Here is a 144,179-nt window from a genome sequence, read left to right as displayed (position 1 = left end):
ACCAGTTTTATAGAGTATAACTCTTCAGTTAGGAACAAAAGCCTACATTTACAATTCCATGCAGCTAATCAAATTCTACCCCTCCTCCATTGTCCTGCCATTGTATTAACAGTCAGCAACATTCCAGCCAGTGAAATGGACACACCAGACTAGATATTGGCACGAGCTGTGGAAGGAGATGCATGAGTCAAGCTGTTATGGCCCCTGTTGTATGAGTTTTTATTCAAGCTGAGAATACAAAATGAACCAAAGAGAAAAAGTCAGAATGCTTAGAGTAATATGTGTAAATTAACTCTGTGCAAACTGTGTGCATTGGTGTTGAGAGAATGCAGGCAAAGCAGCGAGTGCCCCTCTGGAAGGTGAGAGACACTGAAGCTCACATGAGCTCTTTCTCCTATTACAGAAGGATTAAATGTCACTGTGGCCACAGACTCCCAGTGAGTTATGATTCACATTTATTTAAACAGAAAACAGACATATCTGTATTTATCTCTACATAGATAGATAATACATACCTTTGATTTATTTATAATTTATAGATAGATTTCTTTATTACCTATGGACAAATAGAAGAGAATAATTTCATAAAGCTATACTTTCAAAAAGAATAATTTCAAGTAAAGTACATCCATGGCATATGCTGAAAATAGAAAATAAGTGTCAGCTTATTAAACTTTTATTTCAATGACCCTTATGGTTTTATATGTGTAGGTGAGTGTGTGTTTGTGTATGTGTGTGCAAGTGCTCAGTTGCTTCAGTTGTGTCCTATCCTTTGGGACCGTATAGACTGTAGCCTGCCAGGATCCTCAGTCCATGGGATTTTTCAGGCAAGAATACTGGAGTGGGCTGCCATTCCTTTCTCTAGAGGATCTTCCAAACCCGGGGATCAAACCCACATCTCCCATATCTGCTGCACTGAAGGTAGATTCTTTTACTGCTGAGCCACCAGGGAAGCCCATGTAGGTGAGTGCTGGGTCATAATTTTTTACCCAGAAAATGGATCAGCAAAAGTGTCTGTGCAGCCAGCTGAAAAGCCAGTTTAAGAAAAACCACTGGCTTTTGTCCTGTCCACACACAATAATGACTCTTCAAGGCCAGGCAGTAGTCACTCATTCTATGATAGGCATAAATTTTGTTACGTTGTCTTCTCAGATTTGCAGCCAGGCAGCTTTGTTTAAAAGAACTTACCCCATTTCTTACAGTTACTTGCAAGGCTGGGAATCCTGGTAGTGCTTCCCTGATATTTATAGCTTTGTTATCAGTTTAGAGAGTCTTCCCAGTGGCTCAGAGGTAAAGAATTGCCTGCCAATGCAAGAGGCATAGGAGACATGTGTTTGATCCCTGGATTGGGAAAATTGCCTGGAGGAGGAACTGGCAATCTACTCCAGTATTCTTGCCTGGAGGATCCCATGGACAGAGGAGCCTGTGGGCTACAGTCCATGCGGTTGCAAACAGCTGGACACAACCTAGTAACTGAGCACACGTGCATTGGTTTAGAAGTTGTCACATCTTCCAAATCTTTATCTACCTAGGCAACAGGGCAATGCTCTTCAGCAGTAATGTGGGGATCCTATTGCTCCAGCCAGTTCATTTATCCCCAGTCTAGCAGAGCAGTGTCACGATGAGCCTACAGACAAGTGAATCTCACACTGTAAGTTCCAAACAGCATATGGTTTGTCTTAACTATATTATATAGAAGGAGTTAATATTCATTTAATGTAATGCACGGGCAATTTGCTATCCTTTTTCTAAGAGTAAATCTGTAATCATGTAATTATTCTGTAACAACTGCCTTGCATCATTTATTTTCCAGATAAGCTCTGTAAGCTTTTGAAACTGAGAAAATAACATTTGAACTAATAAAGTTGAAATCGTCAGCACTTTTCCTCTAGCACTCATTTGTCAAAAGTTCTTGAAACAATGAAAACTACATCTTGAAAGCAACAGGATAAATGGATTCTATCTATGGAGACCAATTGTGTGAGCTTTTTGTTTTGTTTTTTTAGTGTCATTTTTTTTTTCGAGACAATCCAAGAATGAAGAAAAGGTCAGTTTTACAGCTCAATTCTGAATACATCAAATGAGCACATAACAGGAACCTACCAAGTGAAGAATAGCCTAGAAAAGAATCAGAGTTAGAAAACAGCCAACAAAAAGTAGGAGGCCAATAGGTTATAGACTGAGTACCCAATTTTTGCTATTGTTGAATGTCTTCTAACTTCACTGTGAATTTTAAGTACCAACAGATTTCATGTGCTCCCATACGAGAGAAAAACTGCGCCTGTAGGTGATAAGCACAACTTGAAGCTGCATGTCACTTATCTGCTATAGTAATAATGCCAGAAGTAAACAGAACAAAAGATAATGGCTCTTAACTAAGGCTAATATTCCTGAGTAGCAAAATTGTGCTTTTCAGTTTGACTTGTTTTTCATAGAAAGAAACGGAGAAAACCAGGAGGCTCTGAAAATATTATATTTATTTTAGCCAAGCCAAATGGATTCACTGCATCGAAAGGTAACATTTTGAAGTTCAAAACAGAGACTGCTTCTTTCTAAGCATACATTTCATCCATGGAGGTTGGGTCCTGTCCTTTCCTTCGGTGGGTGAAGCTTATGAACATTCACAACAGAAGGTATTTCATAATTCTTTTTTATTGTTTTCCATGCTCATCAGACATTTCATCATACTGTGATTTTCAAAGAGAGGTGCCCCTGGAAGTCCTCCAAATTGCCTTGGGATGGTCTCAAAATACCAATATTTGTAACTACATTTACACTTTCATTTCTGGAGAAATTTAACTTGTCAGCAATCTCTCAAAGGACATACCCCCTGAGCCTTTTATTATGTTAAGACACACTGTGGCCCATCTGAATTTGAGAAGTGTGGGATGCCTAGCAAAAACGCAAATTCAGTTCTCCACAAAATGAAGTAGGTTTGGTAAATTTGTTATTGGCACTAAATGTATAATGGCTTAAAGAAAGGGCAACCTCCCCTATATGTGCTTTGTTGGTTTTGCAGAGTATCTTCTCTTATTATGTAGAGATTATTGTATAGTTAAGAATTAAAATTATGTGATGTTATAAAATATGCCTTATCTCCTTCAGTCTACCTTATACCCTTTTCTCTGAAGCTTTTGAATTCCATGATGATGTTTCAGAGGAAACACAAGCTATCCTAATTTGGGATTTACCATATTAAGTACATAAAGATGTAAAGAAATGTTAATACCTGGCATGAAAAAATTGGTCTGGTGTTGCCATTAGTGCTGGAGAGTGTCATGACCTCTGCGCTCAGAATCCAAAGGCGAAAGGAGCAGTGCCTACAAGGGCAGTTTTAGAAATAAACTGGCAACTAACAGGCAGGTTAGCTTCTCGTTAATTAAGAGCCACTCAAGAACGGGTCCTTCACTTTCTGTAGAGTGTTGTAAATCTTCCTTATTTAGAGTGCAGGGTTGTTATTTTTAAAGAAAACACACATCTGTGTTTATACCAGATGGCACGTAGACATTTCCTATTATTATTCACTCTTCTGTCCATTGCTACAGATGTTACAAGTATCTTCTACATGTCTCCCTTAAGGCTAAAAATGGAAACTAGCATTAAACATAACAGTAAATAAAGAGGCAAAGAAAAGCTGAAACGAAAACCAGGTGCATAATTAGATTTATTTTGTTCTCGGTCACCTCAACTTCCATAAATTAGACTTTATATGATAATGTATGCATACAGAATTGCCCTTGGGTTAAAAATACTAGTTGTAGACATCAAACCTGTTTGTCTAGTTCTAACTTAATTCTTTTTACAGCTTAACACCTGTGCTAACCTTGTAATGAACAAACATTCGACATATTTCTGAAGCCACAACATACAATCTTTACTTAAATTACATTATTTGGAGTCAAGTCAAAGGGTGCATATGCTGTTACCAGAGAATACACTGATGATATGCTATACAGAAATAAGCTTTAACAAACTACCCTGTGTTAATCTAGCCACACAATGGTTCTAATCAGGACGTATTGTGGCCTTACCTGAGTATCCCCTGCCCCTTAACCATCCTCTTCTTTCTGGGGATAGGATGAGGACAGAGAGCGTGTCCCATCCTCAACTCCACCGATTCACCGAACAGTATTTATGGAAGGTCTACCATATACATAGTTTCTCCTAAGAACTTTAATATCTTGAGAACTTTATTGTAAGCATCCCTTTCTTTAGATAGCCTTAAGACTCTGAAGAACTTAAAAAAAAATTTTTCATCACCAAAAAATTCGAGTAACCTAGATATGAGAATATGCCTTAATCCATTCTCAAGAAAATCCTTTACAATAAAAAGGGACTTCTGTTTCTCTCTAGTCAGTAGGCCAAACCTAGAGATTCCTGAGGAACATAGGAGCCAAGTTGACTTTTGTTGAGCTGAGCTTTCATCTGCTTGGCCAGTGGAAAAGTAAAGATTAATTTTAAAATGATTTTATGTAACTAACATTTTCCGAGTTTTACTCTAAGAGGAGGAAAGGCAAATGACAGCACGTCAGATCACAGAATAAAGGACTTGTGTCATTGAGGGACTGTTCTTGGGAAATTAATAGGTTCCAAAAATCAAGCAAGATGATTAATACTGGCTTTCATTTGATCTATAAACCCACAATGACAAGCACAGCATGACCCTGACTTAGCCTGGCATTGTGATTTAATGAAAAGAGAAAGCTTAGAAGAAGACTATGAAGGAAAAAATAAAGCCTTCTGCACTGGGTCAGAAACTTCTTGATTGATATACCCATCTTCTGATTTCTAAATTTTGATCATAGGGTTTCGGTATATGTTAGATACTTTCTTTATCAAGAGAGCCAGGTAAAAAGTACTAGCTTCTTAAACACAAATAACAATTTTATAGAAAGAAAGTGATACAGCCTCATACTTTCATAAAGGAAATGCCATTTGCAAAGCTATAGTGTTGAGGAAAGTCAGGGCAAGTAAATGTGCTAATTGTGGCTGTGCTTTTATAATAAAATCGTCATGAAATTTTGGTTAGATAAAATCAGTTTTGGAGGACTGCAAAACTGAATTAGAAGATGGTCGAGGCCACAGAGTAAACTGGTTGGAGAGAATGTGCCAACCAGGCTCTATCAGGTCACAGTGATTTCAACTGGGGTTGAGAACGACTGTGTAGCTGAGAAAGACGGCATATCCAAAGCCCCATGCAAAAGCTGAAAGCCACTGTGAACCTGGGGCTGTCAGAACACCAACCTGGAGCCACTCTCACTGTTTTTCCTAAGACTCTGACCCTAGATGTTGCTTCCCATAACTCAGCACTCTGCTTCAAGATGGTCTGCGTTCGCCACATCCCTGAACTTTCATCCCCTGTCACTCTGGCTCCTGTAATGACCCTGCCCCGCTCTGTTACCTGGGCACGTCTGTCTGCACTTGATCCGAAGCAGCTTACATTCTTCATGTAATTAAGCAGCTTCGTGACTGCTTAATTTTGCTTCCAGAGATATCTTTAGAGACTTCTTTCCTACCCTGCTCATCACTCTCCGGAGGATTTCTTAAATAAAATTTCTTGAATAATAACAAATACATCTTCACAGAGAAATTCTTTATTCTGTGATTGGCTATTCACATCTGCCTTACTAAGCTGGTCTTAGTGTTTTTGTATTTCCTTTCATTCACTCGTTGTTCTCCACATTTATTGAACATCTGCTATATGCCCCAGGCCTCATCTCTGAGTTAAAGACATAATCCTCATTCCCCCTGCAGAGTTTAACCTGGTGAAGAGAACAGTCAATTTATAAATAGATTATGGTACACAGATGACAAGTGCTTTGATAGATGTAAACACAGGGGCTACTGGGCCACTTAAACCAGCTTGCCTGACTGGTTTGGCTGCTTGATCTTTGGGAAGTGTCTGGGGTGTCTAAAAACAGTAAGGAAGCCCTTGTGGCTTGAGATTAGAGAATGGATTAGTGAGGAATGCCTCTCCTTTTAAAGAAGAGAAGATGAACTCGCTCCCCAGCCCAGTTTCAGGACTTCATGAAAAGACGCAGCACTTGGAGGAGTAAATTGATTCTCAAGGGCATCCGTGCGGGACATCAGAGTCCTGTTTCCCAGGCCTGGAGTCACCCTTGTGATCTTCAGTCCTCATCACGCCTTGCTCTCACTAGAGCATTTGATGTCACATTTCTTCCAGGGAAGATAAATTCGGGCAGTAATCTTAACGGACAAGAATGAACTCAATCACCTCAGGTATATTTAAAGAAAGGTACAAAAGTCATGGTGCAGCCCGAGTATTTAGTTTTCTTCCTCCCCATGTGGATCTGCCCCCACTCCACACGGCCACCTCCCGCCAAGGACCTTTCTCAACCTGACATCATCTGACACAGACAGTCACTGTTAAATTCGAATGGAAAAACTTTCTATAAGACCTAAATAAATTACAGTTAAGAGTTGGATCTCCAGAGATCTTTCAACCCCAAATTGGCTCACCATCTAGGAAAACATCATAGAAACTATCTGGCCTCAGAAAATTCAATATCAAAACACCCACACACCCAGCAAAAGACAAGTCAAAATTCTAGACAAAACAAAGAAATAATACCTTCATGACCGCCTCTGAAACAGTGCTTCTTAACCTTTCATCAATTATGGATTTTGTAGAATTGGATGAAAGATATAGTCTGTCTCAGGAAAATGGATACACATTCAATGGTAAGGGGGGAAAGCCTATCCATGGATGACTCTATAAAGTTGGGATTCAGAATATCTGCTTTGAAAGGAAAAATTCTTTCTTTCTCGAAAAACATTTCGCATCTTTAGATTCATTAACATTCCTTAAAACTTGAGAGTTCCGGCTCCACCATCTCCATTTACTATGAACGCACTGTAGTTTACATGTCAGTAATCAGAATCTAATCTCCCTCCTGACAAGAGAGCAGACATAAGACTGGAGCTGGGAAACACAGCTAGCAACAGAATTCAGTATTAGGGAGAGGGTTCATCCTGTTCAACCATCTGCCTTTGGAGATGCCACAAGCAGCTGCAGGGGGCATCCTCTGGGCACGGGCTCCATGACCCCACGGCAGCCTCTCTGTGACCCAGCAATGCGCTCTAGCTCCCGGAGAAGCACTGAGTTATACAAACAGATTTAGCAATGTTGGAAAGAAGGGTTTTTTCCGCCCCACCTTTGTATCAGTGGGTGTTCCTCTGTTCTACCATTTATTCACTGCACTCACCTGGAATGGCCTCTCAAATCTCTTTGTAAGCACGAAGGTCTGTTCCAGCATATAAAGAAGGATATTAAGGAGAGAGGAGGAGAAATATTCTGCTTGCTGATATTTTCTCATCTGTATACCTGCGAACCTACCAACAGCCCTATGAATTTGAGCATAATCACTGAGGTTAAAGAAAAACAAAACTATAAAATGATGCATCTTTGCTGCTAGGAAATGGTCCAGAAGAAGGAAGAGTTTAAGCAGGCATATATGCATTGCTTTTTGTTTTTGTATGAAAAAAAGAGGTGCTGAGATCTTTATTTTAATAAAGTGTAAAATGCTTCTCCCACTCTTTTCCTGTTCCCACACACTCCTCTCTAACTCGATTGGTTTGTGAACTTGTTGTTCTCACCCAAGGAGTTAGCTCAGAAAGAACTGGATAATTTGTGGAGGATGACTGAAATCAACACCGCTTTAAGAAAGCCACATCCCTAACCCTAACTCATTCAGCATGAGACACGTTTGTAACCCATGGCACCGGGGGCGTGGGGACACTGTGCCTTCTTGGAGGGAAGTGTCATCAGCAGCAGCCCCTGCAAATCAGAGGCAGCCCCTGCGAATCAGAGGCTAGGCTCTTAGGCAAAAAGAAGTCTACCTCTCCTTTAATTGGGAGCCAGGACTCAGCCTTGGAGAAAAGTGCTCGCCAGTGGCGAGAGAGCAGGCGATCCTCTGAGAAGGGCAACCAGGGCTCCAGTCTTCCCTACTCCCCAGCTCTGTGGAGAATCTTCTTGTATTTAATAAGGGCATCTTCATTCAGAGAAATTCTAAGCACACTACAGGAAAATGCAGCAGCCAAGCGACCAGGATAGGAACTTGTTAAGTTCTGTACTGTGCCTACGGAGAGGGCCTGGCCTTGCTGCAGACCTCTGTAAGGTGTAGCCCAGGTACTGTGCCTGAGGATGGGATAAGAGCAGACACTATAGATTGTACAGTCAGCTCTTGCCCTCAGAATGATCACACTAGAGCAGTGGGTCTGGAGTGGGGGCCATGTGTGGAGCCAGTTTGCATTCGTATGACTCCGATAGGGGGTGCATCTAGAGGTAGAGGCCAGGAATGCCACTAAACATCCTCTAACGCTCAGGACAGCCCCACCCCCCACCTCACCCCCAACAGAGACTGACTTGGCCCGAGGCGTCGGTCCACAGTGCCGAGGCTGAGAAACACTGCTAGTGAGAATGAGGGTGGGCCGCTTTGGGAGACAGGAGAGGTGAATGCAGCAGAGGGCCCTATAGGTGGCAGGAACTTGGACTTCTCAAGCGAACCTCAAAGGCTTTCAAAACTTCAAAATAGGATGGAATGTTTTTGGCTGGATATTTCACTTCGGAGTCAGACAAGAGTATCAAATAGGAGTATTCTCCTGCTTGAAGTTAACAACCTCACCCTCCTGGTGAAGCCTTCCTTTTCTGTGTGTATGCATGTGTGTAAGGAGCAGGACAATACAGACGCAGACACGCACACCTAGAAGGAGGCAGGAGGCGTGAATGCCACCTAGGTCCTTTGTGCTTCTCTTCTTTGCATCTGATACATTATTGACAACCGTGGGCTTATGATAAATGAGCTGTCTCCTGTCCCTCAAGACTGAAAACACTGGACCTGAAAAAATGCCTCAAGGATTTCTCAGGAGTGACTTTTCAAAGATGGGTGCAGGTCCACGTAAAGCTCTCTCACCTCTATCAACACACACTTACGTTGTGGTCATACTGTGGCTGTTGTAAATAATGCTGCAATGAGCATGACAATGCAGATATCTCTCCAAGTGATTTTATTTCTTTTGTATATATACCCAAAGGTTGGATTGCTGGATCATATGGTAGTTATATTTTTAACTTTTTGAGGAACCTCCATACTATTTTCCACAATGACTGTACCAATTTACATCTCTACTAACAGTCTATAAGGTTTTCCTTTTCTCTACATCCTTACCAAAAATAATATTCTCTGGTACATATATACAGAGAAGATTATTGATGCTTTTGAACTATGGTGATGGAGAAGACTTTTGAGAGTCCCTTGGATTGCAAGCAGATTAAACCAATCAATCCTAAAGGAAATCAATCCTGAATGTTCATTGGAAGGATGGATGCTGAAGCTGAAGCTCCAATACTTTGGCCACCTGATACGAAGAGCTGGCTCATTAGAAAAGATCCAGTGGGTCTGATCCTGGAAAAAATTGAAGATAGGAGAAGGGGATGACAGAGGATGAGATGGCTGGATGGCTAGGAGATGGTGAAGGGCAGGGAAACCTTGTGTGCTGTAGTCCATAGGGTTGCAAAGAATCAGACATGACTGAGCTACAGAACAATAACAACAACATATATACAAGAAAAAATTATCTACCCTTAAGAAAGAAGGAAATCATGTCATTTGGTGACAACATGGATGAACCTGGAGGACATTATACTAACTGAAATATGCTTAACAAAAATAGACAAATATTTTGTGATCTCACTTATATGTGAAATATAAACAAATCAAACTTAGAGAGTAGAGGAGTGGTTAATGGGGGGGCGGTGAAGAAATGAAAAATTGCCCCCAGTCAAAGGATATAGACTTTCAGTTATAGGATGAATAAGGTCTACAGACCTAATGGACAGGGTAGTGACTGTGGTTAATAATACAGTGAGTACTTGAAACTTGCTGAGAGAATACACCTTTAGTATTCCCATCACACACACACAGAAAAGTAATTATGTGAGCTAACGGACATGTTAAGTAGCTTGACTGTAATCATTTCACAACATATCCATATATCAAAACATCATGTTGTACACCTGAAACATATATACAATTTTTGTTAATCAGACTTTGATGAAGCTGGGAAAAAATAAGATAAAATACAAATATAAAGAGAAGAGCTCCCTCTTCTCCTGACGAGACTATCACCCTGGGAGAATTTACTGGGGACAGAGGGCCAGCAGTGTGTGAGCATGTGGGTGAGTGAGTGAGTGTGTGTGTGTGTGTGCACGCCTTTGAATCAGTACTGAGCGTGTCACCTCCCCTTTGGACCTCAGCTTCCTTACAAAGAGAGTTGGATTCAGTGATCTCTAAGGCCCGTTTCCAGCTCTAACATTTCTGGATTCTGTGTCAACATTCATTCCATGCCTGCAGAAGGCTGCCAAATGCCTGCATCCTCTGCTGTCTTCAGCGGCCTTGTGCGAACTCATTACCACAGCAGGCTGCTCTGTGGGTGGCGAGCCCTGAGTGCCCTGGACATTCATTCCTCACCTCGCGTTCTTGCTCTCAAGAAACGCTTTATATTCTTCCTCGAGATTATGTGAGAGGGACTTTAATGGGGCTGATTTTATGTGAGGATCCCGTGATAGAAAAACAGATTCTAGTCAGTGCTGTACTCAGAGGATCATTCCACAGAAGCTGAGCTGTTTCTAAAATAGTCCCCAAAGTAGCTTAAAAAATAATAGCAATTCTAAAACCAGATCGTTTCCTGATGAAAACTCTAGGCCTGTTCAATTTTTAATCCTTTCTGAAATCAGCATGGTTTTTCTTTTTCTCAGAAAGGTGTTTGGAATGAAGTTCTTGAATCTGCCCCTTGGACACATTTACATGCTGTGTCTAATTTCTTAATCCTTTTTTTTTTTTTTAATTTCTTAATTCTTTTAATCAAGGCTTTCCTAGTTTTAAATTGTAGCTAAGTGTTTTGGGGGGAATTGGAGTGCTTACTCCTATTTGCCTGACAAATATACAGCATCAAATATTCATCATTTAAATGCAATTAAAATACAGAATCACAAAAACGTCAGTGCAATGATTTAAATTGCTCCAGTTTTAATTACAGGATTAAGGCAATTTGGGATTAGAAACGTAATACAATACACAATCAAGAGGTCATATTCCTATAGGTTTTAAATAATTTAAAACTCTTATGACTTTAAAGAGGAGAAGTATGTGGATGTATTTGCCAACAGTGAGTAATAATGACACTGGAGAAGAATAGGAAGATGTGCGTTAAAAATAAGAAAACTCAGCTGTGCTGAGAAATTTTAAAATCTGCCTGGTAAAATGTTCAACAGTCCTGAATTCTTCCAGGTTAAAAGCAGTAAGTCCAAATAAAACTTCATGTGTAAGTAGAACGTGTAATTCAGTAAAGTTCTTAGGAACCATATCTTCATTAAAAGAAATTCTTACATTTTATATTCCTATTTCAGTAGGATCATCTTAATTTCTTTATTGCTGTGGGACTTGTGGGACCATCTTAATCTGAATTCTTGGAATTGATCTAAAATGCGGTCTATGGATGATAAAACCTAGACACGTGGTTGAAAACTTTAAAATTAATTGACATTCTCATTATTCAGCTGGCCTCCAAAATGACTCCATATAAATTATATTGCCATATATAAATCGTTTGAACTTTAGCTGCCACATTTTCCACATAAACCAACAGCAGCTATAAACAGTGTGAACTGAAGCGAGAAGTGGTTTCCCTATGGAGGCAGGAAATGTGAAGCCTCTCATGATTTTTAGCCTCGTATGCTTTCATAATCAACATTTTGTCACGTTTTTAATTAAAGTGGTATCAGTGTTTAATGCAATACCCAAGCTTGTTGGCTACCGAGGCATAGACACAGACCTCACATTCCAAGGCAGTAAGCTTTTTAGTTCTCACTTGGACAGACCTCAAATTGCTGATGGGACTTGAGCATCCATGTATTGGTTCCAATGGGCACTTGGACCTTTGGAAATTTTATGAACAAAAACACTTGGAAAAGCACTTGGTCCAACATCTGACTTTAGGCAGAAAAGTAATGAAGCTATCTGTGTAAGATAGTGATCTGGATCCCTATAGCCCAATAAAAATATAATAAAAGGCATCCATGGAACTTAAATTTTTCTAATAGCCACATTTTTAAAAGTAAAAGAAGGCAAAATTAATTCTAATAGTGTATTTCATTCAGTCAAAATCATATTTCAACAAGTAATATAAAAGTATTGAAATATTTTAAATTATTTTTTCATGCCAAATCTTGGAAATTTCATATGTATTTTACACATACAGCACATGTCAATTTGTCGGTCAGTTCAGTCACTCAGTAGTGTCTGACACTTTGCGACCCCAAGGACTGCAACACACCAGGCTTCCCTGTCCATCACCAACTTCCAGAGTTTGCTTAAACTCATGTCCATTGAGTCAGTGATGCCATCCAACCATCTCATCCTCTCTCACCCCTTTCTCCTCCTGCCTTCACTCTTTCCCAGCATCAGGGTCTTTTTCAATGAGTCAGTTCTTCACACCAGGTGGCCAAAGTATTGGAGCTTTTCCAATATTCAGGACTGGTTTCCTTTAGGATTGACTGGTTTGATCTCCATGTAGTCCAAGGGACTCTCAAGAGTCTTCTCTAACACCACAGTTCAAAAGCATCAATTCTTTGGCACTCAGCTTTCTTTACGGTCCAACTTGACTACTGGAAAAAACATGACTACTGGAAAAAACCATAGCTTTGACTAGACAGAATTTTGTCAGCAAAGTAATGTCTCTGCTTTTTAATATGTTGTCTAGGTTGGTCATAGCTTTTCTTCCAAGGAGCAAGCATCTTTTAATTTCATGACTGCAGTCACCATCTGCAGTAATTTGGGAGCCCAAGAAAATAAAGTTAGCCACTGTTTCCATTGTTTCTCCATCTATTTGCCATGATGTGATGGGACTGGATGTCATGATCTTAGTTTTTGAATGTTGATATTTAAGCCAGCTTTTTCACTCTCCTCTTTCACTTTCATCAAGAGGCTCTTTAGTTCTTCTTCACTTTCTGCCATAAGGGTGGTGTCATCTGCATATCTGAGGTTATTGATATTTCTTCCAGCAGTTTTGATTCTAGCTTGTGCTTCTTCCAACCCAACATTTCATATGATGGACTGTGCATATATGTTAAATAAGCAGGGTGACAGTGTACAGCCTTGACATACTCCTTTCCCAATTAGTTCCATGTCCAGTTCTAAATGTTGCTTCTTGACCTGCATACAGATTTCTTAGGAGGCAGGTAAGGGGGTCTGGTATTCCCATCTCTTTCAGAATTTCCTACGATTTGTTGTGATCCACACAGACAAAGGCTTTAGCATAGTCAATGAAGGACAAGTAGATGTTTTTCTCAATTTGTACCAGCTACTTTTCAAATATTCAGTAGTCACATGTCTGCTAGGAGCTACTGTGTTAACAGCATAGCTGTGTGCTATCAAAGTGGGCCAGGATGGCTTTTTGGCATTGAAGGGATGCAAAGCCTGGGAAAAGGTAGCCTCTCCCTTCAGAAAGCACTGTTTGGCCCCAGTTTTTGTTGTTGTGCAGTTGCTAAGTCCTGTATCACTCTTTGTGACCCCATGGACTGCAACTTGTCAGGCTCCTCTGTTCTCCCTGCTTCTCCTTTTCCCTTCAATCTTTCCCAGCATCAGAGTCTTTTCTAATGAGTTGGCTCTTTGCATCAGGTGGCCAAAGTACTGGAGCTTCAGCATCAGTCCTTCCAAAGAACATTCAGGGTTGATTTCCTTTGGGACTGACTAGCTTGATCTCCTTGCTGTCCAAGGGACTCTCAAGAGTGTTCTCCAGCACCATAGTTTGAAAGCATCAGTTCTTTGGCACTCAGTCTTCTTTATGGTCCAGCTCTCACATCCGTACATAACTACTGGCCCTAGAGACTCAGACAAAGCAATGGAAGTTAGATTTTTACCAGTTATAGTAACAGTGCTTCCAAAAGAATTATGTGCAAGTTGTGAAATATTCATACGATGGAATGCTATGCAATAAGAATGAAAGGCTTACAAATACATGCAACAGTAAGGAAGAATCATACAAATAAAACATATAGTAAAAGAAACCAGATACAAAAGTTATAGAGCTATGCATCCAGTTAAATATACTACAAAAAAGCAGGAAAACCCAAGGAGTACAAAGTTAAGAAATGAGGATCCTTGATAGACAGCAGTGACTGGAAAAGGAGGCAGAGGAATCTTCTGAGCACTGGCTTTGTTCTGTTTCTTTACCTGCTTGTGTTCCACTTTATCAAAACTCTGTAAAGAAGTGTGGTGCCTGGAGTAGGCCAAAGGGGGAGAAATGAAATGAACAACATCTGACTCCTCTTTAGAGGAATAGGGGAAAGGAAGGCTGGGAACAAGCATATGTTGGCAATTTGTCAACACAGTGTTGATATCAGATTAGCCTCATCTTAGACTGGATTCCTGGAGAAAGAGACTCTAAGGCAGAGATGTGACTGGAAGAGATTTACTGAGGAGAGCTCTTTGGAAGAACCCCTGTTAGAGAAGAAGGAAAGCAGGGTAACAGAACAGTGAGAAGCAATGTGAATGGAGGCCCCCTGTTGTCCTCCAATGGAGCTTTGAAAGTGTGATGGTCCTTCAGAGTTGTCCTGAGTCGGGACCAGGAGCCCAGGCCTTTGTACCCACTAACCGACAGTCAGTAGATAGAGGTTGCTCCAGGAAGGGAGCATGACCTGGAGAAAGACAGCTTTCTTAGCAGAAGGTTAGGTAATCAGCTATAAGCTAACAGCAGCCAGTGTCCCACACAGCTGAGGAGAACACCTCAGCCCTGAAGAGGGCATCAAGGTGGCAAATAGTAGTATCCACTGCAAGCATGGTATGAAAAGCATTGTATGAAAGTTTTTATATCAGGTAACAGGAAATATCTGTCTTCCTGTGGCTTTCTATGATCATCATTCTTTTCATTATGATCTTTGGGACATCTTGTTCCTAATTATTGTTTTGGAAGGCCTCATATGAAATGAGTTTCTTTAGTCTGTTGTTTCAAACCAGGTAATGGCAATCCCTTACATGGAAATCATTCTGTCAAATGTCTTTGGGAAGTTCTTTATGCTCAAAGCCTCCTCCTATAAATGTTTCCCTTTAGCTTTTTGCACAACAGTTCAGATATCTTTTTGCCATTTACCCTCTCCACATTTTCAAGCCAAAAACAGTTCATTTTCAGCAGTAAAACTGCAGTGTCATTATGCAAGTTTGATGTTGGTGATGGTAAGTAGCTGGCACAAATGAAACAGCTCTAGAATTTAACTGCTCAATACTATATGCCAAAGTCTCCAGGGCCTTTAGAAAATTTGGTTTTTAGCACATCTCCAATCTGGCTTGAATTTCCCTGGTTATGTTGATGCCAATCCTGTTTCCAAGCCATAGATTTGTTTGATTCTATTTTCTCCTTCCGAATCTGTTTAGCATGTAGTTTGACTGGGATAGCAAAAATGTATTTTTGTTTCAGTTGAAATACTTATTTTACTTGTCCATGGTACATACCACGGACTATAACCTCAATTTCCTTCAGCCTGATATTCATTTAGCAGTGAGTCCATGCTTGTCCTAATATGTATTAACTTCCAGCATATAGGTATGAACATAAAGGAGTCCTAAATTGCTTCCCAGCTAATGATTGAAAGAACCATGAATGCTAACTTAGATCTTCTCACTGAATGTCTGGAACTTTATTTAGCAACCCTGACATGACAACCCACATTATCTTATCATATTTTAAAGGGCCTGTTTGAAATTTTCTGGTGAACAAACCTATTTTAGTAGCTGTTAGAATTACCTGAATGCCACTGGATAACCTCTCTGGTCAACCATAACACTAGGCATTGCCTGGCACAGGTCAGTGGGTATTGCATCATGGCAAGTTCTTTCCTTACTGTGCAGGCACATTCTAGTCAGTGGGAGGGATGTCAAAGTGTGAAACTCCAGGCCCATTGATTGCAGTGGGTCACTGAGTCAGGCTGAACAGCTAGAACTGAGAGAAACGACGCAGTTAGGTCCTGGCACAAGAATAAGTAGGATCAGAAGTTCAAACCCAACCATGAATTTGAGGCTTAGAGGAATGAGAGGTCAGGGAATAGGGAGTTTCTGGGGGTCAAATCAAGCTGAGGGAGGAAGTGGAAGCAAGGAGACTTTTTGGCACGTCGTAAACTCCTTTTCAGTGTCTCAACGTCATTGGCTCATTTAAGTTTGGCTTCTACAACCAACCTTATTCCAAATCCCTCCAGTGGTTTACCTTTTGTATAAGGAGTTACAAAGAACAGTCACTCTGTACAATTCAAGGATATAAGAACTAATCTTTTTTTTCTTTTTGCCATCACAGAGAGCTTTTAAAACTGACTAATTAAGCTTCACAGTATCTGTCAGTTAAGTAATAGCTTAAAAGAAAGTACAGCCCCCTACTGAAATAAAGTCCCATTTGGAACAGCAGCTTTTTTGTTTTTTGAACTATAACTAGACAGCAGGTTCAGACAGAGTGCCGAGGACAACATATGGGACAGAAATCCAAATGGATGGAAGTGTGAAAATCGGCCAGGAAGCTAAAACAGATGTGTACCCTATTTCTTTAGTATAAATAGCCTTGTCTGTAGTCTCAGGTGTATGATTCACAATTGTTAATGAAGTCATTTCCGGTATTGCAAATGGAAATATCATTTGCAGCAGGTCCACGGATTCTTTTATAAAAGTGGGGAGGGTCTCGAAAAGATTTGAAAACGCTTGAAACAAATTCTAGTTTTTTTTTTTTTCATTTGTTTACAATTATTGTAAACAAATAAAGAAAATTTCCATTTGTTTACAATTAGCGTCCAAAATCTTCTAAAGTAAATAAACTTCTACCCACCTAGACAGTACGCTTTTTGATTGCTGACGGAAGACAATCTCAGTAAGGGTGGGTACAAAATACCACAAACCTCTTGGCCTCATTACAAGCTCATGACCACCACACTCACCAGGGCACCCAGAGGTCTGCCCGTGGTCTACTCCTGCAGGATAAATCCTGTTCCCACTTACAGTGAAACTTCTCCCCTTCTTTGGCTCTCAGCCCCCTCATTCTCAACATGATACCTCACTATCTAACTTGAATTGGTCCCATTTCCTTCCCATTCATGTCAAACTTTAATTTTACCCATCCTTTCCACAACTCTTTCTGCCTCAAAAAAGCAATGTCTTCCTTCACTTCCAAGATCAATTCTTCCACTTGATCCTGTCTCCTTTCATCTTCTTTAGGGCTTTATTCCATCTCTCAAACCTCTCTAACATTAAGGGGGGAAAAAAAAGCCACCTGTTCCAGTCATCTATTGTTGCATAATAATCACTCACAAACTTTAGTGGCTTAAAATAGCCAGTCATTTACTTACGCACAAGTCTAGTTTGAGCCGAGCAGGGGTGCTCAGTGATCCTTGTGGCGTCTTCTGGGGCAGGAAATCCCCACATGGCTTCTACACTTACGTCTGGTGCCTCAGCTGGCTGGACATCTCTCTCTGCCCTTTTGACATTTTCATGTGGATAGTGTGGGCTTCCCGCCCAGCAGGATGGTTTCGGGTTCAGACCTCTTACACAGCAGGCTGGCTTCTCCAGTGTCTAAAAGCAGAAGCTGCCAGGTCTCCTTAATTCCTGGACTTGGAAGCCTGTCCAAGGACATTACATTCTGTTGGTCACGAGGCCATCTCAGATTTGAGGAGAAGAGACCACACAAGGACATGAATGCTGAGAGACATAGCTCACTGGGGCTCACCGATTCTCCTTAGAATCAGCTTTCCTTATTCTAATACAATTTCCTTTCCAATCTTATTCTCCTCAAAGAGATACTCCTCTCCCCTTTACACTTCATCACCTCTTCTCAAAAAATAATTCTCTACTCTTGTTTCCTCCAAGGTAACAACTCTCCTTTATTGGTTTCCAATTTCATCACCTTAATAAAAACTAACAGCAAATTTCTGATTGTTAAATCGACATACTTCTTCATCTCAGCCTTAACTGTATTTCCCTGAATCATTTGTTTCTGTTGCCCTCCTTCTTGAAATCCTCTCCTCATCTGGTTTCTGAGATACTGTGGAGCTTTCCTCCAAACTTGCTTCTTATCGTTTTTCTTTCTCTTCCTCTGCATAAATGTGGGAGGTTTCTGCATCACCCCTACTTCCCTGTTACCCCGTCTGTCACTAGGTTATCACAATCCTACCCTGGTAAAATCTAGAAACCACCCTCTCTTTCCATTCCCATTGCTCCTACACAATTCAGAGCCTCATTTGCTTCTCATTAGGCAAGTGCAAGAGTCTTCTGTTTGATCTCCAACACTCCAGTTTCTGTCCCTTCTAATCCCACAAACTGGTCTAAGAGTTACCTTCCTTAAACAGAACCATCTACGTTCAAAACCTTTCCCCAGCTATCACAGCCAACTAGGAAGGTTCAGTTTTGTCTTATGTTGCCAAACCCTATAATTCTGGTCCCAGATCATATTTCCAAATACCATATTCCCATAGCCTAGGTTTTAGTCCCACAGGACATTTCACAATTCTCCAAGGATGTCTTGTGTTTTCCTCTCTCTGTATTCTTTCTTCAGAAAATTAACCCCCAACATTTTTGCCTATTGAAAAACCTCCTCATCCTTTAAGGCTAGCCTTAAAAGCTACATTTTCTACAGAGACTTCTCAGAGCAAATCACTCTACTTGCTTTATACCCATGGAATTTTGTTTAGACATTACTTTTAGAGTATATCACATTATAAGTTATATTATTTCAGTGTTCCTCACTAGATCATAAACTCCATGAAACTAGAGACTCAGTAATCTCTGTATCTAGCAGAGATGCTAAGAACTCAATATTTTTGAGTTGAATTGAATAAGCATTATGAAGTAGTTACTGGCTTTCAACCTTTAGCCAAAGAATCGTGTAAAATGAGAGAGGCTTCCTTCTTGTGGTCGTGTATGGATGTGACAGTTGGACTGTAAAGAAGGCTGAGCGCCGAAGAATTGATGCTTTTGAACTGTGGTATTGGGGAAGACTCTTGAGAGTCCCTTGGACTGCAAGGAGATCCAACCAGTCCATTCTGAAGGAGATCAGCCCTGGGATTTCTTTGGAAGGAATAATGCTGAAGCTGAAACTCCAGTCCTTGGCCACCTCATGCGAAGAGTTGACTCATTGGAAAAGACTCTGATGCTGGGAGGGATTGGGGGCAGGAGGAGAAGGCGACGACAGAGGATGAGATGGCTGGATGGCATCACTGACTCAATGGACGTGAGTCTCAGTGAACTCCGGGAGTTGGTGACGGACAGGGAAGCCTGGCGTGCTGCGATTCACGGGGTCGCAAAGAGTCGGACACAACTAAGCAACTGATCTGATCTGATCCTTCAATACATGTGATTTAATTGCCAGTTTAGAACAAAAGCAGTCATGGATAGGGTTGCTAAAATTCAGCCTCACTCCAATTACTCAGTGGTATAAATCTTAAATTAAATTCTAGAGGGACATTTAAAAAATATCTAGAAGCATTAAGTGAAGTAAGTCTGTGCATTTTCCCAAACTACCTAGATAATTGCCTTACTTCACCATCATATTTTATGTTATGGCTATAAGATTTATCATTAACTGAAGCTCATTAAAGTTTAAAAACTCTCTGGGATATATATGACAGTGACACTGCATTTTCACAAGCAACGTGCAGATGTATAAACATTTCAATTAAGTATGTCAAATAGTATGCAGATAAATCCATAGACTGGAATAAGGAAACAATGGTAAGTATTTCCATTGTTGGAAGGAGGACACACTTGATTACCCCCTGTAACAACACAACAAAATTATACTATGTGCGTGGTGAGGAGCAGTTAAGGCTCTATCTCACTTTCATAAATAGATTTATTCCTACAATGTATAGATCAATAAATCAATTCTGTTTTCCTATCTCCCTATAATTTATTTAACATTCATTTCTCATCTATCTTTGTCTAACGATTTCCAACTTTTGTACATTAGGCTGCTTAACCCACCCATAGATTCTCTGTCAAGTAGTTAATGGTCTGGAAACAAACAGTAAAAAAGTTCCTATTTTAAAGGAATCCTAGAGTAAATGCTTCTGCAAACTGAGTCACTGGATGCTAATTTGTACTTTGAAAAACAGCTCATGAGATAGTTTGATAGTTTGAAAGGCAGTGTGAAAATTAATAAAAAATTAGAATAAAATCTTATCCTCTAATCATTTTAGTTAAATTCTCCAAAACCATACTTTTGAACTCTGATGCTGGTGACCTGTAGCACATTAGCACCATTCATAAGTAGTTCAATTTCAGGATTCTGGTGCCAGAGAGCACAGAATGTCACAGAAAGAAAGAGAACGGAGAACAGTTTCTTCTTTCACTCCTAGTTCAAAGCACTATTTCAAACCTGCAAGCTTTGTTATGAGTACTCTTTCACATCTAATTTTCTTTTTTTTTTCTTATCTATTTCTATCCTCAGGGTCTTGCTCTAAGGTTTTCTTTTTGTAGTCTCTTGCTTGAATGGCATTAAAATGCATATTTCAGGTTTCAACATGACAGACTCATCATATCTCTTCCAAACTGCTCCCAATCCAGGTGAACCAAAAATGTAGGAAGAAGGCATGATGGTGGGGAGAAGAGAGAGAGTGGCAGTCTCATGAGGCCCATTTATACCAGGCCTAAAGGTGACAGAAGTGATTTGCATTTAAAAAAACAGTATCCGGACATTCCTTGACAGCTTCCTTTAAAACATAGTGAGACAAACATGAGAAGGAAATGGGGAGAAGAGATCATGTCACAGCCCTTGCAGAGAAAGGAATGGCGTAGATCTACCAGCAGCCATGAGTAAGAAGGAAAAGCAGGCGTCATGGGAGGACTCTTTAGTCAAGTCAGACAGATAGAAGAGCTATTTGTATGCCAGAGACAGTCACTGGTGAAAACTTTGTGACTTTTAAGAGATCCTCCTATTGGCAGCAAAAGCAAAGAAACCACCAGATCAATATTTTTCAATTTTTCAAATATATTAGGGGTAAATATTATAAATACCCGGCTTGGAAATTAAGAGAAAAATATTGAGGAACAAACAATTTTAAAACTTTGAGAGTTAAGTATTTTTCTTTAGAGTTTGAAATAATTGTTAACAATCTATGGAATATCCCCAAAGTTTAGTGTATTGCTAGTCAAATATCTTGTGATTTCTTGATTGTGGAAGTAATTTATAGAAAAACAAAAGTGTTCAACATATTTGTTGATCAAGGAAATGACTAACTGAATTTTATACCTTTGAGTGTAGAATTTATAAGTGCGAAATGTGGCACTTAACCCAGAATCGTGAAGGCAGAGTTTTATTTTCTAATCATCCATATGGCTCCTACATTTTCACAGAATTTGCTTTGCCTAATGCACCATCACAATGAATTACGTGTTCCACTCAAAAACCAACCTTTCCACCTACCCCATCCCTTCTTACCTACTCAGTGATCGTGCTTCTACAGTTGTCTCCTCTAATCTGCATTATTCCCATTCATGTACAAATGAACTTCAATATGTCAAATTTAAAATAAAAATTCTTCCCTTTGAAGAAATGGCTGATTCCAATGTAAGTTAGGAACTGTACAAGATGAGCCTAGAATACCACGTTATACCAGGAAATAGGGAACTGTAAGACAAGGAACAGATAAAACCAGCGGGGTGAGGCAGAAGGACTCCAGGGACAACGGAAGAACCTCCCCTTGGGCACAAATGGCAATGATCTGAGCATCAATAGGGATAAAAAGTACAACGTATTGAAATGCATTAAATATATTTAAATCCATGAGTTCATATTATTAAAAAATTTTTCACTGTTAGAGGTTACTAGATAAATAACTTATTTTTAAAAACTATTAAACAGAAAGAATCAAACATATATTCTTTCTTTCCTAGACAAATTGTAACAATAGGTAACCAAATAAGGAATGAGGAATGCATTCCATCCAATAAATGTAGAAACAAGGATAGAAGCAGAATGCCACCATTTTTGCAATCTGTGAGTTAAAAATTCTAGGTAGAGAGTGCCAATTGATGTTAACATCACAAAAAGAGGCAACAAAGGATTATATTCTTCTTTATGGATCACCACACTATGAAATAATCTTGCCAAAAAATTTAAACCTGAATCTGATAAATCTTTTGGATCTAACTCTCAGTTTTTACAAAATACAAAAGAAGAACATGTTCAACAAAACTACAGAAGTTCAGTCGAACTGTAGGAAACTCTACAGGACAAACAACCCAGTTTCTTTGAAAATAAATAACAAGAGGGATAAAAGATGGAGAGGGAATGTTTATTTTTTGTAATGGTATTTTTTTAATTGCACATAATTGCTTTATAATGTTGTGTTAAGTTTCTGCTCTACAACAAAGTGAATGAGCTATATGTATACATTTATCCCCTCCCTCTTGGAGAGAATTAAAGATATAAAAATGCTGAACCAAAAGAAATTGTAAAGTGTGAATATTGTTTGTAAATTAATTCAAACAAATTATTCAAAAATATGTCACTCATGACATAATTAGAACTTTGGACACTGGATATTTGATATTAAGGGATAAGGACCAGTTTTTTTAGGTTTCATAAAGATATTTTGATTATATTTCTTTGCAAACAGTCCTTATCTTTTAGAGCTACACTCTCAAATATTATAGATGAAATAATGATATCTAGAATTTGCTTACAAACAATACGGGATAGATAAGTACATAGTACATATGAACAAGATTCAGTTCAGTTCAGTTCAGTCGCTCAGTCATGTCCGACTCTTTGCAACCCCATGAATTGCAGCACGCCAGGCCTCCCTGTCCATTGCCAACTCCCGGAGTTTACCCAAACTCATGTCCATCGAGTTGGTGATGCCATCCAGCCATCTCATCCTCTGTCATCCCCTTCTCCTCCTGCCCCCAATCCCTCCCAGCATCAGAGTCTTTTCCAATGAGGCAACTCTTCGCATGAGATGGCCAAAGTATTGGAATTTCAGCTTCAGCATCAGTCCTTCCAATGAACACCCAGGACTGATCTCCTTTAGGATGGACTGGTTGGATCTCCTTGCAGTCCAACCACTCTTCTCCAACACCACAGTTCAAAAGCATCAATTCTTCGGTGCTCAGCTTTCTTCACAGTCCAACTCTCACATCCATACATGACCACTGGCAAAACCATAGCCTTGACTAGATGGCATTCATTAGTAAAGTAATGTCTGCTTTTTAATATGCTGTCTAGGTTGGTCATAACTTTCCTTCCAAGGAGTAAGTGTCTTTTAATTTCATGGCTGCAATCACCATCTGTATTGATTTTGGAGCCCCCCAAAATAAAGTCTGACACTGTTTCCACTGTTTCCCCATCTATTTCCCATGAAGTGATGGGACCAGATGCCATGATGTTAGTTTTCCGAATGTTGAGCTTTAATCCAACTTTTTCCCTCTCCTTGTTCACTTTCATCAAGAGGCTCTTTAGTTCTTCACTTTCTGCCATAAAGGTGGTGTCATTTGCATATCTGAGGTTATTGATATTTCTCCTGGCAATCTTGATTCCAGCTTGTGCTTCATCCAGCCCAGCGTTTCTCATGATGTACTCTGCATAGAAGTTAAATAACAAGATTGCTAATTCTTAAAGCAGTTGATGGGTACTGGAAGTCTATCATACTGTTGGGTCTACCATTTTATGTTTTAAAAATCATAAAAATATTTTTAAAAGTTGTCTCTTGAGGTTGCCAGGGGGAAGGGATAGCTAGGGAGTTTGGGATTGACTTGTATGCACTGCTATATTCAAAATAGATAACCAATAAGATATAGCACATAGAACTCTGCTCAATGTTATGTGACCTGGATGGGGGGGAGGGTGGAGTCTGGAGGAGAATGGATACACATATATGTATAGCTGAGTCCCTTCACTGTTCACTTGAAACTATCACAACATTGTTAACTGGCTATACCCCAATACAAAATAAAAAGTTAAAAAAAAAGTCTCTGAGCCTGCATCTCTCTGTAAGTCCATACTCATTCTTCTGCTCCTAATTCGAGCAAAATTCCACATAAGACTCATCTTTACTTTTTTACCTCTCATTCTCTTCTTTAGCCTTTTATCTTTTTACTTTTTACTACTTTACTGAAACTCCTGTCATCTAGATGCCCTATGACCTCCATCCACTGATCCAACAACCTTCAACCTCTGTTTTCATCTCACTTAACCTTTTGGCAGCACTTGGCAGTAACCTGACCATTCCAGAAGGTGCTCTCCTTGTCAGTTTCTCTGTCTTTGATTCTTCTCAGACTGTTGCAATGCATCCAGGCTCCCACCAACAGATTTTGCTACATCATCTCACTCCATTCCACAGCTTTCAACCCAACATAAATGCTGGTGACATCCAACTTAGCATTTCCATCCCTGGGCCCCAACTTGGATGTCCAACTCTATCGCAATGTCTAACAGGCAGAAATCTTAAAATGAGTAAGTATACAGTGAAATCCTGATCCTTCTTCCTCTGTCTCATGTACTTTCTTGACCCCACTCTTCTTCTCAGCTTAGGTAATATATCACCATTCTCCCAGTCACTCAGGCAAAGAGCTTCAGTGTTATCTTTGATCTTTTTCCCTCTACTCTGTACATTCAACTTCTCAGGAAGTCCTGTATGCTCCAATTTAAACTGATCTTAAACCTGATCATAGTCAGCTTGGGATGCCATAACAAAATACTATAGACTAAGTGACTTAAATGACAGAAATTTATCTTTTCATAAACCTGGAGGCTGGAAAGATCAAGGTGCTGCCCAGTTTGGTTTCTGATGAGAACTCTTTTCCCAGATTATGGAAAACCACCTTCTCACATAGCTGGGAAAGAGACAGAACACATTAGGACACTAATCCCAGCCTACTGGGGCCTCCCCGTATGAGTTCACTTAAACCTAACTACCTCTTTGTAGGCATTGTCCCCAAATTTAGACACATGGAGGGTTCAGTTCAGTTCAGCCGCTCAGTCATGTCCGACTCTTTGTGACCCCATGAATTGCAGCACGCTAGGCCTCCCTGTCCATCACCAACTCCCGGAGTTCACTCAAACTCATGTCCATCAAGTCGGTGATGGCATCCTGCCATCTCATCCTCTGTCATCCCCTTCTCCTCCTGCCCCCAATCCCTCCCAGCATCAGAGTCTTTTCCAATGAGTCAACTCTTCGCATGAAGTGGCCAAAGTACTGGAGTTTCAGCTTTAGCATCAGCCCTTCCAATGAACACCCAGGGCTGATCTCCTTCAGAATAGACTGGTTGGATCTCTTGCAGTCCAAGGGACTCTCAAGAGTCTTTTCCAGCACCACAGTTCAAAAGCATCAATTCTTCAGCACTCAGCTTTCTTTATAGTCCAACTCTCACATCCATACATGACCACTGGAAAAACCATAGCCTTGACTAGACAGACCTTGGTGACAAAGTAATGTCTCTGCTTTTTAATAAGCTATCTAGGTTAGGGCTACAAATATGAATTGAGGGGAGGGAGGGAATACAATTCTGTCCATATCATCTGACCACACAATTTTGGGGCTCTTACATTTTTCCTTCTGCCTAGAATGTTCTTCTCTCCAATCTTCTCAGGGCTAGCACTTTCCAAGAAGTCCTTCTCTCCCTAAAATACTCATTTTTTCCTCCCTTTCTTAGTGACGGTATAACTTTCAGCTTTCCAGATCTCAATGATTCTAAAGATGATTTTTAAAGTAAGTAAACTTATATTAAAAGAAAACATACATCCCAGGGACGGCGGAGCCTGGTGGGCTGCTGTCTATGGGGTCTCACAGAATCGGACATGACTGAAGCGACTTAGCAGCAGCAGCAGCAGCAGCAGCAGTCTAATAATCACTATATCAAGTTAAGCCATATCCTCTGAATTATTTCTATTTCTCTATTTAAAAAGTGTAAGTTTAACAAAATAAAAATTGCAGGCAGTTTCACTATCCAAATCTTACACTGCTTTTCATCTTTATACTTATACTCTTACACACACACACACACACATATACTTACACCCATATATATATAAACACCCACTTTTTCCTAATAAAAACAGGATTATTCTATATACATATTGCTTCATAAGTAATTTTGTCACATAGAAATATACCCTGACCATCCTCTGGGCTATGTAGATCTAGTTTGTTCTTTTTAAAAGTTGCATTATATGCCATTGTCTGAACCACAGTTTCCTTATTCATGCTTCTACAGATGGCATTGAGATTGTTTAAAATTATTCATTAATACAAAGTTCTTTATGCAAGTGTACTTACAGATTTGTGCAATTATTTTTGTAGGCTGCTGCTGCTAAGTCACTTCAGTCATGTCCGACTCTGTGCGACCCCACAGACGGCAGCCATCAGGCTCCGCTGTCCCTGGGATTCTCCAGGCAAGAACACCGGAGTGGGCTGCCATTTCCTTCTCCAATGCATGAAAGTGAAAAGTGAAAGTGAAGTCGCTCAGTCATGTCCGACTCTTCAAGACCCCATGGACCGCAGCCCACCAGGCTCCTCCATCCATGGGATTTTCCAGGCAAGAGTACTGGAGTGGGGTGCCAGGGCCTTCTCCGATTTTTGTAGGCTAGATTCCCAATATTGAGATGACTCTCTTAAGTGAAATGAACATTTTCATTCTTGAATTCATATGCCTATTTCGATTCTCATCAACAATGTATGCCATTGCTCTCATCAGCTCAAAATGCTCAAAATGTTATCAGACTTTTACATGTGTGCCAAACAGACAAAATTATCTTACAGTTTTAATTTGCATTTATTTAATCATCAACGAGATAGAACATCTTTACATGTATCTATTGGCCTTTTGTACACTACAACTTTTATATTCATGTGGTTTTGTGTGTATATAACACAAATACCCTACTAAGGTTTGAGAATGCTTACAATAAAACACAAACAGAACTATTAAAAATGGATAAAATGAAATTTTGGGGGAGATTAAACTTATGTGTTGCATATAAGGGACAAACCCACTTTGCATATGTCCATTTCGATAAACGGTTGCGGGATACTTACTATGAAGCAGGCACTCCTCTAAGCACTTGGAAGCAAAGATTAACAGGATCTTCCCCTGAACTTGTACTATTTCTGTATAATTAGCCAAACATCCTAACAGGTGAAACTAAAATTAAACATGACCAGTTTAGACATTTCAATTAAAAAATTGTAAATTTACAAATCCTTTAGGATACAGACCCACAAATTAGATCATCAATAGATATGCTAAGGGAAAACTTCTAAAGAGGAAAAATTATATACTGCAAGGTTTCCACCACCATGGGTAAACTGACTGCAAATTAGCATTAAACACATATTAGGTCTACATTATAAACATGTGCTGAGGTTTAAGGAGGTGAAAACAAATTTAATTTCCTTGGCAGTCAGAGAATATGCATGAAGAGTTGATGAAATGCTTCTCTCACTTCTTAAAACCTCTGCCTGTAGAATCCCTGCTAGTTTTACAAATGGCTGCGTCCACTGGGAGACTGCGTTTGGATTCTCAGATGTATTCACTCATAAAGGAGTCTTAGCTTGTAATAAAATCATTCCAGTCATTAAAAGAAAATGAGTGAGAACAATGAGTACACTTCTCTGTAAAGCTGAGAAACAAAATGCTCTCTCTTAAGACACCTTATCAAAGGAGTCAAAACTGAAAATAATTCGGCTCAGGGTTTTACGCTCAGCATACCAGATGCCCATGCAGTTGAAAAAGTGGGGCTGCCCTGATTCTGGCATGTTGTGGAGGTATTTATAAGCCAAAATGTAAACTCCTTCCCCACAAACTGCTGAAAGATTATACAGGGTCTGGAGGGATGGATCTTTAGGGATCGATCTTTCTGATCCAAACAGGACAATAAATTAGCTGAAGAGTGAGACAGTGGTAAGGAGCCCTCCCATTTACCACAGGCCCCAGCCTGTTCTATGAGAAGGAGGTTTATTTTGTTATTGTCATTTCCTTTCCAAGAAGAGTCAAAATCATCATGAGGGCAGTGTGGACACCAAAGATTTGATGAGGCAAGTTTGAGTAAGGAGACAGGAAGAGATCCAAGGAGACAGGAAGAGATCCAAGGAGACTTGGATCTCTAACTGGGAGGCAGTAAATGCTATCAGTAGAGCTGCTCCCAGGGATTGGTGCTTTCTGCCCCAGACACTTCCATCCTAGAGCAGCCTCAATGCCTTGTTGCTCTGGAAGGTTCTTTTATCATGGGAGAGAAAATGGGCATGTGCTCTACTCTGGACATTCCTGTGGTATCTTGCAGGGTCTTGGCACTATTTCATTAGCATCTGAAAGTGAAAGTGAAAGTTAGTCACACAGTCCTGTCCGACTCTTTGCAATCCCATGGACTGTAGCCCACCAGGCTTCTCTGTTCATGGAATCTCCAGACAAGAGTACTGGAGTAGGTTGCCATTTCTAGGCAGCCTCAAATCTACCTTAAGGACTACACTTTGTTCCAGAGACCCTTCAGTTCAGTTCAGTTCAGTCACTCAGTCATGTCTGACTCTTTGCGACTCCATGAATTGCAGCACGCCAGGCATCCCTGTCCATCACCAACTCCTGGATTTCACCCAAACTCATGTCCATCGAGTCAGTGATGCCATCCAGCCATCTCATCCTCTGTCGTCCCTTTTTCCTCCTGCCCCCAGTCCCTCCCAGCATCAGGGTCCTTTCCAATGAATCAACTTTTCACATGAGGTGGCCAAAGTATTGGAGTTTCAGCCTCAGCATCAGTCCTTCCAATGAACACCCAGGGCTGGTCTCCTTTAGGATGGACTGGTTGCACCTCCTTGCAGTCCAAGGGACTCACAAGAGTCTTCTCCAACACCACAGTTCAAAAGCATCAATTCTTTGGCACTCAGCTTTCTTCACAGTCCAACTCTCACATCCATACATGACCACTGGAAAAACCATAGCCTTGACTAGATGGACCTTTGTTGGCAAAGTAATATCTCTGCTTTTTAATATTCTGTTTAGGTTGGTCATAGCTTTCCTTCCAAGGAGTAAGCATCTTTTAATTTCATGGCTGCAATCACCATCTGCAGTGATTTTGGAGCCCAAAAATAAAGTCTGACACTGTTTCCACTGTTTCACCATCTATTTCCCATGAAGTGATGGATTTTTTCACCAGAGACCCTTACAGACAGATTATAAAGTCAGGCAGCCTCCTTGGCCTGAGGCAAGGATTAGGTGGCCACATTGGTAATCTGATTCCAGTTCTAGCCTTGATCCTAACAGATTGAGTTTTGGCATATGCTGAACTTATTTAACTTTTATGCAGAGTATATCATGAGAAATGCTGGGCTGGAGGAAGCATAAGCTGGAATCAAGATTGCCGGGAGAAATATCAATAACCTCAGATATGCAGATGACACCACCCTTATGGCAGAAAGTAAAGAAGAAATAAAGAGCCTCTTGATGAAAGTGAAAGAGGAGAGTGAAAAAGTTGGCTTAAGGTTCAACATTCAGAAAACTAAGATCATGGAAACCGGTCCCATCACTTCATGGCAAATAGATGGGGAAACAGTGGAAACAGTGGCTGACTTTATTTTTCTGGGCTCCAAAATCACTGCAGATGGTGAATACAGCCATGAAACTAAAAGACACTTGCTCCTTGGAAGGAAAGTTATGACCAACCTACACAGCATATTAAAAAGCAGAGACATTACTTTGCCAACAAAGGTCTGTCTAGTCAAGGCTATGGTTTTTCCAGTGGTCATATATGGATGTGAGAGTTGGACTATAAAGAAAGCTGAGCGCCAAAAAACTGATGCTTTTGAACTGTGGTGTTAGACAAGACTCTTGAGAGTCCCTTGGACTGCAAGGAGATCCAACCAGTCCATCCTAAAGGAGATCAGTCCTGGGTGTTCATTGGAAGGACTGATGTTGAAGTTGAAACTCCAATACTTTGGCCACCTGATGTGAAGAGCTGACTCATTTGAAAATATCCTGATGTTGGGAAAGACTGGGGGCAGGAGGAGAGTGGGACGACAGAGGATGAGATGGTTGGATGGAATCACCGACTCAATGGACGTGGGTTTGGGTGAACTCCAGGAGTTGGTGATGGACAGGGAGGCCTGGCGTGCTGTGGTTCATGGGGTTGCAAACAGCTGGACACAACTGAGCGACTGAACTGAACTGAACTGAACTCTTGACTCAATGGAATTGATTACAATTAGAAGAGAAACAGAAAACTCCTTGTAATGTGATATCTGTGCCTCTGCCTGCCTTCCCATGCATGCTGTGTCGCTTTAGTTGTGTCCAACTCTTTGTGACCCTATGGGCTGTAGCCTGGCAGGCTCCTCTGTCCATGGCATTTTCCAGGCAAGAATACTGGAGTGGATTGCTGTGCCCTCCTCCAGGAGATCTTTCCAACCCAGGGATCAAAACTGCATCTCCTGTGTCTCCTACATTGGCAGGCAGGTTCTTTACCACTGGCACCACTTAAGAAGCCCGGCTACCTTCACAACCCCTGCCAAATATGTCCAACTCCTAACTCTAGGTAGCTGTGACTGTGACCTTATTTGAAAAAAGCATCTTTGCAGTTATAAAGAAGTTATTCTCAAGTTAAAATTATCCTGGATTCTGGGCAGGCCTGAAATCAAATGACCAGTATACTTATAGGAGACAGAAGAGAAGACACCAAGACCAGAGGGAAAAGCCAGGTGAAGATGGATGCAGAGACTGGAGTGATGAGCCAAGGAATGCCAAGGGTTGCCAGCTGCCACCAGAAACGAAAAGAGGGCCATGGAAGGAGTTCTCAGAGTCTCCCGGACGAGCCAACTCTGCAAATGCCTTGATTTTAGATCTCTGTCCTCTAGAAATGTGAGAAACTAAATTTCTATTGTTTTAAGCCATACAGTATGGTAATTTGTTATGGTAGCCCTGGAAACTAATATACCACACACTCCACATCCAGTGAGTTAGTGTGATCTGTTCTGGCAGACTGCATTGGGAATCCTGTGTCACCCTTTAGGGCACAGTTGGGATACAGTGGACAGAACACAGGGTTTGGAGTTGGACAGACCTTCGTTAATTACCACTGTGTGTACTTGGCAAGTCCCTCTAGGCTTTTGTATCTTCATGTGAGATCAGGAAGGCAGCCTGGGAATATGAGACAGAAGTCAGGTAGCATAAGCCAAGAACATATTGGAGGTTATCAACGCTGACTGCATGCTAATATCGCCTGGGGAAGTTCTAAAAAATATTGTTTACAAGGCCTCACCTCACTTAAATCAGAGTCTCTAGGACTGACCCATAGGATACAGTAATTTTTAAAACTCCCTGCTGCTGCTACTGCTAAGTTGCTTCAGTCGTGTCCAACTCTGTGCGACCCCATAGACGGCAGCCCACCAGGCTCCCCTGTCCCTGGGATTCTCCAGGCAAGAACACTGGAGTGGGTTGCCATTTCCTTCTCCAATGCGTGAAAGTGAAGTCGCTCAGTCATGTCTGACTCTCTGCGACCCCATGGACTGCAGCCCACTAGGCTCCTCCGTCCATGGGATTTTTCCAAGCAAGAGCACTGGAATGGGTTGCCATTGCCTTCTCCAAAACTCCCTGGGCACCACTTTATATCCACTACCATAACTATTGTCAAAAAAAAACCCAGAAAATAACATACGTTGGCAAGGATAAGGAGAAACTGGAACCCTTGTGCATTGCTGGTGGCAATGTAAAGTGATGCAGCTGCTGTGTGAGAGAGTATGGCACTTCTTAAATCTACAACACAGAATTACCACATGACCCAGTGATTCCACTTCTAGCTACGGACACAAAGGATCGAAAGCAGGAACTCAAAAAGATATCTGCACAGCCACATACACAGCCACGTCATTTACAACAGCCAAAAAGTGCAAACAAGGCAAATGTCCCTCAGTGGGTAAGTGGATAAGCAAAGTGTGATGTATACATAGAATGGAATATTTGCTTTGCTTTGCTTAGTCACTTCAGTTGTGTCCAACCCTTTGTGACCCCATGGACCATAGCCCGCCAGGCCCCTCTGTTCCTGGGATTCTCCAGGCAAGAATACTGGAGTGGGTTGCCATTTCCTTCTCTAATGATAAAGAAAGAAGTGAGTGAAGTGAAGTCGCTCAGTTGTATCCAACTCTATTATTCAGCCTAAAAAAAGGAGATTCTGACACATGCTACAACATGGACAGAACTTGAAGACGTTATGCTAAGTAACAGAACACCAGGCACAAAAGGGCGAATATCGTATGACTCCACTTCTATGAAGCACCTACAGTAATCACATACATAGAGACAGAAAGTAAGAGAGTGGTTTCCAGGGGCTGGGGAGAGGAGAGAAGGAAGAGTCTGTGTTTAGTGGGCACAGAATTTCAGTTTAGGAAGATGAAAAAGCTCTGGAGATAGATGCTAGCGGTGGTTACACAACACTGTATTTGATGCCACTGAATTGTACACTTAAAAGTGGTTAAAATGGTAAATCTTACATTATGTATACTGTCATCATAAAAAAAACAAACAAAAAGAATGTTAATTACACCTACTGTGGTAAGTCATTTCACAATGTATGTAAATCAAGCCACCCATGCTGCACACCTTAAATTTATACAGTGATATACGTCAATTCTTTCTCAATAAAACGGGGAAAAGTATAAAAAGAACAAAAGCAAAAGCCCTTCCTGGGCAATGTTGATGAGCAACAGAGCTGAGAAACAGGATAAGCAACGCCCAAGTTCAAGAGGCTGAGGCAGGTGGGCAAGTCTCGGAAGAGATCACCTGGTCAGCGGCCAGGTAGGAGAACTGGGACAGAGCCTACAGCACAGAATCCCCTGGGCTCTAACTCCAGGAGACCTGGGACAGAGACTCGCAGCTAGGACTGAGATGCTGAGACTCCGTGGCAGGATCGCAGTCACTGCAAGCCTGGCTCACCAAACTCAGCTAAGGACCAACAGCCTCGGGGCTTCCCTTGTGGCTCAGCGGTAAAGAACCTGACTGCCGATGCAGGAGTCACGGGTTCAGCCCCTGTTCTGGGAAGATCCCGTATGCCGTGGTTGCACTACTGAGCCCATGCTCTAGAGCCTGTGCTCTACGACAGGAGAGGCCAGCGCAATGGGAAGCCCGCACCCTGCAACGAAGAGCAGCCCCCGCTCACCACAGCACGGCAACAAAGATGCAGCACGGCCAAAAAATAATAAAGAAATACAATGTTTTTGGAAAGGACCAACAGCGTCAGAGACGTGGTACTGAATCAGCATTATTTAAACGGGGTTCCTCCCCAACATTCTATATAGGACAAAAGGGGATTCACCTGTGGGACAAAGCTTGTGGGGGGCTGGGGGGGGCTGGGGGGGGGCTGGGGGTGCTGGGGTGGGGGAACAGACCTGACCGGGAACTCAGGAAACGGAAAACCCAAAGGCTGTTACAGACCCAAACCTGCTTTGTTTTGTTAAGACCTCAACCCCACACATTTTCTTCGTGCATAGAGAAACCCTGTGAAACCTCAACTCTTAACCCCTTGGGCAAACTCCCACTCTGCACATCAGTCTGAGAGCGGTTTGAGCGCCTGTCAGCCTTGCCTAAGCCTGACAGAGCAGTCTATCGATCTATTTCCAGCACAGAGTGGGCTGCAGGTAAGAGTTGAGCAAGGCTGCGTGGGTGCGGGGTGAGGGCGTGTGTGAATAGATGTTGATTCTATTCAGTTCAGTCTCAGAGGCAGCCGCTTCTGACCGGGTCTCTAGGTCTGGGCATGTGCTGTCTTAGCACTGCTTCGGGGCACTCTTCTTTCAAAAAGTGATAATAATACTGTCAAAACCAAATTTCAGCCCTTTCATTGGAAACATGTTCCAGTCTTGTTAGCACTGAAAGAAAACACAGAGCTTTGGTTTTAGCTGTTGTACCATTAACTGTAACCTGGGCCCGCTTCTTGCCAGCATAATGGCTGCGTTTGTGTTCTCTCTGGCTTTGTCTCTGCTCAGCTGTGCTGCCTCTGTGAGGAGATGTAGCCCTTAGCACACCTCAGGAAGAAAGTGTATGAGTGGGAAGTGGGGTTTCACCTGTCAAATGCCATCCCTGCAAGCTGCTAACAGTAGCTCCTGTGTAGAAGGAAAGTACTCCACCTCTTCTCTATTTTAATGGAGTTATACAGCACAACTCTAAACACTTTCTTCAAATAAGAGAAAACAAAAGGATAATATGTAGCCTTCCATGTTTCCAAGAACCTTTATAGTTCTGTTTGAACATCAGTTCAGTTCAGTTGCTCAGTCGTGTCCGACTCTTTGTGACCCCATGAATCACAGCACGCCAGGCCTCCCTGTCCGTCACCAACTCCCAGAGTTCATTCAGACTCACGTCCATCAAGTCAGTGATGCCATCCAGCCATCTCATCCTCTGTCGTCCCCTTCTCCTCCTGCCCCCAATCCCTCCCAGCATCAGAGTCTTTTCCAGTGAGTCAACTCTTCTCGTAAGGTAGCCAAAGTATTGGAGTTTCAGCTTTAGCATCAGTCCTTCCAATAAACACCCAGGACTGATCTCCTTTAGAATGAACTGGTTGGATCTCCTTGCAGTCCAACCACTCTCAAGAGTCTTCTCCAACACCACAGTTTAAAAGCATCAATTCTTTGGCACTCAGCTTTCTTCACAGTCCAACTCTTACATCCATACATGACCACTGGAAAAACCATAGCCTTGACTAGATGGAATTTTGTTGGCAAAGTAATGTCTCTGCTTTTCAATATGCTATCTAGGTTGGTCATAACTTTTCTTCCAAGGAGTAAGTGTCTTTTAATTTCATGGCTGCAGTCACCATCTGCAGTGATTTTGGAGCCCAAAAAATGAAGTCTGACACTATTTCCATTGTTTCCCCATCTATTTCCCATGCAGTGATGGGACCAGATGCCATGATGTTAGTTTTCTGAATGTTAAGCTTTAAGCCAACTTTTTCACTCTCCTCTTTCACTTTCATCAAGAGGCTTTTTAATTCTTCACTTTCTGCCATAAGGGTGGTGTCATCAGCATATATGAGGTTATTGATATTTAAATGGGTTTAATTTAGCTAGTGCTGTGCTCAGGGGTGGGGGGAGGGCAGGCCTCAACAGCTGGTGCAGGATCGAGGGCCGGGGGAAGGTTGACTCAGGCCCCAGTAAGACTGCTTTCCCCTTGTTCTAATAAGCAAACAGAATGGGCATGATGAAGGATACACAATGGTGTGAGTAGATTTGGCTCCCACGGCTCCTTTGTTTACATGTTCCCAAAATTTGGAGTCCTGGCAGTCACTCAGAGAGAAATCCACCAGGTCCGAAGATCCCATAGGTGTGCTCACTGCCTTTTATACTTTTATAGAAGGGGATGGCTGTGTGGGCGCTGCAGGGCCTAGCAGCCTTCAGCACTCAGGCCTCCAATCCAGGCTCCAGGTTCAGGATTTCCAGATGCGCTGCAACTGCCTTATGGCAGTTATGCCACAACTTTGCTTCTTTGCTTCTTGTTGAACCATAGGGTTACTTGGGACTTCAGTACAACTGGCCTGGCCAGGGGCTAAGCTTGTGAAGAACAAATGATATGATAAATAACTGACTCCAAATTCTTTGCCATTTCCACCAAAGACATTCTAAGGTGAAGAATAGCAGTATGTCACAGGAAACATGCTGTGTCCCCCGTGACAACAGTCAGAGGCAAGACTTGTTTGGTGAATTCAGAGATGGAATTCAGAGATCTGATTTGATCATCTAAACTCTCTGGGTGTTCTGCAGTTTATTTCATCCACCCACTCCCTCATTTATAGCACAAGGTGGACTTTGTGAGTGACTGGAATAATCATGTCTGCCAGGGGGAGCCTGGGCTAGCCTGGATGACACCTACAATTCTAACTATCCACCTTACCTTCTTTTCTAGATTCAGTGCAGAACCTAGCTCACTTCTGTAGCTTCTCACATTCTCCTGAATCAAGACTTCACCCTGTGGTTTTGATATTTTATCTTTTGGATCATATTCATTCAAATATTCACTAATTCACTTCTTCAAGAAACACATATGAAATGTTTATAATTTTCCAAGCAGTGATCTAGGTATTGAAGAAAACAACACAGGAAGAAAAGACACCATTTTTACCCTACAGGTATCCACATTAACTAGTTGGGAAGGTAGACAAAGAAATCCCTGATAGATAACTACAAATGAGTCCAAAACCAACTATGCTGCACATAATTTTTATTTTAAAATTATTTTTTGAATCTCATATCTGTGTATCACCTGATTTTGCAGATTGTTATATATTATTTTAAAATCATCCTCATTGTGGGTAGTCTTGTCTCAGTCTCCAAGATGATTTCCAATGTCCTCACCTCCCGATCTCTATCCTCTTATAAGGCTCCTTCCCACATTAAATGAGTGCCAGAATTGAAAGAGACACGTGAACCCCAATGTTCATCGCAGCACTGTTTATAATAGCCAGGACATGGAAGCAACCTAGATGTCCATCAGCAGATGAATGGATAAGAAAGCTGTGGTACATATACACAATGGAGTATTACTCAGCCATTCAAAAGAATACATTTGAATCAGTTCTAATGAGGTGGATGAAACTGGAGCCTATTATACAGAGTGAAGTAAGCCAGAAAGAAAAACACCAATATAGTATACTAACGCATATATATGGAATTTAGAAAGATGGTAACAATAACCCTGTATACGAGACAGCAAAAGAGACACTGATGTATAGAACAGTCTTTTGGACTCTGTGGGAGAGGGAGAGGGTGGGATGATTTGGGAGAATGGCATTGAAACATGTATAATATCATATATGAAACGAGTCGCCAGTCCAGGTTCGATGGCGCGATACTGGATGCTTGGGGCTGGTGCACTGGGACGACCCAGAGGGATGGTATGGGGAGGGAGGAGGGAGGAGGGTTCAGGATGGGGAACACATATATACCTGTGGTGGATTCATTTTGATATATGGCAAACCCAATACAATATTGTAAAGTTAAAAAATAAAATAAAATAAATAAATATAAAAAAAAAATTTGCTTTGCAAGCCAAAAAAATAAATAAATAAATGAGTGCTAGTCTATGTGGCCAATAAAATACAGCAGAGTGACTTCTGAGGTTAGAAACGTTATTACTGCTTCCACTTTGGTCTCTTGGATTTCTCACTAAATAGCCACACAGTACGAGGACACTCAAGTGGCCCATGGAAAGACTAGTTGATATATGAAAACCTTAGTCAAACCTTCAGGTGAGTGCAACCCTGGTCAGGATGTGAATACAACCTTACGAGAGATCCCAAAGCAGAACCAGCCAGCCGAGCCAGTCCCAATTTCTTCATCCATAAATACCATGAGATATAACAAATGATTTCAATAGTTTTAAGCAAGTAAATTATGGGGAGATTTGTTACACAGCGTTAGATGACTAACACAGACAGGCTATACTTGTGTCTTTTGTTCTGAGCTTTCCTTCTCTGTGGATTCGCTTTGTACATGTTCTCCCATTGCAGCTTCCTTACCTTTTAAGGCACAACACAAATATCACTTATTCTAATGCTTTTCTTAGTTGTATCCATCTCAGTCGGTCCAGTTACTTTGTACATTGCAAGCATTATGATTACTTGTCTACTTTTCATAATTATTCCTAGGTTATGAGCAATGTAAGGCCAGGCTGTGGTATATTCAAAGCTTACAACATCATAGCACTATCCTAGGGTCTTATGTATCTATTGTACCACAGCTATTTGTTAAATGAATGATGGAGTGTGGTACATACACAAAATGTGCTACATTAATTTTTACATTTTAATGTTTCATTTCAAGAGCTCTTTTGTCTTTTACATTTATTTTTCCTGTATTGAAATTAGACCAGGGAATGAACCTCATCTATTATATCTTTTCTGCCTGTCTACAACATCTAATATAGTGCTGGATACTCAATGTGTGCTCAATAAAGGTTGACTGACTAAGCATTTAATACCTTAAAACAGAAATTCAATAAATGTAGTCGCAGTGACCTGAAAGAGTAATGTTTCTCCTTGTGTGTCTAATGGATTACCAAGGAGTATCTTAGAGCTATGATTTTAGAAACAATTGTCAATGCCAAACTCAAGGACACAACTATTACTGGAAAGGACCTGCCTCAGAGACAGATAATTCCCAAAGAATAATAAAAAGTTAAGAAATCAGCTTGTACTTGGTCCATAGAAACTGTTTCCTTAGATGTAAAAGATTTCCTCTGACTTTTACACCCACACAGAAATCAAAGATTTCCTTTTAGGAGAGTGAATATCCCATCCTGTGTGCTGTGCTAAGTCGCTTCAGTCGTGTCTGACTCTCTGTGACCCTATGGACTGTAGCCCGCCAGGCTTCTCTGCCTATGGGATTCTCTAGGCAAGAATGCTGGAGTGGGTTGCCATGCCTCCTCCATGGTCAGCCTAAAAGTCAGCATTAATGATGAGGCTACCTAAGAAATATCTGGACTGCCACAGTGAAAGGGGAGATCTCCACTGTGAATTCCTGTCAAAGCAGCACCTACAGGGCCCAGTTATGGTGGCCAGTGTGGACTCTGCTCACTAAGACGGCTCCTTGCATTCTGCTCCTTGTCTGCACAATGTCCTGAAGAGTCACCTTTACTCTCTAGCACACAAAGCTCTTAGCTCCAGTCCTGCCCACGACTGACTTAATTTTCTTCATTTTCCTTTACCTATGCTGTGTCTTAACCCTGACTGATTGGTTTCTGTCTCCTGGATGAATTTCCTTTCATTCACATAAGTACCACTAATGAACTTGTGATTAATTAATTACTTCTCAGTTTCCCAAGTTTTATTAGTAGGAAAGTAAACACTGATGTTATCCAAACTTTTAAAAGAGTAATCCAGATTTTTTTTTTTTTTTAAAGAAAGGAGCTAAAGTTCTGATGATAAAATTATTCTTTAAAATGGCTTCTTTATGATATTAGGTACAGCCGGGGTTATGGAAATGATAATATTTTTTCTCAAATGAGAGAAAAATCCCAAAGTGGAAGGAATATAATGAATATTCAAGCCTTATATTATAATAATATTTACCATTGGATTTTCACTAATTTAATAGAACACCAATGAAGGTTTTATTATTCAACATATTTGCCTATGGATTATCCATCAGAGATGTAAATACCTCTAATTCAATCATGTCTATCTTGTAGGCATATTAATAACTGCATGTTGATGGCTTTTGTGTTTTGTATTCAACTGTGTAGGTGTTATTATGAGAACAATAAATATAATTTTAGAAAAAAGACAAAATTTTATAAAGTAGAATTATATCTAAAGGGAAAGGAATAAAGTAAAAACTATTAATAGAAACAGAGCTTTAGGAAATACATTGATTTAAAAATTAACACTATGGTACAGAAGGTTTTTAAAAATTTGTGTACCCTACAAAGAATGAAAATGATTCATGGATGGCTTTTGGTTCTGAAACTTATTTAAAAATTCAATCATTTAGCCCTAAAAACCATTGGTATTTTATTAAAAAGTTCAAAAATAACAAAGTATGATCATCACAATCTTTATTAAACTCCCGTTTTCTTCTTTGAAAATCACACCCAGTACATAAATAACAAAATAGGGGCTCCTTAAAGATTGACCTTTCTGGAGTTGCTACGTTCATTCTCTTTAACAGTTTTCATTTACAGCATTTTCTGTATCACCACCACATGCATAAAGCACCCAGCACAGGCCAAGAACTGCACTCATCATTCTAATGCACAGTCTTGCTAAACATTCCAGACAGCTCTATGGCTACTCCTCCTCATGGCACAGACTGGGGAACTGAGGAATGAAGAAGCTAAATAATTTGTTAGATGTGGCAGAGCCAGAATTCAAATCATTCCTATTTGACACTAAAGTCTCAGCTCTTCTCATTAACAGTAACAGTTGAGTTATTAAGAGTGTTAAATCTCCTTCAAAAGACCTGCCTACTTCTCCAGCCCACACAAATTTCACTCCCTTTTCTAAATCAGAGCTTTTCCCACGTATATCATGTTTAATTATATACTGCTTTATATTGTCAAGTACATGCTTAAAATGTGTAAAACTTGTTCTTCAACTAGACTGTAAACTTCACGAAGGTAGGCTTATGACTAGTATCTCTCATATTAGAATCAAAAAACAAAAGATCACAAGTTACCTGTGAGGATATATAGAGAAGAGAACTCTTGTACAGTGTTGGTGGGGATAAAAATGGGGGAAGCTTTTAAGGAAAAAGTATGGAAGTTCTCTAAGAAACTAAATATAGATCGGTCAAAAGATTCAGCAATCCTTTCTCTGGGTATACAGGAAATGAAATCAAATAAAGGAAATGAAATCAATGCCTCAAAGAGATATCTGCACTCCCATGTTCATTGCAGCATAAGTCACATAGGCAAGATATGGAAACAACTCAAGTGTCCAGCAGTGAATGAATGGATAAAAAATTTGAGATTATCTGTGTATCTCCTACCTACTTAATGAATAGTACCCAGCTTAAAAAAAGAGAGCGAGCCTGCCATTCGCAACGAACCTGGAAAATTTTATGCTAAGTGAAATAAGCCAGACATTTACTAATATGCACTCTTAAAAAGTCAAATATACAGAAGCAGCAAATAGGATGGTGTTTATAGGGACTGTGGAATGGAGAAATAGGGGGATGCTAGTCTGTGAGTACAGAGTTGTAGTTATTTAGAATAGACATGTTTAGAGCTCTAATGTACAACTTGATGAGGATAGTTAATAATAATATACTGAGCAACGGCAATTTGCTAAGACAGTAGATTTCAGGTACTCTCATGACACACACACAAAAGAATAACTATGTGAGGAAAATGCATGTTAATTAGCTTGACTATAGTAATCATTTCACTATATATATATATGTATATCATCCTGTTGTAAATCTTAAGTGTATACAACTTTTATTAAAAATAAATATATTAAAAATGTGCCCTATACTCTTCTAGTTTACCAAACCACTATCTCATAACTAAGCACTCAGTAAGTACTAGGTAAATTCAGTTGAGTGTGACCATTTAAAATAGACGCTGATGGTTAATAAGGTATTTAGCACATTTATCTTAGTATTGTACTAGGTACTTTACATATGTTATCTCATTTAATCCTGAAGGTAACCTGGAAAGTAGAGTTCATCATGTCCATCTTACAAACAAAGAAATGGAAGAAATAATCAAATAATTTGGCCAAGGTCACAAAGATATCTAGTGACAGTGTAGTATTCAAATCTAAATCATCTTAAGAAAAATCTACGTTCTTATCATCTACCACAATGTTACATCAGGACTTGGCTAGTGAGAGTGATATTAACAAATTATTTTTGCTTTTGGATAAAGGGTGAACAAGAATTGACTGAATAGACTATATATATCACTTACATATTATGGGAGAAGGCAATGGCACCCCACTCCAGTACTCTTGCCTGGAGAATCCCATGGACGGAGAAGCCTGGTAGGCTGCAGTCCATGGGGTCGCTAAGAGTCAGGCACAACTGAGTGACTTCACTTTCACTTTTCACTTTCATGCATTGGAGAAGGAAATGGCAACCCACTCCAGTATCCTTGCCTGGAGAATCCCAGGGACAGAGGAGCCTGGTGGACTGCTGTCAATGGGGTCGCACAGAGTTGGACACGACTGAAGTGACTTAGCAGCAGCAGCATATATATTATGTGTCTGAGTACATAGGGTTGAATATCAGCAATATGACTGACTAATATTTAATACTTACTATGGAATAGGGGAGAAAGAGTTGGGTAGAAGAAAGCTTTTCTAGGTATCTCATTCACTTTGGAGAATGGAAAACTGAATTTAGTCAAAAACATTATCTGCAATCCTTCTAGAACTAAAGTATGACATTTAATAGCTTCTGATTTTATATGAGATTGCTAACTATTTCTATCAGAGAAGTGAGGCTGCTTTTGTTTTCACAACTTGATTTTTTAGATGAATTAGCTTTAATACCCCCACTCCAGTACTCTTGCCTGGAAAATCCCATGGACAGAGGAGCCTGGTAGGCTACAGTCCATGGGGTCGCTAAGAGTCAGACACGACTGAGCGACTTCACTTTCACTTTTCACTTTTCACTTTCATGCATTGGAGGAGGAAATGGCAACCCACTCCAGTGTTCTTGCCTGGAGAATCCCATGGACAGAGGAGCCTGGTGGGCTGCCATCTATGGGGTCGCACAGAGTCGGACACGACTGAAGTGACTTAGCAGCAGCAGCAGCAGCAGCAGCAGCTTTAATACAAAATATATTCCAAAATCCATTATTATTGAGTTATTAAAAATAACAGTCTCGAATGTCCTTTTGACCACAGATCTCTTGGGAAATACGACCTACTCTTCCTACTTCAAGTTTGTGTTATATTAACTATTTTGTTTTCTTTCCAGGGGTCAATATGGAATCATTCCTTCACTTCCTCCTGCTTTGTCCTTTCCTGGTAGGTGATTTACCCCAAAAGAGAATCAGTGAAAACAAGTATCAGGGCAGCAGGAGAAATGAAGAGTGTTTAGTAAACAAGGACTGACCTGCATTGTAATTTCTCATAAAGTGATGACTCACCTCTTTTGTGGACACTGGCATCACTGGCTGCTTCTGCTCTGCTGTCTCTGTACCTTTGCCAAACTGGCCACAATAGGCTGGCGATAGTTTTATTTGCTGAGAAGGAATACTTTTGATAGTTTACAAGGTGGCCATATCAATAGTTAATAGCACCATCAATATCCAGGAGCAAAACTGATTTTAGTGAACATAGAAATGGAAAAGATTTAGCAGATTTTTCCTTCAGCCTTCTAAAAAACTGCATTTAACTATATATTCCTTCATGGTACCATTTTTTTTAATGGTTAATATGTTTGGCTGACAAAGCAAAAATACAGATCTATAAGGAATTATTAATGATGAAGAATTAGAGATACAGCAGGAAAAAGTGAGCTGCTGCAGAATGAGGCGAGGCTGAGGAAGGCAGAAATAAGAAAAGAGAAAAATGGTCTAATATGACAGAGGAAGAATGTCTCAATTCCAAGATGGAAAAAAAATGCATTGCCTAGTGGAAAATGGAACTGACCAAAAGCACACTTCTTACTTTCCCTTCAGTGGTATTTATACTGGTAAAGACTTAGAAACAACATAAATCACCTGCCATTATGGTTCGCTCTCATGTGAGAGAACACTATGCAGTCATAAAAATGGGTTGCAGAGATATATTTAATGACACAAAATTCATTAAGTATTATAAAGAAATAAAAATGAGCTTATAAAATGGTAGATACAGCATGATGGAAATTAGACAGAAATAAACAGAGGTATGCACATGTACATTCATCATACAGGGACAGGAAAGATAAGTACCAAAAAGTACTTAGCTCTGGATGATGAACATGTGGATGGTTTTAATATTTTTTTCCACACTTTTGCTTACTATTCAAATTCTCAATAATTAACATGTATTATCTTTACAATTTCAGAATAAAAACAATACATCATATTTTTAAAACGGAATTAAACAGAATTTTATTTTTGGCAATAAAGCTGAACATGTACCCTAAATATCCCTTTTATTGAAAAGAAATTCTGGGCTAAAATAAAAATAAAACCTCTCCTTTTAAAACACACTGCCAAACATGGAACTCTGCTCAATGTTTTGTGGCAGCCTGCATGGGAGGGGAGTCTGGAGGGAATGGGTACATGTATATTTATGGCTGAGTGCATTTACTATTCACCTGAAAGTATCACAACCTTGTTAATCAGCTATATTCCAACACAAAATAAACAGTTATATAAACAAAACATATTGCCAAGCTGGTAGAGACACACAGAAGCCTAAAACAAATTCAAAGAACTCCAAGGAGGTAAGTAATTACTCAAATGTCTTCCACTTTGAGGGATATGCCAAACACTGGTGAACTGAGCTTGTTTTCAGAGCCATGTAGCAGTGGAGTGATGCCGCTGGCTACTATGCAACTTCAATAATTCCAACTTGGTAACTTGAAATCAGCTGTGAGAGTATTTATAATACAGAAACCAGGAAATGCTACAAATCAAGGAACTCTTTCTCAGAGAGCCAGTTCCTAGGAAGTTCCCAACACATTGCTGCTGCTGCTGCTGCTGCTGCTGCTAAGTCACTTCTGTCGTGTCCGACTCTGTGCGACCCCATAGATGTCAGCCCACCAGGCTCCCCCATCCCTGGGATTCTCCAGGCAAGAACACTGGAGTGGGTTGCCATTTCCTTCTCCAATGCATGAAAGTGAAAAGTGCAAGTGAAGTGGCTCAGTCGTGTGCGACTCTTATCGACCCCATGGACTGCAGCCCACCAGGCTCCTCCATCCATGGGATTTTCCAGGCAAGAGTACTGGAGTGGGGTGCCATTGCCTTCTCTGTCCCAACACATTACTGAGCATAAAGTTTAGGAGACAAATCCTAGGGTCTATAGGACATAGGGAGTCTAATTTTAGACCCTCTGTAAAGCTGAGTTCCAGAGAACAGCATATTTAGTGTAAAAGAGAAGCAGAAATAAGCCTATTCCACAGTAGGAATCATCAAGAAAACAAACTGGGGACTTCTCTGGTGGACATGTGGTTAGGAATTCACCTGCCAGTGCAGGAGATACAGGTTCAATCCCTGGTCCAGAAGATTCCACTGCTGCTGGGTCACTAAGCCCAAATGCCACAACTACTGAAGCCCGCACAACTTAAGAGCTCGTGCTCCAACAAGAGCAGCCACCGTAATGAGCCCTCCACTCGCTGAAACTAGAGAAAGCCATCACACAGCAACGAAGACCCAGTGTAACCAAAAACAAACAAGATATATAAAATTCTTTAAAAAAGACAGAAAACAAACTTGATGCTAGGTGGGGGATAAAATATCTTCCCTGAAAATTTAACTGCAAGCTTACCCTCATGAAAATGTTAGGACCTGAAACTCATACTACCTATTTTGAACTGAAATTCAAAAGTGGCCCCAGTTGGTAGTATTCCCAGACTTTTGGTTGATTCAAATACAAACACTTTCTGTAGAAATACACTTACAACTAAGACTCAAAAATTAGCACAAGGAAAAAAAAATATTAGCCTACATTTTAAACATCCAAGAAAATGAGAGAGTAAATAACAACAGCAAAAAAAACAGATTTGCAAAAATTTCAAATATATAAATTGGGCACAAAATAGAAAACTAATTTAATATATTTAAAGACATTAAATGGGGAACTATAAATATGAGAACAGAGTAAAGGTCTATTAAAATAGAAGAAAGAAACAGATTTGAGGAAAACAAATAGTATTTCTATAAATAAAAAAATCAAGTAATGGAAATGAAAAACCCATTGAACAAGTTAAATAGAATATTAGACAGCTGAAGAAAGCATTAGAAAAATCAAAAGGCAGATCTAAAGAAAGTATCAAGTTTGCAGCAAGAAGTGTCAGAAGGAGTGGCAAATATGTGAGAGAGGTTGAGTAGTATGGTAGAATGTTGGGGAGGGGGAGACACACACGTGGTAAATCCATAAATAAAAACAGGGGAATAAGAAATATTAAATTCAGAATAATGGTTATCGGAAGGATGGAGAGGAGCATTGGCTCATGTGGGGCACTTAGGGCTTTAAAAATACAGTTGATCCTTGAACAATGGGAGCTTAATTCTTAATAGTCTACCCTCCATATCCAGAGTTCCTTTGCATCCAGAGATGAACCAACCACCAACTTGTGTATAAGTGGATTCCATGCAGTTTAAACCCATGTTGTTCATGGGATAATTGTACTAGTAACATTCTATTTCTTAATGTTGGCAGTGGATACACAGGTATTCCTTTCTATTGTTATTCTTTATGCCTTAAAATACATTTTAAGTGTTCCTTTTTATATTGTCAATATTTAATAAAATATTTTATTAATCTATTTTTAAAGTAGCCTAAAAAGAAATACTGCATAGTGTTAACTATAGTTGCATTTGGATCATGCAACTATAAGTATTTTTATTTTCCCATATTTTCTGATACTTTCACTTTTTTTCTTGAAACTATATTAAATTTATAGTAAAACTATAATGATGAACATACTTAATACAGGAAAAGAAGCGTATGGTTTCACAACATGATGAATCTCTTTGCATACAATACCAAACTCAGAGAATCCTATTACCTAGAATTTTCTCTCTTATTTATAGATAAATAGACAAAGTTCTAAAATATTACAGAGTGGGAAGACTCCTTTGAGTTCTGTTTTTTCTTTGGTGAATAAAAATATAATATCAAATTTCCAATGGATTAAGGAAGCTTTTAAATTACTCTTTGGAACTTATGAAGATTCTTAAACTGAATTACTTCAGTTTTTAATTATATTTAATGAAAAATTAACTAGAGATCTGGGACTGATAAAATTATAAGACTGCTGAGAATTAAACTTGCTGCAAACAGAGTCTGTGGCAGAAATAAGATTGATTTAACTTTGAATTAATGTGTTTATAGAAAGAAAAGATTAGAATATGGCTCATTGGTAAGAGAAACACTGACAGTGGTATGTTTTTAGATACAGAATTTTTAACAACTAGTTGAATAATCAAATCCTAAAGAGAAGGGAAAAAGACTTCTTTAATGTGCTGAATTCAACTTACTATAAAAATTGGTCTTCCCTTGTGGCTCAGCTGGTAAAGAATCTGCTTGCAATGTGGAAGACCTAGGTTTGATCCCTGGCTTGGGAAGATCCTCTGGAGAAGGGAAAGGCTATCCACTCCAGCATTCTAACCTGGAGAATTCCATGGACTGTACAGTCCATGGGGTCGCAAAGAGTCAGACACCAATGAATGACTTTTCACTTCATAAAAATTACAGTTTGCAAAATCATGCAAGGAGACAATGAGATTTTAAAAATCTCTTTGAAAGGTGCTTCAGTTTTTCTAACATTAAAAAAATAAGCTAACTTATTCTTAGGGGTGAATACTGTTTCCTATTTGAAGATTTTAATTTAGCTTGCAATTTTTAGGTGGCCTAAATTGCTTCTAAGTTTTCTTTTAATTTGCAGTCATATTTATTAAAGTATAATCATATACAATGAAATGCACAGATATTGAATATACACTTCAATCCAATCTAACAAATGAATATGCCTGAGTAACCCAAACACCTATAAAGCTATAGACCACTATCATTAGCTGAGAACTTTCCTTTGTGCCCGGACCTTCTCAACTTGTAACCTCATGCAACCACTGCCCTGATTTCTATTATCATTGATTGGATTTTAATTTTCAAGAATCATTCTTTTGTGTCTGGCTTCTTTTGTTCAGCAAAATTAAAAACTGTTTCATGCTTTTTGTTCTCTTGAATACCACGGACTGTTTATCCATTTTCTTATTGGCCACCTGAGCTGTTTCCAGACTTTAGTTATTACTGTTCAAATAAAGCTGCTATGAATACTTTTGTATAAGGTATTGGTGAACAACATGTTTTAATTTCTTTTAGATTAAACACTTAGATGTGGGACAGCTAGATTACAAAGTAAATGTATATTTTTTGTTTTTAACTGCCAAAGAGTTCTCCAAAGTACCATTTTACACTCCCACCATGAATGTAAGAGAATTTTGTTTGATCTACTCTTTAACAACATTGGTGTGGTCAGTCACTTTCATTTTAGCCATTTTAGTGAGTGTGGACTGGAATAGTCTTGTCTGGTCTTGATTGATATTAGAGATATCTGGCCTTATAAAACAAGATGGGAAGTGTTTCCTCTTTCTGTATTTCTGAAACTTTGGGAATTTTCATACAGAAGTTTTGAGTTCTTTAACAGGAGTAAGTTTATCAAGATTTTCTACATATTGTTATGTTAGTTTTTGTAATTTGTATCTATATTGAATTTGCTTGTTTTATCTAAGTTTTAACTTACTGGCATAAGGTTGTTTGTAATATCCCTTTTCATCTTTAATATATGCAGAATTTGTAATGATATCCCCTCCATCATTCCTAGTATTGGCTATTTGCGCTTGCTCTCTTTTCTTGATCAGTTTTGTTAGATATTTAACAGTTTTTATTAATCTTTTCAAAGAATCAAATTTTGAAATCATCCTTTTTTTTTTGTTTTTGTCCATTTCTATTTCACTGATTTCAACTCCTATTAGATCTTTTACTTACACTGGGCTAAATTTGCTCTGATTTTTCAAGTTCCTTATTAAGTTAAAAACATAGGTCACTTAATCTACATTGCACAATTGCACTCATCTCACACGCTAGTAAAGTAATGCCTAAAATTGTCCAAGCCAGGCTTCAGCAATACGTGAACCGTGAACTTCCAGATGTTCAAGCTGGTTTTAGAAAAGGCAGAGGAACCAGAGATCAAATTGCCAACATCCGCTGGATCATGGAAAAAGCAAGAGAGTTCCAGAAAAACATCTATTTCTGCTTTATTAACTATGCCAAAGCCTTTGACTGTGTGGATCACAATAAACTGTGGACAATTCTTCAAAAGATGGGAATACCAGACCACCTGACCTGCCTCTTGAGAAACCCATATGCAGGTCAAGAAGCAACAGTTAAAACTGAACATGGAACAACAGACTGGTTCCAGATAGGAAAAGGAGTACGTCAAGGCTGTATATTGTCACCCTGCTTATTTAACTTATATGCAGAGTACATCATGAGAAACGCTGGACTGGAAGAAGCACAAGCTGGAATCAAGATTGCCGGGAGAAATATCAATAACCTCCGATATGCAGATGACACCACCCTTATGGCAGAAAGTGAAGAAGAACTAAAGAGCCTCTTGATGAAAGTGAAAGAGGAGAGGGAAAAAATGGGCTTAAAGCTCCACATTCAGAAAACTAAGATCATGGCATCCAGTCCCATCACTTCATGGGAAATAGATAGGGAAACAGTGGAAACAGTGTCAGACTTTATTTTGGGGGGCTCCAAAATCACTGCAGATGGTGATTGCAGCCATGAAATTAAAAGACGCTTACTCTTGGAAGGAAAGTTATGACCAACCTAGATAGCATTATTAAAAAGCAGAGACACTACTTTGCCAACAAAGGTCCGTCTAGTCAAGGCTATGGTTTTTCCTGTGGTCATGTATGGATGTGAGAGTTGGACTATAAAGAAAGCTGAGTGCAGAAGAATTGATGCTTTTGAACTGTGGTGTTGGAGAAGACTCTTGAGAGTCCCTTGGAATGCGAGGAGATCCAACCAGTCCATCCTAAAGGAGATCAGTCCTGGGTGTTCATTGGAAAGATGAATGTTGATGTGAAACTCCAATACTTTAGCCACCTGATGTGAAGAGCTGACTCATTTGAAAAGACCCTGATGTTGGGAAAGACTGGGGGCAGGAGGAGAAGGGGACGACAGAGGATGAGATGGTTGGATGGCATCACCGACTCAATGGACACAGGTTTGGGTGGACTCCAGGAGTTGGTGATGGACAGCGAGGCCTGGCATGCTGTGGTTCATGGGGTTGCAAAGAGTCGGACACGACTGAGTGACTGAACTGAACTAAAATCTACATCTTTTTTCCCTAATATAACTTTTAGTGAAGCTTATATTATCAGAGAAGGCAATGGCACCCCACTCCAGTACTCTTGCTTGGAAAATCCCATGGACGGAGGAGCCTGGTAGGCTGCAGTCCATGAGGCTGCTAAGAGTTGGACATGACTGAGCGACTTCACTGTCACTTTTCACTTTTATGCACTGGAGAAGGAAATGGCAACCCACTCCTAAAATATAAAAAGTAAAGAAATAAAATGCAAGCTTATAATATAAATAAGGTTTTTTATAAATTATTTTTTCCAGTATAAACATTTCTATTTGAAATAGAAATTGACCTCTAGGCATAGCTTTAGCTGCATGCCACATATTTTATTTTTTTACTTCTCTTGTGATTTCTTCCTTGGTCCATAAGTTACTTAGAAATAAGTTGTTTATTTTCCAAACATTTAAGGATTTTCTAGACATCTTAATGTTAATAATTTCTAATTTAATTCTATTGTGAAATAATAAATGTTAGCAAGAATATAAAGAAAAGGGAACCCTTGAAATGTTGATGGAAATGTAAATTGGCACAGCCACTGTGGAAAACAATACAGAGGTTCCTTAAAAAGCTAAAAATAGAACTACCAAAAATTCTACTCCTCGGTATATATCTGAAAAAAAAAATTAATTCAAAAAAATACATGAACCCCTATTTTCATAGCAACCCTATTTATAATAGCCAGGTTATGGAAGCAAACTAGGCGTCCAACAAGATATGAGTGGATATAGAATATGTTGTGTATATACACAATGGAATACTACTCAGCCATAAAAAATGATATTCTGCCATTTGCAACAACACGGATGCACCTAGAGGGTATTATATTAAGTGAACTACATCAGACAGAGAAAGTCAAATATTCTGTCATCACTCCTATGTGGAATCTAAAAAAAAATAAAGCATATAAAAAAAGATAAACAGACTCACAGACATAGAGAGTGGTTATCAGTGGGGAAAACGGAGAGGGGCAAGATAGGAGATTAAGAGACACAAACTACTATGTATAAAATAAATAAGCAAAGAAGACATATTACACAGCACTGGGAAATATAGGTATTATTTTATAATAATTTTAAATGGAATATATTATCTATAAAAATATTAAATCACTATATTCTACACCTGAAACTAATACAATATTGTAAATCAACTATACTTTAATAATAAAAAAAAATACTATTGTGGTCAGAAAATATACTCCAAAGATTTCAATCTTTGGAATTATTGAGACTTGCCTTAGAGTACATATACAGTCTCTCTTGACAAATTTCCCATATGCAATTGAAAAGAATTTGCATTCTCTTGTTTTCGGTGGTAATATTTTGAAAGGGATGTGTAAATCCATTTAGTTGATACCATTTTTCCAATCTTCTATATCTTTACTGATCTTTCTTCTACTTGCTCTGTCATTTACTAAGGTGCTAAAATCTCTCACTAAATTTGTCTCCTATCATACTAATAACTTCAAGCACTTAAGAGCTTAATTAGGTGCCTACATATTGTTTTCTGGTTTATTATTATGAAATGTACCACTTCCATCTATAAATACTCTTTATCCTGAAGAGTTGGATATTTTAAACAGTCTCACTCTGATGGGTGAGAGCAAATTGTCTTTGTGTATGAAATCTCAGGGTTTTTGAATCATCACACTGGGCTTTACTCAGACTTTTAAGATGTGTTAAAAAACTCAACCATCCTCTTCTTACACACTTTGTATCAGCTTCCTCCTCATCCAGCTATTCCACCAAGAATGGGGCATCTGTGGATCTCTCCTCTCATTGTAGTTTATTAGGTTCTTTGCATCCTCAGGTCTCTTCTTTGCCCTCCAAACAAAAAAACTATGAATCTGTACATTATCCAGATTGTTCTTGTTCTATAGGACTTTCTATAGCCTACATCATAACTAGATGTGAAAGGCCAGCACCAGTCTTTAAATAAGACTCTTAAATCCTGGGCTTCCCAGGTGGCACTAGCGGTAAAGAACCTGCTTGCCAAAGCAGGAGACATAAGAGACTCAGGTTGGATCCCTGGGTTGGGAAGATTCCCTGGAGGAGGGCATGGCAACCCACTCAAGTATTATCATTAATTTTTTTAGATTTGCAATTAAGGGTTTATTATAAAGGACACACATAGGTGAGGACTGAGGGGAGGGGGGAGGCAGAGCTCCTGTGCACTTTCCCCATGGTGTCAGGGAGCTTCACCTTTCTGGGATGTCAACATACTCACCATCCAGGAGGCCCTTGGTTGGTACTCACTAACACCAAGCCTCATGTCCAGAGTTTTTACTGGGGTTTCATTACCTAGATATGATTCATGAAGTCACTGGCCACATGACTGAACTCAATCTCCAGCTCCCTCCCCTGTACCAACGTTGGGCTTGGTAATTTTAATTATTTTAATTGGAGAATAATTCAGTTCAGTTGCTCAGTTGTGTCTGCCTCTTTGTCACCCCATGGAGTGCAGCACGCCAGTCTCCCCTGTCCATTATCAACTCCCGGAGCTTACTCAAACTCATGTCCATAGACTCGGTGATGCCATCCAACCATCACATCCTCTGTCGTCCCCTTCTCCTGCCTTCAATCTTTCCCAGCATCAGGGTCTTTTCCAATGAGTCAGTTCTTCGCATCAGGTGGCCAAAGTATTGGAGTTTCAGCTTCAGCATCAGTCCTTTCAATGAATATTCAGGACTTATTTCCTTTAGGATGGACTGGTTGGATCTCCTCGCAGTCCAAGGGACTCTCAAGAGTCTTCTCCAACACCACAGTTCAAAAGCATCGATTCTTTGGCACTCAGCTTTCTTTATAGTCCAACTTTCACCTCCAACACATGACTATGGAAAAGCCATAGCTTTGACTAGACAGACCTTTGTTGGCAAAGTAATGTCTCTGTTTTTTAATATGCTGTCTAGGTTGGTCATAACTTTACAATAATTATTGTACAATATTGTGATGGTTTTTGTCATATGTCAACATGAATCGGCCACAGGTGTAAATGTGTCCCCCGATGCTGAACCCCCCTCTCACCTCCCTCCCCACCCCATCCCCCAGGGTTGTCCCAGAGCACCAGATTTGGGTGCCTTGCTTCCTGCAGTGAACTTGCACTGGTCAGTTATTTTACATATGGTAATGTACTTGCTTCAGTGGTGTTCTCTCAAACCATCCCACCCTTGCCTTCTCCTGCTGAGTACAAAGTCTGTTCTTTACATGTGACTCCTTTGCTGCCCTGCATGTTGGATCGTTGGTATTGTCTTTCTAAATTCCACATATATGTGTTAATATACAGTATTTGTCTTTCTCTTTCTGACTTACTTCACTGTGTATAATAGGCTCCAGGTTCATCCACCTCATTAGAACTGATTCAAACGCATTTCTTTCTAAAACTGAGTAATATCCCTTTGTGTGCATGTACCACAACTCCCTTATCCATTCATCTGCCAATGAACATCTAGGTTGCTTTCATGTCCTACAATGAACATTGGGGTACATGTGTCTCTTTCAGTTCTGGTTTCCTCAGGGTGTATGTTCAGCAGTGGGTTTGCTGGGTCATACGGTTGTTCTATATTCCAGTTTTTTAAGGAATCTCCACACTGTTCTCCATAGCCACTCCAGGATTCTTGCCTGGAGAAGCCCATGGACAGAGGAGCCTGGTGGGCTACAGTTCATAGGGTTGCAAAGAGTGAGACACGACTGAAGTGACTTAGCACTAGCACCCTCTTAAATCTTATACAATATTAAGTTATTGGAATAAGTTATTACTTCCCCTTTCCCCAGGCAGGACCATGATCACATTAACTTAGACTTTAACCCAGAGGCCCTCAATCTTTTCTTGTATGATGTTACTTTCACTATAATTGAAGTTTCATGTACCATCATGGAGATTATATCTAATACAAGTGAACCTTTCCCTAATCAAGTCTCTCAACAATGGAGTCTCCTCTTCTGGTGCCTCTCCACCATCCTACTTGGTCACCAAAGCTCATTCCTCTAATCTTGCTTGTTCTCCAGGGCACTGTGTGCACTGCTGAGAGATAATTCCTAAAACACAAGAGCTGATTCTGTAGCCAACTTTGAAGCTCTTCAATGGCTCCCACAGCACAGATGACAATGCTCCTTATGATCTGGTGCTGCATGATACCTACGGCCTCATTTCACATCACAAGATGTGCAGTTTTATTCTCATCTAACAACCCTCAGTTTTGAACTCTATTTTATTTAGTGACAGAAAAGTTAACATAGCCAATTTAGGGTAAATCCAATGAAGTCATGGTTTTCTTGCTCCCCATTTTCTCCCCTGGATTGAGTCTCTCTTTCTTTAGTGTTATGGATCCATCTTGGAACACTGTAGTGACCACCACTCTTCTACACTGGCAAATCTTGTGATGTCTCAGTGCTCATATACCTTCTACTGCAAATTTCACACTAAATATGCTGCTCTGCCTTCTCCCTCTTATGAGGCCCCAAATGACAAGTCCACAGGTTCTCAGTGTCATATTCACAGAAAAATACAGTAAAGAATATGCCTGCAATGCAAGAGACCGGGGTTTGATCCCTGGGTCAGGAAGATGCCCTGGAAAAGGAAATGGCTACACACTCCAGTATTCTTGACTGGAAAACTCCATGAACAGAGGAGCCTCGAGGGGTACAGTCCATTCCACAGAGTCTCAGAGTCGGACACGACTGAGCAACTAACACTTCACTTTTACTTCGCTTTGCAGGTTGAGTTTCATGAGGAATCTGTAAGGCTTCCTAAGATTCTTTTGTCTCTTCATTGTATTTAGATATTTCTAATGTATTCTCCAGTGCTATGATGATACAAAGAATTCTTCAGGGTTTGTGACCTTCCCAGGAAACCCAAAAGGGCAGCAGGTTACAGGACTCTTTCACTCAGAATTTCAAATTTACATGGTGTTGTCTATTCTCCCTTCAAATTCAGAGAATCTTTATCTTAGAAGGGAGTGATATAAAGTTAAGTCTTCCTCATCTTCCTCTTCCTCATCATGAATTCTTCCAAATGTCTTGGCTTTTCTCTTTTGAAACTCAAAAGCCAAGACCTGACATCTTTGTTCTCTGATTCTACTGTGGCAACTCCCATTGAGGACAATAGGTCACCTGCCTAATGATTTAAATGCTGAAAAGGATAAACTGGGTAACAGAAAGTGATGGGAGGGAGATGAGAGCGAAAACATACCAGTTAATATTTCAAAACATCCGCCACATAGACTTGTTAGAAACATCAAGAATAGAGATAGAATTCTCTGCAATACTCCCTAATAGCTGTTTAATGATGGTGCTATTGAGCCTCTCTCAGTAGAACATATACTTGGGTGAGTTTCTTATCGTAGCCATACAATTGTGTTATTCACCAGAGTCTCCCTCATCCCGCACCTCTGAGTAGCAATACACATCAGAAAGATAGCAGCTAAGAGATAGGGACTACCACACACAGCTAAGAGAAATCATTTATTATATAGAAGTCTCCTAGTACCCAAATTATAAGCAACAAGTCTCAGAGTTAGGACCATTATAAAAATTATTGGCAGTCCCACTACATTGCAGAGATACAAGCCAACTTTCCTGGGCTTGCTTCTTTATGTTGCATTTGTGGCGTAAACTAAAATCAGGAGGTTAGAAAGGATCAAAATATTACCTTTAGATACATCCCAAAAGGAGAGAAGTCTTTCCTTCAAAAGTCTACAGTAGATCCCACAACCCTCCGTAGAAAATTTGTCCAACATTTCTCTGACAGGAAATATACTCCTTAAAAAAAAATCATCCAGTTGCTGAAAAATAGCTTTGATTATTATTTTCTAAACAGATAGAAAACAGTGATTAGCATGGTTTGGGGAAAAAACCTTACCATATATGAAGATCATTCCTGGAGATTTCAAGAAGGCTGGTCTAGTAAAACAAAACAAAATAATGATAAAAACAATGCAATAGGCATTTAAAATATTTTAACATTTCTAAAGCTAAACATTGGGAGGTTTATGTTGTAAAATCGACCACTTAGGAGAAACGTTAGAAGAACAAGAGGAAACTGTCCTCATTATTAGAACATTTGTTAAGTATGTAATAGTATGTGAAATGTATTTATTATACTAGTTGCTGAGCAAAAAGTTCAGATCATTGTTGTATGTATCTGTTTGCTTTTGTTGCAAAGCAAAATACTCTGAAACCAGTGTTTAAAAGAACAAACATTTATTAGTTCTTAAAGTTCTGAGGGGTTGCTGGGTGGTTCTGGTCTGTGACAGCCAGGGCAGGGCTCACTGGAGGCTAGGGGTGTGGTCATGGCCTCTCATTACCCAGCAAACTAGCCTGGACTCATGTACTTGGTGGAAAAAGGATTTCCAGCATCATGAGACTCTAAGCCCCAGTGATAAGACTTTTCATGACTCCCATTCACTTGCCAAAGCAAATCACATCCCTAGATTCAAACCTCTTGCAGAAGGGTAAATTATATAATCTTGTTGTAAAAAGGCTGAAATTCTAACTAGGGTTCAGACAAACACACAGGTTCAGTATTGGGTATCTCCTTGGACCCAACAATGGAGTAATAGAGTATAATGCAGTGATAAAGGGTGTGAAAAGAGATTAGACAAATTTGCGGCCGTGATCTACTCTCCTACCTCATGCATCTTTGCTTATAGTAAATATGAGGTAATAATTCAAGTTGTATTTGAGTTGGAAGGAAGGTCAAAAGCAGCTGTAGGAGATTTTACACATCTGTATATGTTTTCTTTTTGCTTTTGCTACTGAACAGAAAGTATAAAAATAATTTTTTATTATTTTCAGCATACAAGTATTGTGCATATTTTGTCATATGTATCCCTATTTCTTACATTTTGATGTGTTATAAATGGAACTTCTTTAAAGTTTCAATTTCGAATTTTTTTTCTTTTTTTTTTTTTCTTTTTTATTTTCTCTTTTTTTCTTTTTTTTTTTTTTTTTCATGTGTTCCCCATCCTGAACCCTCCTCCCTCCTCCCTCCCCATACCATCCCTCTGGGTCATATTGCTGAGAGAAATTAAAGATTGAAATAAATACAAAAAAAAAAAAAAAGAAAGTATAAAAATACTAAGCCTGTTCAAGTCAATGCCTTAGCACAAATGAAGACACTTTTGTAACACCGATGTCTAGAAATAAAACTATACCAGTACCCCAATAGTCCCATTTCTCTCTTCTCCCCACATTGTCCTACTCTCCTCCCCAAAGGTAACCACTATTCTGTTGAACATAGCTGCGGTTTTATCATTTTCATTTCTGTATAGCATTCCACTGTATGAATAAACCACACATTTGTTTATCCATTCTACTGTTGATGAATGTTCGGATTGTTTCCAATTTTTGGCTATTATGAATGTGGATATTCTGAATATTCTTGTACATGTCGTTTGGTGTACATACATTTCTGCTAAGAAAGGAGACTGAAATGTTTGAGTGTTCTTACTGTTCAAGTACCTAAGTACTTAGCAGGCAGTGTTTTTTTTTTTTTTTTAATTCTCCTGCAGTTTTGAGATATAATTGATAAATAAAATTGTAAGATATTTAAAGTGTACAGTGTACACTGTGAAAAAATACCACTCCTCCCCCACCCCGATGAGTTAATTAACACAACTCTTATGTCACACACAATCTTTTTTTGTTGTTGTTTTGATGTGGTTTTTGATGAGAATACTTAAGTTCTATACTCTTAGCAAATTTTATTTATACAATAGTGTTATCAGCTACAGTCACCATGTTATACATTATATCCTCAGACCTTATTTATCTTATAACTGAAAGGCTGTACCCTTTTACCAACCACCCCCGATTCAACATGCAGTGCTCCACTCTCCTATTAAGTACCTAGGAGTAAAACTGCTGGCTTACAGAGAACACGTATGCTCAAATTTAGCTGATACTATCAAACAATTTTCTAAACTGATTTTACTCATTTACACTCCCACTACTTTTATATATACATTTTAGGGTTTTAAGCTAATGCATTCTTACCTTCTACTTTCTCTTGCTCTACCAAATGAAATACTTACATTTGGACTCCAATTAGGTTAACAGTAGCTGATCTTGCATTTAAAATTTCTTAAAAACCTAAGAATCCCAAAGTATATCAAATCATTCTGCCAAGCAGTAAGTCAAAATAATCTGCCCATTCACTCATCAAATGCCTATTGATAAGAGATAGATTTGATATATATATAATATAGTTATAATACATAGAGAGACCGGGGGTTACAAAGGAATGTAAAAGTGAACTTCTGACTTCCAAGATGTGTCTACACTAGTAGAAGACTCTCATTCATTAGTTCTTGTTCTTCTCCAGCGCCTCCCACTTCTCCTAGAGACTCTCCAATACTTGTCTCCAGCCCAGGTGAGCAATACAGCACCTTTCATTAACCACAAATACAAATTCCTCTCCTCTCTTTCCCCTCTTTGGACAACTATCCTTAAGAACTTCACTTCCTCATTTTTGGACAGAAAATAATATTAAAGACATAAGCAAAATTGTTCTCAAACTTGAGGAATGGAAATCTTTATTTTCTACATTTTTTCCTGTATTTTGAGGAAGTGTATCTGCATGTACTTGTGTATAATGGGATTCTCAGGCTGCATTTATATTGTGTGAGAAGACTGCAAACCTTTGAAGTCTTTACTATTTTGAAAAGTATTTCATTTTGTAAAATGATCGGGAGAATACATTAGTTGTAAAGGTGATATGCTCAAGTATCTTTGTGGTTTAAAGGAGGCATTACAGCTCCCAAAATAGCTGCAGTTAGTCCTTTTCACTAGTAATATGAAACCAATTTTCATTTGTGAATTGAGTTGTTACATCTGTGCAATACATTTCAAAGCCCAAGATGAGTGCCATAGCAAAAGTGAGGTTGTGTTATAAAAATAGAGCACTAGTAATAAAATTAATGTCATTTAAAATTAACCTCATTTAAAATCACTCATTTAGATATTTCCATAAAGGTCCTTTGTTATATTTTTTCCACAGATTATCTTTATTGAGTGTATATTTATTTCCATCTATACTCAGAAGGAGAGGATATGAAGCAGAAGTATGTAAGCAAAAGTATAGCGGGAAGAGCTGTCCTTATTAAGCCTGCCCATCAACAGCAGTCAACCTGAATTAATACAGATGCTTTTAGTGCAGGTGGAGCTAGTGGTAAAGAACCCTCCTGCAATGCAGGAGACGTAAGAGACAAAGGTTCGATCCCTGGTTCGGGAAGATGCCCTGGAGGAGGGCACAGCAATCCACTCCAGTATTCTCGCCTGGAGAATCCCTAGGCCAGAAGAGCCTGGCAGGTCCATAGGGTCGCAGAGAGTCGGACACGACCGAAGTGACTTGGCACACTTTTAATGCAAGTGGTACAATTCTAAATCAGAGTAGCTAAAGTAGAAAGGGGAATTTCTTGGCTCATGTAACTGGGAGGTCTTGTGCCAGCCACAGTTAAATTTAAGGACTCAAACTTGTTCGGACTCCTCTTCCGTCTGTGCACTGCTTGTTTTGAGCTGTACTCATCCTCTATTGCAGGGTGGCTTTTTCCATAGAGCAGTGGATGCTCTGGCTTCAATAAACACCTTCCTTGCTGTGTGCCCTTCCAAGTTGAAAAACCACTGGAGAAGGCTCTGAGTGGCCCAGCTTATGTGACATACTCACTTGTGAACCAGTGGTGTTGCCCAGGGGTTCAGGTATTCTGTATGACCGGGCCAGGGAGTTCTTTCTTTGGCAGTTCACCAGAACTATCTGATCAGAGAGAAGGAATAACCCTTGTACAGCAGCAAATGTTCAGCAGAGCCCTCAAAGGGGCTTTTCACGTATAGGCCATGAAGAGTGTTTGAGAAGGGCGCATCTCTGACTGAGCAAACAGGCTGCTGTGTAAATTATGGGACTCAAAAGGACTAATTCATAGCAAGTTTCCTCATTGCAGGATTTTTTCTAGGAAGGAAGCTAATGCACAGGAGATTCAACCCCAACTTGCCCAATATTTTAGGTCTTATAGTGCATGAAATGACTGATTAAATAACTTGTTAATTCACTTTAAACAACCATTTGACTGTCACTGAAATGTCTGATCAAAAATTAAGGTGTTTGGATATTGGATAAGCTTCCCAGGTTGTGCTAGTGGTAAAGAACCCACCTGCCAAAGCAGGAGGCGTAAGAGTCGCAGGTTTGATCCCCGGGTCAGGAAGATCCCCTGGAGGAAGTCACAGCAATCGACTCCAGTATTGCCTAGAGAATCCCAAGGACTTGGGAGCTTGGCGGGCTATGGTCCAAAGGGTCACAAAGAGTTAGACACAACTGAAGCAACTTAGCATGCACGATTCTCTAATATGGGATAAGAAATAATACAATAGTAACAGCTGATTGCTTTCCATTCCTAAAATGTGTTGGTTAATAATAAATAGCTACAGTGAGATGTAAGAATCTATATGAGATAATTATATTAACAGGCTAATCATGCTTCCCTTTGCAGAAAATCTACCTTTTAAAATGTCAACCAGAATGTGTTCTCTAGAATGAGATATCAGAATATTTTGCCAAACAAAAACAGGATATTGCTGCCTACCACTTTATTAAAGTGGTGAGTTCCCCATTTAAAACAAATCTTGCCCTCATAAAAATAAAGAGGGCAGTATAAGTACACAGAGCTTTGCATAAGAGGAAGATAGTCAGGTTCCCAGAATACGGACTAACATTATGATCCACTGAAGACTGGGTGGATCACAATATGTGGAAAATTCTTCAAGAGATGGGAATACCAGACCACCTGACCTGCCTCTTGAGAAACCTATATGCAGGTCAAGAAGCAACAGTTAAAACTGAACATGGAACAACAGACTGGTTCCAGATAGGAAAAGGAGTACGTCAAGGCTGTATATTGTTACCCTGCTTATTTAACTTATATGCAGAGTACATCATGAGAAACGCTGGGCTGGAGGAAGCACAAGCTGGAATCAAGATTGCCCGGAGAAATATCAATAACCTCAGAAATGCAGATGACACCACCCTTATGGCAGAAAGTGAAGAACTAAAGAGCCTCTTGATGAAAGTGAAAGAGGAGAGTAAAAAAGTTGGCTTAAAGCTCAACATTCAGAAAACTAAGATCATGGCATCCAGTCCCATCACTTCATGGCAAATAGATGGGGAAACAGTGGAAACAGTGGCTGACTTTATTTTTCTGGGCTCCAAAATCACTGCAGATGGTGACTGCAAGCCATGAAATTAAAAGACACTTGCTCCTTGGAAGCAAAGTTATGACCAACCTAAACAGCATATTAAAAAGCAGAGACATTACTTTGTCAACAAAGGTCCATCTAGTCAAGGCTATGGTTTTTCCAGTGGTCATGTATGGATGTGAGAGTTGGACTGTGAAGAAAGTTGAGAGCTGAAGAATTGATGCTTTTGAACTGTGGTGTTGGAGAAGACTCTTTTTAGACTGCAAGGAGATCTAACCAGACCATCCTAAAGGAGATCAGTCCTGGGTGTTTATTGGAAGGACTGATGTTGAAGCTGAAACTCCAATACTTTGGCCGCCTGATGTGAAGAGCTGACTCATTTGAAAAGACCCTGATGTTGGGAAATATTGAAGGCAGAAGAAGTGGACGACAGAGGATGAGATAGTTGGATGGCATCACCGACTCAATGGACACAGGTTTCGGTGGACTCCGGGAGTTGGTGACGGACAGGGAGGCCTGGCGTGCTGCGGTTCACGGGGTCACAAAGAGTCGAACACAACTGAGTGACTGAATTGAACTGAACTGAAGAGTATTTTCTTAAGTGATATGTCTATGGCAGTGTAGTCAGCTAGAGATGATCTTGCCTCCAAGGGCTTATTTGGCAATGTCTGAAAATATTTTTCACTGTCAGGGCTGGGAGTTTTTGTTTCTGGAATCTAACAGATAAGGCCAGGATGCGGCTAAATGCTTTACAATGTACCGGACAGACCCCCACAACAAAGAATTAACTAACCCAAAATGCCAATAGTACTGAGGTTAAGAAACACTGGTCTATAGCAATGTTCAGGCAAAAAGGCAATGCTTAAGACAAAATTTCTGTCACTGACAAATGTACAATCTACTTAGGTGGGATAAGACAAAAAATAAAAATTATCTCATTCTGTAATACATAAATGCTAATTATAAGACCTTTACCATGTGTGCCTGAATTGCATCAGGCTGTCCAGAAGGAAAAGCCATTGTTGGGTTCTCTATCAGAGCAACCTTCGTGTTAGTAGCGAGGTAGATGTACGTTGAATCTTGAAAAATTTGAATGGGCTAACAGGGATAATTTAGGTGGAGGGTAGGAGGGAGGCAGAAGTCTAGAGAGGAGAAAGGGTAGTATTTTTAAATAACCAGCTTGGCTGCAGCAGGGTTTTTGTGGGTGGGTAACCTTAAGGAAATAATTATTTCACCTGGTGTGTGTGATCACGTGGTGGATGGAGTCCTGGCTTTGTGATGTCTTAGCCGAGTGTGTGAACTCTAAAACTGCCATAGCCTTACCTTATGGTTGTCAAAATTAGGCCTGCCACATGGTAGTGCTCAAACGATGGTCAGCTCCTAAAGTGAACGTTGAGGAAGACTGAACTGTACCGAAATACTAGAAGAGTCATTGGACTTTAGGGTCTAAGGGGAGGACAGGACAAAAATAATGCTTTAGATTAATCTGAATCTAGGTGGTGGTATATAAGTGGTCACTGTATTATTCTTTTGACTTTTCTTAATAGCTAACAGTTTTCTAAGCACAAGTCTCTACTTTTAAACTTTATCTTTGGTTTCTGTTGCAAGAATTTAGGCTCAATTGAAAACAGCTCCCCTGTTTGTTTGCTTTTCACTATATCCTCAGGACAGAGGAGTCTGTAGGTTACCATCCATGGGGGTAGAGTTGGATATGACCTAGAGACCAAACAAAAACAAATATCCTCAGAATAGTACCTGGCACACAGTACATTATCAGTAAACTATTTTCCAAGTTCAGCCACAAAGTTAAAAGGGCCAGGACTAGAGTGGTGGCAGTTTGTATGGGATATTGGCAAAGATTTCCAAAAACAATATTGATAAATTTTTGGTGATTTGAGGATAGGAAAACAGCTTTGAAAATGTAAAGGTGATGGGAGATGGGTGGAATCATTTGCAGTTAAGTTAGAAAAGATATAGATCTGAGGAAAAATGAATTGTATTTTGGATCCATGACATTATGGGCAATAGGCCAGTGATGCCCAGAACTGAAACTTAACAAAAATTTTAGAGTAATTTATCTAGAGGGGATTGCTAGCAAAGTAGATGAGGTTTCTCAAGAAAGATGAAGGGCCTATTCTCCCAACAAAAACTATTGAGAGCAAAAACTGAAACAATGATCTTTTTTGTACAGTAAGTAGTGTCTTTCCAAAATTAAGTAACAGATTGTTACTGAGGGACTACAGTGGAATCACAAACCAGATACTCAAAAGCTTTGTTTGGACTTTCAAAACTCTGGGCTATTTTAAATTTACATGAGGTCATCATCAACATTTAACAGTCAAAAGCTACATACAAAATTCTTATTCTCTTCAAAACCAGGGAGATGTGTCAATCTTGGTCTTCTTTTCCATTGGCACAGTGAAGCTAAGCACTTGCTGTGCCTTTAAATGACTCGTTTCCCACATTTGATTGTGACCCACCTGGCCCTGTAGGTACTTGATTTTGCAGTTTCTGGTCAACTGCTACCATGTCAGCTTTAGTGACAATAACAATACAAACAGTAACAATTAGCACTTAGTTCCAGGTCCTATTCTAAGTATGCCACAGAGATCATTCACTGTTTGAGGGAGTTACTCTTACGAATCCATTTTACAGATGAGAAAACTGAGACACAGAGGTTAAAGGATTTGTCTGAAAGTCAACAACCAGCAAGTGGCAGAGGTGAATTAAAAGTCAGATTTAAATTCGCCAAAGAGGACTTAATTTAAATGGTAATAAATTACTCTTTATGAACCGGAATCTTTTCCTAAAGCAAGCCTGTGCTCTTCTGTACATACACAACAGACAGGCACACTCTGTATGACTTTGGGCAGCTATTTCCTTTCTTCTTCTACCTGTGTAAAGCTGGCCAAAGGTGAACTAAGTTTCATCTCACACCACAAAGCGCGGTAAGGAGGGTAAGTCATAGTGGTAGAGAGAGGTCCTCACATTTATCTCTAGAAAACACACAATGCGCAGGTAGGACTATCTTCAAGAAATCATGTTCTAAATGGAGATATGCAATGTACTCAAAAGTTTTAAAGGACATTTAAACAGAAACATGAGGGTGGGTATAAATGGAAGTTGTAGAGCATATCCAGGGACAAGAGGCTGGGATAGGGGACACAAGAGATGAGAATAAGGAGAGCCAGGAAAACCATTTGAAGTATTTCAGTGAATCGACAGTGGTTTCCTAAAGGTCTCACAGGCACTCTGGGTTCTCTCCTAAAATATCATCCAACATTAAAGTTTGCCTGACTTAAGAAACATTCAGTGGAATAAATATGGAACAGAATGAAACAATCTGAAAGATGAGAAAGAACATCTGATGATTACACTTGAAAAAGTGAGAAAAGGATTAGAAAAAAAAACAGGATTCTTAAAGATCTTGGTGCATGAAAGCATACAATTATAAGGTAGACATGAATTAGGGGAAAAATACATTAGTTGAGTAAAAATGACAAAGTGACAATGGCATAAACAAAGTATTGAAATCAAGAACAAAAAATTCATTCATTAAAAAAAAAACAAAAAAATCACTTGTAATTACCCAGAGATAACCAAAACTTTCCCCCCTCTTTCTGACATGTTTGGGAAATGTGAAATCAGGGGTATTAGAAGCTGGTTGCTTAAATTAAAACAATATATGCATCTGGGAAAGAAGTACTACAGTGGGAAATAAAGTGACAGAAAATTACTCTTTGCTGTGCTTTGACTCTAGAAAAATCCATTAATTTTCTGTGTGGCTATTCTAACACAACCCTTCCTCCTTTTTTTACAGCTGCCCCAGAGGCTCAGACGGTAAAGAATTCGCCTGCAAAGCGGGAGACCTTGGTTTGATCCCTGGGTTGGGAAGATTCCCCTGGAGGGCATGCATCCCGCTCCAGTATTCTTTTTTTTTTTTTTCTCTAATTTTATTTTTAAACTTTACATAATTGTATTAGTTTTGCCAAATATCAAAATGAATCCGCCACAGGTATACATGTGTTCCCCATCCCGAACCCTCCTCCCTCCCCATACCATCCCTCTGGGCCGTCCCAGTGCACCAGCCCCAAGCATCCAGCATCGTGCATCGAACCTGGACTGGCAACTCGTTTCCTACATGATATTTTACAGGTTTCATTGCCATTCTCCCAAATCTTCCCACCCTCTCCCTCTCCCACAGAGTCCATAAGACTGTTCTATACATCAGTGTCTCTTTTGCTGTCTCGTACACCGGGTTATTGTTACCATCTTTCTAAATTCCATATATATGCGTTAGTATACTGTATTTATGTTTTTCCTTCTGGCTTACTTCACTCTGTATAATAGGCTCCAGTTTCATCCACCTCATTAGAACTGATTCAAATGTATTCTTTTTAATGGCTGAGTAATACTCCATTGTGTATATGTACCACAGCTTTCTTATCCATTCATCTGCTGATGGACATCTAGGTTGCTTCCATGTCTTGGCTATTATAAACAGTGCTTCGATGAACATTGGGGTACACGTGTCTCTTTCCCTTCTGGTTTCCTCAGTGTAAGCTTCTGCACATCAAAGGAAACTATTAGCAAGGTGAAAAGACAGCCTTCAGAATGGGAGAAAATAATAGCAAATGAAGCAACCGACAAACAACTAATCTCAAAAATATACAAGCAACTCCTACAGCTCAACTCCAGAAAAATAAACGACCCAATCAAAAAATGGGCCAAAGAACTAAATAGACATTTCTCCAAAGAAGACATACAGATGGCTAACAAACACATGAAAAGATGCTCAACATCACTCATTATCAGAGAAATGCAAATCAAAACCACTATGAGGTACCATTTCACACCAGTCAGAATGGCTGCGATCCAAAAGTCTACAAATAATAAATGCTGGAGAGGGTGTGGAGAAAAGGGAACCCTCTTACACTGTTGGTGGGAATGCAAACTAGTACCGCTCCAGTATTCTTGACCAGAGAATCCTGGCGGACTACAGTCCATGGGGTCGCAAAGAGTCAGACACAACTGAGCAACTAACCACACACATTATAGTGATATAATAGAGCAATCACAAGTCAATCAATGAACCTTAATTTTCTCCTAAGTCTCTGCTAGATGCTGGGGAAAAAGAAAACCGGTATTCGTTGAATGCCCACTTTGCGCTATATATTACTATATAACTTTGACTGCTTATTTCATTTAATTATGACTACAACTGTATAACGTGGGCACAATAAACATTTTAAAGATGAATGTGAAGGTTAGAGAGATGAAATAACTTGCCCAAGTCCACACAGCTGTTAGGTGGCAGAGCTGGTACTCAAACACTTCTTTCAAACTAGAATGAAGCTGATCTGGGTTAAAATCTGGTCTGCCACTTCCTAGCTTTCTGGCTCGAACCTAATTAACCTCTCTGGACTTCACTCTTCTCTTTTGTAATATGGGGAGACAAAACCAATTCTCATAGGGTTATTTTGTGAAAACTGGTTTATTCATTACTTCATCCATCAAATGATGGACTATAGAACAAGGAAGCGAAGAAATGAGGGAGTGGGATAACACGACACCAAAGTCAATAACTCTAATGTTGTGATAAAGTGAAAAGATTGCTAGGAGAGCAGCATTAAAGCAGAGGAGCTGGATGGGCAGTGGTCAAAGTGTGATGCTTGAAGGAGAGATTTCAGAGGTTACATGGATTTTGGGGTCAACATGAAGAAGATGACCATGGGAGTGGGTAGCTAGGGATGTGAAAGGCAGGGATGGATGAGAAGCAAGGAAGCTGAGAAACTGAAAAACAATGAGCAATGCATGTAAAATATCTGTAACTCAGCTGGTCCTTACAAAATACTAATCCTAAGAAATAAAAAATTAGGAATAAATAACAAATAAATTTCTCATCTGCATATTAAAAAGGATGAAAGTGAGAAATCTGCCTCAGTGGCAGGCGGTGGATGGGAACAAATATCTGATGCTTCAGAAATGCATCCAGAAGGCAGAAAGTGTATTCTTCACCTAGGCTCTTATTTATTATGTCCTGATATGACTCCCTCACTCTTAAAAACCTCTGCCTGAAGGCACTTAGGTGTTCCATTAATTGCTTTTCTAAGAGTAAATATTAATAAAATACTGAGCAGCAAAGAAAGCTGAACTAAGTAGAACAGGAAATGTTAACAAAAATTTCCAGGCAATATTTATTATAAATAAACATTTATGCCTCAGCAGTTCCTTCTGCTTCAGTTAAATGCCACCTTATGAGAGCTCTTCTCCAAGCTTCCTAGGTAGAATCATCACCCTCTGTCCTCCTCCATTATCACACTCTCTCCTTTCCTTTCTTCTTCATAGCATTTATTACCACTGGGTACACTTACATTTCTTTGTTCATTGTCTTTTGCCGGTCTCTTTCCCAACGATACTATCTAAGAGTTGAGACTTTGTTTTCTTCATGGCTTTATCTTTAATTCCTAGAATAGACCTGGCAACGTAGAAGTTCAATAAAAGTTACATTAAAAAAAAAATCTACTTTAAAAACTCTTTAACATCTTAAGCACTCAATAAAAAGAATGGTTTCCCATTTTTACATTTAGAAAATTATGAAATAATGTTGAGAAAATAAAATTTCTAGTACATTTTCCTTGTTAACACCTCTAAAGATGAATGTTAGATAATAATTAGATAATAAAGTTAAAAGAATTAACTCATTTATTTCCCTTAGGGCTTACAACCTGTATGTTACTTAAATCCGATTTGCTGAGCTTCACAGTTCTGTGAAATGTACTACATCTGTGATGGTCCTTTCTAATCACAACTTACCACCTTCTAACCAACACAGGTACTTTTCCCAAACTGCCATATTCAATTAATACTCGGGCGACAGGGGGAGAAGAGAAAGAGAACATAGTATGCCTTTATCGACATGGACTTTATTATACTTATGCTCAAGTTTTTTTTTAATATATAATTTTATTTATTTTGGCTGTGCTGGGTCTTGGATGCTGCAAGGCTCTTTAGTCGTGGTGCGTGGGCTGCTAATTGCAGTGGCTCTGAGCATTGTGGCGCACAGGCTCTAGGCACTAGGCTTCAGTAGCTGCAGCACGTGGGCTCAGTCGTTGCCACTCTTTGGCTCCACATCACAGGCTCAATAGTTGTGGGCTCTAGAACACGGGCTTAACTGCTCCGTGGCATGTCCTGGACCAGGGACCTAACCGTATCTTCTGCATTGGCAGGTGGATTCTTTACCACTGAGCCACCAGGGAAGCCCCTATACTCAAGTTCTTAAATAAATCGGAGTATGCCCAAAAGCCAAACTTTAAAATAGTTTGATTTTTTAAAATGGTTTAAGATTATTCTTGAATCTGGACACTGGCTAAAATGGATTTTATGTACTCTTAAGGTGAGCAAGTACAAATAGCTTATTTACTAAATGCGGTTTAATGTCAGCAAATCTAAAATTTCAGAGGCAATATTTTATTTCAAAAGTAATAAATAATATGGTCACACAGTAACTGCTGAGAGTTACAAGGATAGCAACCCTTAAAATTCTTATAAAAAAACTAAAATTATTTCACTGTTGGTCTTGCCTATATTTCTCATGACTGCATGTTTTCCAATAACGTATTAATCCACATTAAAACTTAAATACATAGTAACTTACCAACAGTGATAGAACTTCAAGGCTGAGAAAAAGCACTAATCACAAAGAATTTCAATTAAAAGTTAACCTAACAGTCCAGAAAGAAATGTTATCAATGAGAAAAGTCCTAATTTTTAAATAAGACAGCTATGTATCTGTTTAAAGACTAACACATACCTAGCTTCACTGAAACACTTCTGAAAAAAAATTATACATACATATTTTGTTAAAGACATAAAATAAAACTTAAAATAATTCCTCTACTTTAAAAAAAGCAAGACTCCTAAGAAAAGTTTATAGTATCTCATTAACAAAGCAAAAACCTTAAAAAGGTTCATCTATTTTGGTCTTCAGTTACAAATAAAAAGTCACTAACAATTCATTATAATAATTCAATAAACAATTAGAAACATTATCAGAAAAAAAACTGTTGATAAAAAAATCATCAATTCAATGAGCATTTGATTGTTTTATTAACAAAATATAGGCAAGAATTATAACCCTCTCTGGTGAAACTTCTCAAATAATTTTTTGTAGAAGGCCTTGAGACGTATCAATTATAAAACATATTAAAATGAAAACATTTTTAAATGTACAAATACAAACCAGTACTTTATACAATAATTCTCTACAAAGTTTGTCAATCGATGTAAAAAATACTTTGTTGCAACTGAATATAAAGCATGTTCAGTTTCTGTGATTTTGCAGAATTATTTTTTTTGCTTTGTTGGAGACTTTTCTCTTCGCCGGTCCTGACTTTTCTTTGATTCTCCGGATTGTTCAGAGTATCGGCTAGGTTTTTCCCATTGCCTCTCAGCACCGTTCTGATACCTATCTTCCTCGCTTCTAGAACCTGAATGTTTTTTATTTTTTTCTCTTGACTTGGATCTATCCCTCCTTCTAAAATTCTCACTGTCCCTGTTTCGATGTCTGTGCTCATTTTCAGAGAAAGAATTTCTCCTCTCCCTTTTCTTTTCGGGATCCCCATGATTACGTGCCAAATCCACGCGTGCTTCTTGGTCTCGGTCATGCACGGCTCTGCTGCAGCTGTTTCTCGCAGAAGGAATCCCTCTGTCTGAAGTGTATGTTGTTCCAGAGCCTCTTGAGTCTCTCTCTCTGGGTTTCTCTGACCTCCTTTCTCTCTCAGTCCTTGTCTCCTGGTGCCGATGCTCTGGCCTCCTTTCTTCTTGTTTTCTGTCATTTATTTCTTGTTTCCTGATCAATTTATCTACTTCTTTACTTCTGTGGTTCCCATGCCCCTTCTTTCTTACATTTTTAGCTGCATGTGTAAAATGAAATATAGTTAGTTAGCTTATATTTTAATCTTAATTTCACAATTGAAAAAAAATCATATTTATTTATACATTATAGGTTTGTTTACTAATTCAGACAAACTGGAAGAAGAATCAAATTAACTGAATGCAAAATCTGATGACAGAACAGTATACAAAAAATATAATTTTTAAGAATATACAATATAATACATTAGTTACTGAAGTAACTGCTTTGATCCTTAAACAAATGTTTTAAATAAGGTATATAGGAAATGTAAAAGTTTTAATGATGTGACTAAAGTGGTACATTTGCACTTACAAATTTTATCCAAAACATAAATTTCAGCCCATATGCATTATGTCATATGAAATATAATGTCAGATATGATACATAATTAAAATACAATGATCCTACATGCCAGCAACATCACTTCCTAAAAGGTGGGTTGAATGGGATGACTGGGTTTGTGTAAAAACAGGAATACATATTTTTCAAATACAAACCTCTGCCTACAAAAATAATAGTCCTGCTACCAGAGAAGTAGTAACTATGCAAAGAGAAGCTATGATGGAATCTAAGCATAGGCTTTATGAGAGCCACAAAGGCTTGATTGCTAAGAAAACTCTTCCAAGGCTTTGAAACTTTTCTTTTATTGGTTTGTCCACAAATATAAGTATTAATTAAAAATATCTTACCCATTTTAAGCTATAAAACACACTTAGCCACTTTGTGTTATCTGCTTTGGGTACATATCAAAAGTACTGAGAAGACCACAATTTCTGTCAAAGGTGGAAAGTTGCCTATCTTTGTCCTACCTCCACTCAAATGTACCAGCGTCTATTTCTCCTGCCAAATGCCTACCCGTGGCAAACCATGGGTCCTGGTTTGCCACAAAGGACCAGTTTCTCTGGTTCCTATCAAGCAGTTCAGCTGAACTACAGCTACCCAAGCAGAAACCATCTGGCTCTGTGCAGAATCAACGCCTCTCTCTGACCCTCTGTATCCCACCCCTGGTGCTTCTTGACACCAAAACCTGAGCCCTACAGTAATATGCATTTTCCTCTCTGGTGTTTGCTTTACAATTTTCTAATTTGGTATATGTTCATATTGCTTTTATGCTATTTAATATGTTATTAACAAAACTGAAAGCTCTCTACTGAAATTGTATGATGAGGCAAATTAATTTTGAATCAGCAAGCTTCCTTACTGCAGCAGTTCATGCTGTGTTATCATCTGTTCTCAAAACAGATACCATGAAATAACAAATTCTTTAGAGGTGAATGGTAAATGAACAATGTTAGTATATTTCAACTTAAGAATAAAACTTCCTGTGAGTAAATGGAGTCTTGCTCTAACAATATAAATCACCGAGTCCCCTAATTCTGGATGCCACATAGTATGTAAAACACTCTGAAGAGAAACAAGTGTGTAAAGACTAGCCTGACTAACCTACTAATAAGGCTGTGAGGACAAGTGCTGCGTCTCTGAAATACACACTAAAAAAACAAGAAATGACATGCATTTTGGGCAATCAGACTCTCTCTTATTTAAATTAAGATACTATGGTGAAAGAAAGCAGAGTTGGCCCTGGGGAAAACAACATAGACCTTTTTAGAAAATGGCATATTTGAAAAAATACTTTACTACAGCACTTCCTCTTCCAAGGAAGATGAAGAAGATTGTGAAAGACTAGTAATGTTGCTGAAAACAACTAGAAATGCCCGATAAACGCTAAAAAATCTGCTATTTAATGGCATTAAAGATCTGAAACAACTTGAGATGCTATAAGGAAGTAAGCGCTCAAGAAAAAAAGGATGGGTGTGTGTCAAAAGAACACAGAAGTCAACTTGAAGGAACTTCTAATTGCCAAAGCTGAAATGATATGAACAAGAAAATAAATGACGGCACTGGACTTTAACTCACAGAATAAGATAAATATCCGTGAGTCTACACTGATATATGTAACACGATTAATAAATAAATGCAGGGGGCACAACTCTTTCTTACAAGAGAAATTTCATTATTAAATGCAGAAAAACAGAGACAAATAGAAAAACCACCATTTGGCAAACATTATAGTAACAAGTGTTGCAGATAAGATCCAAAGATGGGCGCAAAAATAGAAGACTAAAAGAGGAGAAAGAGATCTGCATCGTACTGAATTATCTTCCTATAACAGTAATTTATAGAGAAAAACGGTTTCCATGAAAAATACAGCAGATATCACCATAACCAAGTGATTAAAGTTAGTATCACCTATAAGACATATCAATATTATCAACTTCTCAGTAAGGCATAGTAAGAATAACACATCATCTCTACGGTATCCTGGCCAAAAATGAATAATCTCCTTCTAATCATGAGAAAACATCAGACAGATATTCACACTGAGTGAGATTGTGCACAGTAAGTGACCAAAGGACTTAAAAAGGGTCAAAGCCATTCAAACCAACGAAAGCCTGAGAGAAGCTATCATGGGTTATATAGAAGGCTAAAGAGAAATACAATTAAAGGCCAATAAGGATCCTGGAACAAGAAAAGGGACATCAGTGGAAAAACTGGTGAAATTTAGACTTTTCCCAATGTTAATTTCCTGATTTTGATAACTAAACTATAATTATGGAAGATACTACTAACATTAGGGAAAGTTGGGTGAAAGCTATATGGAAATTCTCTGTACTATTTTTGTAACCTTCTTAGAAGTCAAAATTATTTTAAAATAAAAAGTAAAGAAGACACCAGTGAGCTGGCAAAAACAAAAGGAGGATTAGAAGGGCCAAGATTCAAGAGAAGGCAGAACCACAGAGAAGTGAGCTGATGTCACCTTCTTCCTGCAAGCATCTGCTGATTCAGGGCTGCTGCCGAGGGAAGAAACCAGCAGAGCTCTGGTTGCCTCACAGGGCTTAAGAGACAGGAACAGGGCTAGTTATTTGCAATATATACATGTGACAAAAGAGACATATCCAAAATACATAAATGCACTTATAAATAAACAGAAAAGACAACATAATTTAAAAAGGGTAGGGGGAGGCAAAAAGCTTAGAACAGCCACTTAACAAAAAGAAAAGATTCAAATGGCCAATAATACACAAAATGATGCTCAGCCTCACTAGTGATCAAGGAAATGCAAATTAAAATCACAATGCAATACCACCACATACCCACCAAAATGGCTAAAATGAAAATGGTTAAAACATTAGTGAAGATGGGAGCTACTGAGAGTTGCAACTCTCACACATGGCTGCCTGGATGTTAAGTTGCTTCAATCATGTCCGAGTCTTTGTGACCCTATGGACTGTAGCCCGCCAGGCTCCTCTGTCCATGGCATTCTCCAGGCAAGAATCCTGGAGTGGGTTGCCATGTCCTCCTCCAGGGGATCCTCCCAAACCAGGGATCAGACCCACCTCTTCTGCAGCTCCTGCACTGCATGCAAATTCTTTACTGCTGAGCCACTGGGGAAGCCCCATCCATGGCTGGTGGGAGTGTAAACTGGAATAACCACTTGGAAAGCTGTTCAGCAGTATCTACACACACCCTACAAACCAGGGATTCCACCTCTAGGAACATATCCAACAGAAATGTGTATACACATACGCACATATGTCACCAAAAGATGTGTATCATAGCATTCATGGAAACACTATTTATAAATTTAAATTTCCATTGAGTAAAAAGGATAAATGTTAAATATACTATGAAACACTTGTACATACTGAAAAACTATACAGCAATGAGAATGAATGAAAAATAACTAAATGCCATAGTATGGCTGCATCTGACAAACATAAAGTTGAAAGATAAACCAGACATAAAGGAGTTCATAATACATAATTCCAAAGTTAAAAACAGGCAAAACTAATTTAGAGAATTGCAAATCAGAACAGGAGTTGCCATGAGCCAATGGATGGGAGGAGTGGTACTAAGCAGGGGAGAGAACAAGGGAAGGCTTCTGGGGTACTGACTGCTCTTGTTCTGGGTCCTGGCTACATGGATATGGTTTATGAAAATTTACACAGATGTTCATTTATAAGACATGCACTGAATATGTGCTATGTGTCAATTACTAACATAAGGGCTTCACTGTTAATACTAAAAAAATTAAAATTTCTTTAAAATACAACCATCAGGAAAGCTCCTGCAAAGCAGATGACAGATATTACGAAAGGCATTTCAGTCAGCACTCAGACAAATATTTGCCAATGGAGTATCTTCATTTTGATGAAAAGGATTCCAAAAGATAATCCTAACATTATAAATATTGAATTCAGTATAGACTGCAACAGTGATAGATGATCATTTATATTATTAATTGTGGCTTTTAAACAAGTGAACTCTAAAATAAATAAGCAATCAAATTTTCTCTTCCCTTGTAAACAGCACCAGCAACATACTTGTTAGAAAAGAGCATGATCAATTATAAATGACTTTCAGTACCTGAGGCTGAGCTCTGACTACTGGTGGATGAAGAATCGCTTTCTTCACTAGAAGACTCTGAACTGCTGTCACTGCTGTCTGAATCAGAGGCAGAGGAGTCAGACTCTGAGGAGGAGGACTCGGAAGAGCTTGAAGAGGAGGAGGATTTATCTGGCTCAACATCTGGTTTTTGTGCCACAATGACCTTTGGTGTATTTTTGAGATGCTCACGCAGTTCATCCCTAATTAAAAACATAACCCACTGTTAGATTCTGCCTTGAAGGAACTGTGAGGTAAGTTTGAGATAAGTAAGTTGAATAAACTCTGATAATAATTCTTACGTTAAACCTCCAAGACCAATAGAAGTAAAGAAGTTGATGGCAAATCGAGTGTTTCTTGGGTTATCTCGGGGTAATAATCCTTCAAAGAATGGCTGTAGAGTTCTGAAAAAGAAAATGAACAGAAGAGAACAGAATGCTTGGAGATAAAAAGGCAAAATCCTCATACATTTTTCAGAATTTCTATACATTAAATTAGTAAATGAAATATAAGTAAGTGGTTTAAAAATCACCGATTAGGTCAGGCTGCATGCTATCTAATGACATGAGTAGGGGCAAGTGACAGTTCACTAAAATTGACTTCCAGGAATTCCCCTGACGGTCCACTGGTTAGGACTCAGTGCTTTCACTGCCAGGGGCCCCGGTTCATTCCTGATAGCGGAACTAAGATCACGCAAGTCACGAGGTGCGGCACAAAATAAAGAAATTAAATTGATTTCTATAATTATATGAGAGTTTTAAAAAAAAAACTTTCATATATAGTCAGAATAGATATACGTATATAACACATATAAATCTATGGATACATATGTGTATTTATATTTGAGTGCATGTACAGAAAAGTAAAAAAAAAAAAAGCCCTCTTCTGTTGTACACACACACACGCATGTCTACACAGTACTGTGCAAGGCACGCGGAAGGGGAAAAGTCAAGAGAAATCAAGGGTGAAGACTATGGAATCGCTGTTTCTCAGAAGGGGAACAAATAGAAAAACAGCAATATCACGTGGTTTTGAGTGACACACTCAGTGGACTAAGCAGCAGAGTTAGGAAAAACCATCTTTCATAGGAAAAGGTAACAATATAAGAAGAATGATTAAGAGTTTGCTGGACAGAATAAGAGAAGGAATTCCCAGCTCTGGAAACAGAGGTAAGGGAGCATGAATCAGCTTACTATTATGTTTAATAAGCTGTGCAATGTTTGAGTGGCCAGAATACATCTTGCTGGAGAAGGAGTCCCAGAGCCTGGCAAGTAGACAAGGACCAGTAAGTAAGTATATGAAGCTAAGAGAAGCAAATGGATTGGCCAAGAGCATGTAGAATTCAGGACAGACCTCTGGCGAACATAAGCGAGGCAGGCCAAAGAAGAGAGACTGGCAGGAGCAAGGCAGAATGAGAATAAAGCAAAGTGTCAGTGAGCAAGTGGTCAATAGTGTAAGTGAGACCAAGAGGTCAAGAGGCATGAGGACTGTACAGGACTGGGGGATTTGGCAGATGATCACTGAGAAAACTTTGAAAGGATTTCAGGAGTATGAATGGAGTAGAAGTCAATGTAAGTGGTAATGGGCAATCTGAATACCTGCCAAGAAAGAGAGCTGGGATAGGGATTACAAAGTAGTCCTGGAACAAAGCCTGAGTTCAGCATAATAATCTAAACAATTATACGACTTATAGGACTGACCTTCACCAGTATATGTTTACAATTATCCACTGATAATAAAACATTATCATTCTAAGCCTCAACCTTAGGGTAAAAATGAAATAAAACTACAAATACTCATTACTGGAAAATTCCAATCAGTATGGAAAAATAATTTTGCATGTTCTAACTAAATTAAAAGAGGCATGAAATCTGCATTTTCTCTACTTGAACTAAATGACCATTAAAAGTTTCATGTTGTCCCCTGTCACACAGAACATGAGAGTCAGAGTAGTGACAGAATGTCCTAAGGACTTATTTTTACAACTAAGAGTAGACTTACGGTTGCTAAAGTAGGAGAATAAAAGTAAGAATAAAAAGTGCTTAATTTAAAATTTAATAATAAACTTACTCATCCTTTAATCTTGCATTAAGTTTAGGAAGACCCATGTATTCACACAGTTCTTGGAAAAATATTTTCACAAAAATTCTACTGGATGACGTAGTGGTTTCTTCACTCAGTTTTATACATTCAAGAACCTGAAAATGAGAATTAAAAAAAGACATTATTATTTTGGTATTCAAATGGTAAGACACAGTGACCAATATCTCTAACTTTCAGTGTCCCCTGAAATTATAATTTGTTATCTTCAATAAGAATTATCTATAAATATCTTCCATTACGCTGATAGTACCTGGGAAAGTTTAAGACTGCTTTTCTATACAAATTTTCAAAATGTTAAGATGCTACAGAAGTAAAGTTCATTCTCTTTCCTGAGTACTGTGCTTTTTATAGCAGGGAGGAATATTGGCTTTAGCATATAATGCTAAGATTACTAGCTCCTAAAACCTAGTTATCTGGACGGATGTTATCACATTGTATGTCCAGTGCATGCAGTACGTGAGAAGGGTAAAGACCAAGAATGATGGCTTGTTCTGAATAGTAAGACTAGGGCTTCAAAACTGAAGCTCATAGAGAGATATTTTAGGGTGAAAAAAAGTAAAAGCAACCTCCAGTTTTTAATGGATCATGTGTTCCAGAAGCTTACTATTTCAATTGTTTTAAAACTTCCGTTTCATTTTCCCAGAGAAGGAAGAAAAAAACAAAGTAAAAAAGTTTAATAGCCTGCAGGGTTAGGACACACTTAGTACTTAAAGTATTACAAAATGTGTCCAACGTTTATAAGCTCAACAATGTTGTTTCATTCTACCATTGGGCTGTGGTATTCTACAATATGATCCTCTTTCTTCTTGGATATAATTTCTTTCGAATTTTTCAATTCCTTCAGCCTAATCTACCACTTTTATTCTGTATTACTACCATGGGCATCTTACCTTTTCTGTTATATGGTATTTAACTCCTTGAAAGCAGGGACCATATATAATTCATTTTGGAAGCCCAGTGTCTCTTTCTGGGCACAGAGTTGGTGACTAAACAAATGGTGTTGAATGAACAGCAGTTGTACAATTAAGTGGCAGCTTAGGGAATGCAGTTCAAATTCCAACCCAGTGTACATTTCCCCATCGAGAGTATCTTTCCCTGTTCTATGACTACAGGAACTCCTCCCAAACACTTATCCAACTTCAGTGTTGGCTAAGAAAAATACATCCTGCCAGAACAGTCATTTCTCTCTTGCCCTTACCAGAGGAACTTCTGACAGTTACTCCATCAGGAAACAGGCAGTAACTCAAAGGATCATGTGCCACCAAACTCTGCCGTACATGGATCGGAGCATGCACACACATGAATGCTCACGGATAAGATAAAAAACTATGTTTTTTCTGAAAACATTCCTAGGTATCGCCTTCAAAAAGCATTGTAACGTTTAGACTATTAATATCATTCAAAATGTTATTTCTTACATTCAAACACTGTTAGTTTTTTGATCCCACGTTACATGAATATAACTTCAAAGAGTGCCATTATAGTAGATGTTTGCTCCACATGTCATTTTAAAGTACACTGCCTACATTGGAAAAGTATGGCTATGTTATACTTAATAATATTTAGTTCGGAATAACAGGGGATTAGGAAAGAAGTACAAATATTGACTCATCTACTTACGCTCCATGGAAGTGAATCAGTGTATAAAAGGTGAGCAAACATCTTAGCAACATTTCTCAATTTGTTTGTTTCCAAGCGATGGATGGTATCATATTGTTCTTTGAATATACTTTCAAAGGATTCCATGTATTCTTTTTTTAGCATGCAAAACCGCTAATAAATTAAAAATAAAAATGTCAACACCATATTAAATCCTAATTTTATTCAATCAAAAGTTAATAAATATTTGTATATAATATCAATCTTCTTTGTTGTATAATGGGATGCTTAAAAAAGAAGTTAATTTATACCACTCCTATCTACCTGGGATTTATATGCTAAAACAAAGCTATACACATGGCTGACCACAGATACACACATTTATATAAGATAAATAAATATACTTCTCCATGGGTTAAGTTTGGATTCAAAAAATTATTTTAGCTCATGCTTTATTTATGTTGCCTGAACATGTACTTGACCAGAAACTGCTGTGAAATTTTGAAAAGACAGCATTTAATTGTTCTCTTTGGGAAACTATTACAAAGCATGTGGAATGCCTCAAAGTTCTGGAAGAATGATATGTAATATCAAAGAACTACAAACAGGAAGTGGGAAGGGAGGAAGCTACCGAGATGGGGAAAAACTGTGGAAGGAAAGAACGATTTGTTTTCAGCAAAGATATGTTAGTATATTAGACCAGGCAACAAAGCAGACCCATTAATTCACAATACTCATGTTCAGAATTACCCTTGTGATTTCATCAAAATCCAACATGAAAAATGAGGTCGGAACTCACCCCAGCTAATAAGCCAAAAAATTTCTCATATGTCCTTTGTTGGGCACAGCAATCAAGTATCATGTTGCAGAGTTCTTTCTGTTTGGAAAAAAAGTACATTAATGATTCAAAACACAATGAATCCATGCTGTGTGATAATTTATCAGTATGACAAAGATAGCCTGAATTTTTAAATAAGGTTTTAAAAACATAAAACTTTGTGAAGTTGAGTTATGAAGACAAAACAAAAAATTCAATCTATGTCAAGACTATAGTTCTTTAAAGTCTTCTGTTTGGCTAACAGAAATTCCATGTCATTTATACCAATCAGACTGCTTAAAAAATTCTAAACTCATATAAGTATGAGCCACTTCAAGAAAACCTAGTAAAGGAAACAGATACATCAACAAAAAGAAACTAAATATATCACATTCTAAAAGATTCTATACAGAAATCTTTTAAATACAGACCACCAATACAACATTTAAACCGAGTTATCAAGAATATATTTTGTTAATATGGAAAAGGCAAAACGTGGTGAATCTTTACAGAGGATAAAATAGGCACAACGTCAATGCTAACATAATGACCGCCTTGTTGATAAGAAAATATATTTAAAAGAACAACAACAAAAAAGACCTTTGTGGCTAAGATTTTTAGCCTCAAAATAAATGTTACGCATATAGATCTGTCCACAGATGAATCTAAATAAATAGATGGAATCATTCCATAACTGCTCTTTCCACACACTGTCCAAGCACTTATTTTTGTGTCTTGAAAACTCCTTTGTGAAAATTCTGTTGAACTATGAAATGCAAGAGTTAATCCAAGATCAGGAAATACCAACATCACAAATTACTTATAATGAATAAATATTATTTAATTCCTGAAATAACCCTAATTAAATATGTATCAATTACAGCAATTTCATAGATGAAGAAACTCAGGAAATATGGACAAATCAATGGAGACAAAGTGAAAAAGAGAATAACCCTAACCCTAACTTTGAGTACTGCTAAACTGACTAAAGATCTTTTTCTACAAAACATTTCTTATCAGAAAGTTTAAAAGTAACTTTTTATAAATACATTAACTGTAATGTACTTGTGTTCTATAAACAGAAAGCAAGCCTATAAAATATACTATATACTCTTTCAGTTCACTTTTATTTTTTACCTTTATACTTCAATTAGGAATTCTGACATTTTTGTCCTCTGATAAAATGAGATACAATCTATTAATATGTAATTATTATATATATTTTTAAAAATTAGGTCAATATGCATTTACTAGAAATCTCCTTGTGCACCACCAGATTACACTATCCAGATGACATCCAGATGGCACCACCCTTATGGTGAAATCGATGAACTAAAGAGCCTCTTGATGAAAGTGAAAGACGAGAGTGAAAAAGTTGGCTTAAAACTCAACATTCAGAAAACTAAGATCATGGCATCTGGTCCCATCACTTCATGGGAAATAGATGGGGAAACAATGGGAATAGTGACAGACTTCATTTTCTTGGGCTCCAAAATCACTGCAGACAGTGACTGCAGCCATGAAATTAAAAGACGCTTGCTCCTTGGAAGAAAAGCTATGATCAACCTAGACAGCATATTAAGAAGCAGAGACATTACTTTTCCGACAAAGGTCCATCTAGTCGAAGCTATGGTTTTTCCAGTAGTCATGTTTGGATGTGAGAGTTGAACTATAAAGAAAGCTGAGTGCTGAAGAACTGATGCTTTTGAACTGTGGTATGGGAGAAGACTCTTGAGAGTCCCTTGGACTGCAAGGAGATCCAACGAGTCAGTCCTGAAGGAAATCAGTCCTGAATATTCAATGCAAGGACTGATGCTGAAGCTGAAACTCCAATACTTTGGCCACCTGATACAAAGAACTGACTCTTTGGAGAAAGACCCTGATGCTGGGAAAGATTGAAGGCAGGAGGAGAAGGGGACAACAGAGGATTAGATGGTTGAATGGCATCACCGACATGATGGACATGAGTTTGAGCAAGCTTCGGGAGTTGGTGATGGACCAGGAAGCCTGGCACGCTGCAATCCATGGTGTCGCAAAGAGTCGGACACTACTGAGTGACTCAATTGAACTGAACTGACTGATCCATGAGCAAGAAGGAAGGGGGACCCTGAAGAGGCATGGAACACTTTACAACTGTGCTGGCCAATGTGGTGGCCAGCAATACATAGCCATTTAAATTTAAATTATTCAACATTATGTAAAATTCAAATTTTAGTTTCTTAGTCATACATCACATTTTAAATACTCAGAAGCCACATGTGACCAGTATAGTGGCCACTGTACTAAAAAGGGAAGAATATGAATATTTTCATCAATGCAAAATGTTCTATTGGGCAGTATTATTCGAGAAGCTGATAATCTACTTATAAAACTATCTAATGAAAGGTTTCTCTTTACAATATAAGGTTATTTTTAGATGTAATTATACTGCTAGATTATTATTTTTTTTAAAGGTTAGTCACAAGTTGCCTCAATTAAAATGTTTATAAATGTTTAAGTTCTGAAGAGATGTACTTTGTCAAAATTTAATATAGTACCAAAAAAACCTAAATAACCTTTTCTGAGTTCTGCCACACAACACTAATTCAATATATTAAAATGCATTTTCAACTTCTACCAACACTGTATCTTACAATAACGTAACACTTAATCAGGTTTTAAGCAATATAACATGGTAATATGCTGATAGCATTGCTAATAAAGTCAGCACAACCTGCAAAACAAATGAGTTTCTCTCTGAGACTAAATGCAATTATAAGAGTTATTCCCTGTGGCATAAAATAATTAAATGTTTTAATATTTTAATTAAATATCATAGTGATTTTAGGAGATTCTTTTGAGTGCATGAAAAGAGATGCACTAAGATAGTCTTCCAAATGTTATCAAAGTATGTTGAAGTTCTCAGCACAAATGCTACAGGCCAGAAGACAGTGAAAAGCCATATTCGACATGAAGTAAAAACAAAAAAATTTCTAGCAAGAATGATCTTATCTAGCAAATAATCCTTCAGATATGAGGGAAAAATAAATATTCTGGTCTGTGGTTTCAAGGAAAAAAACAGTGAAGTTAAGTTCTAGAACAACTATCCTCCACATTAATAACATTTTTAATAACAATTATATTCAGCAAATAATGTGACAAGATCATACCATAACTTTAGTTTCACTGATAATTTTAAAGGTTAATTCACTAATTTATTCCCTTCTAATGACAATACATCAAGTATACCCATAATACATATAAGGACACTATTATTAGTATATCAATAAATAAATTTTAAGAGGGAAAAAATAAATTTTTTAATTTGCAAAAAATAATCTCTTCTCAAAATTCCATACCATGGCATTTCAAGAACTAATCTACATTCTTAAACAAGGATTGGGACGCTTTTTCCGGAAAAGACCAGACAGCAAATATTTCAGGCTGTTAGTGGCCGTATATTATTCTCTGCTGCAACTAGCCAATTCTGCTGCTATAGGGCAAAATCAATCACACACAATACACCAACCAATGGGTAAGGCTGCACTCCAATAAAACTTTATTAACAAAAATGGGCAGTGGGCCTGTGCCACAGTATGCCAATCCCTGTAACAGAACATATTTAAGGCCTTAAGTCAAAGGACTTCCATGTAATGTTAACTTAGTTCAGACAGTCACGATCTTTTAGAACCAGAAATCAAATAGCCTATTAGAGCTGATACATTCACTCTGGACCTGTGCTGAGTCTACTACATGTAAATCAAGATGTGAAAAACCAAACCCTAAAAGCCTTTGCTTCAAATTTCAAGCATCCAAAATATAGATGGGCAGGGAGCAATATACATAAGGAAAGAATTAGGAAAAAAAAACAAAAACTAAGATAATCTTTTCAATCTAACCTTTATTACCCTTGGTATTAGGGTTCCATGATATTTTGAACAGTTAAGTGTATGTACTGAGTTATAAGGCTACGAGTCCCATGGGCTAAGAGGGGGCTAAAATGTACTTTATGGATAGCTGAATCCCTGACACCTTACAGAAAGCCTGACATATAGTATATGTTGAATGTGCTCAGTTGCTAAGTCATGTCCGACTCTTTGCGACCCCATGGATTGTAGCCCACCAGGCTCAGACTCTGTCAATGGGATTTCCTAGGCAAGAATACACAGTGGGTTGCCATTTCCTTCTCTATATATGCTGAATACGTTTTGTTAAATGAATTAATGAATGAAAAAAAATGGAACAGGTTCTTCTATATCCAATTCAAGTAATGTAACAAGTATGGTGACCTTTGCTTCTATGACAAAAGAATGCTTTAGTGCATAAAGTAGATGGACCAGGTACTTCACTAAAGAACAAACTTCCTATTGTATTTAAGGCACAATTTGATTTATAGGCAACCACTCAGAAACCTATGTAAAGTGTGGTGGTTCAGAGAAACTTCCTCCTTTTCTCACAGCTCAAACAAGCAGTTCATTTAAATCCCTGCAATGAGCAGTGTATATGAAGCACTGAGTTACTGATTCATTTCATGAAACCTATTAACTATCTTAAACATTTTTATAACATACATATATATATTTTATAACATATATATATATATATTTCCTAATAGAAAAAAAGTACTAACTTACTGTCTGACTCTCAGGAAACTCCATTTTTAGCAACTTGTGAGCACATTCTTCAAAATCTAAACTGTAGAGATAAAATGGTCACAATAGTTAGGTTAAAAATAGCAGCATATTTAAGTTGTAGCACTCTTTCATATATAAGAATCTTACCCTAATAATTGTCTAAAATTTTTCTTCTATATTTTCATATTACTATATTGTATATATAAAAAAGATAAGGTTTTTAACTCTACAAAGAATTAAGTACTGATACATACTATCACATGGGGGACCTTGACTGATGCTAAGTGAAAGAAGTCAGACGTAAAGACCACATATAGCATAGTTCCATTTATATAAAAAGTCCAGAATGTACAAATTCATAGACATGGAAAGCAGACAAATCTTTTATACTGCTAAATATTTCCATTTCTCCCTGATCCAAGTTAGGAAGAGGTAAAAGATGTTTCAAGAGCCCAGCATGACATCCAGAGCTTAATCACCACACTTACAAGTTATCTTGATTCATACCCAAACATAGGGCTTTTATATACTATATAAAAAGTTATTATAAAATAATAAATAACTAAAATCACTTACAAAGAAAAGAATTTGTTTTTGTACAACATTCATATAAATTGCATGAAAAATATCTTCAATATGCTTTGCTTAGAGAATTATCAAACTCAGTGTGAATTTGATTCAGGAATAATGCCAGTATCTTTTGATAACAGCAATATAAAATAATCACCCACTGAAAAATAATGATAATGAATTTAGTTTTATAGTTCTTCAGTAATCCTCAGCTTCTATTACTTATTGGGTTTCACAAGCACAAAAGGGTAATAATTCAGGATTGTAGAATGGAATTAAAAAAAAAATGAAAAAAAAAATCTATCAAGAAAGAGCTTTCATAACATGTAATATTAAATAATAACTAGAACTAAGATTAAAATAGCTAACTGTAGTTGATGAACTTCAATAATATAGCAATACCAAAAAGTATTTTAAAAAATGTGACATTTTCTAGTTTTTATTTTTTAAAAAACAGTATTTGGGAAAAAAATCCTATAATTTCTGAAAAACAAGTCAAGTAGTTCATGGAAAATTTTTACAACTTTCCTTTTGTCTAATAAGTGAAGAATCAAAGAGAAAGTATGACAGTATTTTCCTTGTTCTTGTTTTATTTGAAAAGTATTTGGTGACTCCCTACCATAATTGTTTTGAAGTTGCACTAAATGTAAATATTAAAGAAATTATTAACTTTGCTTGCTATTTTAAACCAAACATATTCTAGAATTAACAGTGACTGAGGGAAGGGTAAAGAAAATAGATTTTATATAATGCCAGTTTTCAATGGTTTGTTGATGTCTCCAATTAAGAAACTTCAAATTGTTAAGGATATTACTCCAGTAATACAACATCAGACTGGAACATCACTTAAAACCAAGAACAACCCGGAATGTCCAACTTTTAATAGCAAAGTTAACTATGTAGTTCAATGTTTGCATAAATAAAAGAAGACTGTTTAAGGAGCCAGAACAGTAAAAAGATCAGAGTATTGGTTAGGTCAGTCAACAAGTATAAAAGGAAAGAAAATTTAAATAATAAAATCCCCAAATAGTTCAGTCACCAGAACTTGGTTTTGTTCACAAGATTTCCAAAAGTGAACAGTTTATATAAATAATCTAACCTCCTCTCAAAATAATCACTGTTGATATGTTAGTGTATTATTTCTAGAACCTGCACACATACTTATACAATTAAGACAATGCTATCAGCATGATGCCATATATTCTGTATTATTATCCCCAACTAACATTAAATCAGACCACTTGCCCAGTAATTCTCCATTAACCTAATTTTTAATAGTGGCATTAAACATGAAAACACTTTGATTATTCATATTGAGCAATACGATTTTTCTCTCTCTTTTGCACTGAATAATGCTCTGTATAATTCTCTGCCAATATGTATTTCTTTAAGAAACATAATGAAAAAGAAGGGTCAAATGGCAATCAACTAAGCCATTGATTCATGCTACCAAAAGGCTTTCCAAAAGGAATGCACCAATTTAAATTTCCACCAAAAATCTTTCTGTGTATCTAATTGAAATCATCATTACTACTGAGTACTGTTGCTTTAAAAAAAATAAACCACTTCAGCTGTTTTAATGACCAATAGTACTTATGCATCTAGAATATTTGTTTGATAACATTTTTATGTTTTACTTATAATCCCATTACCTGAGTCTCCCAACCATGTTCTTTAAATACCTTTTTATCAAAGTTGTCTTTACTTCCTAAAATTATTTTTACTAGGCATTTAGGGGCTGAGAACATTTGACAAATAACATATAAGACAGTATTTATTGTACTATTACTAAAATTGGTAGAACTTCTATCAGTGTCGGTCACTTGTCTAGTGTTTTAGTTTTTCTAACATTTTTGTGTGATTCAGAGGTTATTGTTATCAAGGTTAGATCACCTAAAAAATAAAGTTTCTTTATAATAATCATGCAAAGAGCTCCACTGTGACTCTTCAAAGTTAATGTTAACAGCAAAATTAAAACAATGAATCTGCTCTTTACAACTGATTAGCATTGAATTTCTTTAAAAAGGACAAACAAAAGGTCAAACTCTAAAACTCTAAGAATAGCTACTTATAACAAAAATTTCTCATTATCCACTTTTAAGTTTGTATAAGAAAATATTAATTAGTCTTTTTCTTTCATGTGAAAGGCCAAGAAACACATAAGGGTAAAGCAAAAAAATTTCTAACTAACGTTTTGCTGTTTAACATTTCTCTTTTTGAAGATGAATCTAAGCCAAAAACTTTTCAGACAGACTGAAAACAAGATGACTCCTACTTATGAATCATTTTTGCTATTACATCATAGTAAATGGAAATATAAAAAACTTAGTAACAAAACAAAACAGGGAAAATATTCCTTCTCCACTGTAAAATAAAAACATGGTGCCCACTAAATCAGTAGGTTGATTCCCACTGAAAACAGATGTACTCAGCATTTAATATTTTCATTTATTTCTGTTTAAAACTAACCTCACAGCCTTCAAAGGGAAAAGGTTGTTTTCATGACATCATAGCAGTTCTTGCTTAATATTACTTCAAAGAGTCCTTAAAACCTTCCTAAGTCTACTTCCTACCTCCATTCACATTCATTTCCATCTGCACAACAAATCAGTGTCCAAATATCACAAGAGTTTCTCTGCTTAGAGCCAGAGTTAGAAAGCAAATTAGAAAAAAATAAAACATTAAACTTCCACTACACAATACGGTGCGAACTCTGTAATACAGAAATGTTTTCAGATTGTTGGTAATATTTAATTATACTAAATGACATAACTTAAAAAAATTTTAATTAGGAAACAGTTAAAAGTAAAGACAAATTGCTCCTGTAGATTCCTAAAAACAGTAGGAATCTACACTCTGGGACTTGGGATGGTGGAGGAGAGGCAAGCAGTTGGAGAATCCCTGCAACAGTATCCAGTTTTCTGTCACCGGATTCTAACAATCCCATCTTCTTGCCCATCCCCTGTCAAAAATTAGAATCAACTGAGCTACTGTATCTTACCTTGATTGAATAGCGAGATAAATGGTACGACGAAATGAGACTAGATTAATTTCAGTTTTGTCATGAATAGTCACCTTTTGTCCTGAAATTAAACATAACAAAATTATAAAACTATAAAAATAAATGAAGAACTGAAAATGTATCCCTTTATAGTAATGTTTTCATAATCTTTTTAGAATTTATGAGTTTAATATAATATTCTCTTCTATAGTGTAAGTTAGTATTGATATTTATAGAATTCAACATAACTATTTCTAGTCTTTTGCCATATCTTAGAGTATTTTAATTGGAGAAGGCAATGGCACCCCACTCCAGTACTCTCGCCTGGAAAATCCCATGGACGGAGGAGCCTGGTAGGCTGCAGTCCATGGGGTCGCTAAGAGTCAGACATGACTGAGCGACTTCACTTTCACTTTTCCTTTCATGCATTGGAGAAGGAAATGGCAACCCACTCCAGTGTTCTTGCCTGGAGAATCCCAGGGACGGGGGAGCCTGGTGGGCTGCTGTCTATGGGGTCGCACAGAGTCGGACACGACTGAAGCGACTTAGCAGCAGCAGCAGAGTATTTTAATAAGTTTTTTGTCAGCTCAAAGAAGTCCAGAGCCAAACCAAGAAAACTATTTTTGTTTCTGGGTTACCTGCTCATTTAGACATGATAAAAGGCCACACTTAAGCTGTTGTTAGGGAAAACATTATTTCTATGTTTATAAACAATTATCTTGATTTGGAAGAACTACAAATTATGGACAGAAATTCAGGTTCAGAGAACATTAGATCATCATGACAGGTTGGATGGGTCCAATACAAATATGAATATTTGTTAAAGTTTTATCTTATCTAATGCATGAAAACTTTATAAACATTTAATAGTTTTTATTTGAATTGTATTTTCACATAAGACAAATTCTATAGTTAAATGTTAACTTGGTTAAGAGACATTTTAAATGAAAAAGACACTGGAAAAAATTAAACATATTTTTATAAATTATGTTGTAGAAGCTCTACTATACTCTAAGACAGAACTAAAATACATTATGCCCTAGAAGGGAGAGTTATACTTTTAATATTTTCTGTCAGTAATGCCTAACACGGCTCTGGACATCAAAAATGTAACATAAGCAAATAGTGACCAGTGTATATATATTCTGGTGTTTTAATGGAGACTTAACCGAAGTAAAGTTCTGAGCTTATTTTCCTATGAAATAATATAACCAAAGCTGAAAAGGAAGGACATCATGCCTGCTTCTGTACAAATATAGCTTTTGGCTTCCCCAACCTATTTTTCCAAAATGAAGAGCAAATATCTAGTCACTCGCATCTGTCACATTCACGCCATAGTAACATAAATCACATGTACTCAACATGAATGCACCTTTTTCATAGTTCAAAATCAAAGTCATAAAACATCAAATTTAAATTATGCTGGTATTAAAAAATGAATTTCCTTGTTTCATACTTTTAAAGCAGGCTCTTTCAACCTTGCCAATGCTGATATTTTGGGCTGGATTATACTTTGCTGTGAGGGGCAATCTTGTGACTCATAGGATGTTTATGAGTCCTTGCTTTCACCCACTAGTAACAGTAGCATCTCTCCCAATACTCCACAGATTAAGAATCACTGTTTAGAGGATCACATTAGATTATTCTGGGAGTATATTTTACAATTTTATTTGCAGCTACACTTTTACCTTCTTCATCTTCTTCTCCTTCTTCCTCCTCTTCTTCCTCCTCCTCTTCACTACTTCCAGCATCTTGGTCTGTGTTTGAGTCACTATCTCCTTCATCAAGAATTTCTAAAAGAACAAAGTTAAGTTTAGGAAAACATGAATGAGCAAGGGATATAAACGTACCTCATTCTGGGGAGATAATTCTCAGTTCACTACAACCCACAGTGGTGTAAGAGTTTATCAGCCAACAAAGATGATCACACAGGTCTCATGTTACTACCTAGGTATTCAGAGGGCATTATAACTAATTAGACTAGAGAAAACCATAAGTATAATTCTTCTGCCAGATAGAAAGCAGCCATGAAATAAGCAAGGGATGAGAAGAACAAAGAAAAAGTAGATGAAGGTTTTCCAAAAGAGCAGGAGCACTGGAATGATAAATTAGGAAGAGAAATTAGCATAATGGAGAATGTAGTCAAAATATTACTAGTTCATCACCAAGAAGATAAGTCTATTATAAAAACCTAAGATGAGCAATAGAAAACAAGAATATAGCCTAAGAAAGTTTTCTGAAAGACAAAAAAGACAGAAGGAAAAAAAAAGCATAATTTAGTATTCACTCCCTGATGGCTAAGATGGTAAAGAATCTGCCTGCAATGAGAGAGACCTAGGTTCAATCCCTGGGTCGGGAAGATTCCCTAAAGAAGGTAATGGCAACCCACTCTAGTATTCTTGCCTGGAGAATCTCATGGACAGAGGAGCCTGGAGGGCTACAGTCCATAGGGTCATAAAGAGCCGGACACGACTGAGTGACTAACATATTTAGGTAGTGAATGAAATTTAAACAGTAGTGAGACTTTTATTAAAATGTATACCTATTAAGTAGAACATTATAATTAATTGATAGAATTTTCATATGTGCAATAGAAATGGAAGTCTAAAGACCTTTAAAAAAAACCGGAAAGATAAGCACTTCATTGGACTGTCATTTCTTAAAATACAACTCACATTCAGAACTATTCAAAATTGTGATGTAAAAGACTACATGAGGTCTATCATCATGTTAACAGTAATAAATGACAAAAACTAGAATCATATTTTGCCCAATGGTATGTGTTCCGTAAGTCTGACAAAAGATTTTACAAACCTGGCCAACAATCCCTCTTTGCATTTTTATTATAATCAGACAGATTTTAATACAGTTTTGGGCCAACTAATTTTTAGGAAAATTCTAATTTCCTTATATTTAACTAAATAGTATAAATCAGGAGTCACACGTAATGTTAGCATAAACCCACATACTAGAGAAACAAGTCATTTTACAAAAGTGGAGAGTTGTCATTCAGCCCTTAGCTGACATACAAATCTCTTCAAGAATATTTCTAACCAATGTGACTGCAAGAAATGATCTGCAGTGTCTAGTTTATTATTACATAATGTGGTTCAGACAGACCTTTAAAAGGGGAAACTATTTAGTATTCAACAGGAGGAAGACCGGCACTCCTGCTGTTTTCCCAAATGCTATAAGACCTAAAACACAAGTACACCTAGGTCACTCTAAGGTGCTAATTACTAAAGCTGTGCCCACTTCCTGCCGCGGTCATTTTTTTTAATGCCGACTCTAGAAGAACACTTTATGAAAGAATGAAGGTCAAATGGATTGTCTAGCTGTTTACATCATCCTCTCTTATCCCTTCACTTTAGAATCTACTTACTAAAATCATTTAGGCAATGACAACTGGATTTTATTAACTAAATAAAGCAGTGGTTTCCAAGTATGGTCTGTGAATCCTGGAGGAAACCACTGAGACCTGCCAGGTGGTCTGTGAAAGTGAAAGTGAAGTTGCTCAGTCGTGTCCGACTCTTTGCGACCCCATGGACTGTAGCCTATGAGGCTCCTCCGTCCATGGGATTTTCCAGGCAAGAGTGCTGGAATGGATTGCCATTTCCTTCTCCAGGGGATCTTCCCGACCCAGGAATCGAACCCAGGTCTCCCGCATTGCAGGCAGATGCTTTAACATCTGAGCCGTCTGTAGGTCAAACTATTTTCATAGTAATACCGAAATATTATCTGCCTTTTCACAGTGCTGACATCTGAAATAAAGATGCAAAGGCAACAGGAGTTAAAACCTGCTGCATCCTGAGCACAATCAAGGTATCAAGCTGCACAAGCACTCATTGTACTTTTTGCTGCCACACTAATGTAGAAGGAAAAAAGTTTCATTTAAGAACGCCCTTGAAGAAAAAATATAAAATTATTAATTTCATTAAGTCTTAGCCCTTGAGTATTGGCATTTATAGTAGTTTGAGTAAGAAAATACGAAGTTTATATATAGCACTTCTGTTAAAAGACAAATGCACAATGGTGATGGTTATCTCAAGGAAAAACACTTGTGTGACAGAGGTGCAAGATGAATTACTTATATTTTTCATTTTTACTTTAAAAAATGGCAAACAAACTAGAGTTATTAGGTATTTACCAGATATTTTCTAAAATATAAACAAAGTAATACTGTTATTTCAAGGAAAATAACCAACAGTTATTTTCAGATATTTGCCACAATCATCAAATGAGTCTTCAAGAGAATATCAGAATTCTGGAAAACACGTATCTATTCCTATGAGCTTGACAGCTTCCCAAAACATTAAGATTTTTCTGATAAAGACAGGTGGTAATATGAATAAATGTGATTTTTTGAGAATATATTAATGTGTCAATTTAATTTGGATAATGTTAACCCGTTAATACTTGGAAGATGTGAATAACTTAGTGCATCAGTATTTTCCAAATGACTGAGGAAACATGTTACAAAATCATGCTTGGGTAAAAGATCCATTCAAAGTGACAGGCCAACAGATTTTAATGTTAACAAAATAGGAACATTAATGGATGTAATTTCAGGTTTCACAGTGCAATCAAATCATTAGAAACTACTAGCTATTAAATATTTAATTGGAATAGTGTTAAACAGAAATATACACAATTATAATTCTGAAAAGGCTATACTCTTCCCTTTCCAACTACATGTCTATGGTGAGGTTAAATTTCCTTCATATATTTCAATCAAAACAACCTACTGCAACAGAGTAAAATCAGAAGCAATATGAGAATTCAATTTTCCCATTAAGCCAGACACTAAATTGCACAAAATATTTAAAACATACCATTCTTTTTCTTAAATTTCTTTGTTCATAATTATTTTTATAAAAACATGTAACTTTTGCAAATATGTACTAGGTTTATTATTGTTATTTTGAAATGACCTAGTATTTTTTATAGTCTCCCTTTAAATTTCTAGTAAGTAAATGTCAATAGATATAACCCACATAAACAAAAGCTCTTTGGAATTCTCAATAATTTTTAAGAGTATAAAGGGATCTTGAGACCACAGAGTTTAAGGAATGCTATAGTAAAGAAAAATACTACTTTCTTGGCCAACTGCCAAGAACCTAATAAAGAAATGGATGGGGAATTCCCAAGTATAAAAAAAGGAAGCAAAAAAAAAAAAAAAAAAAAACCTCTATAAAGGTATAATAAGAATTCTACAAAATTATTGGTATCGTTTAGGGAGACTATGGAGAAGGAAATGGCAACCCACTCCAGTATTCTTGCCTGGAGAATCCTGTGGATGGGGGAGCCTGGTGGGCTGCTGCACAGAGTCGGACACAACTGAAGCAACTTAGCATGCTTGCATAGCAGGGAGACTATAGAAAAAGAAATTCATACGAAAAGAACAAAATAGATTGAAGGGGTTTCTCTATGTTTGGAAACTAAATTTATTAGAGAAAAAGGAATCTGGCATGTCCCTATTGTACCAGATTTTAGGATAATGTATAAAATGGGAAGCTTCTTACACTTTTACTTCCCCTTCAACATTCTCCTTCTAAGAATGATTAAAGCACAGAATGCAGCAACGACAGAGTTCTACATCTCTGCTCTCTCTTCCGAGGAGCTTTCAGAGCTGTAAGTATTTGTTAGGTAAAATCACAACTCAAGGAAAATAAACTTATAAGATTATTACAGAATTATAATATGTAAAATAATATAAATAATTATATATTAGAATGATGTAAGTAGCTCTGAATATTAGCTTTAGTAGAAAAATAATGACACACATTAAAAAAAAACAGTACAGTGTCTAAATACATGCTCTGTGGTAAGACAAAGTACTGTATTTTATTTATCTTTACACAAACATTTACTCCTGTATCAAAAAAGTAACTTACTCTAGGTGACTTAGCTAGTAATGGCAGAAACAAAATACAAACCATTATCTAAACAAACAGTGCTTATGGTATACTAATGATGTTCAAATGATAATAATCAATTTATCCATGAAGTATATTAAGCTACTGTGATTGATTTTATCAGAAAGATATAAATCTGCCTCAAGAAATAATGAAGTGTAGAACTTTATAACACAGTATAGCACTTAATCAAATACTAAATTGGTGGCAATTTAAGCAGCAACTCTTAACTGGAAGTGAGGTTAAATAACGGCCATTGTAATACATGGATATTTCTTAAGAGGGATGAAGCTGAAGAGTTACATAATTAAATAGAGAAAGAGGAGAAGGAAAATGAGTTAAATAATTTAAAAGTAATACCATGGGTAGGACTTCCCTGGTGGGCTATAGTCCTAGGGTTGCAAAAGATTCTGACATGACTTAGAGACTAAACAACAACAACAACACCATGGATAAGCACTAGAAAGAAAAATAATGCACGGGCAAACGGTGAAAAGAGAATGGCTTCACAGAGCAAAGATTCCAGTAGGCAGGGGTCAGAGTGATCTATACCATTCTATCAGTATCACACAATTAAGTAAACTTCTTCTTTTAAAAGGAAATTATTTTTTAAAGTTCTACATACCCTTCTTAATAGCTCTGTACTTCTCTTCATTCTCCATAAAATTAGGATCCATCTTGAAAACATCTCAAAAATAAATAAACACAAGTTAAGTTAGTGTTTATTTTCGATACTGACATTTGTTTGTATGCCACTTCCCAATGCCCACCCCTGACTTACTAAGAACATCTTCTGGATTATAGTCGTCTTCCAGAGGAAGCATATGGGTGAACTGATCATCTTCTTCCACTAAATCAAGTCCTTCTAGGATAACAGGGTGGTCCTTGAATCCATCCTTCCTTACAGCAAACATCACTTCAATCATATATTGAACCCTTTTGTCAATTTCAGACTCATGGAGAATGTTTCGAAGCCGTTCAAATATAGCTAAAATTAAACACAAAGAAAATAAAAATAAACACAAAGCACTACATATAATAATACTCAAACTAAAGCTCAATCTCAAACCAAGGATATATATTTACCATTGATCCCTCTTGGTGACACTTGTGTTAATTTGAGACCACATTCCTTAAGAAAACCAATAGCTACTTCAACACTGTCATCTGTTGGTCTTTCCAGAAGCAAAGTGAGCATTTCTAAGCATAAAACTTCATGAGCCTTGAATAGAAAGAAGACATACAAAATTCTTTCACCTGTATTAATCTACTACTGATGGTAATTTTAAAAATTAGTAAGTCTAGTTTTTACAGTGATGGTATTGTACATATGATGAGCAAAGTTTCATAATGTACATAAAAATACTCCAAATATGGGATACAATTTTTCTTTCACTTCCGTTATGCATCTGCAAAGAATTTCCTGATGATTTTTCCAAAAATCTTAATTTACTACACTGGATACTGGATTACTACATCTAGTTCTACTGGATAGAACTAGATGATTTATCTCTAGCAGAAATATTCCTCTTATACTCTCTATAATAGAAAGATACATTATCTTTAAGAAATGTCATAATTAACCTCAAAATAGAAGTTAAAGTCATTTATTAATTTTTAATCTGAGATATTTTCATAACTACTATATGAAGAAAAGTAACATGATTCTTTTTATAATATCCTTCTCCATGATCACAACTCTATATCCATTTCCCAATTCATTCTCTCAGCAATTCTGTTAGCAAACAGTTCTTAAATTACATCAATACTAGTTTTCTCAGAAAATTTCTTTCTATAGTTTATAGCATACAATGACAGTTTTGAATACTTCTATTTTTATTTAAATCAAACTCTACACTGGCCATGGTCAAAGTTTAGAATTTTATAAACACCACCAAGTAGAGAGGGAATAAAAGTATATCGAGAAGCTTTGCTGTAAAAGAAAATGGACTTAGGAAGCGTGTTTAAAAGACCATACATATGCCTTTTAAAAACTAGACTCTTACTTGAGATGGAGAGACAACTTAGGAAAATATCCTCTTCATATCTAGCACAATATCAAAAATAAACATTGAATTTATTTTGGGAAGACAGGCAAGATTGAACAGTCTTACATTAGGGACAAGAAAATACTGCCCTGTACCGCAGTTTGGAAGATGCAAAATACTTATCATTTTAACTGGTTTATGTGAATGCCAAAAATATCTCCAAGTATAATATATATTCAAAAAGTGAAATATATCTGTGCTGTTATAGTCTGTGAAATTAGGTTTACAGACATGTAAAATTATGTTTCTGTGATCTTAAGTAGAAAATTATCATTGTAATATGACTAGGTTAAAATCTAAAAGGTTTCTTAAAGTGAGTACCAGAATTTCATGTAGCAAAGAATTAAAATATTATTAAATGTTAGAGAAATAAGATTAAGTCTGTCTTCAAAATTCTTCCTCTTATTTATAGATATAATTTTTAAAAATAATACATATCTGAAGGAAAACTGTGAGTATGGACAAGAGCAATTTTACTGTTTTCATTTTTAAAATGTGGCTCAGCTGGTAAAGAATCCACCTGCAATGCAAGAGACCTGGGTTCAATCCCTGGGTTGTGAAGATCCCCTGGAGAAGAGAAAGGCTACCCACTCCAGTATTCTGGCCTGGAGAATTCCATGGACTGTACAGTCCACAGGATCACAAAGAGTCAGACACGATGAGCGACTTTTACTTCCCCCTGGAGAATGGAATGTCAACCCACTCCAACATTCTTGCCTGGAGAATCCCAGGGACAGAGGAGCCTGGGGGGCTACAGTCCATGGGATTGCAAAGAGTCAGACAGTAGTGAGCGACTGACACATAACCTAACTTAAGATAACAAATCAAAACTCTCAGTGGATAAATAAAAAAAAAACACAAAAACTAAATAATAAAATGATAAATTTTTGCATTTAAAACAGATTAAAAGTATTTAGTACACAATATTTTATAAAATGATTCTAAGAATATATGAGTATTTACATATACCATGTAGTTATACATATGAATATACATATATATATGCAGTTGTGGGGAATAGCATTTTTTAAAGAATATCAGCTGTTAGGCTTTCTTGAACACTAGGTACAGGGAAAAGAGAAGAAATAGTACCTTTTAAAACAAAAACACATTATAGTCTTTGAAGGAAAAATATGCAGTTAAGTAACCACGTAGAGTATTAAGAGTTTGATTAATTTACTAACACTTGTCCTGGGTTCCTCTTTACATTAAAAAATGCATTTATTATAGTTCTAAAATTAAAATATCATTCAAGATACTTTTCTGAAGGACTGTAAGTCAAAACAAAGTTCTCACTGAAGTGGCATCAAGCCTGTGGTCTAATGGCACTGAATGGCACCAAATTTTGAAAATACTTACTTACCACATTTTGATTAATAAGATGTGCCACAAATTTTGAAGCTGTCAGACAAAGTGGCTGGAAAGGGAAATTAGAGACAGTTAATCTATAAACTAAAACAAATTTTCATTTATCTATAGAGTCTACAGTTTACTTACACACTCTACTTAAAATATGTAACATGCAAGGTAATTTTAATGTGTTATAAAATAAAAATTAGTATATGTGAAAACATGACATTTCTGGAACAACAGAAATCAACATCGCTTACTAAGGTTGATTCTGAATTACTATGGTTGATACGGTTTATTAGTCTGTTATCTGTAGCAGTCTACCTACAAGTCGATTACATATACCTTATCATTTCTCCGATAGCCTTTTCGAAAATTAAGAATTAATCTTTTGAGGATTAACTCTCCAATTTGTGGAAATTTCGAGTTGATAATTGCCACTAATGCTGCATAAACATGGGTGAAGATTGGAGAAGCACTCTGTGCTTGCAAAACAGATCTGGATAGCAGGCCTCTGGTTAAAAGAGAAAAGAAAAGGAGTCAACAATACTCACTGATTTCATTAGAAGGAAAAAAATTCACCTAAAATCCAGCTATATTTAGTTCAGTTCAGTTGTTTAGTCGTGTCCGACTCTTTGCGACCCCATGAATCGCAGCACGCGAGGCCTCCCTGTCTGTCACCAACTCCCGGTGTTCATCCAAACTCATATGCGTCAAGTCAGTGATGCCATCCAGCCATCTCATCCTCTATTGTCCCCTTCTCCTCCTGCCCCCAATCCCTCCCAGCATCAGGGTCCTTTCCAATGAGTCAACTCTTCGCATGATGTGGCCAAAGTATTGGAGTTTCAGCCTCAGCATCAGTCCTTGCAAAGAACACCCAGGACTGATCTCCTTTAGGATGGACTGGTTGGATCTCCTTGCAGTCCAAGGGACTCTCAAGAGTTTTCTCCAGCACCATAGTTCAAAAGCATCAATTCTTCCATGCTCAGCTTTCTTCACAGTCCAACTCTCACATACCATACATGACCACTGGAAAAACTATAGCCTTGACTAGACGGACCTTTGTTGCGAAAGTAATGTCTCTGCTTTTGAATATGCTATCTAGGTCGGTCATAACTTTCCTTCGTCTTTTAATTTCATGGCTGCAATCACCATCTGCAGTGATTTTGGAACCCCAAAAAATAAAGTCTGACACTGTTTCCCGATCTATTTCCCATGAAGTGATAGGGCCAGATGCCATGATCTTAGTTTTCTGAATGTTGAGATTTAAGCCAACTTTTTCACTCTCCTCTTTCACTTTCATCAAGAGGCTTTTTAGTTCCTCTTCACTTTCTGCCATAAGTGTGGTGTCATCTGCATTTCTGAGGTTATTGATATTTCTCCCAGCAATCTTGATTCCAGCTATATTACTTCTCTGTAAATCATCATAAGAGCTAAATCAGAACTAAAATTTCACTACCTTTATCTAGAGGAAGAAACTGTCTTACTAATAAATTAAAACTGATTTTGAGGAAATAAAATTTCAATCTGTACTTATATAAAATAGATTTAATATAACTTTTTTCAAAATTTTTTCTCTCTAAATATAAATCTTCTTTTCCAGTTGCTGTTCATTACATCTATTCATGAATTTAAGTTCTTAACTTCTTATATTAATTCACTTAACATTATCAAAAGTGAAGGGAGAAAAGACCTGCTTCAAAAGTACTGAACTTTGACTTAAAGTAAAATTTCCACTATGAAATTTTATATGAAATTCATATAAATTAATTCTGTGATGAAAGACAAATTGGGGTGGTTTCCATCTAAAAGACAGGCTTAAGTCTACTGTTCATGAAAATAAAAGTGAAAACAATATTCCTGAGAGATAAAGACATACGTAAGCACTGAAGAAATAATGCTAAAACAAGGACAGGAATATAAAAGGTTCTACCTTCTAACTCATTTTGAAATGCACATGTTTCTATCAATGTATACATTTGATAAGAAGAGAGATACAAAACGGGCTAACTGAAGAGTTATTTTTAGCAATGTAATAACAAACAATATTTGATTGTCAAAAGGCAAAAAAACTATCATCTGTCATACCTAAACCTGATACTCATCGTTATCAGGTTTAGGTATGACATCTGAATCACTAGAGTAGAAACTGAAAAAAGATAACTCAGTTTATAAACAGTAACATCTTAAATTACCCTTGTAACTTTTGAGTCTGCTTCTTTCTGAATAAAATGAGAGTGCTTTCCCGTGGCTGCCTCCCGGTCACCTTACTGACCCCCACCACGTGCTACACCTTACTTTATATATATATATATATCCCAAAGTTTTGCACTGATGATCTGGGTCATATGGGAAAATAGTCCTCAGATTTTAAAATAAATAGAACATAGAATATTTCTATTTCCTGATGAGTTAAAATATCACAACTACTTAGAAACCACACAGAAAATGGTTGCTATTCCCTTCTGCTTTTCTAAAATTTATTACTTACCTTTCTCATTTCTTTCACATTCCCACTTTGCTTTCATTAGAAATTAAACTGGTGTGAGGAGCACTTTGTGTATATATAAAGAAATTAAATATTTATTTTTATTCATGCGTTTAAATTATTGGAAGTATTCAGTCAATAAATAACTGTGCCAAAATCATTATATGACATCAAAGCTTCTCAAACAGTAAAAACCCCACACAAGCTCTAATAGTTGAGTTTAAGTTATTTGTTAGTAGCTTACATATTTATAACAACTGCATTTTAAATACTCCTTGAAATTTTCTTTGAAATGAAGTAGCATAATAAATGAATGATTACTTTTCATGTAGATATTACTTTCCATTGAAAAAGCGCTATGAAATACTACAAATAAAACAGCCAATGCTTACCTTCCTCTGACTATATTTTCTTGAAGAAGTTCTTGAATAATAATACCGATATTGGAAATGTTGACTTTGTTGATCAGGCCATTGATAGATTTCTTCAGGGCTTCCCAGCTCATCCTCTGATATGCCAAGCTAAAAAGAATTGATTTTAATAAAGATGAAAATTCAGTCAACAATTACAACAAGAGGTTATAAGAACACAAAAAATACTTAGTGTTCCTTTATTTTTGAAATAATTTTCACAAAATGACCCAAAAGAACAATAAAATATATGAACACGTGGATATAGAAATTATACCTAAACCATATCTTATTCTCCATATATGTTATACTCATTTACAAATTCCTTTTAATAACATAATAAAATAATACAAGGACATGTAAGGATAACATTGTTCTTATGTCCATATATGTGTGTATTAGTAGCTTGGTCGTGTCCGACTCTTTGCAACCCCATAGACTGTAGCCCACCAGGCTCCTCCATTCATGGAATTTTCCAGGCAAGAGTATGAATGGGTTGCCATTTCCTTCTCCAAAAGGAACTATAAAAAGAAAGGAAGTGAAGTCGCTTAGTCATGTCTGACTCTTTGCGACCCCATGGACTGTGGCCTACCAGGCTCCTCCATTCATGGAATTTTCCAGGCAAGAGTACTCGAGTGGGTTGCCATTTCCTTCTCCAGTCCATATATATTGCAATTTATAACATTTATTAGTTAGATCCAGTACATGCTTATTTTATAACACTTAATTTACTAAACTTGCCTTTAAAGGAAATATTTTAAAGTAAAAGCAACTATTTTTTATTTAAATTACAATATATAATACCTAAATATAAGCTGTAAAAAGGAAATTTGGTATTATGTTCCTTCTCATAAAAGCATGACAGAAGAAAAAAATTAAGTGTTAAACCATAAAGAAATAGTATTAATCATAGAAAAAGGGAAAGTCATGGAACTGAAAGACTGTACTAAGTATATTAAAGAACATCTGTATATTTAAGCAGTAGTCCCACAGGCTTATTAGCTGAATGCTAGATGGCTACACTGGTTTTTTTTTTAACTTCGAGCATAGGTAAATTATTTAGTCTAAATGGGTTTCTTTAGGTTGAACTTGGTAATATCTAAGGTCTTTAAAAGCTCAAATTCTACAGTTTTTATAATTATTTCTCTGTGGAATATGATTTCAGGTGCAAAAAGTCTCAACCTTTCCTTATATTTCTCTGGCAGTCTGGTGAAGGTGATGAACTTCTTAGAATAATGTGTAAAAATATATACGATAACAAAGGATACCAATCATATTGAAATAGAGCTTTCAAAGGATGAAAACAACAAAAGTTTGATAGTCTATGTGCTTCTTAACACATTATATAGCAAGAACTGGTAGTAGGCATAATAGCTTCTTTAATTCAAGTAGCATAAACGGTATTTTGAGGTATTTGTAACAAACAGTCTGTTAATACTATGGTCTGCTGCCTACATTCCTGATAGAAATGTTAAACTACATCAATTTTAAAAGATGCAATTATTTCCAATTCACATTCATGGACTGCCTGAATTTTATCCAATGACCTCTTGAAAGTCTATAGGTTAAGATTCCCTGTTTTGAACTTTCCTACACTGTTGATGATTGACTATGCCAAAGCCTTTGACTGTGTGGATCACAATAAACTGTGGAAAATTCTGAAAGAGATGGGAATACCAGACCACCTGACCTGCCTCTTGAGAAACCTATATGCAGGTCTGGAAGCAACAGTTAGAACTGGACATGGAACGACGACTAGTTCCAAATAGGAAAAGGAGTGCGTCAAGGCTGTATATTGTCACCCTGCTTATTTAACTTATATGCAGAATACATCATGAGAAACGCTGGGCTGGAAGAAGCACAAGCTGGAATCAAAATTGCCAGGAGAAATATCAATAACCTCAGATACGTAGATGACACCACCCTTATGGCAGAAAGTGAAGAGGAACTAAAGAGCCTCTTGATGAAAGTGAAAGAGGAGAGGGAAAAAGTTGGCTTAAAGCTCAACATTCAGAAAACTAAAATCATGGCATCTGGTCCCATCACTTCATGGAAAATAGATGGGGAAACAGTGGAAACAGTGGCAGACTTTATCTTTTTGGGCTCCAAAATCACTGCAGATGGTGACTGCAGCCATGAAATTAAAAGACGAAGGAAGTTATGACCAACCTAGATAGCATATTCAAAAGCAGAGACGTTACTTTGCCAACAAAGGTCTATCTAGTCAAGGCTATGGTTTTTCCAGTGGTCATGCATCGATGTGAGAGTTGGACTGTGAAGAAAGCTGAGCCCCGAAGAATTGATGCTTTTGAACTGTGGTGCTGGAGAAGACTCTTGAGAGTCCCTTGGACTGCAAAGAGATCCAACCAGTCCATCCTAAAGGAGACCAGTCCTGGGTGTTCATTGGAAGGACTGATGCTGAAGCTGAAACTCCAATACTTTGGCCACCTCATACGAAGAGTTGACTCATTGGAAAGGACCCTGATGCTGGGAGGGATTGGGGGCAGGAGGAGAAGGGGACGACAGAGGATGAGATGGCTGGATGGCATCACCGACTCGATGGACATGAGTTTGGGTAAACTCCAGGAGTTGATGGAAAGGGAGGCCTGACATGCTGCGATTCATGGGGTCGCCAAGAGTTGGACACGACAGAGCGACTAAATTGACTGACTGACTGACACTGTTGATGGGAATGTAAACTTGAGCAGCCACTATAACGAACAGTATGGAGGTTCCTTAAATAGAATTACAATATGATCCAGCAAACCTACTTCTAGACATACCTCCAGAAAAGACAAAAACTCTAATTTGAAAAGATACATGCACCCCAATGTTTACAGTGGCACTATTTATTAACACAATAGTTAAGACATGGAAGCAACCTAAGTGTCCATCAACAGATGAACATATAAAAAAGATGTAGTATGTCTACACCATGGAATATTACTCATCCATAAAAAAGAACGGAATACTGCCATTTGCAGCAACACGCATGAACCAAGAGATTATTATACTAAGTGAAGTAAGTCAGAGAAAGACAAATATTCTATCGCTTACACATGAAATATAAAAAAATAATACAAATAAACTTATCTACAAGAGAAACATTCACAGACACAGAAAACATCTATGGTTACCAAGTGGAAGGCAAGGGAGGGATAAATTAAGATTATGGGATTAACTGATACACATAAACAACAAGAATTTACTTTGTAGCACAGGGAACTATATTCAATATCTTATATGTAACTGGGTCACTTTGCTATATACCTGAAACTAACACAATATTATAAATTAACTATGGTGGTGGTGGTGTAGTCGTTAAATTGTGTCCGACTCTTACGACCCCATGTCTGTAGGCTGCCAGGCTCCTCTGTCCATGGAATTCTCCAGGCAAGAATACTGGAGTGGGTTGCCATTTTCTTTTCCAGGGGATCTTCCCAACCCAGCAATCAAACCTAGATCTCCTGCATTGCAGGCAGACTCTTTACCAACTGAACTACAAGGAAGTTCCCAAATACTTTAATGAAATAAAAAAAAAAAAAGAACTCCTGTTTTAGAGTGCTATACCAGGTATATCAAGGAGGTGGTGGTGAGAGCTGTCTATACTGGTAAGAAACCGCATTTTATCACCGACACTGTCATCAGCAAACACTGAAGATAAAAAGCAGATGGCAGTTAATTTCATCACTGTTTCTAAATTCTCTATAGATTGCACATTCCCTTTCTGCCTGCATCTGAGGTGGAACTCCTCCTGCCCTCAACCCAACCCTTTGGTATGTTACTATACAGAGTAGTAAGCTTTATAGATTAACAACTAGCCTGATCAACAAGATACTGCTGATACATAATCACAAACTCTTCCATTAAACTTTGGTCAACAGACAATAATCAAGTATAACTGTACTTCTTAATTAGGAAACCTACAATTAACCTGATTTAGTATCTGCTGAGGAAAGACTACACTTCTGTTTCCTTTATAGCCTATAGGCAGAGTTCAACTGTATATAAAATTATCTTCTAAGAATCTACTTAAAATTGCATATATTATGGATTCTGCCCGCATTAAAAAGAAGACTCAGAGATTAATGACAATGCTTTCAATCTTTGACAGTTAGGATTGCTTTGAATGGGGTCAGAGACAGTACATATTTTTCACTAATACTTCCACTACTGCCTGCTATAACAGCAGCATGCCTGCATGATCATGAAGCTCCCAAAACCCACACAAGCAACTTTCAAATCCCTTCTCTACATAACACTGCAGGCATCACTACCAAGTGCTAGTCTATGAAACATAAAGAAAAACTTAGTGTTTTAATGTCATTTAAACATCCCCTTCTAGCTCATAAATTTTTATACTTTACTTCAAATATTTATAACTTATTTTATAAAAATGACATTTCTACCTCAAGCTAATTCTTACAACAAATTTATATTTCATTTATATAAGGTTCTCAAGTACTCTCAAGTTGCCATGAAAATACACAACAAAGATGTAGAAGACTTTCTGGACTCAGCTGGAATTGTTTTTCTTATAGTATACCTACCTTCTATCCCAATCTTCTTCTTGACTACCTGGCAACTGAGTGATCATTTCAATCTTAGGCCATAGTTTTCCTGGTTATTATCTCATTTCACTAGAGAAAAAGGCCTTGAAAACAGCTGCACTTTTCTACATAGTTTCTCATCATTTCAATTATTTTGAAAAGGGAAGGAAAGGTACTTAGAGAGAATGGTCACATATGAATTTTGATTATTTGCCTCAGTGTGGCAGAAAACTGTAAGATGTTATGGTCTAAAAAAAGTAGGGAAAAGAGAAAACTGTCAACTGCTTCACAGGTTAGTACAAGGGCTGACAAACTACACCCAAGAGCCAAATTTAGCCTACAGCCTGTTTTTGCAAATAAAGCTTTATTGGAACACAGCCATTCTCATTTGTGTACATGTTTTATCTATGGCTATATTCAATAAAATAGTGAAGCACGCATCCTCAAGTTATGTCCAGCTCTTTGAGATCCCATGAACTGTAGCCAGCCAGGCTCCTCTGTCCTTAGCACTTCCCAGACAAGAATACTAGAATGGGTTGCCCTTTCCTCCTCCAGGAAATCTTCCCGACCCAGGGGCTGAACCCACGTCTCTTACATCTCCTGCACTGGCAGGTGGATTCTTTACCACTGTGCCACCTGGGAAGCCCTATAATGGTGAAGGGGAGTAGCTACAACAGACAGGATAATGCACAAAGCCTAAAATAGTTACTATCTGTCCTTTTATAGAAAAAGTTTGCCGACTCCTGGTTTGGTATAATTAGAAAGATCCATTTTAGTTCTAAAATAGTACTCTTGATTATCAATGAAAAATGGACACCACTAATAAGCATACAACTACAAAAGGAATGGTTTGAAAACAGTAAAAGAAAAAAAAAAAAAGATAAGTGACCTTTCCTCAGACTTTTCCACTTATTCATGCAGAAAGTAAAGACGTTAAGAGCTGCTGTCAAGGAAAATATTAAGCAGAGCTCCAGTGGAGCTTCTGAAGGCAGGAAGGAAAGAAGTATAATTTGAGGTCTCTATCATTATGGACTCTGCATGTAAATTCTCAACAGTCAAGGTTAACTGGAACATAGATGACTTTTTTCAGTGAGAGTGTCACCGCCTTATATACTTAGTGGTATTGACATGCCTGTTTTTATCTGTAATCTGTTCCTGCATCATTCTGAGTTTTGCAGGAGGAATATACGCTCCACCAGTGCGAGTAAGAAGAGGATCCAGCTCCTCTTTCTTCTTCTTTGCAGTAGGTTCATCCTGAGCAGAGGAACTCTGGGTTACCGATGGTTCTGGGCTTCTTCTCCCAGGAGATGGTGATTTTCGGGACCTCTTCCGATCCACATCTCTTTCTCTGCGTTTCTCTCGGTCTCTACTTCTGTAATACATGTTTTTGATGGAGAAAAGATGACACAAAATACATTCTTAAATGAACTGCATACCAAATGAGTGAGACCATTTGGGGGCCACAGATTCAGATAAGGAAAAGGGGTTTGGTAGTGCCTCACAGAGAAAATCTAACTTAAACTAGGTCATCAAGGCTCGAGAGGATTTACATTGCGGGCAAGGTGGTGAGGGGGTGGGGGGGGCAGTGGGGAGGGAGGATGGCATTCTGCAACTAGTAGAAGACAGAATAACTACTAAAAAATGGAGCAAGGTTATTTAGGCCAGAATAAGTCGAAACAATAAAGAATAATGTATAACAGCAGTTGGAAAGATGAGTTCGACTCAGAATATGAAATCTTAAAAGACAAGCAACAGACTAAGTTTTTTTATCCTGCAAGTGATAAGAAATCATTAATAATTTGAGTGGGATAGTAACATGAAAATAGTATTTTCCAAAGACAAATTGGCCTGTGATGTATGTGATAAGTTGCATAAAGGAGAAACCAGAGTTAACCTCCAATAATAGCAATTTAGGAGTGAGACTGTTAACATAAATTGTAATTTGAAATTGTTTCCTGATAGGACTGGCAATTTATTATAAATCTCAAAATATCAGAACCTTCTGATTATTTTGGACAATGTGAAAAAATAAACCATTTTCTAGCCACAAAAACTCTTCCCTACTAATGCAGGTGACTACCCTTTGTAAAATGATTATATAATATTTTCAAACTATCAAGAAATAGCAAGAAAGAATGAATCTTTGCTGTCTGCTCTCTTTCCCCAGTGAGAGTTTGTCCACTTGGCTGCTTGCTACATACATCTGCCTAGAAGCTCAGATTATTCTGTTCATGCTTTGTGTGACCACGAGTTATATGAATAACTATCACTGTACTACCAGGAAAGCACTTAGTAGATTTTACCTAAATCTAGAGGGTATGTTTGAAATAATATGTCTTAATACATGGAAAAGAGTGCTTCTAGTCACCTACCCAGGTAGCTGTGGACAAACTGTTTTCCAACTGAAGCACAGAGACCTGAGTGACCGCCCCATGAAGACACAGCCTGTACCTACCAACACAATGTGAACAGTGGTAGCGGGAAAGTGGTTCCAAATAAAAACCCCAATTAGTCAAAGGCAGGTGCTCTGAACTCTAGCCACTGCTTTGTAACTGAGTTGAACATTTTACATCTACAGGAAAAAGCAACTCATTTTATATCTATTCTCTGTAGAGAATAGCTACAGAAGGAATTTACTGACACTGGTTATGATTCTTCTGAGAAACACCAGGTAAAACTGCTTGTTGGCTGGTAAAATTGTGTCCTTATACACTTACAGTGTTTCTCCTTCAGAGTGCAGAAGTAATAGTCTCAGTCTAAACAGAAATATTTCTCAAGTGTTTTTCTACTGTTAGCCTTTATAGTCTACATAATAAACAATGTGCTTACTTCACAGTGTGTGTGGATCAAATCAAACTTTGTATACAAACACTGGACTAGACAAGGAATTATAGTGAAGTAATACAGTCAGGGACGGATATAAACATAGGCTCTGGAGTCAGAATTGAGCTCAAATCTCAGTTTCATTATCTACTAGACAGATAACAGCAACCTGAGGTAACAATCAGTTCTAACCCACTTCCTTATATGTAAATTGTGAGGTACAGTACCTAGTATATAGGAGTTTTGACGGCATTTGAGAAGGTCTGAGAATGCCTAGCTCACCAATTATGGTGGTAGCAGCTGCTCTTATTAAAGTGTCATTACGGTGACAGCAGATAAACCTGTCTTTTGGAGGTTAATTTAATCTGACGTTTATACAGACAGGTTACATGTTAGAAAGTAAGCAGTGAAAAGGAAATTTTGGCTGCAGATATCAAATAATGCGCTTGGTTCCAAACCATGGAGAAATCAGATTAAAATTCTAGTGTGGAATAGTCTAGGTAGTCATGGAATAGATGATATGAGAGAGACATCAAAAAGGATATAGAACTATGTGAACAACAGTACATGGTAGGCAAGTTTTGGAAACCAGATGACTAATAAAGTGGGCAGTCAAGTTCTCTAAGACTCAAGTAAGAATAATTTATACTTAGAAAATGGTAACTTCATTCTCAATGTCCCTCTGCCATTATGTAAATTAAGATCATTCAATATCATAAATGACTTTCATTCAGTAAACAATCTCTGAAACTCACATAAGCCAATTCCTCATATAGCACAGTATAATGAATAAAAGCTTGAGACCTAGAGTCAGACAGACGAGGACTTGTCACTGACACACTTTTAAAACATGAACAAATGACTTAACTTCTCTAAGCTTCATTTTCTTCATCTATAAAAGGCATATATTTACTGCAATAAGAAGCTAATTCACATTAAGTCCTTATTAGAAAGCCTGGCACCTAAAAACATCCACTTAATGCTAGCTGTGACTATTATTATGCATAAAGAAAATTTAAACAAGTATGTTTCTATAGTTAAAATATGCAATACTAACCGTGACTCCATGCTACTATCATAAGAACGTTCTCTCCTTGAACGCTCATAGTCTGACCTGCTGGAATCAAAGTAACCTCTATCCCGAGGAGATCTTTCTTGTTCTATGTATCTAACACATAAAATAAGAAAACCAAAGTTACAAGTTGAAAACAATGATGTTATACTTAGAAAAGTCATATATTGGTGATGTAACTCTATGACTGTACAAAGTCCTATCAAGTGGATCTTAACAAACAGATTATTTTGTTGACATCTATTCACTTAGTCATGATTATAAAAGCTTTCCACTGGTATGCAAAAAAACAACTCCTGGAATTCACTTAACCAAGCCTGACATCCTGGGCATACTGTCCTTAGCAGAAGATACATATTTGCATATCATATACAGCTTAGTGGGGACAAAGCTGTCCTCCTGCTGTCTAGCTGGCTCATTCTATCAAAGTACTGAACAGTGTCACTGGTTGGCCTCCATAAAATCCAGTTATTCCACTCCAAAAGGCTATTTTTTTCAGCTCCTATTCTTAAAGTCATATTGTTAGATATCTGTGAGAATGGATTGAATGATCAGCAAACGGGGATAGTTAGTATAAGATCTGCCTTTTGAATCTCAAAAGTCAATAAAATCAGAGAACCTTAAGAGAAGTTAATACATACACACATGATAAATATACACAGTAACATAATCTATGTTTCATATGCATATCTACAATTTATTTGCATACACACATATGTGTGTATATGTCTATAGAGAGAGCTTCTAAAAAATATATATAGGGAGGAGGTGATCCATGAAAGACAATAAGTAGATGCAGAACACAGTAATTAACTTGTGTATAAAGCAAAGGTTTTTTGAGACAGCAGAATGGAATATGAACAAAGTACACAGGGAATAAGAGATCAGACAACTGGAGGAAAATCTAGAGGATGCTTCTCCTTTCATAAATTCTTTTTCAAGGTTATAGCTTACTAAGTGAAATAACTGAAGTCATACTATGAAGGCATGATGAACATTAATGGTAACATTTCTGGCCCTTTGAACTTAACACAGTTATGGTAAGACACATATAAAAACATTTGAAAACTATAAAGAGCCATGTAAATATAAAGGATTAGTATTAACAGTAAAAGCACTTCAAAATAATGTGATTTCAACTAAACTTTCCATTTTATAAACTTCTATGCAGTATTTGACATATTAAAATTATTCTCCTTCACCTAAAAATTTTCATAAAAATCTAGAATTATTTACTAGAAATTCCTAGAACAGTCATTTAAGGATGATCTGTTCTCAACCCCACTCAAGTAATATTTCCTGTAAAACCATCAAAAAAAGTTAGTAAACCTAAAATTAGAAAACTAAGAGCTAAATAATTTCTTAAACTTGTCAATAAAATTTTAAATGGTATTTAGAACACATAAAATTGTTTACCTGTCTTCTGGAGAGGAGGTCCTTTGATATGAGTTATAATTTTCCCGTCTGTCATGACCAGAAGAATGCTTTCAATGGAAAAAAAGAGGGGGAAGGGAAATTTTAAAATTCTGTTAAAAAAACAATGACACATGTATCTTGGAAAACTGGAAGTGCTTTAAAAATTAATTCAAAATATGTTTTTAAACATAAAATAATTTATACTACCTAAATAGTATATAAGATAAAACAAAATTTTCAGGCCATCCCAGGTAAATGTCTGTGGCAGTTATGTTTACTATAGATCAAATACTGTCTTTAAACAACAACAACAACAAAAAAACCCCTCAAGGTTTACTAGAAGAAAATAATTCTTAAATTTTCGATGTCACTTAGCTAATATTTTATTCCTATGTAATGAGATTAAAATAGTAAAGAATCTGCCTGCAATGTGGGAGACCCAGGTTCAATGCCTGGGTTGGGAAAATCCCCTAAAGAAGGGAATGGCTACCCACTCCAGTATTCTTGTCTGGAGAATTCCATGGACAGAGGAGCCTGGCAGGCTACAGTCCACAGGTCGCAAAGAGTCAGACACCACTGAGCTACTAACACTTTTACTTTCAATAAGATTTAAATTTATGGAACACCATTTTTATAAAGGCCTTTCCTGGCGAATACCACGACCAAAGGACGGAGGTTTTCTGTGGTTATGCCCAAGTCTTCTATAACATTGCACTTATGTTCTTATCTCCTTTGGCTTAAGAAAACCATAACATTAGTCCAGGTTACCAAATCTGGACAAAACAAAAGAAACGGACTAACGTATTTATGAAAATTCAATTTTGTTTTCAGCAAACATTATTTAAGTGTCTGATACAGCCTGTATGACACTATGGTAGGCTGTAAAGATTTAAAAAATATGACTTGTAAAATATAGCTCCTAAGCCAAATCCTTTGAAGAATAACATACAAAAAGGAAACTTCAATGTAATATGAGGCTGAAGATACATGTCACAATGAGAGAGAGCTATGAATTATCCAGTTTAAGAACATATCCTAATTTAAAAATCCATTTAAGATGCCAAAATATTTATAAACAGGTAAATTTTTAAACCACCTATAAAAATGTTCATATTGACAAGCTTATTTTTAAGAATTAAAATGACTTTAATTAACTGAAAGGAAATACAGTATGTTTTCAAAGAATCTTAATCTTGAAATCTAAGAAAAAAATAACTCAAATAATGAGTAATTTGTTCCACATACTGACATGCTTGCCTCCTTAATGGGAAAAAAATACATTCAAAAATTGAAAATTATACTGCAAAGAAATGTAAACAAGCTCCAACGTCGTCTTATGTTACTGCTGTCAGTGCCTCAGTCACGCCCAACTCTTTGACCCCACTGACTGTGGCCAAGCTTCTCTGTCCAGTCAAGAATACTGGTTGCCATTCCCTTCTCCAGCGGATCTTCCTGACCCAGGGACTGAACCTGGGTCTCCTGCATTGCAGGTGGATTCTTTACCGTCCAAATCACCAGGGCAGCCTCGCTCTTACGCTATGACTAATTAGCAACAGTTTGAGTTTATTATCACAAGTAAATTAATTGCTAATACAATCTCCTTAAGTATTGAATTTTTTGAATGCTGCTGCTGTTGCTAAGTCATTTCAGTTGTGTCCGACTGTGCGACCCCAGAGACGGCAGCCCACCAGGCTCCCCCATCCCTGGGACTTTCAAGGCAAGAACACTGGAGTGGGTTGCCATTTCCTTCTCCAATGCAAGAAAGTGAAAAGTGAAAGTGAAGTTGCTCAGTTGTGTCCGACTCTTAGCGACCCCATGGACTTGCAGCCTATCAGGTTCCTCTGCCCATGGGATTTTCCAGGCAAGAGTACTGGAGTGGGGTGCCACTGCCTTCTCCATGAATTTTTTGAGTAATATACACTAATTAGACTAATGTGTGCTGGTGAATAAACATGTGATCAAAATTTATAATTTAAGGTAGTCAGTCTGGCTATATTTTATACTGAGTGCAAACATCTTAAAGTCCGGTTTCTAATATCTATAACTTTTAAAAATTCTTTCACTGGGCAGGCAGCATAATTAAGTAGAATTGTTCTGCACAACATCTGTTGTGAACAACTGTTCAATATGACACAGGCTTCCATAAAACTTGACATCAAGATCCTAAACCAAATATGGAGCACAAGATTCATGCAATTCATGGTAACATCAAACACAGTATTTACTTATTTTTTATAAGACACACCCGTTCCTCCAGCCTAGACACTCTGGGGGATACAAAAGATAGGAAAAACCTTCAAGGCGATTAGGATCTTAGAGGAGAGATGATTATAAAGATTTCTACAGTTAAAAACATCAGATTATATGTGAGACAGATAGAGAATAGGGAGGAGAAGGGGAAGGAGTGGGGAGAGAAAGAAAACAATAAAACTGCATTCTCTACTTTTCTTTTACAAAACATGACAATTATTTTGATTACATTAGGGAGAAGGCCTCAATTCTGTGCTAATGATTTTTAACACATCTCCACAACATCTGTTGTGAGCAAGAGGGAGAAATCAAAAATACTGAAGTCGTGACTCAGGATTTCATAAATGCGATCAAGTTAACAAATGACTGGCACATATAGTCAGTGCTAACAGGAGATCTTAAGTAGGACCAAGCACTGGGGTACACAGTACCAAGAGTGACAGTGAGTAAAGGGGAACTTGAACTGGGTTTCAGAACATTTTACTTAGTGAAGAACAAGTTAAAAGTTTGATCCAAATAATAAGAACCTGAATTTCCCTCTTTTCCTTATCACAGAGGTTGGATTCGAAGTCAGAGCAGTAGTTGATGGTAATATATTGTTGAAATTACCTTTAAAAATTCTCTAAATCTTTCTTTAAGCAAAGCAAATACGGTACACTGAGCAGTCACCTGTAGTCTCTTACAATGTAGACAGCAGTGCGAGGAGGTGATAGGAGCAGGAAGCCTGTGTCCAGAGGCTCTGAACATCCCTTAGGCTCAGGGAACAAGTCTTTAGAACAAAAAGAGAGGAGAGGCTGGAAGAGTTAGGGAACTTGCCTCTAACCAACTAAGGAAGCTACGTAAAGTCAATGGAAAAATAAGGAATCATCAGCTGAAGCCTCCTGAACCTTACAGATGAGGCCTCAGAACATCAAGAGGACCTGAGGTAAGAATGGACCCAACCCAGCTAGTGGCCAACAAGATGGAGAGACGAAGGCAAATGAAACTGAGAACTGGCTGAAGAGGGTTGAGCCACTAACAGTGAACAGCTTGCTGGGGACATTTCCCAGAAGATCCATGTGGATGACAAAAGGAGCACGTGGAGAGGCCCCGTCGAGAGAAACAGGAAGAGGACTCTGAGAAAGACTGAACACTTTTCGCTCTGTGTAAAAGGCAGAGACTGAACTGAGTGCTCTTGTCTAACATGGCTCAGTCAAGAGCCAGTTCTGCACAAGGTCTCCTTTCTCCTTAGGTCCCCAGCTCCTACCACAGTCTGCCATCTACTAGGCCCACAATTAAGTGTTTAACTGTCAGTGGACCAATGAATACAAGTTCCAAAGAGGCAGTATTCAGAACGCAATATGAAGAAGGTATCTACTGACAGATGGCGCCAGCTTCTGGGACAGCGAACGCCCTGTCAAAGGAAATACGTAAGCACAGGCTGGATGTCTACCTAGGAGGGAGGACTGGACAGTGTCTTCTCATACTCAAAAGAAGTTTGAAGAGATGGCCACAGAGCCTGTCTCGGTCCCTAAGCATACCAATTCATTTTGTTAAGCATTTATGACACCTCAAGCCTGGTACCTAGTGCCTGCTGTTAAGGAGCTCCTATCTCACACTAAAGTAGGTTTAGGGGTGCAGAGGTGGTGGAGGAGCGGAAAGGAGAAGTGTCTGTCTTTATAATTAAATAAAAATCCACCTTCCCCTTTACTGACTCCAAGATACAGGAAGTAATGTGCCTGCTTGTAGATCTATGAACTACACACATTGGCAAGTAGATCTGTGCAGCTGAAACGAAAAGGAAGGAGAATGGTTTGCTCTTCCACAAAGTCCACTCAGAGTCAGAGGAACAGGTCTGAAGCAGATGGAGTTACAGTTCTTGTGACCACTCTGACTACCTCTACTATTCTCAGAACCTGCTCGAGCCACACTGGACTCGTCAGTTTTGCCTCTGCTGTTCCCTTTGCCTAGCACACTCCTCTCCTAGACATCTACTGGGCTAACTGCCTCATTTCCTTCAAATGTGTGCTCACAAAAGCCCCCTTGCACTGGGCCCTCCCTATTGAAAGCTGCATCATCCAATTGCTACTGATCAACCTTACCCTATTTCTTTTCTCCATAGCACAATCTAGCATTTAACACTGTGAAAACACTATATAATCCACTTACATATTAAGTTTATGATCTATTTGCCTTCTCCACCACTAGAATGCAAACTCTACAAGACCAAGGAGTCCTGTTTTATTCACCATTTTACCAAAAGTGCTCAAAACAATCACTGGGACATAGTAAGAATTCAGTGAATATTTGGTGAATAAACGAATGTATAATGTCTAAACTACAGCACAAAATAAGTAGCCCATTTATGCATCTGCAATATTCACAAGAGGTTCACTTGTAGACAGACATGCAAAAACTGTGACCAACTGAGAAAGCAGACAATCATCTTCCATTTTATACTCATGCAGGAAATAATGCTCTTTAAGAAGAATGGCGGAATTTCCTGCTGTTTGTTATTTTTCTTTTATACATACATGCTCACTCATATATACTTTCTTGATTTACACACACATGCACACACTCATACACATGCACACACACACACACACACACACACACACACACCCTCCTCCACCCTTGTATGTTCTCTCAACCAACCACTTGACCATCTGGCCAAATATCTAGAGTTGAATTGTGTTAAGTTCAATGTGTGTACGACACAACTCTACCATCTGATTCTACTGTCTTAATTACAGAAATGCATTTTTGTTTAAAGGGCAGATGAACGACTACAAATTTATGTTCTTTATTATAAGTTTCAAACACTTACCTTTATTTGTGCCACACTGCTTTTCATTTTCTTTTGCCAGTTGATCTGATATGTCAAAGACTCCTTAAGCCGGCCCAAATAAATACCAAACAGGATGAATTCCTTGACAGTTTACCTTTCTGTCTGCAAATGTCACCTGTAAAATATACCAAAATAAGCCTTTGTTAACACTAATAAGTGTGTAAAATAATGACGTCATTATTTTGGTAATTTTTGAAAAATGTTGAACTCAAAGTTATGTTCATACACAACTGCCATTCACGTATTTTATAAGAATTGCATATCAATAGTTTATAATTTAACCCACTCCAGTGTTCTCGCCTGGAGAATCCCAGGGACGGGGGAGCCTGGTGGGCTGCCATCTATGGGGTCGCACAGAGTCGGATACGACTGAAGTGACTTAGCAGCAGCAGTTTATAATTTATGGTATGGTGTAAGGTAATGAAATCACAAAAGTCAAATAGAAAAAAACATTAAAAGAGGTAGAGAATATAGAGTAAAAACTGTGCTCAGCACTAAAATAACTGAAAACAATTTTAAATAAATCTAATTTGAATTGGAGAAAGGATGATACAGATTATCTCGTCCAATCCTTCATTTTAAGGATAAGAACACTGTCAGATAAGTCATTTCAATGTTCTAAGTTATAACAATGTTCTAAGCTATAAAACAAGCTAGCAGCAGACTAGAAACCTAGCTTAAGGACACCTGACTAGGTATTCTTTTCACTGGACCACATACACAAATAATCTAGGCACTATAAAGTACAGTGATACAGAGTTGCCATCACAATGCAGTTGAGGAGGTATATAAATCACTAAGAAAAGTCTCCTTTACCATGGTTATCATGCTATCTAGATTAGTAAAAACAAAATATAGCTGATTCTTCACAAATGTATCTATCTACAAAGTATAACTGCAATCTAAAGCATATTATTGCTCAGGGACTCCCAGAGCAGAGAAAGCCAGAGAAGGGAAGTCCCATGTGCTCAATATACTCTCCCAAATTTCTGACTACACCTGCACCCATACACATACTAAACCCACACACATACTGAACAGAGTCCCGCTCAGGATCACAGAACTGAACAGAGATGTGAACAACTCAAGAGACAGATGGGTTCAAGAGATAGAATTTGCAACTTAAGCCTTATCAAATAATCGCCTAAAGGGTCCCCATTCCTCAGGGGAATACACCAGAATCCAAAGTCTTAAGAGAATAGTAAAACGTCCACCATATAATTAAAAAACAACTTATCAGATAACTGTGGCCCAATCTTGAGAAAAAAGACAATCAAAGAAAACCAATACTGAGACACCAACCCAGATGCTGAAATTAGCATAAGAGGTTTTCAAAGCATAGTCAAAAGTGAAAAGGAAAACATGCTTGTAAGGAATAAAAATATAGAAAATTTCAGGGAAAAAAAAAAAAACCCAAAACAAAAAATGAACCAAAGTGAAATCCAAGGACTGAAAAATACATGAAGCAAAAAAATTCACTGGACATACTTAAGAGCAAAATGGAGATAAAGGAAAGCCAATGAGTTTGATGTAAAATCATTAGAAATTATCCAATCTAAAGAATAGAGAGAAATTTTAATGAACTGTATCAGGGATATGTGGGACAATATCAATGGGCATTGTGTAATTAAAGTACAAGAAGGAAAGAGAGAAAGAATGGGATAGAAGAAATATTTCAAGAAATAACAGCCAAGATATCCCCAAATTTGATGAAAGACACAAATTTACAGATTCAAGAAGCTTGAGCACTCCCCAACAGGATTAAGAAAACCACATTTACACAAATAGTTATATATAGTAGTTGTAATCAAACTGCTGAAAACTAAAGATAAAGAGAAAATCCTGAGAGCAGCAAGAAGAAAAAAGAACACATTATATATGGGGAATAATTCAAATTATTTCTGACTTTTCTTTAGAAACTAAGGAGACCAAAAGACAGCAGAATAATCTTTAAAGTGCTGAAAGATTAAGAAACTGTTAACTTTCAGCAAAAATAATCTTAAGAATGAAGATGAAATAAAGGATTTTTTCTGACTGAACAAAGCAAACAAAAACAACTAAGAGACACTAAGAGAATGCATCACCAGCAGACCTGCACTGCAAGGAATGCTAAGGGAAATAATACCAGATAGAAGTATGGCTTTTCAAAAGGGAAAGCATAACACTGGAAATGGTAACTCTCTCAAGAAACATAAAAGACTACTTTTTCCTTTATCTAAAATACACAGATCTGTTTAAAGCAGAAACTGTGTTGGAGAAGACTCTTAAGAGTCCCTTGGACAGCAAGGAGATCCAACCAGTCCATCGTAAAGGAAATCAGTCCTGAATATTCATTGGAAGGACTGATGCTGAAGTTGAAACTCCAATACTTTGGCCACCTGATGCAAAGAACTGACTCATTTGAAAAGACCCTGATGCTGGGAAAGACTGAAGGCGGGAGGAGAAGGGGATGACAGAGGATGAGATGGTTGGATGGCATCACAGACTTAATGGACATGAGTTTGAGTAAACTCCTGGAGTTGGTGATGGACAGGGAGGCCTGGAGTGCTGCAGTCCAGAGTCGCAAAGAGTCGGACACGACTGAGCGACTGAGTGTATGTATGCAGATATATGTGGACTAAAATGGACCTACATGAGGCAAGGTTTCTGATTTTTTTCTGAGGCAGTACAATATGAACTCTAAGAAGCCTGTGAAAAGTTAAGGACAGACATGATATTCTCTAAAGAAATGACAAAAAAATGCAAATAAATATAACTAAAATGTCTACAGATAAATTAAAATCGAATTAAAAAAATAATTTATAAATGCAGGAGAGAAGGAACAGAACAAAAAACAGAGGACAAAAAGAAAAAAATAAGATGGCAAACTTAACTAACTCTATGAATTATGTCAAGTATTAATGAACAAACATTTCTAATTAAAAAACAGAAGCTACTCCTCCCTCACCTCAGGTGATACAGCCCTGAAGGTATTATAACCTAGTCTTGGCTGGATTTTAGGTCCCACTTGCCTCCTCAAAATGACTTACACAATGTGTATTTGCCATACACAAATCACGATTCTTTTCAAAGATTCTGTTTTTACGGCTATAAATGTATAGAGGTATAAAACTCAAAAAATTTTATTCAACAAACTTTTGCCCAAAGGTAATGGTATTTTTTTTTAACCTCTACATCATTATATCCTAGTATATCCTTATCATCCAGTATTATTTATACATACATTTATTCAATAACAACAAACATTTATTGTACTTGTATTTTGCCAGGCATCCTTCTAAGAACTGGGTAGATAGCAACGAACAATCCTAACACATGAAGCTTACTTATGAATTTATTTATAGATTAACTTATAAAAAGTAAAGTTAATTTATTTACAAAAAGTAAATCTATAATGATAAGCAAAGCACTCAGCTACTAATAAAGCAAAGTGGCTGGATGGGTTGTTTTTACACATGTCACTTCAGATTATTACTTAATACTGTAAAACAAGATCCCAAAGTTACTATGTTAACAAAAAAAAAAGTGGAATATGAAAACCTGCATGGCTGGAGAATTACTTGTACATATATTGGGACCCACCTTACTTACTTAGAAGATCTGTATACAGGGGTGGAGGTGGGGTGGGGGCGGGATACCTAGGCACACTGGTTTTACAAAGGCATCCCCAAGGTAATTCCAATATACAACTCTTCCTCAAGATTTCTCAGCTTTCCAATTCTGGAGGAGAAACTGGTTATCAATTTGTCTTAAATCATGAGTCAAATACAAGACTCCACAGCTTATCTACTTTGTAGTGAAGAATTTAGGACATAAACCATTTGAAAAGGGAAACATAAATTTCAAATATTAATCCTTAACTCACTGATAAAAAGCACATACATGTATGTAAAAAACAAAAAGCAGTATCAGTGCTTTTTAAATCTGAGAAATTCTGGGCACAATTATAGGGAGAAAATTCTTACTCATAATGCACTGATAGCCAGAGCACAGGCTTTTTGGAGCTTAGGACATCAGCCATGATAATTAAAGTAACAGTATTTACTATAATGGGCTTCCCAGGTGGTGCTTTTGGTAAAGAACTTGCTGCCAATTCAGGAGATATAAGAGATGGGGGGTTCGATCCATGAGTCAGGAAGATCAACCCACTCCAGTATTCAGAATCCCATGGACAGAGGAGCCTGACAGGCTGCAGTCCATAGCATCGCAGAGTCGGACATGACTGAAATGACTTTAGCATGCATGTATCTGCTATAACATGATCACAAACACAAATTTAAGCACTGAACTGGAGTCATGCAGATGACAAAATATGTTCATGAAATACTTTTATTATCCTTAAAATGAAAATAAAACATGAAAAATTGATAGGGCAAGAAAAGAAAAAACCTGCATCAGAATTCAGTCTTCCTATGTAAACTAGATATGTATCTGATAACAGTAATTGTTTCAATGATTATGTACTTTTCAAGTTAAAAAATGCATATACATAGACTGGCATAAACAGTAAAAATTTTCTTGCCCGTAGACTTAAATATCCTATTAACTGTGAGATCTGGAACATATTTAATGTAAAAATTAAAAGCCTAGAGAACTGTTAATGTCCTTACTATTCATAATTTGTCCCTACTCCCGGGATGATACTATACAATACCTCAATAGAGGATTCCATTCTCTTCTATTTTAATAATGCTGTTATACAAATTAATTGGGGCTTCCCCGGTGGCACAGTGGTAAAGAATCTGCCTGCCAATGTGGGAGACACAAGAGACATGAATTGGATCGCTAGGTCAGGAAGATCCCCTGGAGTAGGAAATGGCAACCCACTCCAGTACTCTTGCCTGGAAAATTCCATGGACAGAGGAGCCTGGAGAATGACAGTCCACGGGGTACGACTGAGCACGCACGCACAAACACACCCCGCTGGCACCACGGATTAACTGAGTCACTTGTTGTCCATAGGAGCTTCTGCCCCTTCCTTACATTCACCAAGACTCCCTCTGTGAACTAGGCTCAAGAACTGAATTGTCCAAAATGAACCTCAAAAGAATCTAATCTAAGTAAAAGACTCTGCCTGGTACTCTTTACTTTTTGCAGGGAATATGCTGGTGGATACTGCTGCCATCAATCACCTGTGACTCATTTTCAGGACTTCTCTGATCCAGAAGGGGAAAACACAGAAGACAGAACAAGGCCCTCCTTCAACAGACGCTAGACACCAGTCACTGCCACAGACTCATTTGCATTATTTTTGTCCTTGATCCTCTTATTTTTTTTTCCCCTCTCTGCTAGCTGACACTTCTAAATCAGCACTATACAAAAGAACTTTCTGCACTAGTGGAAAGGTTCTTTTTCTGTACTGTCAGTAGCCACTATACCAATACAATAGTCACTGGCCACATGTGGCTACTGAGAACTTCAAATATACCTAGTGGAAATGAGAAAATTTATTTTATATGATTTTAATTAAGTTTATATTTAAACATTAATAGCTACATGTGGCTACTTGTTACCATACTATACAACACAATTCTAAACGATTAGTAGACACTAGAGGCTTTTAGTCAAGGCATTCTGAATCCTTGTTTTGACAGTCTCCAGATACGAAATGCAAATTTCTCCAAGCCAGGCTTCAATAATACATGAGTCATGAACTTCCAGATGTTCAAGCTGGTTTTAGAAAAGCCAGAGGAACCCAAGATCAAATTGCCAACATCCGCCGGATCATGGAAAAAGCAAGACAGTTCCAGAGAAACATCTGTTTCTGCTTTATTGACTATGCCAAAGCCTTTGACTGTGTGGATGACAACACACTGTGGAAAATCCTGAGAGAGATGGGAATACCAGACACCTGACCTGCCTCTTGAGAAATCTGTATGAAAGTCTGGAAGCAACAGTTTGAACTGGACATGGAACAACAGACTGGTTCCAAATAGGAAAGGAGTACATCAAGGCTGTGTATTGTCACGCTGCTTATTTAACTGATATGCAGAGCACATCATGAGAAACGCTGGGCTGGAAGAAGCACAAGCTGGAATCAAGATTGCTGGGAAAAATATCAGTAACCTCAGATATGCAGATAACATCCCCTGTATGGCAGAAAGTCAAGAACTAAAGAACCTCTTGATGAAACTGAAAGACGAGAGTGGAAAAGTTGGCTTAAAATTCAACGTTCAGAAAACTAAGATCATGGCTTCCAGTCCTATCACTTCATGGCAAATATATGGGAAAACAGTGGAAACAGTGGTTGACTTTATTTTTGGTGGCTCTAAAGTCACTGCAGATGGTGATTGCAGCCATGGAATTAAAAGACACTTCCTCCTTGGAAGAAAAGCTATGACCAACCTAGACAGAATATTAAAAAGCAGAGACATGACTTTGCCAACAAAGATCCGTCTAGTCAAGGCTATGGTTTTTCCAGTAGTCATGTAAGGATGTGAGAGTTGGACTATAAAGAAAGCTGAGCACCAAAGAATTGAGGCTTTTGAACTATGATGTTGGAGAAGACTTGAGAGTCCCTTGAACTGCAAGGAGATCCAACCAGTTCATACTAAAGAAAATCAGTCCTGAGTGTTCATTGGAATAACTGATGTTGAAGCTGAAACTCCAATACTTTGGCCACTTGATGTGAACAACTGATTTATTTGAAAAGACCCTGATGTTGGGAAAGATTGAGGGCAGGAGGAGAAGGGGACGACAGAGGATGAGATGGTTGGATGGCATCACTGACTCAATGGATGTGAGTTTGAGCAAACTCCTGGAGTTGGTGATGGACAGGGAGGCTTGGCATGCTGCAGTTCATGGGGTCACAAAGAGTTGGACACAACTGAAAGACTAAACTGAACTGAAGATATGATACTAATTAATTCTTCAGATACTGTCAAAAGTTAAAAAAGAAAAAAACAACAACTCATAACCAATTATGGGAAAAGTCATTTGGTTATTTCCATGACAGATTCAGATTATGAGAAATAAGGAATATAATAATCTTCACTGTAGAGTGTGTCTATGTTTTAATCATCAATGTGTGATCCCCACAGTCTGCTATGATGACAAATAATCATTTTACATAAACAACAAGAAAAGCCTAGCATTAGAAGTATTATTACCATCACAAACTTCATATACAATCCTGGGCCACTGAACAACAGTGCAGATAGTGATTGATCACATCTCCAGAAGATAAATGATCTATCCTTTAGCTTAGACTGAGTAACCAGAAGGGGTACTGATAAAATGGAAAAAAAAAAAAACCCTGCTGACAGCCAAGAATTGACACCGACACAGAAACCACAACTTTTAGAATGGATTTCCACTAATTTGCAAAAGAGAAAAACAAGCTGCAGCCCATGGGGTCACAATGAGTTGGACATGACTGAGTGACTCAACTGAACTGAAGTCATCATATGGAACATGGATTATCTGAGGTCAATTCTGTTCAGTCCCATCTGACCCATACAGAATGATGCGGGCATGCACTCATGTGTTCTTAAGATACTCCCACTTACTGTTCCACCAACTCTTTAGTTTACAAATTCTCTCTTGTGTACAAATGCCTGCCAAGACCAGATACCTGGTGAGCAGTAAGTACATTATTGGGGATTTTTTTATTGATGGGCTTTTTAACATACAAGACAAATGAAGCACTTTCTTCAACAATTCGATGACATGGGGGACAAAAAAAGAAAGAAATGGGTGGTACAACTGTTATAAGAGGCTTAACAGACTTAACACATGTAATATGTGGACTGTGTTTAGATCCAAAGTTGAACAATTTGCCCTACTCTATAATGGGGTGTGTTTATATAGTAGGATCCATGCTAACTTGAAATGAGCACTAACTCAGTTGACCAATATCCTCTATGCAGTCTTCCTTCCAAATAAAGGAGGCAGACTGGAGGTCTCTTCCCTTAATGGGGGACAAAATAATGGAAGAGCACATTTTCTAGTCCAGTTTAATAGTATGAACTTGCTGAAAAGTATTATATGCACATCATGGTTTTCTGGGTAGAAGAATGAGAACAGGGTGGGATCTGGACTTTCAGAAATACTTAAATCCATACAGATAAACGTATTTTCAACCCAAGAGAACTTACCTTAGCATGTACCTAAAATAAAATGTATTTCAAAATCAGCCTTTACCTCTATCGTCCGACTCTTTGCGACCCCATGGACTGTATGTAGCCTACCGGGCTCCTCCGCCATGGGATTTTCCAGGCAAAGGTACTGGAGTGGGGTGCCATTTCCTCCTCCATATACCTATATAGTGTATACTGTATACCTATAGAGCCTTTACCTATATAGTGTGCCCAAACTGATAATAAAGGAGATAGTCTAAACTCTAGTACCAATCATTTATAAACATTCAGAAAGCATTTTTCTCAACTGTAAAACATGTTTTCCAAAGAGGTAAGTCATTTTAAAATAATGTGATGGTTAGTGACCCTTGGCTGACAGGAATGATACAACAGTGAACACAGCTTGCCCAATGCTGTGCAGAACCAGCCAAAGGGAAGAATGCCAATGTGTATAGTAGCTCCACAACACACTAATTTGCCATCTACACTAACAATTCTACAGCACATTACAATGATGTTTCTGAGATATATGAGATGAACTAATTACACACATTTCCTGTGTCAGAAGTCAGAAACATCTAATTTAGAGTCAGATAACAATAGCAGCAACAACAAATATATAAAACTGTTATAGTCACAAAGACACTATACCAGGTACTTCATTTCTATATTCTTATTCAACCTTCATGGTTACCCTGCTTTCATGACTTTTTTAAACCTTATTTTTCAATGGGAAAACTGAGGTACACAGAGTTGAAGCGATGTGTACAAATAAATCACTGCTAGTAAGTGACAGAGCTAAAATTCAAGAAAGTTTATCTGATGCCAAACCATCTGATACTGCATCCCAAGGAAAATAGCAACATTAGTAAGCTGATGCCAAATTGGTAAACTATAAAATGTAAAAAGACACAATCTATATATACTATGCATAAAATTTTCCTAAACTGATCCATTCAAAGTTCCAGATAGTAAAGGTTTTGATGTTAATATAATGAGGCCCTACTTTTTTTTTTTAACATGAATAATAATGTTAAGGATCCCTTTATTTAATTTGCATACCAAGAATTCACTGTGACCAGGTACAATATGAGCAAATAAATCACTTGACCATTGTGCAATATCTAGTATTTTCCTTGACGATCCCTCTAGGGTATAAAACCTGGTTTCTCTTCTCATCCGACACACATACATACACACACACACACACACACACACAAAACCTGGTTTCTCTTCTCATCCTACACTCACACACACCTGGCAATTTTTAATGCCTTTAATTTGAAATTATCTCACCCATTTAAGTTTACTGAGTTTTCTTTCTGATCAGTGTCATCTTTCACCTTTCTACCCTTCAACCGTCATCACCAAATACTTTTCTGGCAATCAAGTACAATCTGTTACATTTCTATGTCCCAAAACATAAGAGTGAAATTGATACTACTATAAACTGCTATCCCAGTTCTAACAAAATATGCATAAAGTACTATCATCGTCCAGATTTATACAGAATATGCCTGCAGGGAAATTCTGAGAGTTCAATATATGCATGCTTGATACGTAGACTAATTGGAAATTCCTGCAATGAGAGTAATTTATCTAAAGTTTATAGCTCTCACTGCTCTTCTTAGCATCACTGTGTGGGTTTCATGATGAATTATTAAATTTCTCTCTCCTTGTCACAAGTAAGTCACTCAGCAAAACCACACCTGCTCTCCTGAGCAAGGAGAGTATTTTATAATAAGAAGATGTTGTTTCAGCAAGCATCAGAAAGCAAAATACTTAATAAGATTTGTAAGAAGACTGCTTTAGTAACTGGAAACTATAAAATTATACATTCTGCAATTATCTCAAAAGTTCAAAAAACAGGAAAATATTCAATTAATTAATGGATTACGTTCTCAATTATTTCAAAATAAAACATCTACTACTGTCCCTTAGGTATCTTCAACCCATGTTCGAGGAACTTGTGGAAATATACTATCATAAAATTGTTAAAAGAAAGTCGATTTCCTTTAGTTTGCTCTTCTGCATTCTACAGAGTAACAGTAAGCATGGCAAACTCCAAACATTATAAGAGAGTTTAAAACATAAAACAAAATAAGAAAATGGAATAGTAAATAGCATTCAAATTAAAAGCTAGTGCAAATCTGTTCTTAATACAAAAATGTAATGGAAAGGTGGCGTTGATGGAATCCTTGGAAAAATTTCCAAATAGGACACAAACCGATGACCCTTCCAAATACTCATTTTCCTTTTCAGGGAACAGATAGGAATAACGGATTGGCCACAGTTCTTAAGCATGAATGACAAGATTGCCACGGCCTTTCCCTATTTGTACTAGAGGGAAAAAAAAATTGTTTAAGAAAACTGCTTCCTTATTTTTTTCTTGCTATTTTTTGGAAAACATACATATTAGCAAGAAATTTGCCCCATGATATGCCACATAAGAAAAATATTTGATACTGTAATTCGATTTCAGCACAGGTTCATAATACCAAGAAAATAACAGGGTCAAAACTTTGCAAGAAAAGTCACAAGAGTGACAGTCCCTTACCTGCTATTCTGAAATCCGAAATGTCCTAAAAATTCAGATTTTTGGTAAACTCATTTGACAGCAAAATTTGACATGCACTAACTCGAGACTTTACGTGACTCTTCACATGATGTACTATAGAAATATTACATGTATTTGAGTAGATGATGTTGCCCTGGGATCCCAAAAGGGGGATTACTTAATAAATGTATCTGCACTGTATTCTCTCTGTAGAAATCTGAACAAATTCTGACTGTCAAATCAGAATTATCAATACAAACGCAGAAATGCAGATCTGTCCTCCCTGCCTGCTTTCTGGTACACTGCAGTACACCAGGTGTGTGCTTGGACGCATAACCGTCTGAATGACGGAAGGTTACCACGTAGAAGTGACAGGCTTAGAAGCTGTGCAGATAGTATTAGATATTGTTTGGGTTTTTAAGCAATGAGGAATAAACAACATAAACACTTCTGACTGGTCTTTGACTCTGTGTAGGGAAGACAGCACCAATATGCGGACTTCTTAAGACAGTGAGACTCAGATGAGTAAAAAAAAAAAGACAAAATCTAAAAGTCTTGTCATTTTTTAAGAACTCAGTGACACCAACGCGTGTTGTGTGTTAAGTCGCTTCCGTCATGTCTGACTCTTTGCGACACCACAGAACGTAGCCCCCCAGGCTCCTCTGTCCATGGAATTCTCCAGGCAAAAATACTGGAGGGGACTGCCATTTCCTTTTCCAAGACCAATATTCATACCAAAAATCACTCATTATAAACTGAGAGAAAGTGTTAACCCCCATTCACTTCCCACACCATGAAGCCAATCCATATTAGTCTGTGTTTAAGTTACCAAAGAAATTAAAATGATAATGATCATATGAATATGCTACCTAAACTTTTTTTAAGTCTTTTCTGGTACATAGGAAGATCCAGCCTTTTCACTAGAATGCAGGCTCTATGAGAGCAGGAAGTTGTTGATTTTTGTTTCAAAATCTCTATCAGCTACTTCTGGATTTACAGTATTGATTTCCAAATGAGTTAGTTTTAAAGAAAAATTCTATATGTTGAACTTATTTACTGATTCATTTAAATATAATTATGACATATATGGGGCAAATTCCCTTTATGCTGCCCCCTCTCTAATTCCATTCTCTTTCTCTACACAACCAAGCTTTTTCTGGTAGATGAGTTCACATAAAGCACCTCTAATTCTTAATCTCCCATTAACCCCTTTTACCAGTCTGGTTTCCACTCTTGGGATTCCACAGTATGTATCAAGGTTACCTAATGACTTTCTTGTTGCTAAATCTAGGGGCCACTTCCTTCTTCTATAACACTGTGTCTAGCACTTGGTACTGCTAACCACATTCTTGAAGTTCTCATTTCTCATCTTACACCAAAGACACCAAGTTCACTGGTTTTGCTTTTGTCTCTTCTTCTGTCCACCCCTCTAACATTTTACCATTCCACAGAGTTTAATCTTTGCTCAGGGATTTTGTCTGTTTTGTTCATTATTATAATCCCAAAAGTTTCTCAATACTTGTTAAATGAACAAATGAATAGTCCTTAACTTTCCTTTCTCCACATTCTCTCTGGAAGACCATCTCCACTTCCACATCTTAGGCTAATATTCGTAAGAACGATTTTACTTCATCCAATCTTTTCTACAGTGTTCCAAAGCTTTATCTCCAAATGCCTATAGAAACCTCCGTGTGGATGCACCAAAAGCCCGCTGAACTAGACGCCCAAGTTGGAACTCATTTCCTCCTCTCCTCAAACCAGCACTTCCTCTAAAACATTACCTGTAAAACTAGCCACGTGACAATTTCCTCATTCCGTGTCAGTCATCAAATCTAACTGATCCTACTTTCTCAGTTAACAAGAGACAGAATCAAATCTGCCCATTTCCCACCACCTCCCCCCCATTCTCTCTGCCATTGTATACAGGAAAAAATTAAGGGGAAGGTTCCATTTAGGGAAGATCCTATAAGATAATCCCTAGTTTCATTTTAGAAGAAGGCAAAATAGTTTTGACCTCTCTAATAAGATTTCTCATAGGTCTTCTTTATCTCCAGACTATAAGGACTTTCCCAACTTGCCGCTAAAAAACACAGGGCGCCACTGCATTCTACCCACACAGAGCAAAAGGATTCTGTAAATACCTGCAATGCTGCCTGGAGAGAAATCCAGGCCTTAAATTAAAAGCACATCCCACTACAATATAACTGTATTATTTCACACTTTGGAAATTTCCTTCTAAATTTTTAAAATGAAAATTCTGTCTCAATGCCTACTGTATCTACCATCAGTCTCCTTATATTATTCTTTAATAGAAAAGAGTTTTTGGTAGCAGTTCTTCTTGTTAACTCAATAAAAATAAATCTTAAGGGATGTCTCTGGGGCTTCCCAGGTGGTGCAGTGGTAAGGAATCCGCCTGCCAATACAGGCGACGCAAGAGATATGAGTTTGATCCCTGGGTCAAGAAGGTACTCCTAGAGCAGAAATGGCAACCCCACTCCAGTATTCTTACCTGGAAATTCCATGGACAGAAGAGCCTGGTGGACTACAGTCCAGGGGGTCACAAACTGTCAGACACGACCGAGCACATACAAGGGACATCTCCACTGCTGCTAGGCCTTTAACCACCTGACCTCAAACCCTGTTAAGCCCACCTCATCTTGCCTTCTAGTTCCCTACACTTCACTTGGTTCACAGCTCAAGTGGCCAGCAGCAGAATTCAACTTTCCTCACTAATCCCAGCACCTGATTCACTGAACAAATATTATCAGTATGGGTTTTACTGATCTGTGATTAAGTTAAATTTATACCCATTGTAACGACAACAAAGAGGCAAAAAACCTTATATGTAAAACCTACATAACCCTCACCACTTAATATATACCTTGTCTGGCAAAGAAGTATCTCCAGTGCTTCTAACCACCCACTGAACAGTACTTTTTTCATTTTGTCTTTAAAGTTTGCATTTGTGAGGAAAGTCTCCTTTGCGAGGTTTTTTATAACTGAAAAAAAATTTTATGGGAGAAACAGGAAAACAGAATGAAAAGAACTGATATTTATATTAAAAAGTGGTTCAGAAAAACACTTAGAGAAAGTAAACGGTTGAGAAAAAGCAGGATGGTCATGGTCTTTTTCTTTTTACTTTACCCCCAATTCTCTGGAAGCAAGTTAAGAATAGAGGGTCAAAGGCAGTGTCTGTATCTTGTGAGGGGAGACATATGTTAAGCTGCACACAAGGCACTGAGGGCTGAGACAGAGTTCCTATTATCAGGCAGAGCAGAGAGATCTAAGTGCTACAGCAATGTTATAAACACAATACTACTAGAAAAATGGAAGGGCAAGTAAGTGGGTCTGGGGAACAAAGAAAGAAATCGGTTTAGAAGCTGCATTGTGAAGGACAAGTAGGTCATTCAGGCAATGAGACAGCACGTATAAGGACTCAGAGGCATGAAAGACCGCGTAGAACACTGGATCCCTGAAATTCTTGGTCACTGCTATATACCCAGAACTTACGACAGTGCACGCTACTTAATAGGTTCCAATTCTAAAATCAAAGATAAAAGGCAGTGTGTAAGCTTTTGATGATTGTTCCTAATTCTTCCTATGAAGAACTCCCTATAATGATATCTGACAACTTCTTTACCATGGAATACCACAACAGTCTTGTCCCACATATCAACCCGTACTTCTAGGAATGGCCAAGCTGTTGTCATCAACAGTATCAAGACAGTACCATGAGGAGCCAAACCTTACCTGTCTTCACCACCACCCTCCCTCGGTTAACCTGGAGAGTAGCTTTAATATCCTTCCCTATTGAGATGAAAAAAGTATCAGTTCCTTTGCTACCAGTTCCAATCCAAGAGGAAATCTGACCCTCAAGGTGTAGTGACTTCAAGTTACTAAAACAGGTCTAACTGCCGAGAACGTTGCATGCCTTCATTCATACCACTTTGTTCCCCCCTCCCCAAAAAGCATTCATCAGCTTGCCTTACTTAAGTATAAGGGCCAGATATGTTCTCTCAACTCTCACAGTACAGCTTTGAAGGTGGGCTTGCTGATGATTAAATGATAGAGCCACTTAGTAAATCATATTCTAAATTTTAAAGACAATTTGAGGGGGTGGCCTCTACAGAGATGTTTATAAAGTAGCCCCTAAACACAGCACTACATTCTAGACCAGAGGCTCCTGTCATCATGTCTAGAATAAACCTATCCTGATAAACTAATTCAGGAAAGGACTCACAGGGTAGCTTTCAAGGTGAAAGTACTGAACTCTTGTCTGATCCATTTATGAGTTGGTGTGATCACTCACCTAGAGCTAGACATCCTGAAATGTGAAGTCAAGTGGTCCTTAGGAAGCAACACTACAAACAAAGCTAGTGGAGGTGATGGAATTCCAGCCGAGCTATTTCAAGTCCTAAATATGATGCTGTGAAAGTGCTGTATTCAATATGCCAACAAATTTGGAAAACTCGGCAGTGGCCACAGGACTGGAAAAGGTCAGTTTTCACTCCAATCCTGAAGAAAGGCAACGCTTTTGAGCATTATTTAAATGCTCAAACTACCATACAATTGCACTCATCTCACATGATAGCAAAATAATGCTCAAAATTCTCTAAGCCAGGTTTCAACAGTACATGAACTGAGAACTTCAAGATGTTCAAGCTGGATTAGAAAAGGTAGAGGAACCAGAGATCAAATTGCTGGATGATAGATAAAGCAAGAGAGTTCCAGATAAACATCTACTTCTGCTTTACTGACGATGCCAAAGCCTTTGACAGTGTGGATCACAACAAATTGGAAAATTCTTCGAGATGGGAATACCAGACCACCTTACCTGCCTCCTGAGTAATCTGTAGGCAGGTCAAGAAGCAAGTTAGAACCAGACATGGAACAACAGACTGGTTCCAAATTGGGAAAGGAGTATCTCAAGGCTATATACTGTCACTCTGATTATTCAACTTATATGCAGAGTGCATCATGCTAAATGCAGGGCTGGATGAAACACAGCTGAAATCAAGACTGCTGGGAGAAATATCAATAACCTCAGATATGCAGATGACACCACCCTCATGGCAGAAAGTGAAGAACTAAAGAGCCTCTTGATGAAAGTGAAATAGTAAAAAAGTTGGCTTAAAACTCAACGTTTAAAAACCAGATCATGGCATCCAGTCCCATCACTTCATGGCAAATAGATGGTAGAACAAAGGAACTACTGACACATTTTATTTTGGGGGGCTCCAAAATGACTGCAGCTGGTGACCGCAGCCATGAACTTAAAAGATACTTGCTTCTTAGAAAAAAAGCTATGAAAAACCTAGACTGCATATTTAAAGCAGAGACATTACTTTGGTGACAAAGGTCAGTCTAGTCAAAGCTATGGTTTTTCTAGTAGTCATGTATGGATGTGAGAACTGGACCATTAAGAAAGCTGAGTGCCAAAGAATTGATGTTTCTAAACTGTGGTGTTGGAGAAGACTTTTGAGAATCCCTTGGACAGCAGAGAGATCCAACCAGTCAATCCTAAAGGAAATCAGTCCTGAATATTCATTGGTAGGACTGACCTTGAAGCTGAAACTCTAATATTTTGGCCACCTGATGCGAAGACACGACTCAATGTAAAAGACCCTAATGCTGGGAAAGATTGAAATCAGGAGAAGGGAACGAGAGGACGAGATGGTTGGATGGCATCACTGACTCAATGGACACCAGTCTGAACAAACTCCGGGAGATGGTGAAGGACAGGGCAGCCTGGTGTGCTGCAGTCCATCGGGTCGCAAAGAGTAGGACACGACGGAACGACTGAAAAACAATTTATGTAGGGATAAAGGATAACAGAGGAAGAACACACGTAATAATGAACGAACAGTCCTCAGAACTACGTGGTAAATGATGAAAAAGAAACGACTCATGATATTTTGAAGAAGCAGTCACAAAAATACTTCGCCGGAAAGAGGAATTAGAGGAGAACTTCCACAGCTTTTTAATAAGCCAGGGTTTATTAATCTCACACCTATGGTTCGGGGCCCAGGCACTAAGAAAGGGGCCTGCGGCCCCGAACCAAGGACTCGAGAGGCTCCAAGTGATCCGCGCCCAAAACACACCTCACACGAAAGGAAAGGGTACCCGCGCTGGTGCTGGATTTCACAGTAAAAGCCAACGCGGAGAGTGAGTTCCAGGAACCTCCCCTGTCCCCGCAGGCACTCTCCATCCCACCGCGCAGTCCCCTTCCCACTCGCTGGGGCTCTTCCGCCCGACCGACACTCACAGTCCAACCTCGCGGGCCACCGCGCGGCGGGAGACCCAAGCGCACCCGAAAACCGCCCACGGCCGTACCAGCGAGCCCGCACCTACTCCTGGGCCCCCTTCATTTCCCACCCGGCCTGGCAACCTGGAACCCCAACTCCAACTCGCTGCCTGCAGCGAGTCTACGGACTTCGGTAATTACCTGGAGCTCCACCGCGCCGCCATTACACCGGAAGCACGTCACTTCCCTTTCCCGGGCCCCGCAGTAGGAAGAAGGCGGAACGTGAAATACATACTAACCTGAGGCTAAACTGACTCTGATGCGTTATTGTATTAACTTATTTTAAACATTGTTTTGTAATACCAGATTCAGAGCCGTCGATCCGGCCACACTTTTCCCTTCCCAAGACAGCGACAAAAGAAACACAAACTACAAAACCCATAATCCACCGCCAATGCAGGCGGAAATGAGGCGCTCAGTTGTAGGCTGAGAAGGCAGCAATGCACGACGGGAATTATAGTTCTTCTGGATAAGGAGCATAGAGTTCGCTCTGGAAGCTCACGGGCCACCTAGTTCTGTCTTAAGATTTTTTAAAGTTTACTGTAAACTTAATTCTCTGCAGTTGACAAAAAAGGAGACCTTAGTGTAGCCACTTTTCTGTGAAAATCTTAAGGAAACAAGACACCTTTTTAGACTTTTTACAATAGTTAAACCAAGAACCAAAACAAAAATGTTACCAACTGTAACAAATGTTAAGTGCCTACCAGGTTACAAGATTGCAAGCCTAAGTCAATAGGAAAATATTGGACCACCAACAGAGTGAAGTAATGAGGAAGAAATTAACTTTGCAGATAAGATGATGCCTCTATTTTAGGTAAAGGTACCAACCAGCTGGCGAGACACAGGAGAAAATTTTCGGACTGACTTGGAAATAGAAGTCTGAGGTGATCAGTAGAAGCATTTTCTTAATCTTGACTTTTCAAAAGTTACAAAACATAAATGTTAAACTACTTGTTACTGTTTTGGAAACTTCAGTTCAGTCAGTCCTGTCCGACTCTTTTTGACCCCAAGGACTGCGGCTCGCCAGGCCTCTTGTCCACCTCCAACTCCGGGAGTTTACTCAAACTCATGTCCATTGAGTCGGTGATGCCATCCAACCATCTTATCCTCTGTCGTCCCCTTCTCCTCCCACCTTCAGTTTTTCCCAACATCAGGGTCTTTTCCAATGAGTCAGTTCTTCGCATCAGGGGGCCAAAGTATTGGAGTTTCAGCTTCAATATCAGTCTTTCCAATGAACACTCAGGGCTGATTTCCTTTAGGATGGACTGGTTGGATCTCCTTGCAGTCCAAGGGACTCTCAAGAGTCTTCTCCAACACCACACTTCAATTCTTTGGCGCTCAGCTCTTTTTATAGTCCAACTCTTATACCCATATATGACTATTGGAAAAACCATAGCCTTGACTAGACGACATCTGCTTTTTAATATGCTGTCTAGGTTGGTCATAACTTTCCTTCCAAGGAGTAAGTATCTTATAATTTCATGGCTGCAATCACCATCTGCAGTGACTTTAGAGCCACCAAAAATAAAGTCAACCACTGTTTCCACTGTTTCCCCATCTAATTGCCATGAAGTGATGGGACTGGATGTCATGATCTTAGTTTTCTAAATGTTGAGATTTAAGCCAACTTTTTCACTCTCCTCTTTCACTTTCATTAAGAGGCTTTTGAGTTCCTCTTCACTTTCTGCCATAAGGGTGGTGTCATCTGCATATCTGAGGTTACTGATATTTCTCCCGGCAATCTTGATTCCAGCTTGTGCTTCTTCCAGCCCAGCGTTTCTCATGATGTACTCTGCATAGAAGTCAAATAAGCAGGGTAACAATATACAACCTTGACGTACTCCTTTTCCTATTTGGAACCAGTCTGTTGTTCCATGTCCAGTTCTAACTGTTGCTTCCTGACCTGCATACAGATTTCTCAAGAGGCAGGTCAGCTGGTCTGGTATTCCCATCTCTTTCAGGATTTTCCACAGTTTATTGTGATCTACACAGCCAAAGGCTTTGGCATAGTCAATAAAGCAGAAATAAATGTTTTTCTGGAGTTCTTTTGCTTTTTCAATGATCCAGTGGATGCTGGCAATTTGATCTCTGGTTCCTCTGCCTTTTCTAAAACCAGCTTGAATATCTGGAAGTTCACGATTCACGTATTGCTGAAGCCTGCCTTGGAGATTTTTGAGCATTACTTTACTAGCGTGTGAGATGAGGGGAATTGTGCGGTAGTTTGAGCATTCTTTGGCATTGCCTTTCTTAGGGATTGGAATGAAAACTGACCTTTTCCAGTCCTGTGGCCACTGCTGAGTTTTCCAAAATCTGCTGATGTATTGAGTGAATCACTTTCACAGCATCATTTTTGGGGATTTGAAATAGCTCAACTGGAATTCCATCACCTCCACTAGCTTTGTTCGTAGTGATGCTTTCTAAGGCCCATTGACTTCACATTCCAGGACATCTGGCTCTAGGTGAGTAATCACACCATCATGATTATCTGGGTCGTGAAGATCTTTTTTGTACAGTTCTTCTGTGTATTCTTGCCACCTCTTCTTAATATCTTCTGCTTCTGTTAGGCCCGTACCATTTCTGTCCTTTATTGAGCCCATCTTTGCATAAAATCTTCCCTTGATATCTCTAATTTTCTTGAAGAGATCTCTAGTCTTTCCCATTCTATTATTTTCCTCTATTTCTTTGCACTGATCACTGAAGAAGGCTTTCTTATCTCTCCTTGCTATTCTTTGGAACTCTGCATTCAAATGGATATAGCTTTCCTTTTCTCCTTTGCTTTTCACTTCTCTTCTTTTCACAGCTATTTGTAAGGCCTCCTCAGACAGCCATTTTGCTTTTTTACATTTTTTTTTTTTGAGGGGGGAGGCGGGGGGAAACTTACCTTTCTTAAAACAACTGTATCTTAAAAAAACAAACAAACAAACAAAAAACTGTATCTTAAGTTCCTCAACCATGTATAAGCCAAGCCTGGTTTCTCCAAGACTGAACTATTATAATTTTAAAGTTCTGGTACTCGTCAAGCCTTTCTAGAAATACAAAAGTAAAATGATTATGGATGAAGACACAGGAGCAGAATAGCTTATGTTTAAATCACAAATCAATTGATATACTCATGGATGATTGCCCTTAGGCAGGTTAATTCGCACTGTGGGACCCTTTCCTGATCAGTTAGATTGGAACGAAAATAGTCCCCACCCCCTAGAATAGTTTTAAGGATAGTATTAATTGATACCTTTGATGCATTTGTGATAATTCCTACTATATAATAGTATTATCTATCCTTTTTTATATTTAAGATATTCGGCATAGTTTAAGGTACATTTTCGCGAAGGTACATTTTGATGTCTTAAAATATTTAAGTGGATAGATTTCAGTTCTACTAATATGTGGTATAGGAGATGAATGGTAAACATTTGTATCCATATCTGAAAAAAGCACAATACCACCCCTACAATTATTGATCGAAATAGGAAAGAACCAAGGGGAGCTGAATGGAACTGGGAAAGACTAGGTTTATCATTTGTGTCCTCAAGGAAGCAAACAGTGATAGAATTAAGAATGTAAAAAAAAAAAAAAAAAAGGTAAAAGGAGAAAACTATCAATAGATGGGATAGAGGTAAGTCAGAGCAAAGATGAAGAGTCCTTCCTTGGAATAAAAATGGCAAGGCCTTTGCAGCACAGTCTTGCTTAGTCTTTGGCTGGAGTCTCCCCAAGAAGCCTGTGACCTCAACTCAAAATCTGAGGCTGTCATTCAACCACATTTTTTGTAAACAGGCAAAAGGCCTTTTATTGAAGAGATATCTGAGCAGCACATTTCTGCATTTGTCACATTCCACCCCTTGCATGTAGATTCACTCTCCATACACGTTCACAGAACTATTTTCTTCCTGAACAGAAACTTCAAAGACAGAAATTTGTGGGACAAACTACAGTTTCCATCTTTGCAGTTGGTCTGTGCAGGAGCCACAACTGAACTCATTACTTAATTCTCTTCACTATTTATTCTAAATTTTCCTCTCTTTTATCTACCACCTCCGCTGGTCTCGATAATTAAATTGCTAACGTGAAAACCTTGAGTGCTGAGAAACTTGAGCCTCGGGTAACAATCCCTTTCTCAGGCAGATGTTGTTGTTCTTGTCCATTTACAGTCACTGTTGGGCAAAGTAGAGGTTCCCAAGTGGGTCACCTTGAAAAGTGAAAGTGAAGTCTCTCAGTCGTGTCACCTTGGTATCACACATATTCTTACTTGCCCCAATTGAAGCCTACTTACTGCTGTTGATCAGAATTAGCTTCTTCTGCCAGGGTGTTGACTCTTCTTCCTGCCTACTTGTCCCTGAACTCAAAAAGGCCAAAGTTCCCAGACAGCAGATGAAGCTTAGTTCAGTGGGACCTTTGCTCTGCCCCCTAGCAGGAAGACGCCACCTCTGGTGACTAGGACTTCTAATTCCACAAATTTAAAACTACAGAAATGGGAAACACTATGTCCATTAGTGGATAATTGGGAGGATGATAAATGGGGCTCTTCCTGTTTTAATCCATTGCTTTCTGGCCCCATGTATTGTTTCTTTTTGGGACCCTGAGCCATATCAAGGTCTACTGCATCCTGCGGGACAGCATCTCATCTTTCCAGACTATTGTCTCTTAGCAACTGCTTGAACTTCACTCTCAGCAGGCCATTCAGTGTTTTATTAGGCCACCAGCTTCTGGGACATGCAGCATGTGGTGCAACCAGTGGAGCTGTGGTCACAGGCACCCTCCTACACCAAATGTAATACTTCATTGGATGATGAATTGTGACTGGGTCTCCAGAATTTATGACATAGTATGTTCAGCAAGATATATTTCACTTTGTACCAGTAAGTATCTCAGTGAGGTTCCCCAGTGGCTCAGTGGGTAAAGAATCTGCCTGCAATGAAGGAGACAACAGGAGATGCAAGGGTTGCAAAAAGTTGAACACGACTGAGTGACTAAGCACAGTGCAAGTGTCATGGTCAAGTACTCCCTCTTTAGCATAGCATCCCAGGACTTATTTTTCAAAGGTTGTACAACCTTGATCCAGAACCCCAGAAACCTGAACCATGATTTTCCTACTAAGGTTCCTATAAACTTCATAGTGCATCTTTTCTGGAAACTGACAATTCTAATGCCATAGGATCTGCCAATTCCTTTAGTCAAATTTAGGCTACTTGCACTAGAACTCATAAGAACTCACTAGCCCTTTCTTGTGCTAAGTTGCACCAGGTATTATGGGCCAGGAATGTAGTCCGAGGTCTGGAGTACCTTGTTTACAGAACCCAAAGCAGCCTTTTAGGTCTTGTGCTTTCTTCTTTATTGTAGGGGATGCAAGAGATGTTAGTTTGTGTTTTACTTTGAAAAGGATGTTCTAGCACTTCCCAGAATACTGCACTCTTAAAACCTCTAGTAAATAAGAGGTTTAAATAAATAAATAAGGACAAGGCCCTGATTCTTCATAGGGTTCATTTCCTACTCTCTATAGCACAAACCTCCAGCACACTAGCCACCTCTCGCTCAGTCTGTTATATCAGCATGATTTCATTGTTATAATGGATCTTAAGGACCTTATCCAGAATCTCCAGATGACCTAGATCTCTTTGGACTGTATATGAAAAAGGAGAGTTAATAGAGCTAGACTGTCAATACATGCGATTGTCAGTTTATTTCATGTGGACATTAATAATTAGCAATTTCATATGGACAATTATTTCTAGTTGTCTTTCTTGATCAAGGTAGAAAAGAAAGCCTTCTCCAAATCAGTGGCCATATACCATGTGAAAGTGAAAGTCTCTCAACTGTGTCTCTGTTCGAGCCTATGGACTATAAAGTCCATGGAATTCTCCAGGCCAGAAAACTGGAGTGGGTAGCCTTTCCCTTCTCCAGGGGATCCTCCCAACCCAGAGATCGAACCCAGGTCTCCTGCATTGCGGGCGAATTCTTCACCAGCTGAGCCACAAGGGAAGCCCACATACCCTGTGAAGTTTACCTAATTATCCTGCTTTAGCAGTACTACTATGCTTGGCATGGCAGTTGCAACTGGGGCTGCTACTTGGTTGAACTTATGGTAGTCTGCAGTTATTCTGCTAGTTCATCTGGTTTCTGAAGGTGCCAGATTGTCAAGTGAAATGGAGATGTGATGGAAGCTATTATGCCTGTATCTTTTATTGCCACCATACCCTAGCATTGTGATTTATTGTTTTAGATTTACTCTCTTGGACAGAAGAGGCAGTTTTGAAGACTTATACTTGACTTTTCCCAAATATGATAGCTCTTACTCCACAGGTCAAGAATATATGAAAATTACTCCAAAGTATATAATTGGGGTTGAAGAGACATGATGTTGCTTCAAATCTTCAGGTATCAGTGTTAACTCTCACTTGTATCTAATAGTCCTCAAAATATATGGGTATTCCCTTTACCTGTGTACAGTTATTCAAATAAGTGCAAGTGAGTCCCTTTGAGAAAAGGAGGTCAAAGGAGTCTCTACAATATATACCTGATATGGTATTGCAGGGTGCTTCTTCATGAGACCCAGCTAAGTCTTCCACCAGTGGTTTGAAAACTGGTACAGGTACAGGAACTTGGCAAGAAAGTGTGACTGTTTATTAACAACCACCCTCAGCCTCCTGCTCATCCATTCCTTCTTTTAATCATGTATGTGATCAACACTTGCATTGGCTGCCCAAATATTTTGCCCCTCGTGGTGGTGGTTTTTTTGCTAAATTGTGTCTGACTGTTTTGACCGCCTGGACTGTAGCCCACCAGGGTCCTCTATCCATGAGATTTCCCAAGCAAGAATACTGGACTGGGTTTCCATTTCCTTCTCTAGGGGATCTTCCTAACCCAGAAATTGAACCTGCCATCTCAAACCCATGTCTCCTGCATTGCAGCCAGATTCTGTACCACTGAGTCACCAGGGAAGCCCATATTTTGCCCTTACTATCACCATATTCTATTAACCATATTCACAATTCCCTCTTGGCTGCTTTCTTTACATTCTTGTCACTATAATTATGACTTCCTAGCTTCTGAGGGTTAAGTGTTGCTCATCCTCTATTGCTTCAGGGCCCCGTTATCCTCACTGCTACTAATTAACCAAGTTCCGTGGAAGGCTCTCCTATAGGCAACCCTGCACTGTAAATAGAAGTCAGCTTCGGATGTCTTTCTTTGTAATGCTGGTGTCTCTCTTACTAGCACAGTCCTGTTGGCCTTTCAGAATGACGTGTCCTCTGGGTCCTCCTGTGCAAAATGATTTTCTGGTAGGTTTTCTGGCCTCACATAATATATTCACTCCAGCATTTCCACTTCCCTGAGTTTTTTATGTCTTTTCTCCAGAGTCAGCTCCGGCAGGTCAGGCATTTCCTTTTCTCTCCATGAGCCATTACTTTCTCCAGCTGTCTGGGAGTCATCCTAGCCGCACATTTGCTTCACCCATTCAGAATAGAGTGTGTAATTCTGTATTTCAAGAGGATGTCCCAAAGTCCACAAACTCTCCCCATCTAGTATTATATCCCAGTGCTCTCTACCAGTGAAAAGTTTTAGCTCTCACACTGCCATATTGTGCCAAGTACTAATTGTTCCCATATACCACCTGGAATGGCCTCTTTTTTTTTTTTTTTTTTTTTGCCAATCAGGAAGTGAGGGGTCTGGTTTCAAAATCTCAACTTACCACTTGCTTTTTTGGGTCCTTCCTGCTACTAATGTGCCAGTTGGGTCCTCCAAGAAGTGGAAAGGAGAATAAAAGGGGTGTTGGGGGAGTAACACCTGTGAAAAGAAAGAGCAGGAAAAAAGACTGAACAGAAGAGTCAACAGATCACAATACAGATCTGACAAAGTCTCTGAAAGCCCAACAGTAAGATCCAAAGTGAAGATTAGCTCTTAGAAGAGTGTTGCATTGGGTGAAAGTCTAGGCCTTTATAGCACATTTTGCTTGGTCATTGGCTGAGACCACCCAAAGAAGGGCATGACGTGAGCTCAAAAGCTGAGGCCAAACCCGAAGGAGTTAATAGCTAGAGGCCAGTTTGTTTGGTGTGTTCTGTATTTCTTAATTAGCTCACTGCTATTGTAAAAACTGGGGCTTCCCAGGTGGCTTGGTGGTAAAGAATCTGCCTACCAAAACAGGAGATGCAGGAGACACAGGTTTGATCTCTGGGTCAGGAAGACCCCCTGGAGGAGGAAATGGAAACCTATTCCAGTATTCTTGCTTAAAAAACCCCTTGGACAGAGGGGCCTGGTGGGCTACAGTCCAGGGGTTGCAGAGTTGGACACACCTGAGCAACTGAGCACAGCACTGTAAGTACTGCATTGGAAAAACTGACAGATCAGAAGAGGGCTCATCCTTCCCTGGGTTAAGTTCATACAAGAATTTCAGAGATTGTAAGGAAAAACCTGGAAATTTGTCATTGCCCTCACATCCATAATAGATCCATTGGAAACATTGACTAAACTCATATGAAATATCTAATAGAGAATTTTTTCTCTCTTTTGTTTTGATGTTATTGGTACTATAGTGAATTCAGTCTCATTATTAAACAAGTTTCTGCTTCTCTCTGAAGTTTGCCTGAAACTCTGTTTTAGACAACAGGCTAGTGATTATGTCATTAACAAATAGTAATCTCAGTGAAAAGCATTGCACTAAGTAGTCTGAACTATGGGTATTTCAAAGAAGAGTCTTGGGCACACTCTTCCAAGGTAAAATGGCTTAGGAAACTTTTGGACTGTACCAGTGCACCAAGTCAGGATTCCCAGGACTCTTTTCTGTCCAAAAGCAGACATATTTCATCAAAGCTAACTACTTGATCCAAGGCCCAACAAAATACGAGTTATTTCAGAAGACTTAATAAATTATTGAGGGAAATATTAATTTAGTAATTAATTCACAATATTTTGGCATTATTTTAGCATTTTATTTTTTGTAGATATATGAAAGAGCCATTTCCTTTTCTTCTGAAACCATTTCAAATCTTCAGTATAGTAAACTCTGCCTTTGGGATTTGATTCCTACTAATACATAAGCATTGAGAAAGAGATATTTTTACTGAGGCTCCTTACTTTCAATTTTTCTTTTTTTTTCAGTAAGAGTATTTCCTCCTTTTTACCTGAGTATAATTGGGCAAGTCAGCTGTGCAACCATGTCATACTTGAAGTGTTACGTTTGAGAATAATTCTCATTTAATTGTGAGTCGGGGTTAACTTTACCAGGTTAAAGTTACCAGGGTTAACTTTAAAAGCAGTGAAGGCCAACCAGCTGAGTAATAAACATTGCCATGGAGACCAGAGGACCTGGGAACACTGTACTGATCTGAGGACCTTTGCTAGTCCCTTTTTCGGTAAAGCCCAGATGCCATCTTGGAGAGGAGGGTTGGGAAGGGATAGATCTAGCATGTTAAAAAAGTAAGTAAAAAGTTTTAGTTACTCAGTCATGTCCAACTGTTTGTGACTACATGGATTGTAGTCCTCTGGGCCCTTCTGTCCATGGGATTCTCCAGGCAAGAATACTGAAATGGGTTGCCATGCCCTCCTCCAGGGGATCTTCCTGACCCAGGGATCAAACTCTGGTCCCCTGCATTGCAGGCAAATCCTTTACAGTCTGAGTCACCAGGGAAGGTTTACCTAAGTACCTGAGCATACTTAGGTTGCTTTTTTTTTTTTTTTAGGGGAGTGGGAAGTACTAACCTTCAAGAGGGTGTTTAGAACTATGTAAGGGCAGTGAGGGTTGTCATCATGCTAATGAAAGCTACTGGCATTTTATGGAGGTGGAGGTGAGGAGGGGCAGGGGTGCTAAATGTCTGCAGAGCTCTAGGAAGCACTATCTCCTTAGCACACCACTTGAATCATCAAGAGAAACACAGAAATGGGGGTGTTTAAATCCATCTGTTTGGGTTTACAGAAGTGTCTTAATAGTTTTGGGGTTTTTTTTTGTTGTTGTTTCCCCACACAACCCAGTGGGGAGGACCCTTGAGGAAGGTAAGATTAGTTTAAATCAAATAAAGAATTACTTTTTCTTCCCCTAACCAGTCTGTAATGTGATTGGTCCTGTTACAGCTATCCTTAAAAACAGTTAATCTAAATGCAAAGTAATTATAGCAATATTTTGAAAAGCTAGGAGTACAGATTCTTGGCAGGAACAAAAGAGATTCTTTAATTGATTTTCTTTAAGATATGTTTTTGTCCAGAATGCCTGATTCTCAGATGATCCTGTTAGTCACACTGGAAAGCCAAAGCTTTGACCGACTGTTGTGTGACTCAATTCATATCATATTTTGAACATTTTAAAAAGCTGCCTGTGCTTATGTAACCCACATGTAATAACTTAAAAGTGCTCTTGGAACTATTTCTGACAGTTTCTATGAAAACATTTTAATTGTGGTGGCCAACAGCTTTTAACTGCCATTGGGGATGTTTTGATATGGGAAGTGGGGAGGAACAGAAACCCACTGAAGAAGAGGGTTTGCCCAAGAGGGTTTGCCCACCCCCTCCACCTGTGTTTTTTTTTCCTGACGATGTTTCCAGAAAGCTGTCCTTTTCAGACAAATGTTCAAGTTTCCAGAAGTTACATAGTGGCTTTTTCTGTAATGGAAAGCAGAGGCAGGAGAAAACCATTTACAGGAGAAAGTGGAGATGAAAAGAAAAATGGGGTCTAATAGCAAAGAAAAGCAAAAAAGAAGCACAGAAGCACTAAAAAAACGGAAAGTAGAGAACACAGAGAATAAATGAAATGGTAACAAGAGCAGGTATTTCTGAGTCATAATCCAACAGGAGGGATGGATAATGACCTAGTGGTACAAGCGAGCAGACAGGAACTCTTCCTTTAGTGCAAGAGAAGGAGGTGGTCTGTGCTGTCTTCTGGAACCTCAGCACTACCTGGGCCATTGGGAAGCAGGAGGGAGAGCGCTGAGCTTGGTTGCAAATGCTGGCCTTTGAGAGGAGAGGCTGAGGGAATGGTCCCAAGTACCAGGGAGCAGTAGAACACACTGGCTGGACCACGATGCCCAGAGCCAGCCTGTCTCAGTTTAAATTTACCACATATATAATTTGTCACATAACAAATACTCTAAAGCTAATGCTTAAAACTGCATTTATTATCTCATATTTTCTGGGAGTCAGGACTCAAGTCCAGCTTAGCCTTGTCCCAGGGTTCAGGGTCCCTTACAAGGCTGCAGTCAAGGTGCTAGCTGGGGCTGCAGTCATCTCAGAGCCCACTGAGAGAAGATGCACTTCCACGATTCCTCACATGGCTGTTGGCAGCCTCAGGTCCTTGCTGCCCATTATGGAGACATTAGTTCCTTGCCACTGATGTGGGCCTCTCCACTGGGCAGCTCACAGTATGACTGTTGGCTTCCATCAGGGCACAGTCTAATCTTGAAGGTGACATCTCATCATCTTGTCTATCGCTTTTGTTAAAATCAAGTCACTAGGATATGGAATGATGGTGTGAAGACCAGAAGGTCATCTGAGAAGCTTGTTTATCATACCCACTAAGTAACCCAATCTGCCTTCACATTCCTTCACTCTAAAATGAGGATGAATAATAGCATTTACAACATTAAACAATAAAATAAAGACTTTTTTTGGTACATATTGTTTGAGGACAAACTAAAATAATCTATGTAAAATGCCAAACATGGTGCCTTACACACTTACTTTTGAAATAGTGACCATTTTTTTTCCTCCCAGGGAATTTCCCTTTCTTTTCTCCCATACAAGAGAAAGTTTCCTTTGCTTATTCTTCAGGAGAGATATATGGCTGAATGGGAAGTTGAAGGCCTGCTGGTCTTCCCAGTTTGGTTTCCAAAAGCCTAGAACCTCTTGGAACAGAAAGTTTAGGAATGGATATCAAATAAATGGGGAAATCACTAGGGAAAGAGCAGGTCCTGGGAAGGAATAGTGGATCCAGTGCTGAGCTTTTCCCTTCTTCATTCAGGCACCACATATTAGAAATATCTTTGTTTGCTATTTCTTTTGAATAAGCAATTTGATGAGAATTAAAGACATTTGAGTAAGCAATTCAGTGAAGGAAAATGACCAGACTACATTATGCAGAGGGAAGATCTCTACAGTCTTATTGAACCCTGGAGCTTGTGTTCTGTAATCCTTGGATTAAGTAAAATGATAGGATCTTGAAAAAGAAATAAAGGGGATTTCACCTCCTAGAGTTTAGGTTTAGATTTAGTTAGTATTTAATATCATTTGGTAGTATTTTAGAAATTGTGTATCTGAAATCAGCAAATTAGTTAACATTGTCTTTGAATACTATTAGGATTCTATCATACGATCAAAGCTGTGCTAAGAAAATTGCTGACTGGATGGCTTAAAAGTCAATGATCAACATATTGAGACATTTAGGGATAAAAAGAAATGAAGGACATTTCTCATATTTATGTGTTTGATCAGTAAATAGGAAATATTACCAAGCACAGGTCATAATAAGAAGTATATGAGGAATATGAAGTTTATGAAATATGTTCTCTACTTTCAAACTTTCTATCTAGTTAAGAGCTTTTGTCAAAGCTGATTTTTTAAAATCTAAGTAAGAGCCTCTGCAAACAGCCTTACATACAGTGTCTTTTATCAGGTTTCCCATCTGACTTTCGAAAATCTCCAGGGAACAGGTCATTGATCCACAAACCTGTCACAAGAGATAGGATATTATAGTGCTTAAGGTGACTGGCCCTGAAGCAAAAGTGACTGCCAGGATTTGTACCTTGGCTCTGCCACTTAGTAGCTGTTTGATCTTGATCAAGTTACTTAAGAATCTCTGTATCTCAGTTTTCCTACCCATAAAGCAGTGATAATATGACTCATGTCATATGGTTATCATGAAAACAAAAAGAGATAATCCACAAAAATACTTAGAACATGTTAGTTCAGGTGTGTCTGGCTCAATAAACATGAGCATATTTTTACTATTAATAGCTGATTGTTGATTATGTTTTTCTTTGAAATAACTGCTTCAGGATTTTCTGCTCACTGGCTATTGTCATCTTACAAGCACTTCATCTAGCTGCTATTTTTTTCCCCTTCTAGTTATGCCCCAAAGACATTAGGCATGGCTCCTAATCTTTAATTGCTCAAAGCACAGCTGTGGCATTTTGTAAAACTTTACTAATGCATACATGAATAGCATTATCTAAAGGAAAACCTAAGACAAAACATTAGGTGCCGTTTCTCCTGGAATCCATTAGTCATGCCCTTCCAAAGGGGCTCCATGGCAGGTCAACTCTGTCCTTTACTCTGACTTGATATCATAATCTGAGGCTTGACTCATATTCTCCAGATGGA

At 38.2% G+C, this 144,179-nt stretch overlaps 1 protein-coding gene across 2 annotated transcripts; it reads right to left on the bottom strand.

Annotated features, from left to right (window-relative positions):
• Positions 1-68,811: 68,811 nt before the first annotated feature.
• Positions 68,812-131,233, bottom strand: CWC22 (CWC22 spliceosome associated protein homolog). 2 transcript variants are annotated; one of them, XM_061433937.1, is made up of 20 exons: positions 131,025-131,233; positions 113,924-114,059; positions 108,865-108,932; positions 107,434-107,544; positions 104,686-104,925; positions 98,986-99,114; positions 96,451-96,619; positions 96,119-96,172; positions 93,794-93,929; positions 93,489-93,695; positions 93,333-93,395; positions 88,481-88,585; positions 86,793-86,874; positions 83,222-83,282; positions 78,591-78,668; positions 77,813-77,965; positions 76,160-76,287; positions 74,392-74,493; positions 74,072-74,292; positions 68,812-69,641 (listed from the first exon to the last, which is right to left on the bottom strand). In XM_061433937.1, the coding sequence occupies exons 2-20, from the start codon at positions 113,948-113,950 to the stop codon at positions 69,073-69,075; spliced, it is 2,703 nt and encodes a 900-aa protein (XP_061289921.1). In that variant the 5' UTR covers positions 113,951-114,059; positions 131,025-131,233; the 3' UTR covers positions 68,812-69,072. The 2 variants fall into 2 exon arrangements, with proteins under 2 accessions (XP_061289921.1, XP_061289931.1); XM_061433947.1 differs by having other exon boundaries at positions 130,955-131,031.
• Between the last annotated feature and the right edge of the window lie 12,946 nt (positions 131,234-144,179).

The sequence above is a fragment of the Bos javanicus genome, chromosome 2 (assembly GCF_032452875.1).
Source record: "Bos javanicus breed banteng chromosome 2, ARS-OSU_banteng_1.0, whole genome shotgun sequence".
NCBI lineage: Eukaryota > Metazoa > Chordata > Mammalia > Artiodactyla > Bovidae > Bos > Bos javanicus.
This window is presented reverse-complemented; position numbering and strand designations above follow the sequence as displayed.

Coding starts and splice junctions, on each gene's coding strand:
- CWC22 (XM_061433937.1), bottom strand. CDS start 113,950: ATGAAAAGCAGTGTGGCACAAATAAAG. Junction 96,620..98,985: donor GAAAATATAGTCAGAGGAAG/GTAAGCATTGGC, acceptor TCTTTTAACCAG/AGGCCTGCTATCCAGATCTG. Junction 76,288..77,812: donor CTGATTCACTTCCATGGAGC/GTAAGTAGATGA, acceptor TCTCATTTTCAG/GTTCTTGAATGTATAAAACT.